This window comes from Brassica napus, chromosome C8 (genome assembly GCF_020379485.1).
Source record: "Brassica napus cultivar Da-Ae chromosome C8, Da-Ae, whole genome shotgun sequence".
Lineage (NCBI taxonomy): Eukaryota > Viridiplantae > Streptophyta > Magnoliopsida > Brassicales > Brassicaceae > Brassica > Brassica napus.
In genome coordinates this window covers 14,817,537-14,943,191 of record NC_063451.1, presented here as the reverse complement: position 1 = coordinate 14,943,191, position 125,655 = coordinate 14,817,537, and the positions used below count along the sequence as shown (strand labels likewise).

General features: G+C 37.5%; 8 protein-coding genes, 1 long non-coding RNA gene and 1 pseudogene across 61 annotated transcripts; 4 read left to right on the top strand and 6 right to left on the bottom strand.

The window, feature by feature from the left end:
• Positions 1 to 20,730: 20,730 nt before the first annotated feature.
• LOC106396184 (ethanolamine-phosphate cytidylyltransferase) lies at positions 20,731 to 29,678 on the top strand. Of its 5 annotated transcripts, none has more exons than XM_013836509.3 (7): positions 20,731 to 21,050; positions 21,134 to 21,369; positions 21,502 to 21,683; positions 22,406 to 22,563; positions 22,707 to 22,797; positions 22,930 to 22,995; positions 23,190 to 23,361. In XM_013836509.3, exons 1-7 carry the CDS (start codon positions 20,902 to 20,904, stop codon positions 23,298 to 23,300), a joined length of 993 nt encoding a protein of 330 aa, XP_013691963.1. In that variant the 5' UTR covers positions 20,731 to 20,901; the 3' UTR covers positions 23,301 to 23,361. The 5 variants fall into 5 exon arrangements, with proteins under 5 accessions (XP_013691963.1, XP_048621466.1, XP_013691966.1 ...); XM_048765509.1 differs by lacking the exon at positions 23,190 to 23,361 and adding an exon at positions 29,505 to 29,678 and having other exon boundaries at positions 20,732 to 21,050; XM_013836512.3 differs by lacking the exon at positions 23,190 to 23,361 and adding an exon at positions 26,054 to 26,550 and having other exon boundaries at positions 20,732 to 21,050.
• Positions 29,679 to 29,823: 145 nt separating this feature from the next.
• On the bottom strand, positions 29,824 to 32,146 carry LOC106392688 (annotated as a pseudogene).
• Positions 32,147 to 34,209: 2,063 nt separating this feature from the next.
• On the bottom strand, positions 34,210 to 34,674 carry LOC106392686 (salivary acidic proline-rich phosphoprotein 1/2-like). Its single transcript, XM_013833491.1, has one exon. The coding sequence runs from the start codon at positions 34,672 to 34,674 to the stop codon at positions 34,210 to 34,212; it is 465 nt and encodes a 154-aa protein (XP_013688945.1).
• Positions 34,675 to 35,420: 746 nt separating this feature from the next.
• LOC125591870 (salivary acidic proline-rich phosphoprotein 1/2-like) lies at positions 35,421 to 35,885 on the bottom strand. The gene is made up of 2 exons (XM_048766761.1): positions 35,730 to 35,885; positions 35,421 to 35,642 (listed from the first exon to the last, which is right to left on the bottom strand). Exons 1-2 carry the CDS (start codon positions 35,883 to 35,885, stop codon positions 35,421 to 35,423), a joined length of 378 nt encoding a protein of 125 aa, XP_048622718.1.
• A 3,659-nt stretch (positions 35,886 to 39,544) lies between these two features.
• LOC125591369 lies at positions 39,545 to 42,521 on the top strand. 2 transcript variants are annotated; one of them, XR_007327351.1, is made up of 2 exons: positions 39,545 to 42,047; positions 42,303 to 42,521. It is a non-coding gene; the product is annotated as an uncharacterized LOC125591369 (long non-coding RNA). The 2 variants fall into 2 exon arrangements; XR_007327350.1 differs by having other exon boundaries at positions 42,282 to 42,521.
• A 1,815-nt stretch (positions 42,522 to 44,336) lies between these two features.
• On the bottom strand, positions 44,337 to 44,864 carry BNAC08G07690D. The gene has a single exon (XM_013831268.3). It carries the CDS (start codon positions 44,753 to 44,755, stop codon positions 44,516 to 44,518), a length of 240 nt encoding a protein of 79 aa, XP_013686722.1. The 5' UTR covers positions 44,756 to 44,864; the 3' UTR covers positions 44,337 to 44,515.
• Positions 44,865 to 60,506: 15,642 nt separating this feature from the next.
• Positions 60,507 to 64,110, top strand: LOC106391171. Of its 45 annotated transcripts, XM_048765501.1 has the most exons (7): positions 60,520 to 60,882; positions 60,969 to 61,177; positions 62,446 to 62,771; positions 62,947 to 63,004; positions 63,156 to 63,215; positions 63,456 to 63,548; positions 63,646 to 64,110. In XM_048765501.1, exons 3-7 carry the CDS (start codon positions 62,647 to 62,649, stop codon positions 63,802 to 63,804), a joined length of 495 nt encoding a protein of 164 aa, XP_048621458.1. In that variant the 5' UTR covers positions 60,520 to 60,882; positions 60,969 to 61,177; positions 62,446 to 62,646; the 3' UTR covers positions 63,805 to 64,110. The 45 variants fall into 45 exon arrangements, 9 of the variants coding, with proteins under 9 accessions (XP_048621458.1, XP_048621465.1, XP_048621459.1 ...); XM_048765502.1 differs by lacking the exons at positions 60,520 to 60,882; positions 60,969 to 61,177 and having other exon boundaries at positions 61,881 to 62,771; positions 63,646 to 63,799; positions 63,906 to 64,110; XR_007327337.1 differs by lacking the exons at positions 60,520 to 60,882; positions 60,969 to 61,177 and having other exon boundaries at positions 61,213 to 62,771; positions 62,952 to 63,004; positions 63,131 to 63,219; positions 63,626 to 64,110.
• Positions 64,111 to 78,895: 14,785 nt separating this feature from the next.
• LOC106392685 lies at positions 78,896 to 80,806 on the bottom strand. Its single transcript, XM_013833490.1, has one exon. The coding sequence runs from the start codon at positions 80,804 to 80,806 to the stop codon at positions 78,896 to 78,898; it is 1,911 nt and encodes a 636-aa protein (XP_013688944.1).
• A 9,694-nt stretch (positions 80,807 to 90,500) lies between these two features.
• LOC106363195 (UDP-glycosyltransferase 91C1-like) lies at positions 90,501 to 98,429 on the top strand. The gene is made up of 3 exons (XM_048766759.1): positions 90,501 to 90,590; positions 91,171 to 91,668; positions 97,011 to 98,429. The coding sequence occupies exons 1-3, from the start codon at positions 90,501 to 90,503 to the stop codon at positions 97,932 to 97,934; spliced, it is 1,512 nt and encodes a 503-aa protein (XP_048622716.1). The 3' UTR covers positions 97,935 to 98,429.
• A 2,614-nt stretch (positions 98,430 to 101,043) lies between these two features.
• LOC106396153 lies at positions 101,044 to 105,198 on the bottom strand. Of its 4 annotated transcripts, none has more exons than XM_013836474.2 (7): positions 104,104 to 105,195; positions 103,679 to 104,007; positions 102,567 to 103,382; positions 102,332 to 102,478; positions 101,874 to 102,257; positions 101,665 to 101,787; positions 101,044 to 101,587 (listed from the first exon to the last, which is right to left on the bottom strand). In XM_013836474.2, exons 1-7 carry the CDS (start codon positions 104,909 to 104,911, stop codon positions 101,237 to 101,239), a joined length of 2,958 nt encoding a protein of 985 aa, XP_013691928.2. In that variant the 5' UTR covers positions 104,912 to 105,195; the 3' UTR covers positions 101,044 to 101,236. The 4 variants fall into 4 exon arrangements, 2 of the variants coding, with proteins under 2 accessions (XP_013691928.2, XP_048621457.1); XM_048765500.1 differs by having other exon boundaries at positions 103,679 to 104,004; XR_007327327.1 differs by lacking the exons at positions 101,044 to 101,587; positions 101,665 to 101,787; positions 101,874 to 102,257; positions 102,332 to 102,478 and having other exon boundaries at positions 103,171 to 103,382; positions 103,679 to 103,792; positions 103,870 to 104,004; positions 104,104 to 105,198.
• Between the last annotated feature and the right edge of the window lie 20,457 nt (positions 105,199 to 125,655).

The following is a 125,655-nucleotide window of genomic DNA, read 5'->3' as shown; positions in this document are numbered from 1 at the left end:
GTGGTGATTGTTGATGAGAAAATCAATGATGAAATCTTGGAGAAGATTGTGGAAGCGAAAGGTAAAGGAAAGGTTGGGGAAGAGAAGAAAACAGTGAAAGATGGTGAAGTTGTTGCTCCAGCAAGTGAGAATTCTTTTGTTCCTCCTCCCTATGAACCCAAACTACCATTCCCTGGTAGATTCAAGAGGCAGCTGCTAGAGAAGTACAAAGCTCTATTTGAGAAGCAAATGAGTGAAGTTCAAGTCACAATGCCCATCATTGATGCTTTCATGCTAATTCCTCAATATAGCAAGTTCCTGAAAGATGTTGTAGCTGCAAAGAAGAAGGAGATGGAGGGCATGATGATTCTCACTCATGAGTGCAGTGCCATCATCCAGAGGCTTGTTGTTCCAAAGAAGCTAGAAGATCCAGGATGCTTCACATTACCTTGTGCTCTTGGACCTATGGTATTTGATAGATGTCTCTGCGATTTGGGAGCTAGTGTCAGCTTGATGCCTTTATCTGTTGCTAAGAAGCTTGGTTTCACTCAGTACAAGAAGTGTAGACTGTCTCTGGTATTGGCTGATCGTTCAGTGAAGTACCCGGTGGGTATCTTGGAGGACCTCCCCGTTATGGTTGGAAAATATGAGATCCCTACAGACTTTGTGGTGCTTGAGATGGGTGAGGAAGCTGCAGATCCTTTAATCCTTGGAAGGCCTTTCTTAGCTACAGCAGGAGCAATTGTTAATGTGAAAGAGGGCAAGATTGATCTCCACTTGGGTAAAGGGCATGTTCTTCACTTTGACATCAAGGAGGTAATGAAGAAACCAACAGTTCAAGGGCAAGTTTTCTACATTGAAGAGATGGATGCCCTTGCTGATGAGCTCCTTGAAGAATTGTCAATAGAAGACCCTCTACAGCATGCTTTGACGATAGAGAGGCCAGCTGAAGTGATTCAGAACCTGGAGAGTGCTGCCTATGGGATGATGTTGGATTCACACAGAGGATTTGGTAGTAAGGATCAGTATGAGGAGCTGCCTCAAATTGTCCATCAGGAAGCCTCGGTCATTCAACAAGGGGACACCCAGCAAAACGACTGGAGCGAGCTTAAGGCGCCTAAGGTGGAGCTTAAACCTCTCCCCAATGGTGTAAGGTATGCATTTCTTGGTCCTAATGGAACTTATCCAGTCATTGTGAGTAGTGAACTTACTGAAACTGAGCTATCTGAACTTTTGAAAACACTTAAAAGATTTAGAAAAGCAATAGGTTACTCACTTGATGACATCAAGGGAATATCACCCTCTTTGTGTATGCATAGGATACATCTTGAGGATGAATCAATGACTTCTATCGAGCATCAAAGAAGGTTAAATCCTAACCTGAAGGATGTTGTAAAGAAAGAGATTCTTAAACTCTTAGATGCTGGTGTTATCTACCCTATCTCAGATTCTAAATGGGTATCTCCTGTGCATGTTGTGCCAAAAAAGGGTGGTATAACTGTGATTAAAAATGACAAGGATGAATTGATACCAACAAGAACAGTCACTGGGCATAGGATGTGTATTGATTACCGCAAACTGAACTCTGCATCTAGAAAGGATCATTTTCCACTTCCATTTATTGATCAGATGCTTGAGAGACTTGCAAATCATCCATTCTATTGTTTTCTTGATGGATATTCAGGATTCTTCCAGATCCCCATACATCCCAATGATCAGGAGAAAACAACATTCACATGTCCTTATGGTACCTTCGCATATCGAAGAATGCCATTTGGTCTATGTAATGCTCCAGCCACCTTTCAAAGGTGCATGATGTCGATCTTTTCTGATCTGATTGAGGATGTTGTGGAGGTGTTCATGGATGATTTCTCTGTCTATGGATCTTCGTTTTCTGCTTGTTTGTCAAATTTGTGCAGGGTCCTACAGAGATGTGAAGACACCAACCTTGTGCTGAACTGGGAGAAGTGTCACTTCATGGTCAAAGAAGGGATTGTGCTGGGGCACAAGATTTCAGAGAAGGGGATTGAGGTGGATAAGGCCAAAATCGATGTTATGGTTGGTTTGCCCCCACCAAAGACAGTGAAAGACATCCGAAGTTTTCTTGGTCATGCTGGGTTTTACAGGAGATTCATAAAGGACTTCTCCATGATCACTAGACCATTGACCAGGCTGCTGTGCAAAGAAGCCACCTTCAGCTTTGATGTGGAGTGTCTAGAAGCCTTCAAGAAGCTGAAAGGTGAACTCATCAGTGCTCCAATTGTCCAGCCACCTAATTGGGATCTCCCCTTTGAGATCATGTGTGATGCTAGTGATTATGCTGTGGGAGCTGTTTTGGGGCAGAAGAAAGATGGCAAGACCCATGTGATCTACTACGCGAGCCAAACCCTGAATGATGCTCAGATGAGATATGCCACAACAGAGAAGGAGATGCTAGCCATTGTCTTTGCCTTTGAGAAGTTCAGAAGCTACTTGGTGGGATCTAAAGTCATTGTCTACACAGATCATGCTGCGTTGAGACACCTTTTGGCGAAGAAGGATGCAAAGCCCAGGCTCTTGAGATGGATTCTTTTGCTGCAAGAGTTTGATTTAGAGATCAAGGACAAGCCAGGAGTTGAGAATGGTGTAGCTGATCACTTGTCCAGGCTGAGAGTGGAGTGTGGCATTCCCATTGATGAAGGACTCCCTGAGGAACAGATCATGGCTATTGGAGCAGTGATAGCAGTTTGTGAGACTGGAAGGAAGCTTGAAGAAGTCAAGGCAACAGAAGAGAAAGAACCTTGGTATGCTGATTTGGTGAATTACCTAGCCACAGGAAAAGAGCCTTTGAATCTTGTGGGTTATGCCAAGAAGAAGTTCTACAAGGATGTGAAGAGATACTACTGGGATGAGCCCTACCTCTACATTCTCTGCAAAGATCAACTTTATAGGAGAGTGGTTGCTAATGAGGAGATTGATGGGATCCTTACACAGTGTCATGGATCATCTTATGGAGGCCACTTTGCTACCTTCAAGACTGTTGCTAAGGTGTTACAAGCTGGATTCTGGTGGCCACACATGTTCAAGGACACACAAGACTTTGTTTCAAGGTGTGATTCATGCCAAAGGAGGGGAAACATCACCAAGAGGAATGAGATGCCTCAGAATCCAATCCTTGAAGTTGAAGTGTTTGATGTGTGGGGTATTGACTTCATGGGGCCATTTCCATCATCACATGGCAACAAGTACATCCTGGTAGCTGTTGATTATGTCTCAAAATGGGTGGAAGCTATTGCAAGTCCCACCAATGATGCAAGAGTGGTAATCAAGATGTTCAAGAGCACCATCTTTCCAAGGTTCGGAGTTCCAAGAGTTGTAATCAGTGATGGAGGGTCTCATTTCATCAACAAACTGCTTGAGGGACTTCTCAGGAAGAACGGTGTTAAGCACAAGGTTGCAACTCCTTACCATCCTCAAACAAGTGGTCAAGTTGAGATTTCTAACAGAGAGATCAAGTCCATTCTGGAGAAGATTGTGGGGATTACAAGGAAGGATTGGTCAGTTAAGCTTGATGATGCGCTTTGGGCTTACAGGACAGCTTACAAGACACCTCTGGGGACCACACCTTTCAACCTATTGTACGGGAAAGCTTGCCATCTACCAGTGGAGCTTGAGTACAAGGCACTTTGGGCAGTAAAGTTGCTGAACTTTGACATCAAGAGTGCCAAGGAGAAAAGGCTTTTTCAGCTACATGAGCTTGATGAGATAAGAATGGATGCCTTCGAAAACTCAAGGATCTACAAGGAGAAGACTAAATCTTTCCATGACAAGAATATCCTAAAGAGAGAGTTTAAAGAAGGAGATCAAGTTCTTCTCTACAACTCAAGACTGAAGTTGTTTCCAGGAAAGCTTAAGTCAAGGTGGTCCGGCCCTTTCAAGGTCAAAGAGGTTAAGCCATATGGAGCAATAGTTTTGTGGAGTACTGATGGAAGAGACTTCACAGTCAATGGGCAAAGGGTTAAGCTCTACATGGCTGATGCACCTGAGGAAGATGGAGTTTCAACTCCACTGTCTGATCCTACCCCAGCCTAGTCCAAAAGGAGGCAAAGTCAAGCTAGAGACTTAAAACAAGCTCACTTGGGAGGAAGTCCCATGCGTATCCTTGTACATATTGCATTGGTATTTTCATTTTCATCATATTTCATAAAAAAAAAAGGGAAAGTGTTGAAGTAGTGTTCAGGTGGTTCATCGATCCGGTCAAGGCAAAGACTCGAGCGGGGGAGTGAGGTTCCGCAGCGATGCCACGAGGTCGCTCTAGCTGGGAGCGACGTGATCAGAGCGACTGGTCCAAGTCGCTCGCATTTTCGGTGTCCGGAGCTCGAGAGTCGCTCTGGAGCAACGTCTCGCAGCGACCACGTGAGGTCGCTCGCGTTTTCAGTCGCTGGGAGCGACGTGATCAGAGCGACTGGTTCAAGTCGCTCGCATTTTCGGTGTCCGGAGCTCGAGAGTCGCTCTGGAGCGACGTCTCGCAGCGACCACGTGAGGTCGCTCGCGTTTTCAGTCGATCAGAGCGATGTGACGCAGCGACCACGTGAGGTCGTTCGCGTTTTCTGCGACCCGGAGCGACCTATCAGAGCGACCACTCCAGGTCGCTCCCGAGCCGGTCCAGGTAAGTCCCTCTTCGATTTTGTCCGGTTTAATTCGAGTTAAGCAGCCCTAAACCTAACCGGACGATCCTAGACCTACCCATACCCACGACCTTCATCTCTTTCACTCTCCCTTCCTCTCACAAACACTCATACTCTCTCAAACAAACCCACACCAAAAATCTCCTAACTTTCTCAATTCTCACCCAAATCTCCTAGTTCTTGTTTCTAAATCTAAGCTTTCGCCCCAACAGTCTATTCCTCACCACCCATTCCCCATTTCCTTCCATCCAAAGCAAGGTATTGTGTTTTTAAATTCAAATTCGTAGGTCCATGAACCCTAGAATTTGAAAATCGAAATTTGGTCATTTTCTTGCTTGATTGTGGTAAAATAGACTAGGGAAAGCTTATATATCAAGTTGGGTTGTTGAATTGATGGTGGAACTGAGCTTAATTTGAACTTTGGCAAAATTAGGGTTCATGGATTTGGGGCTTTTCGAAATTGATCCTAATTGAGTGTGTTAGTGGGTGAGTTAGTATGTTAAGGTGTTGAAAGGTTTGATTAGAGAACCCTCTCATTCTAGAATTACTTTGATTATTAAATTTTACTTGTCTTGTAATTTTCACATGATGAAAAGATTGAGAATTGTGATTCTTTACGTTGCTTCTTGAAGTTTACATTTGCAAACTCAATCGACTTATCCCTTTCCAAGTTTTGTATTTCTCAGGTACAATGGTTAGGAAAACTAAGGGAAAGTCGGATGCTGAGAGGCAAGAACCTGAAAGTCAAGAGTCTTCGTTGAGAGGAAAGGCTTTAGCCCCGGAACGAGCTGGTTCTGGGACACAAAAGACTTCTCGACAGAAAACCGTGGCTGCAAAGAAGGCAAAGGAGCAAGAGAAGAGGGCAGGAAAGAGTATAGCAGTTGTCATAGATGAAGAGAGTGGCGATGAAAGTGTAGATGAGCAGGCTCCTACAAAGAGGGCCAAGATGTCCAAAGGGAAAGAGGTTGCTGAGGATAGAGACAGGGCGAAAACTCCATCTGAGGAAGAGCTGTATCACCATTTGTTGAATGGGGTAACTTGGACTCCGACCAGATTCGCTGACCTTGATTTGCTGAAGGAGGTGGGTCTCGATTCTGATATTGAGGCAATGCTGGGGCACCTGAAGATGCCCAAACTCCTCACCATGGCCTACCCCACCTACCGGGATGTCTCCTGTCAGTTCTTGTCTTCCCTTGAGGTCACTTACCATGACGATCCGCACGTGAGGCAAGGATGGGGCAAAATAAAGTTCAAGGTCAATGGGAGAGAGTACAACATGAACTTCAAAGACATTGGGAGAGTCATGGGTTTCCAAGACTTGGCAGACTACTCCCTTCCCAAGTGTGAAAACCTCCCCACTCAGCTTTGGAAGTTAATCACTGGAAACAAACACTCTACCGGGGCTGACAAGAACTCACATATCTGGCACCCGTCTGTACGCTACCTCCATAGGATGCTCGTCCATGCATTCTACCCACGGAAGCAAGCTGGTAGTGTCACCGAGGAAGACATGCGACTACTCTGCCCGGCTATCCGCCCCTACGCCCCACCTGGAACGTTGCTCCTTCCAAGCAACGACATCTATGCTTCCTTCGGGATGGTCAGCTTCTTCGTGAATCGTCTCGAGCACTACAGAGACTGGGCATGGTACACAACTGATTCGTAACCAAAGGTTGGGATAGGCGGGATGATCACGCCACTGCTCCAATTCCTGAATGTTCCTTTGGAAAAGGACGCAACATGGCCTAAGTTCATCGATGGCACTTACTTGAGGATTGCCACCTATTTCAGTGGGATGTATGGGAAGGACTACGTCTACCACTACTACTTGCAGGGCAAGCTGGTCGAAGTGGTTCTTCCAAACCAGAGACTGACGAGCTTAGATAGACCTGGAGCTATCAGCTTCAACTTATCCCAAGAAGACTTTCTTGGAGAACACGGGTCTCTCGGTCCCATTGCTGCACCAAAGAAAATGAGTGTTCCGACGAGACACGACTTCACAGAACCTCCTAGGGAAGAATCTGTACCCATCTATGGACCTCCACGCTACTACTTCAAACCACATGATGGAGTCCTTCCCCCTGGTGCGCTTCGTGATGCTCATGACCACATTAGCCGACTTCAGCGATGGAACAAGGCACAAGACAGAACAATCGAAAAGCTGAAGGACAAGTGCAAGGCGCTGAGCAAGACGGTGAAGAAGCAAGCAAAGACTTCAGCCAAGTTCATGAAGAAGGTGGCCGATGTCTTGACCAGAGGAGGAATAGCTGGATGTAGCTCAGCGGACTTCGCCTTCGCGAACACATCAGTCCCCCAGCCCCCACCTCAGCCCACTGATCTTGGTTTCCCACTCACTGATAGACAGCTCCAGCGACAATGGAGGAACCCACCCACTCAGCCTTCCGCCTCTGGAAACAAGTCTCCATCCCTAGCCTCTTCAGAAAGTGAAGCTGAGATTGAAGAAGTTCAGAGCCAACAATGGTATGGAGACTACAGCTCAGGACATGGAGGTTACTACACCACGTTTCCACCGGACGACGATGATGCTGGGGCATCTGCCCCCACTTACTATCCTTGAAGGTACTTCTCTACTTTCCCTTGTATATACCATTTCGTTTTTGCATATTAGTTTTCTCTTTTTGGGTATCTCCCTCTCCTTGACAACACAGAGACTGTGTCATTTAAGTTTGGGGGAGGTACCAAGTATTTGATCATGTTTGCTTTGATGTTGTTTCATTGAGTCATGCATTGCATATCTATTTGCATAAAAAAAATCATTTAGTTTGCATCATTTGCATTTCTAGGAGAGTCTAGAGCATATAGGTTGCATTCACTTGCATTGGGAGCAATGATTTTAAATGCCTTGTAAAGAACACTACTTTGCACCTGAGTAGCTTATGCACCTCTCAAAAGGACTTGTATGCTTCGAGCCTTGAAAACTCTTCCTGAAACTTGTTGATTGCTGAAACTCAGTCTTTGAAGCCAACTACAACCTTATTTGAACTGAACGAACTTAATGCATCTTGCTCATGGTCCCTTGTGTACTGAATCATGGATATACACACTTGAGTTGTCACATCCTTTATGCCAATCTTTTTTGACAACCTCTAGTGGTAGACCTCTCCCCAAAATCCCTTCCTCTGTTTAAGCCTTCATTGATTGATGAGTGAGGCCTTTTTCGGAAAGTCTTACATGCACATAATGTTGAGAGTATCGGGAACGACAATGCTTGATCTTCATTCTTGCTAGATTAGGCACATTATTGTCTAGCCATAGGATGGGGGTGAGTGTTGTGAAGTTTGATTTGGGAGTATGAGAAAGTTGAAGGAAAAGAGTGAACTCTTGTGTTTAATTGATTAGTCTTTATGGGATAAGTAGAGAAACTTCTAGCTCGATTTGTGAAAAGTCTTGGCCCCCAAACAAAAACAAAAAAAAAAGAGAAAAAAAAGAAAAGAATAAAAAAAAGAAAAAGAAAGAAAAGGGGCTAGCAAAGTTGTTTAGAAGTTAAGAAAATCCTTTATAGATTTCAAAGAAAAAAAAAGAGTTTTATGTGCAAAGTGTTCTTGTGATCTTTTGGTGAGAGATGGGATTTGGGTTTGACATTATGAAGTGATTGTGTAACTTGTATGTTTGAGAAAATGGTAGAACAATGGAGATTGAGCATTGTATGCATGAGTTGGTCCCTTTCTTAGATATATTATGTGCAATGTCAAGGCTACTTGTTTTGAGAGTAAACCACTTTAAAAGATCATGGATTTTGAACCTCTTGACCCACTTGAATAAAAGCCTTCCCTTACTCAACCAAATGATTTGGACCAATTGACCATTTGCAAGAATTCACTTGATGTTTTATGCTTAATGAATGTGAGAGTTGGTTGATTTGAATGTGTGGATGCTTGATGATGAGTATAAGGGCAAAAAGAGTTGAGATAGGCCTAGAGAAGCTAGAGTGTAATAAGAGAGTGTGCTCATGTTAGATTAGATGTTGAATCGAGTGCTAGTTGTGTTTCTTTTGGCTATGAGCTCCCACCTTCAAACCTCTCTCCCTATGAGTTCTAGAAAGTTCACTTGTGGACAAGTAAAAGAACAAGTTTGGGGGAGTTGATATCTTGCATATTTCCATTGTCATATCCATTCACCCATGTGCATTTTGATCATATAGACTAGGATTTAGCCATGTTTAGGTTGCATTTTGCATACATGAGTCCTTATAAGGTATTGGAGTACCACATGGAGTTCTTGGAGACATTTGGGTGCATTTGGAGCTCAAAAGAGGTGATAAAGGTGATCATTGGACGAGCAGTGCATGGGAGCGACTTCACCGGAGCGACGCGACCTGGAGCGACGCAGCGAGGTCGCTCGCGTCTCGAGCGACGTGACCGGAGCGACACAGCGAGGTCGCTCGCGTCTCCATCACCCGGAGCGACGCGACCTAGAGCGACACAGCAAGGTCGCTCGCGTCTCAATCACCCGGAGCGACGTGACCGGAGCGACACAGCGAGGCCGCTCGCGTCTCCATCACCCGGAGTGACGTGACCGGAGCGACACATCGAGGTCGCTCGCGGGAGCGACGTGACCGGAGCGACACAGCGAGGTCGCTCGCGAAGAGCGACCCAGAGCGACGTCTCGCAGCGACCCCTCCAGGTCGCTCCCGAAGCCTGGAGCGACCTCCCGGAGCGACTACTGGAGGTCGCTGCGCGCCTTCTGTTTGCTCGAATTCATTTCTACTCAAGGGCCTTTTGGTCATTTTATTATGCACGTTTTTACTTCTGAAAACCTATGTTTTATGTACGTTTGGCAGCCACCAGACAGATTATCTTTTGTTCTAAGAAAAACCTTTGGAAAGTTCATCTCTTGAATCATCTTTGTTCATCTAGTTATTGCAATTCTGTGTTTTCCAATTCGTTGTTGTATCCCTCTGTATGATTAATCTGAAATCCAAAATGAGTTTAAGAGGAATCATGAAGAGTAGTGAGTAATCACTATTTGAATTCATGGGTTAGGAAGATTAAGGGTGATTAGGTTAGAGCTAGGATGTTTTAGAGTAGATCATTCCAAAACCTTGCTAGTAGAGTAATCATAATGCATCTTCTGAGTTAGCTTCTCAAAAGTTGATCTTTAGGCATTTCCCACCCAAAAGGTGTTCGATGAAATGCCTGAAACAACTCTTCTAAGCTTTTAGCATATTTTGCCAAAGACATTTGTTGTTAGAAGTGCTAAGATAGCCTTAGACCTGTTAGTAATGATTGCTTCCATATTATTCAACCAAAGACATTTGGTGTTTAAAATGTGTTAGTAAATGAACATTCATCTAGACATAGAGTTTGTTTAGGATCGTGTCTAAGCTTAAGGTTGATAGTTTGATTGTTCGTCTGCCATTCTTAGTTCAAAACTTGATCACCCAAGGTCTCATTCCTATGCCCATGAGTTCTCATTTTCCTTAGTTAAGAAAGTCGACTCATTTACCGTTTTTATTATTCTGAAACTACATTAGTATTAATCATTAGTTTAGAAAACCCTTTAAATCATCGGTTGCACTTAGATTAAGTAAGTACTTGCATTCTCAGTGCTTGAAATCCCTTAGAATTGGTTCGACAATCATTTATACTACAACATTTGTCTTAGGAGCCTTGAAAACTCCTAATATCAGACTGCCCGTCTATTTTGCTTGAGGACAAGCAAAATGGTAATTCTGAGGGAGTTGATATACCATGGATTTCATCCACTATTAGCCATGGTATATAGGTGTTTTAATATATATTTACTACTATATAGAGTCTATTTAGAGTATTTACAGGTTCAGGGATGAGTTGAAGGAATGTGGTGATTTTTGCTGTCTTTTGGAGCCTTTTGATGTGTAGAGCTGCACATAGGCGTCAGATATTTAACTATGGATGGAAACCTTCCTGTCGTTAGATTGAGCCCATCTTTTAACACAAGATATAGCTTTGAGTTAGCTTTCCAATTCCACTGTTTTGAAGTCAATCAGCTTCCTGTAGCAGAAGTTATGCCCGTTTAACTGAAGAGTGGCCAGTCTGCCTCGCGAGAGGAAGCTGTCGAGAAGAGGAACGTATGTCGATCGATGAAGAACTCTTGACATCGATATACATGGATGCCATAATGTGGGCTGAGCATATTTTATGACCGACTGAAGCACAGAAGCAATCACAAATTACCAGAATACCCTTGGACGACCTAAAATCCTATTTATGTGTTTTCTAACCCGTTGTTGACGGCTACGCTATCTAAGCTTTATTTTATTCATAGTTCTAGGTTAGGAGAGAAAGGAGGAACTCCTTCAGAGTCCTCCTGGAACTCCTTTGGTTTTTATTATCTATTCTATTGCAGTTTTATATCTATTCATCTATGATTTTCTGTGACAACTTCATATCTGAATAGATCCACCTGTTAGGTTTAGGGTTCAGATAGGTTATGTGGGATTAGCCCCAAATATATAATTGCTAAGTTATGATATTCATCATTGAGTCTGTTCTTATTGCTTGTTCTTGAGTAATTAACCTGAACTTGATCATAGATTTATTAAGCACAAGCGAAAGCTTGGTTTTTTATCTGACTTGTCTTCTCTGAACTAGGATTGATAGAAATAAACGATAGTTGATCTAGAAACCCTAGTGAACATTTAATCAACTCGCGCTAAACGCTTACTAGAAGCGTGTCGATGATTCTCCTAATGAGATATCGATCGACACGACGAAAGGCGTATCGGTCGATGCTCATATAGAGACATCGATCGACACTTTCTAAGATTCGACGAAAGGCGTATCGGTCTTGGATCTAGTAATAGATAATCTAGAAATCGAGAGATGATCGGTTATTCTAATCGTTGAGTTCTATAATATCATGCTTTAGTCTATATATCATTATAATCCTGATTTCCTGAATAGAAACCCTAGATCTAGCAAACCATTCTTCCATCAAACAACTCTCCGCCAAGCTGAACAATTGTCTTGCTCAGCTTTTTTACTGCTTGCTATCTTTATTTACTGGTTTAAACCAATTAGCCTAGCTTAATCATATAACTATTAGATCTTTTGTGTGCCTTAGCTCCCTGTGGATTCGATACCTAAGTACTACAACTCGACCTCTTATTTGGGAGAGTATAAATCACTCCTTATGGTAATTTGAGTGATATCAATAAATCTGCCACAACATAAATTAAAAAGTCTGCCACCACATAAAAAAAAGTCTGCCAACAATTTTAAATCGGATATATAAATCTGCCGTAAGAAAATAAGTTGAACATAAAAAATAAATCGGTCCATAAGAAAATAAGTTGACTACATAAATCTACCATTTATAACAAATCTGTTACCTCATTCGACATACATATTCTTAAAAAATCTGTTTTCTAGTCAAATCGGACAATTAACTCTTCCACGTGAACAAATCTGATGTTTTTTTGAAAGTCTGACACCATTTTAACGGTAGATTTCTTTTTCTAAACAGATTTTATAAACAAACTCATTACTCGACATATTTATTTTGATGAAAACAAATCTGGCGTTGATCAAATAATAAGGGTATTTTGGTAATGGTTTTTTTGCTATAACTATGTGCAAGGGAAATTTTTACCAGAAAAATATTCTAGTAATTTTCAAAAATTATGAGTCATTTTAGTAATAACACAATTAATTTGTGTCATTTTAGTAAACTTTCCTAATTTAAATTCTTAAAATTTTGAATTCTCCAGGATGAAAAGGTCGCCGCGCCCTTGGCCGTCGGCGTCATGCCCTCTGATACTTGCTCGTGTCTTCCCATCTTTTCTCCACCATCTTCACAGTCGTCAAGCCGTTCTCCTTCTCTTCTCGCGTTTTGTTTCCTATCCTCCCTCACTCCGACGGAATACTCTGGAATCTTTTCTTTTTGTGAGGAGAAGTGATAGATCTGGTCCTTTCTTGGAAGTTTTCCATCAAACTCTGGCGGTTTTGTTTTTCCGTCCCCGTGAATCACCGATGCTTTCCATCGGTCTTGATGAAATCCCCTATATATTAATTGAGAAACATTACAACATTTTTTTGTAGCCACGTGTCATCACTAAGATGATTCTTAGAATCATTAAAAAAATAGGTTGGTCCATCTAATTGTATAATAAGCTTTTTATTAAACTAATCATAATTCTCCTATATATTAATTGAGGATCTTTTAAAAGTTATAACCTGAATTTTGTAAAAATTACAAAAAACTTCATCCTATGTGGCACTTGTGTATGCCTTCTTAATCCTATTTTAAAGAATTCTAGAGCACCTTATATAAACTATAGTCTAAAAATTATACTCTCTAGCAAAATAATATTTCGCAGGCTATGGTTGGTCGCATATATCAAATCTTTATTGTTTCGCAGGATTTCCTTAAATAAAACCTACGGAATTACCTAATGTGATTAAAATATATATATATAGCAATTAATGATTTTAAACAATAAAGATTTGATAACAATTTTTGTATACTTTTTATCATTTTTTTTTATTTCTTTATTATTAAAATAATTTATATAATTACATTAATCATATAATAAAAATCTAGATTTTTTTTGTATATGTTGTATTTTGAATTTTTCAAAACGAGTATAAATTACTAAAACTGTTAAAAGTCTCACATAAACTTTTATTATCAAGGTTTAAATTTTTTTCTATATTAAGATAAAATGATTATAAGGCCATATGAAGAAATAATTTTCTTTTAATAGGTTTTTATGCTAATATATATACATATATATATATTTCATATCGTTTTAATTGAACTATACATCGTATGAAAATGTATACTTATATTTTGATATTTGCATTGATCATATATTGAAAAGTTAATATTTTAATTTTGAAATCTTCATTGTTTTTTAAATGATTATAAATTATTGAAATTATCCCACATTAAAAAAAAATTTGTTGGTGTAAACTTTTGTTACACAAATATGCAAATAATCATAAAATCATATGAGTAGAAACTTCATTTAATAAATATACATATTAAAAGTGTACTATATATATATGTTAATATCATTTAAATTTAATTATATATCATATACAATTGATAAGATTGATTGTTTTGATTTATTTACCCTAAAATGATTGCGAATAAACAAGAGTGATAGTTTGATTTATATGCACACCCCAATTTATTACATAATATTAACTGATTTCTTAGTTATTTAATATAGATACTTATTATTTTATTATTTCATAATATGCAGAAAAACATAAAATAAATATAAAGTATAAAATATTTATTCTGCAAAAGATGCAGATCTTAACCTAAGTATGTATCTCTTTAATTATTTTAAATCATAAGCATTTTCTACATCTCAGGTCAAAACAAACAAATGAAAGGAGAATAAACTTCAAAATCAATATTTATATCGAACAATAACAGAAATGAAAAAGAGTAAAATATTGAAGATAGATAGGATTGACACGTAAACGTAAACTTCTCATAACCATAATTAAATTTTAAATTACTAAATCATGACATAATACCGAGCTGACATAGTTTCATTGTAATCAAATAGACCCGAGATTTTTCGACCTAAAAGTTATGTTCTTATGCGGTAAGTGATTTTTGACCTAACTTTTGTTTTTAAAAATGGGATCAGCTCATCAGTAAACAAATTATGTAATTAACAAAAAGTTAAAAAAAAATGTTTAAAGACCAAAATATTAATTCAATCAAGCATATAAATTTATTTTTTTGTATAATATTTTTTAAATATTTTTATATAAATTTATCCTGCGCAAGGCGCATGTCTTATCCTAATTTATTATTAATGTTCTTTATTATTTTCTTTAATAAAAGTTACGGAATTGACTAATGTGGCTAAAGTATATATAACAATTAATGATTTTGAATAATAAAGATTTGATAAAAATTAGTGTATCTTCTATCATATTTATTTAGTTATAAACTATTAAAATAAATTAAATAACCACATTAACCATATAATAAAAATATAATTTTTTCTGTATATGTTATATTTTGAATTCTTAAAAATGACTATAAACTAATAAACTGTTAAAAGTCTCACATTCAAATTTTGTGATCCATGGTTTAAATTTTTTGTTATGACAAGATACAAATGATTACAAAATCATATAAGTAAAAAGTTTAATTTAATTAATTATTAAGATTAATATATATATATATATATTGTTTTAAATTAAACTATATACCATATAAAATATATAAATATTTTAATTTTGAAATTTACTTTGAACAATTTTTTTTTTGACAACAAACGTTCACAGACTCATGTTGACTCTGTAAACCAAATCGGTAACTCCATATCCATGTGAACGACGAAAGACGGTTGTTTCCTATCACTGTGTGCTAAGCTACCTGATGCGCCTCGGATCATAGACCCGGGCCAGGATGATGCGACCATGGCTGAGCCAGATGATTCTTCAACAAAAGACAAACCAGGATGGATTAATGGTGAGGATACTGATCTAAAACCAGCTGATGAGACTGAGGACGAGCTGGAACCAGCTAAAGAGAGTATGCTTGAGCTGAAACCAGCTGAAGTGATAGTAGATGAGCTAGATGAGCTGAGTGAGCTAAGTGATACTAGCTTGGAGCTGAATGAGCTAAGTGACACTGAAGATGGAGCTGGTTTAGTTGCTGGGCGAAATGAGCATTTTTCAGCCCAAAGAAAAATTCATAACAAATTCAATTTGGGTCGGTTTTACACCAAATTCGACCAGACCTTTCCTCAGTCCATTTCAAGCCCATTCTCATCAAGAATGCCAAGAGGGAGTCAGCAAGGAAGTCTTGGTCGTGCATGGGAAAAAGAATTCAACAAAAATCATTAATTTCGGTCTTTAGTCAAAGTCTTCATTTCTAGTTTCCATGTCTTGTTTTTAGCACATTCTTCTTTGGATTTCTACAACTTGTAATCCTATATATAGGGCCTAAGAGCCACGAAATAAGAGAAGCTTTTTCCCCTTTTATTTGAGTTTATCTCTTTGTTCTTTGTAGAACACTTCTTTGTTTCTTGGTGAGGTTATCTCCGAGTAAACAGCCTCTAATTCGTTGGACCTGTGCGTCATATCAGGCAACGTTTAGAAATCCTTCTTTTGGTGGACTTGTGAGTCATATCAAGCACCAACTGAAGTCTGGTAGTATCATTGGGCCATCCGCAACCCATTGTGTCACCGTTCAATCCATCAGTTCTCCCTTTTGGCGAGTTCATATCCCTTTAGTCCGGTCGAGTGATCCTTCCCTATTTTAGGGCGTATCAAGTGGTATCAGAGCCACTCAACCGGTACTATCTATCCATCTTTCTCATCTTTCATTTCTAAACACTTCTTCTTCATCTTTCTATCTCAAATCCGGGCCACTACCTTACCTATCGCCATTCTTCTATAAAAAAAAAAAGAGAAAAGAAAAAAAAAAAAAAAAAAGATCTATCAAAAAAAAAGAGAAAAGAAAAAAAAAAAGTTTGATTTATTTGGCTAGGTGGTGGAAGAGAAATCCTGCTGGCTGAGGAGAAATCCAGCCTTGGAGTGGTTAATACGGATTTCAAAACAATTCTCTTTATCTTTCTATCTTGTGTTCATCTCTTGCTTGCTTGGAGAAATCCATTGGGTTATTTGATTTGTTCTCTTAGAACTTTGAGAGGAGACTCTTGAGTGACCATAAAATCTGAGAGAAACACTTGTGTGGGTGAGATCAAACACTTGAGAGTGTGAGGATTATTTTTATCTGTTAACCTTTTGTGTTGAGAACTTTCAGGTTAAGATGTTTGAAGCTGATCAAAGAAGGCTTTTCAGTCAGTTTGAAGTCTGGGAGTTTTGTGACAACCTTGTGGAGGGTGTGGTAAAAGCCCTCAAGGACGTCAGCAAGATCCAAAAGAAGAGCACAACCACACGTGCATCTGTAGCTAAGCCTTCCTTATTCATCAATGAAAAACCCAAAGGTAAATCTGAAAACAACCTTGAAGATCAAAAAGATTTTTCAGATTCTTTACCAATTTTTGATGAGTATGATGAAGAGATGATTGAAAGTTTGATCATTTGTGAGGATGAATGTGATCTTCCATCTCCAAAATCTGATTTTATGTTTGATGATGAAGAGACTAATGGACTAACCTGTTTTGAACCGGAGCATCCGAGTAGTCTTGTTCTATTTTCACAGGATTTTAAGGAAGAACCATTCGACTACTCACATCAAGGACTGCTTCTTGGCACCAGGAGACCCATGAACGATGATCTAGGTCCCATATTTGATGAGGAAGGCGAACCTGGTCCAACCTTTGAAGCGGAAGCACCAAGCATAACATCCATCATCATGGAGAACCAACTTTGCTTTGATCCCGGCACAACTCCTACGCCTTTGACCACATACATTCAAGAGCACTGTGAGAAACTTGATTTGATTAATTTTCTGCCTGATCTGTTTGATAAAGTCAGTTCCAATGACATAAAACTTTCTGGTCTTGATCATCTTGAAAAGTCATCTGAGCTTGATTTGCAACAACTAGTTTTCTGCTCTAGAAAATCGTTTGATTCATTTGTCTTCAAAGAAAATAGCTTTAGTCTGAGATCTTATGGACATGAACTGATCACTGGAATTTTGTTTGCATCCTCATATGCTTTGGAAGATTTTATGGTTAGCACATTGCTGGAACAGAATTCACATAAAGCTGAAACAGATTTTTGTGGTGATTCTGTTTTGAAACCTGTCCATTCTTATTCTGAATCTGATCTTGAACTAAAACTTTTGTGTTCTGAATCTGATCAAGTTAGGCACGTTTTAGAAATGTTCTATGGTAGTTCATGCCTCGAAAACATTCTGATTTACAACACCTTCTTTGATAAACATGCTGAGCCTTGGATAAGAAATTCTCAATTTGAACTTAATCTTTTGTGTTCTAAATCTGAGAAACTTGCGCATGATTTGAATTTGTTCTTTAGGAACTGTGCTATCACGTGCCCTGACACCATTCTGGTGTACAAGACTTACTTTGATAGGCTTCATGATGATCTGAAACGTGTGCTACATGTTCTAGGGAAAGAAACTTTGGTTTATGATCCGAACAAGTACTTGTCTTGTACATATGATCCTGGTATTTTAATGTTTGTTTTGAGTGTCCAGGATAAACATGATCAGTCTCCAAGAGGTGTCAGGAACAGAAGCAGAGATCGTGCTTATCAGTTTAAGACTTGGAGATGCATGTACTCGAGGAAACCAACTTCAAAACTCCAAGGAAGTTTCTTTCCAAAATTTTCCTTCACTAAATTTTACATGATTTTTAAATTCTTTTTGTCTGATTCATTTCCTTTTGATACAGGTAAAATGGATTTGAGGTCAAATCCTTTTCAAGAGGGAGGGAATGATGCGCCTCGGATCATAGACCCGGGCCAGGATGATGCGACCATGGCTGAGCCAGATGATTCTTCAACAAAAGACAAACCAGGATGGATTAATGGTGAGGATACTGATCTAAAACCAGCTGATGAGACTGAGGACGAGCTGGAACCAGCTAAAGAGAGTATGCTTGAGCTGAAACCAGCTGAAGTGATAGTAGATGAGCTAGATGAGCTGAGTGAGCTAAGTGATACTAGCTTGGAGCTGAATGAGCTAAGTGACACTGAAGATGGAGCTGGTTTAGTTGCTGGGCGAAATGAGCATTTTTCAGCCCAAAGAAAAATTCATAACAAATTCAATTTGGGTCGGTTTTACACCAAATTCGACCAGACCTTTCCTCAGTCCATTTCAAGCCCATTCTCATCAAGAATGCCAAGAGGGAGTCAGCAAGGAAGTCTTGGTCGTGCATGGGAAAAAGAATTCAACAAAAATCATTAATTTCGGTCTTTAGTCAAAGTCTTCATTTCTAGTTTCCATGTCTTGTTTTTAGCACATTCTTCTTTGGATTTCTACAACTTGTAATCCTATATATAGGGCCTAAGAGCCACGAAATAAGAGAAGCTTTTTCCCCTTTTATTTGAGTTTATCTCTTTGTTCTTTGTAGAACACTTCTTTGTTTCTTGGTGAGGTTATCTCCGAGTAAACAGCCTCTAATTCGTTGGACCTGTGCGTCATATCAGGCAACGTTTAGAAATCCTTCTTTTGGTGGACTTGTGAGTCATATCAAGCACCAACTGAAGTCTGGTAGTATCATTGGGCCATCCGCAACCCATTGTGTCACCGTTCAATCCATCAGTTCTCCCTTTTGGCGAGTTCATATCCCTTTAGTCCGGTCGAGTGATCCTTCCCTATTTTAGGGCGTATCACTACCCACCCTTAGGTTCTCCGTCCGAAGTACATGAACGATGTCTGAGTTGAGGAAACTTCTTTTTAAAAGCTTAATGTCTTCTAGGTAACTTTTAAATGCTGGCCATTCTTCTGGTTCTGAAACCAGCTTCACCAATTGAGAACAATCCGTTACAAACGTGACCTGAAACTGTCTTAAATTCTTCATGCATTCCATTGCCCAAATTAAAGCCCCCACCTCCGAATGAAGGGGTGAAAGACATGCCCTTACATTCCTTGCCCCTAACAAACCATCAAAACCCGGTAAAGTGCTATACCAGCCTTGCCCTGAAAATAGTTCATTATCTTTCCATGAACCGTCTATGAAGCACCATCTTCCTGGGGTCGCTATTGTGGGTCTGTCCTGTACCTAATGCACCCGCGTTTGAACATTTATTACCTGTGCCTCAGCCCAAAGTGATGATTCCAATTCTGCTATTTTAAGCGTTTCCCTTGGATTAATATCCAGGTTGCTAAACACTTTGTTATTCCGACCTTTCCATTTATACCATAATATCTATGCAAATTGGTGGTCATCCATATTTGGATTGACTCTCCAAAAAAAGATGATCCATATTAGCGAAAAAAGAACTAATAGGAAAAATATTGGGATTTGATGGTATCTTAGATAATGCCCACATTTGAGTGCTGCAGGACATTAAAAAAACACATGGTTTATTGATTCCTCCGGATCTCTGCATCGAGCACAACATGTACCCCCTTGGATCCATCTCGCTTTTAGGTTTTTCATTACCGCTATACAACCTGAAAGGAGTTGCCATAAGAAACGCTTTATCTTCGGAGGACACCGCATTTCCCAGCAGAAAGATTTTAGTATATCCACTGTGGGTCCATAAAATTTTGGTGGTTTTCCTTATCTGGATAGACCCGTTCCACTTGATACCTTGATTGTACCGTATATTTTCCATTGTTAGTGAAATGACATCCATTCCTATCTTCCATCTGATTTATACTTAATAGGATACTTTCAATAATTTTGACATCACAAGGATCCACCAAAGTCCTAATTGCCTGCAGATTCCATGTTCGGGATTCCAAGTTAATGAGGAAATCCACTGTGAGGTCCGAGTAACTGTTTTGAACAATTTTTTTGGATAAAACTTTAAACAAACATTGACAACTTAATTTTTAATAAATTATAAGTTACTACAACTATTGATCCTACAACTATTGATCCTACAATGAAAATTTTGTTATCAGTAATTTAAAGTTATTGATATAAAAGACACAAATGATCAAAAAACCATATGAGTAGAAAGTATCATTTAATAGACATTAATATTAAAATATATTATATATGTTAATATCATTTAAATTTAATTATATATTCTATCATCTAAAAAAAATATTGTTTGAATTAATTAAATTTATTTATATGTTCGCACCAATTTAATTATATATATAATAGTTACAGACTTTTTAATTATTCAATATTTATTTATTATTTCATAATATGTAAAACTATATAATACATAAAATAATATTTATATATAATATTCATCCCGCGTGAGTTTTAACCTAGTTTTAAGGTATAACTCTCTGATCCCACATCAAAGTCTTGGCGCTAGTGCATTGACAATGTTGCCTTTTAAGTGTATGATGTTATAATATTCCCACGAAAAAACGTATTTTAAGTGGTCAGTTTGGACCATTCCTAAAAATGAAGCTTCCATTTGTAGAATACTAATATATACAATACTAAAAGGCGAATATAAGTCCTTTTTGACACGTCATACCGGATTTGGGTATGTTGGGCTTTGTTTTTCTAAGACAAAATGTTAATGTTAATGGCCCAGGAAGCTCATTTCCGTTGCTCCTGGCCTTCTTCGTTTAGCCTTTCGCGATCTGAGAGTCTTTCGCGATCTGAGAGTCGAGAGATTCAACGTTTCCCTTTCTCATTTCTCCAAACCCCAATTTGCTAGATCGATTTGTTGCTCCCTTCTGGAAACGAAAACCAGTCCGCGTCTACATGGACGGCTGCTTCGACATGATGCACTACGGCCACTGCAACGCACTCCGGGAGGCGCGTGCTCTCGGCGACGAATTGGTCGTCGGCGTCGTCAGCGACGAGGAGATCATAGCTAACAAGGGACCTCCCGTTACGCCTCTTCACGAGAGGTGATGATGATCTCTTTTGTTGTGTATCCAAAATCGCTTAATTGTTTTGTTCTGATTTGTGTCGTTGGTTTTGTGTGTTTTAGGATGATAATGGTGAAGTCTGTTAAGTGGGTGGATGAGGTTATTCCCGATGCTCCTTACGAAATCACGGAGGAGTTCATGAAGAGGTTGTTTGATGAGTATCGGATTGATTACATTATCCATGGGGATGATTCTTGCGTTCTTCATGATGGAACTGATGCTTATGCCTTGGTTAAGAAGGCTGGGAGGTATAAGCAGATCAAGCGTACTGAAGGAGTTTCCAGCACTGATATCGTTGGTAAAATAAAAACTTACATTCAATTGTTGCTTAGATTTTTTTTATCTGTTAAGGGGAGATACGAGCTGTTAACGGTTAATGATAAGTTTGACTAATCACATAAAGATTATAACTTTGTTTGAGTTACTGCAGGTCGTATGCTTCTCTGTGTAAGAGAAAGATCGAACAGTCAGAGCCATTCGTCTCTGCAAAGGCAGTGTAGCCATGGACATAATAGCCCAAGGTTTGAGGACGGAGCTTCTTCTGCTGGTGGTACTCGCGTCTCACATTTTCTTCCTACTTCCCGCAGGATCGTTCAGTTTTCCAATGGCAAGGTGTGTGGAGTCTTAAAGAGTCTTCTTTTCTTTGTGTTTCTACCTGTTTAGCTTACTTAGGCACATAACTTAGATCTTTGGAGTTGTGCAGATCTATATTTTGCTTAGTGATCTAGGAGGTTGAACAGGTACATGAATCTTGACTTCTAATAGCTATGCAAGTGGTTCTTGGCTCTCTTTTTCAGTTGTTTTAATCATTAAAGAGAATGGATAGCATCTTTTTGATAACATTGTCCGGTTCTTGCTTTCTGAAACATAATTAGTTAATCCTTTCTATGACCATTTAACCAATCATTGTGTACGTCTTATGAGTGTTATCTATAATTTTCCTATTGAGTGACAGAAGGTTGCTTCACATCTTATTTTTAGCGCTTATGTCAATTTATGTCCGCTGGATTTAACTTAAGATATTCCTCGATTGATTTAGTTTTCAACTCCATATCATTTTGTGTAATGGGTTAATCAAACGTAGGACTGAAATCTTAAGAATGCTACATGTTGAGTCATATTTAGTGCAAACAGGATTGAAAGTGCGTATTCTTGCAATACGTCTTCATCTTTACTTGCTTAGACCGTTATTTCTTGTATTTGATAGACTGGAATTGATGTATATTGGCCAACGTTATTTGACTCGTGAATCACTACTCTTCAGTAAGAAAAGCTTTATATTTGTTTTTCTAATTCTAATTGTTTTTTCTTTTCTGTTGATAACGTTTATGCAGGCGTTGGATTTCTGCCATTCGCGTGGCATTATGCACAGAGATGTGAAGCCGCATAATGTAATGATTGATCACGAGCAACGGAAGCTACGCTTAATTGACTGGGGGTTGGCAGAGTTCTACCATCCTGGGAAAGAATACAATGTTCGTGTTGCTTCAAGGTATTCCCTTTTGTTATTTACTAATCCCTCTGTCCTCTGCAAGATTTCTTTTGCTGTAATTATTAAACAATGGGTCTCTTTGTATATTGAGATTCTGCGTAATAGATATTTTTATACTTCCTTGATATCCATGTGATGGACAGATACTTTAAAGGGCCAGAGCTGCTGGTGGATTTAATGGACTATGACTATTCCTTAGACTTGTGGAGTCTTGGCTACATGTTTGCTGGAATGGTAAGCGTTTTAAGATGTTTAGTTTAGTTTCGTTTGTGATTTATTGATAAGAACTATCGTGCGCTTCGTTTATTTCACTATGCTTTGTTTATACAAGCATTTGTGGTGTCTGATGCTTAAATTTTTATGCAGATATTCCGCAAGGCACCCTTCTTTTATGGACATGACAACTATGATCAATTGGTCAAAATCGCAAAGGTAAGATCTTCGAATCATCATGTTCCTATAAATTCATACGCCTATATACTGAAAATTACAACAAAATCATTAGGGACATACACATAGGATATTAGAAATTAATTAAGCATATATGCATTAATCATAAGAGTTCTCTAAAGGATTCATCTCACCAGTATCTTCTGCTTATTCTTTTTCTTCTCAATATATTCAAGAATCCCATTCTGCTTGGCGATCGTTTCATCCAAAGCCTAAACCGGAAAAAGAAGAAAAACCATCACTGGTTTATATTTTGGCAAGATACACAGTTTTATTTACATCTTTAAACTTATTGTCTAATTAAAATGATTCTAAAAAAAGTACCAGCATGAAGAGTTAGAAAATATACGATAAAATATAATACATAACGTTAAAAATACATTATCACTGATCACTAAAAAATCATGTTAATAGTAATAAAAATGAAATAACAACACATTTATTAAAACCATAGAACGGCACGTAACAAGGTGTTATTAAATATACAAATTACAAATTAAATATGCTCAACGCAAACACACATAAAAATGAGACATCATATTTGGATATATTTAAATAAATAATTTTCAATATATTATTCTTGATAATTTTAAAATTACTTAAAAAGAAACTAAATTATTAAAAAATTAATATACAAATAAAACTAAATCAATATTTTGTAACGTTAAAATAATAAATGAATAAAAAATATATTATGTTAATAAATTGATTTTAGATTTTAAAGACTTCTAATTCATGTAATATTACAAAATTCAAAATTTGTTTATTACAATTAATATTTTACCATTAGATATATTAAAATAATATTCTAGATTGATATTCAATTGTCAGTTTTCAACTATTACACGTAAAAAAATATTATTAAGTACGATTTTTTTTTTGAAAAGGAGGTTTTATATTTTAAGTAGGTTATTGGAGTACTTTTTCTTTTCGTGAATTTATTTGAGATGAGATTCCGATCTTTTAAACTAAGATAATTTATTTTCTATACGTAGTTATATTTTTTTTATATAACTCTAAAATCTCGGACTTGATTCTTCAGATTTTATTAGTTAATTGTGTTACATATAATAGAAATATTTATTTCAAACTAAAAATATATATAAAAAATCAAATTTAAAAATTAGTTGTATATAATTTAATATACAAAACTTTACATACAAATAAAAATGATAAATGTAACAAATTTAAATATATTATCCGCGGAGAAAGAATCTAGTTAATATAAAAGCCCGGAAGACCAATTAAGGTTTTGGCTCACATGGAATATTGTTGCATCTCGCCGAATTTTTTAATTGGATGATTTAGCAATATGACAAATAATACTTCTTAAAAGAAGAGACTGACACGAGAGCCTTTGGTGAAGAGAAATTATTTACGTTTAGTCCGTTGATTTATAAGATCTCATCACATTAGGAGATATAGATTATATATTGTGCTAACGAATTACATGTTATTAACATATATCGTATAAAATACAGACATAGATTTGCATCCAACAGTATAAGTTTGTATTATAAGACATGCTTGTCGCTAGATTACAATTTTGTCTCGAGATGAAATTTAAGATGATAGATCATCGTCTGTAATAAACCGTTGAACCCATTATAAATACATTTGTTTGTTTAATTATATTGAACATTCAATTAAAAAAGACATGCTAGATTAATTAAATGATGGGTGTACTGATACGACCTTGATCAGCCTGATCACTCTCAAACTTAAAGCATGGTGACCAGTGAAAAGATTAGTTAAACCACCGGTCAATGCTTGGCTAAATAAGCCGTTTCAAGGCCTTATTGATATGATTCATGAGGTTTTTGATCGAGAGAGCGGAATGAACCTTGATAAGGCTTGGAAACAACTTGAACAAGGAAGATGCAACCAACCAAATTGAACATGATATTAATAATATATGAGCTGGTTGAACCTTGATTAATCAAATTGATGTACAATTATTTAAAAAACATTTAAAAAATCTTACTAATAACAATTTGCATTATTCTGATTATATATTTGAAAATGTAACAAAAGAATCATTATACTTGAAGGGCAGCCGTTTTTAGATGCGCTTTAGGCACAATGTAAGTCTGGACCGGCACTACTTAAAAGAAAACCATTGACAAAAGTTGGGGATAAATCGACCACTTGATTTGTACGAGTTGCTGTAATGAAGTGGATATTCGTGTGAGTGGTTTGGTGAAGTGTAGAGGTTTTGTTAGGAGATTTGTGGGAAGCGAAATTTGCTGTCAATATTTGTTACAAAGAAATCAAAACTTTTAACGGATATGGAAAAATAACAAGACAATACAAAAAATGAATTTATGAACAATAGACTTTTATTCCGAATTTGCATATTAGCTTTCCAGAGACAGAATCGTACAAGTTGTTCATCTGGAAGAAAGATTACAAAGGAAATCAAATAACACAGCCAGTAAAACCTATCTAGTTCGTAGAGTAAATGCCTACGTTGAGAACTTATATGTGAGTCGCAGCTTGTTTAGCAAAAGACTAAAAATAAAACATAAGTTTCTAATTGCAAAGAGTTTTGGTATCTAAGTTTCTTCTTCTTTTTTCTTTTGTGTCCCAGACCTTTTTTTTATGTACTCCAAAGTCGGCTGTGTTCCCTTTTCCCCGCAAATCCATATATTCTATTTCCTTCTGTCTTGCTTTAATTGTCGATTAGAGTTTATCCATTTCAAAATCTTTCATTATCATGTTTTCTTCCATATTTTTCTCCAAGCAAGGTAAGCCGTCATTGAGATTGAGCCGCTTTATTACCTAAGTCGTAAGTGGGCTATATCGTGTTTTAAGCCATTTTCAGACTGTTTTACTACTTACACATTTTTACGACTTTTCTTGGAACTTGTGGCTTTTAGCGCCGTTGGTTTACGTTTTATCATTTCGTTTCGTCGAAAACTTTCTAGTGTTAAATTTAACTGTTTCGACTCGATGTTAGGCTAAATTTTACGAAGAAACTAAGTGATTCTTGTTTTCTTTGTAAAATCTCAACGGTAACTCCGATTCCGACAAAATGAAGAACGCTTCGGACACAATTCAATGAGCATAGGAATGGGTGATGATGATGAGGAATGGGTGATGATGATGAAGAATGAGAGGAATGATGGCGATGAGGAGATGGAGAAAGGTCATGGTGATGAGGAGAGAGGAGAGAGAGTGGGTAATAAGGAGGGAGAGAGGTGATGGGTGATAATGGAGCAAGGGAGGATAGAGAGAATGGCGATGAGGTAGGGCCAAGGGGAGATAAGGGTGATGAGGGAGAGGTGAGAGAATGACGATGATGCCATTCTCTTGCCTTGTATCGTGTCTTTCGTACTTTGTTGATAGTTTCGTATGATTTCAGAATTTGTTTTCTAATTTAAAGAAAGTTTCTCCGTAGAAACTTTTCGAAGTTTATTTTACAGAAGACTGTTTCGTAAAACTGTGTTGTTTCTGGTAAAAACCTTGTGAAAGAACGTATTTCTGGATCTCTTTATTTCCTTTCAGGGAAGAAATATGCAGAGTTTGTTCTAGTAATCTTTGTCCAAGTAGGCGTGGCATATGTGTAACTGTTATCTCGACATCTTGGCTCATTCTCGTAAATGATACGATTTTCGAGTGATTTTAGGCGTTGATTTTGCTAGCCCAAACGTTTGCCCCCTAGCTCTTGAGAATTGTGTGCAATTCAGAAAAGGTAAAGATAAGCGTTTAAGTGGGATCAATGGCTAAGTGTCGTCTTTCTAATCCTAAGTGTTCCAAAAAACGAAGTGAATGTTTAGTGTATACACGTTTTACCTCTATTGTTGCTTGCTCATCTCCCAAGAATCCCGCTGGCCACCGTCGATTAAAATGGGGTGAAAAAGGCGGCCCTCCAGGATGCCTTCTGCGGAGGTGTACTTAGGCCGCTAGTCGGGTTCCCTCCGGGGTGTCCGGATTACCTGGATTATCAAAAAAGAAAAAAAAATTTCTAGCCCTCACTTTGTATTGCAAAAACTCTTACTTTAGTGTCTCTCAACTGTAGAAGAGTTACAAGGGCTTTTTCGCATTCAAATAGTGATTTTGGAAGTGAGTTGAATGATCTGACTCCTGACAACATTGCTTTGTGTTCTACGTCATAACTGGATTGTATCTTGTTTTAGCCCGGTTTCAGAGCGTTTTACGACTTGCGCATTTTACGACTTTTTCTCAAAAATGATAAAAATCCTTTCATTTCGTTGAAAACATTATTGTGTTCAAGATAACCATTTTGACTCCACGTTTGGGTAATAAGTTTTACGACAAAACAAAATGTTTCTTGTTTTCTTGTAAAGTTTTAATAGGAACTCCGATTGCGGCGAAACAAAGAATGTTTTGCATAGAATTCAAACGAGAACATGGTGAACATAGGCATAGGCGCTGAAGATGAGGAATAGGCGATGACGATGAGGAATGGGCGATGACGATGAGGCATGGGCGATGACGATGAGGCATGGGCGATGACGACGAGGCATGGGAGATGACGATGAGGCATTGGCGATAACGATGAGGCATTGGCGATAACGATGAGGCATGGGAGATGACGATCAGGCATGGGCGATGACGATGAGGCATGGGCGATGACGAAGAGTGAGAGGCATGATGACAATGAGGAATGGGTGATGACTAAGAGTGAGAGGCATGATAGTGATGGGAGATGGAGAGAGGTCATGGGGGATGAAGAGTGGGTGATGAGAAAAGAAAGAGAGGTCATGGGCGATGAGGGATGATGATAGAGGAGAGAGAGTGGGCAATGAGGACATAGAGAGAGGTGATGGGCAATGAGGGGGAAAGGGAGGAGAGAGAGAGAGTGGAGATGAAGGAGAGCAAAGGGGAGATAAAGGCGATGAGGGAGAGGAGAGATGATACGGTTCAAATTAACCTTAAGCTATTCTCTTAAATAAGTGGTTCTATTATAGTATTTAAGGGCCGAATCCACAGAGACTCTATAATCACTAAATAGATTTATTAGTTTTCGAATTAAAGCTAGATTGGTAATGTTAAAAAGACAATAAATAGAAATAGCAATTTGTTTGTAGTTTCATGATGGTGAAAGCCTAGACCTTTGAAAAATCTTAGATTCTCTAGAAATGCAACTATTATATAGTATTAGGAGTTCAACGGGATAGTTCTGAACTCAAACCAAATATATAGTCAATCAGTTCTCACTATGTGATTATCTAATGTTTAGACCAAGGATCTCTGCCCTCACAGTATAATCTGAGAAGAGTATCGATCGATACTTTTAGGGGTGTCAATCGATACCGACTTAAAAAAGCTTTATCGAACGAGTTTGATATGTTCTTTAATCTCCTAGGTTACTCTCGTAGACCTAGTTGTTTAGTCTATCTAGGTATCAATTTCTGGCAATATACCATGCTTTCGCTTGCGTCAATCCCAATCATATCATTAAAATCAATATAGGTAAAGAACTTGTTGATTTCCTAACAAAGTTACAGTTAGCAATTCATAGAACAATCTTTGATAAACCCTACGTATAACAATAGAATTACTCAGACATAATCATGAAAGACATAACTGAAATATGAATAAACTACATAGATAAAGTAAAATAAGAAATAAGGGACTTCACGATCTTCTCTGAAATAGTTAAGATCTCTCTCTCCTAAGCTCATGTCTTCTAGAAAATAACAATATCCAACGTAGCCATCAACAATGGTTTTGCAAATCTAATATATAGGGTTTCTAAAACGTTTTGGGTCTTTTGTAATTAAGATAAACTTCTGGCCCAAAACTGTAATTCTTGGATCTTCGATAACTCGCAGTTAAAATAGGGTATCTAGCCATACTAGGAGATAGTGCCGATCAACACTTCTTTCTTTCCTAAGGGACTCCTCTTTAGGTTCGAGGGTAACTTCATCAAAGGCTCCAAATGATCCAATAACTTCAATTCTGTCCATTTCACTTATATACTTGAAAGACTCCAAAATACTCCAAAACATACATCAAAAACTAAATAAGATACATACTATAGCATAAAAGTGGTCGAATCCATAGTATATCAAGAGAGAATGGTGATGAGGCCATTCTCTTGCCTTGTCTCGTCTCTTTCGTTCTTCGTTGATGGTTTCATTACTCATTCGAAATTGTTTTGTTAATTTGACAAAAAGTTTTATGTACAAATGTTCTAAAGTTTATTTTACGGAAGATTATTTTCTAAAATTTGTTTTGTTTGTTTTACGAAAGTTTTTCCGTAGAAACTTTCTGAAGTTTGTAAAACTATGTTGTTTTTCTTAAAAATCTTCCGAAATAACGATTTTTGGAAATTTTTTGTTTGGACGAAAATCTCTTTATTGTCTTTCCGGGAAGAAATATGCAGAATTTGTTCTACGTACGTCTTTGTTCAAGTAGTCACGACACAGACACAGCTTATGCAGAATTGTTATCTGGACATTTCTGGGTCATTCACGTGACTAATACGATTCTCATGTCATTTTAGCCGTTGATTTCAATAGGACTAATTTTGACCCAAACAAGTTGTTTGGAGAAAAATCGGAGGAAAAGAGCACAATGGAAGAGCTTCTTCTTCATCCTTTTGTAAAAGAGAGATAGCTTATCTGTCTCGCAAAATTTTTTATTTTGTTCTAGAAAGATGTCTGAATATTATGTTTTCAATTTGATTTTCAGTATTTTTTTGAATAATTATTTCAAATTCAGTTGTTAATAAAAAGATAATAAGAATTTGGGTTAGTAATATAAATTTAATAGATTTGGACGTATATTATTTGTCTGTATATTTGACGGACTAATAATGGCAAACAATTGAACAAATTAAACATTCGGTTGACCTCATTAGTTCATGTAGTTCGTCTAACAGACTGGCGAAAAATTCAATAAACGATTGAAAATTGGACACAGATCCACCACACTTTTATAGAATGTGTAAAAGACGAGTTGTAAGAAAGTTATACAGGTTTGACATCAGAAAGAAGAACAAAAATGATGCGAGTGAAATGAATATGCTGCTCTTAGGGAACAGAGTAGGTGGTGTTACCTCAAAAGACTTTTTCAAAACTTCCAAATCAGGGAGTTCGCCAGAATAAAACAAACATTATGAAGATATTTGATAAGAGTTTTTGACTGATTGATTACTACTGAAGATATCTTGATTACCTTGAGAGATCTACGGTTTCAGGCAAGAGGCGACCCATTTGTTGAATCAGATTATCCATATGTTTAGTTTCGTCCCCTCCGTTTTGTTTCTGCTGTGTCTCATTGTCTTTGTGTCTAAGATCCACAGGTGTTACATTCATATCACCTGGAAGAGGGCTTGACATGAGAATATCTTCAAGGAGTGAAGTGTATTTATCAACTGAAGGTTCTAAATCAGGATCCCTCGGAATATCGTCAATGTCAAAGGGCAAATCACCATCGATGAACAGATCTGAATCTAGGAAAGAACTAAAATCTTCAATGTTTGGTTCCATGAAATTCCCTGAAGGCATCTCAGTGCTCTTCTCTGGTAGTATAGAAGCAAATTCGGCTAGAGATAGATCATCAGGTGAAGGAATTGCTTCCTCAGGTGTTGGAGACTCAGCTACCGTAACATTTTCAGGAGTAGCTCCAGTTAGTGATGATGATTGTATATCAGAAGCTGTTGGCATTTCCTGAAGAGTTATACCGGATACGTTGTTTGATGATATCTCCATCTCTTCCGTAGTAGTGGTACCGTCACCTAGAAGGAAACCATCATCTCCGGTTTTGTGAGGTTCCATCTTCATAAGCTGTTTGAGCATTGCCTTTGCTTGCTCGTGCATTGGAGGTTGATATTTCACTATCTGTCCATCAGGAGAAGCAGAATCCTTACTAGTGACGATGCCATCTCGCTTGAATCTCCGCTTCTTACTATTATCACTGATTCGCGTACTACTCTCGCTTTGCTGGTTTTGCTGCTGTAAGAACTGAGATAGAAAAATGGGGGCTTTGTACTGCCTTTGCAAGGAATGACATTAGCTGTTGTTGCCGATTCTCCATGCCCTGGAGACGCTGAACCATCGTTTGAAGGTTGTTATCAGTGGATTGTTGCTGTTGTCTTAATCTGACGAGTTCTTGCATAAGGACGTTCTTATCTCTTTTAAGCCTTTCCACTTCTTCTTCAAGACCAAATTTGCCAACTTCAACACATGAACTAACCGATGGGTTTTGTCCGTTCGAGTGCTGCTGTCCATGTCCATGGGCATGGGCAGATTTTCGCCGGGTTATTGTCTTCAGCAAATGCTTTTGGCCTCTTAAGAAACCTTCGTTCGCAAAATTCCCATCTATTTGAGTCAACCTTCCGGAAACCATGTTTCAAGAAAATGGATTCCATCAAATAACTAAGAAAGAAGTCATCCAATACGTTAACACTAAGAAGTACAAATCCAACAACAAGGTAAACACAAAGCCTAACTGCCACCTATTCATATTGGCCTTTAAGGATTTGAGAGACGTGCTCCGTTCATTAAACCTTGACTCATTTACAACAGGATGATACATAGTAAAACAGAAGTCCATAACCTTGAACTCAGGTCATGATCAACATTAAACTTGCTTTCTTTCTTTTTTTTCGAATTTCCTTCTTCCTTCTCGTTTATAATGCTGAGAAAATCAAGATAGATTTAATAACTATGTAGACTATTACTAAGCCTAGGAGCATGAAGTCAAGCAAAAAAAGCAAAGACATCAAAGGATACACATCTCCAAGATCAAACATTAACTGGACGGAAAAAATCTGAAAGTTTGAAACAGTAACACTAATCCAATCACTAACGCTTAAACCAGAGTAGGGACAAAGAGACTTCATTCCGCTATTCTAATCCCACTAACTTTGTAAGCTTCAACTACACCAAGAATTGGCATTCCGTGAAAATCTGATAGACTCGTATCAGTTGCAAAACTGTTTTGCACATTACCTGGCTGATGTCCACTGTCCAAACAAACAGGTCCAGTTGTTTATTCCTAATTGTCCGAACAAGAAAGCCCCAGTGAAATTTGCTATCTAAGCAATCACAAGATATCAATAAGAGAATGAAGGAATAAAAGTAGGCTAAAAAAGCCAACTAACCATTCTCCATGGTTCAATAAATATGGCAACCACTAGATGATATAAGTTAGCCATTGTACAAACTTACGTAGGTAAGCTGGAGAATTTATTGTGCTTGAAGTTCTTGGGGAGAAGATGTTATTCGAACTGTGGTGGGTCCCATACGACAAAACTGTTGTTGTTAGAGCTCCACTAGACAATCGGATCGGTGGCTGCATCGTCAACCATGTCATAGGTCTTGCTGAGGAACGGAGGAGGCACGTTTGCACTTAGAACCGCCACAGGCTACCGCTTAGGGATCTCCTTTGATTCCATTGCTACAGATCCTCCTCCACTTTAAGCTCCGTCGACAGTGCTGCTTCTATTACCACTATCCATTGCGATTTTTTTAGTCCGAAGCTAGGGTTTCTAGCAATTGAGAAAGCCAAGGAGCGTTATAGAAGTTTGCTTTTGGATGTTTGATCTCCGTGAAGATATATGAAGTCTCTCGAAGGTCAGAGCGTGATGGAGAGAAATCTTTGGGAATTTTTTAAACGATTTGAGGAAGGTGAAAGAGAGAGGAGGCGACGGGAAACATATGAACAGTTTGCCAATTACGGTAATAGACGTTTCGCCTTTTTGTTCGCGTGTCACTTTGTTATTGGCTCTTGCGCTCTGTTTTATAGTGACCTGCGTGGCACGGTTACCCATTCTTTCCTCTTTTTTGAAACACAACTCGCAAATAATTGTTGTATACCCATTCTTCCTTCTAATGAATGAATAATATTACACTAGGTGTTTTGCCCGCATGTACGGGCATAATCATCTTACGAATACTTATTATTTCATGTCTTATTAATCCAAAAATCGGCATTATAAAACTCTAATTGGTGAATATGTTGAAAGAAAAAATTATGGTGAATTCTTTGTTCTTCAAAATTATACCAATTATGTTGAATCAAAATCCTCTATTCCTACGTGCACTGTACTGTTGTTGTTGCCTAGGGGCATTTTGATTGGGTCTCCATCCATCTGATGGTCCAGCACCATGTTGTCCTTGTGGTCTGGCCATGGCTCTGCTATGAAATGGAGGACCAGGAGGTGGAGGAGGTGGTGGAGGTTGAATCTGGTGGCCTGAGACTTGAGGTTGCCATTCAGGAATATCGTCATCGTCATCATCCTGACCATTCCATGGTTGTTTACCTGCTGAGTTTCCGTACTTGAGTATGAGCTCCCTTACTTGATTTAAAGACCGAGACTGAGGCACCACTGCTTGCCGGGGAGAAGAAGTAACCGGTGGTGCAGTGGAGGGATTGAAGTTAAACTCTGGTAAGTCATCATCGTCGTCTTTCACAGCAGCTGGACCAAATCCAGGTGGCAAATCTTCATCATCTTCACAACCATGATTCCCCATACTAACAGCAACAACAGGAGGCTGATGATGATTCTTTACATTCAGACTAGTACTAGACTTTTTGTTTACTGAGCACTTAGAACCGCCACAGGCTGCCGGTTAGGGATCTCCTTTGATTCCATTGCTACAGATCCTCCTCCACTTTAAGCTCCGTCGATAGTGCTGCTTCTATTACCACTATCCATTGCGATTTTTGTAGTCCGAAGCTAGGGTTTCTAGCAATTGAGAAAGCCAAGGAGCGTTATAGAAGTTTGCTTTCGGATGTTTGATCTCTGTGAAGATATATGAAGTCTCTCGAAGGTCAGAGCATGATGGAGAGAAATCTTTGGGAATTTTTTAAACGATTTGAGGAAGGTGAAAGAGAGAGGAGGCGACGGGAAACATATGAACAGTTTGCCAATTACGGTAATAGACGTTTCGCCTTTTTGTTCGCGTGTCACTTTGTTATTGGCTCTTGCGCTCTGTTTTATAGTGACCTGCATGGCACGGTTACCCATTCTTTCCTCTTTTTTGAAACACAACTCGCAAATAATTGTTGTATACCCATTCTTCCTTCTAATGAATGAATAATATTACACTAGGTGTTTTGCCCGCATGTACGGGCATAATCATCTTACGAATACTTATTATTTCATGTCTTATTAATCCAAAAATCGGCATTATAAAACTCTAATTGGTGAATATGTTGAAAGAAAAAATTATGGTGAATTCTTTGTTCCTCAAAATTTATACCAATTATGTTGAATCAAAATCCTCTATTCCTACGTGCACTGTACTGTTGTTGTTGCCTAGGTGCGTTTTGATTGGGTCTCCATCCATCTGATGGTCCAGCACCATGTTGTCCTTGTGGTCTGGCCATGGCTCTGCTATGAAATGGAGGACCAGGAGGTGGAGGAGGTGGTGGAGGTTGAATCTGGTGGCCTGAGACTTGAGGTTGCCATTCAGGAATATCGTCATCGTCATCATCCTGACCATTCCATGGTTGTTTACCTGCTGAGTTTCCGTACTTGACTATGAGCTCCCTTACTTGATTCAAAGACTGAGACTGAGGCACCACTGCTTGCCGGGGAGAAGAAGTAACCGGTGGTGCAGTGGAGGGATTGAAGTTAAACTCTGGTAAGTCATCATCGTCGTCTTTCACAGCAGCTGGACCAAATCCAGGTGGCAAATCTTCATCATCGTCATCATCTTCACAACCATGATTCCCCATACTAACAGCAACAACAGGAGGCTGATGATGATTCTTTACATTCAGACTAGTACTAGACTTTTTGTTTACTGAGCACTTAGAACCGCCACAGGCTGCCGGTTAGGGATCTCCTTTGATTCCATTGCTACAGATCCTCCTCCACTTTAAGCTCCGTCGATAGTGCTGCTTCTATTACCACTATCCATTGCGATTTTTGTAGTCCGAAGCTAGGGTTTCTAGCAATTGAGAAAGCCAAGGAGCGTTATAGAAGTTTGCTTTCGGATGTTTGATCTCTGTGAAGATATATGAAGTCTCTCGAAGGTCAGAGCATGATGGAGAGAAATCTTTGGTAATTTTTTAAACGATTTGAGGAAGGTGAAAGAGAGAGGAGGCGACGGGAAACATATGAACAGTTTGCCAATTACGGTAATAGACGTTTCGCCTTTTTGTTCGCGTGTCACTTTGTTATTGGCTCTTGCGCTCTGTTTTATAGTGACCTGCATGGCACGGTTACCCATTCTTTCCTCTTTTTTGAAACACAACTCGCAAATAATTGTTGTATACCCATTCTTCCTTCTAATGAATGAATAATATTACACTAGGTGTTTTGCCCGCATGTACGGGCATAATCATCTTACGAATACTTATTATTTCATGTCTTATTAATCCAAAAATCGGCATTATAAAACTCTAATTGGTGAATATGTTGAAAGAAAAAAATTATGGTGAATTCTTTGTTCCTCAAAATTTATACCAATTATGTTGAATCAAAATCCTCTATTCCTACGTGCACTGTACTGTTGTTGTTGCCTAGGTGCGTTTTGATTGGGTCTCCATCCATCTGATGGTCCAGCACCATGTTGTCCTTGTGGTCTGGCCATGGCTCTGCTATGAAATGGAGGACCAGGAGGTGGAGGAGGTGGTGGAGGTTGAATCTGGTGGCCTGAGACTTGAGGTTGCCATTCAGGAATATCGTCATCGTCATCATCCTGACCATTCCATGGTTGTTTACCTGCTGAGTTTCCGTACTTGACTATGAGCTCCCTTACTTGATTCAAAGACTAAGACTGAGGCACCACTGCTTGCCGGGGAGAAGAAGTAACCGGTGGTGCAGTGGAGGGATTGAAGTTAAACTCTGGTAAGTCATCATCGTCGTCTTTCACAGCAGCTGGACCAAATCCAGGTGGCAAATCTTCATCATCGTCATCATCTTCACAACCATGATTCCCCATACTAACAGCAACAACAGGAGGCTGATGATGATTCTTTACATTCAGACTAGTACTAGACTTTTTGTTTACTGAGCACTTAGAACCGCCACAGGCTGCCGCTTAGGGATCTCCTTTGATTCCATTGCTACAGATCCTCCTCCACTTTAAGCTCCGTCGATAGTGCTGCTTCTATTACCACTATCCATTGCGATTTTTGTAGTCCGAAGCTAGGGTTTCTAGCAATTGAGAAAGCCAAGGAGCGTTATAGAAGTTTGCTTTCGGATGTTTGATCTCCGTGAAGATATATGAAGTCTCTCGAAGGTCAGAGCGTGATGGAGAGAAATCTTTGGGAATTTTTTAAACGATTTGAGGAAGGTGAAAGAGAGAGAGGAGGCGACGGGAAACATATGAACAGTTTGCCAATTACGGTAATAGACGTTTCGCCTTTTTGTTCGCGTGTCACTTTGTTATTGGCTCTTGCGCTCTGTTTTATAGTGGCCTGCGTGGCACGGTTACCCATTCTTTCCTCCTTTTTGAAACACAACTCGCAAATAATTGTTGTATACCCATTCTTCCTTCTAATGAATGAATAATACTCCATCCGTTTCTTAATGATAGACTTTCTAGAAAAAACGTTTGTTTCAGAAAGATGTATTTTTTGTGTTTTCTATGAAAAAATTGTAAACTTCAAGAAAATTAATTGTTTTTATTGAATTACTATTGGTTAAAACTTATTGAAAATGAAAATTACAGAAAACGATACATTTATTATGGTAGTTTAATGTGTTTTCTTAATATGTGTGAAAATACTAAAAAGTCTATCTTTTAGGAACGGAGGAAGTATTACACTAGGTGTTTTGCCCGCATGTACGGGCATAATCATCTTACGAATACTTATTATTTCATGTCTTATTAATCCAAAAATCGGCATTATAAAACTCTAATTGGTGAATATGTTGAAAGAAAAAATTATGGTGAATTCTTTGTTCCTCAAAATTTATATCAATTATGTTGAAATTTTAGTCAAATTATTGAAAGGTAGATCCCACTTTTTTCTTCTAAATTCCCCACACTTTTTTCTTCTAAATTCTCCATGGAGGAATGAATTTATAAGAAAAAAATTCCGTAAGCAAATTTTATTAGTAACAAATTGAAAAAAAATTCATTTTTTTTTTATTTTTTCAATTCCTTAAATGAAATTTTATTTTTTATTTTTTTCATTTTTTTCATTCTTCTAGTGGTCACCAACTGAACCTATAGTGTTTCACGGATTAAACTTAAACTGATTTAAAGTAAAAGCAAGAAAATTTGTTTCGAACTTAGTCACAAGTTAAGTTATTATTTATGATTTTAAATAGTTAAATCAAACATCAAATTATTTATATATGTCAAAAAAGGTTCATCAAACTATGTACTTATTATTGTGTTAAAATTTTTAAAACACTCATATATTAGAAATAGTTTAGAAAATATCTTTATATAAATATTTTTGTTTGACTAATATTTAATTATAAATTGTTTTATATCTTAGTTTTTTAACTTTATAATAAAAAATATTGTTTTCAGATAGCAACACAATATATATAATAATTCTCTTAATTTTTAAATATATTTTCACAATTAAATTATATTCGTTTATTATTAATTATTTAATATAACATATAAATTTAATATTATTAAAATAAAATGCGTGTTTTATTATATATAAAATTCATTACGGGTTTTGTGAAAATTAATAAATACTCAGTTAAAAACTAATAATAAATAAGTGGCCTATATAAAAGCTTAAAACCTAATAAAATATGACAAATAAGAAAATAAGAATTTTAATATAACATATAGATTTAAATAATATTAAATCAAAATTCCTTTTTAATTATATATAAAATTCATTATGGATATTTTTTAAATTAATAAATTAGTGATTCAGCTAAAAATTATTAATAAATCAATGACTAAGCTAAAACCTAATAGAAACATGACAAATAAGCAAAATTGACTAAAATCATGGAAAACATGACAAATAAGCAAAATCAAAATAATTATATATCTAATTACATATTTTATAGTTATATTATTTAAATTAATAAATTATGGACTCAACTAAACTATTAATAAATTAATGACTCAGCTTAAACCTAATTAAAACATGACAAATAAGCAAAATTACCTAAAATCATGGAAATCATGACAAATAAGCTAAATCACTTCATAAATAATAGTATAGATTGATGTTACACAACTGGCAAACAATTTTTTGAATAAGCAAATCACACAGAGTGAAAATTAGGTTATGTTGTCAACACTGCTATTGTTTTTAGAAACTCATATAATTTTATACTTAAAAAAAAAAAAATTTAAAACACTTGTTAGGATAAATTTATGCGGATAAACAGAAGTTAAGTAGTAAAAGACAAGATTCAAGGATCAAATATTGATCAAGAGAGTCGAACTACAACATATCCATTCAGAAATCCAGTTATAGCAACCTAACTCTATAATTGAAGCCTTGAATAGTCAATCCTACGTTATAAGATTTGGAATCACCTTTTATATGTTGTCATTAGTCGAAAATTAGGTTAGATTTTTCAATATCCTGAAATATTGGAAGATTTTCTTTTATTAGAAAATTTTCATTATTCCCGGAGGTAGAGGAAAACACGGCCCGGGAGCCGGAAATCGCCTAGGCAAGAGAAGAAGATCGTATTTGAGAATTTCCTAGAGTTAGTCATATCATTGCAGCATTGAGTTTAGTACCAATATAGCTTAAACTTCTTCAGCAACCTCCACTTTCAAGTTATTTAAGTCTGCTACAAGCTTTAGGAATTTATCTACGTTTGTGTCTATGCCCTTGGAATCGTTCATCTTGAATGTATAATACATGTGTTGCAAATAGATATGATTCGTCAAAGATGTCTAAGTGTATAACGTGTTAAGAGCTGTCCACATCGCAACAGTTGTATCACAAAATGACTGATTTTTCTTAAGAATTTGTTTCCTACGTTCATGACAATGAAATCTTTCGCTTTCTCCGATTTCTCTAGCTTTACGGGATCATTAGTCGGGATTGTTCATGTTGCTTCCTTCTCTGTATCCTTCAAGGCAGCATCTCATTCTTCCTTGGTGACCGGTGAATCCATTAGAAGTGTCTCATTAGTTACGATGTCCTTCAAGGCAGCATCTCCTTCTTTGTGGCCTTAGGACATCAAAGCGAGCCATCATCCCAACTTTTCATAGCGAAAAATCTCATGTCCCATCGAATCTATCCACATCGATCTCTGTTGTAGTCATTCCTTATAAGCATATGCAATCAAATGTGGATTACTCTTATACCACTTGTAAGGATTTAACTTTGACTTTAAATTTTAAACTTTAGAATATACTTTTCACCAAAATGTATATTTCTCTCTTATTAGAATCCAAACCAATATTAATTACAATATTTTGAAAGCTGAGTCACAACTTTTGTTCTCTATCTCTCGTTCCCTAAATTTCTATTGCTCTTAATCGAATTAATGATCTATCGGACTCTCGGGTCTTATTTATAAACCCTGATTAAAGTTCCTAGTTTCTATAGTGTTATAACAAACTTCCTAAGTGCATTAGAGCAGCCGCATTAATGAACCCCCGGTTGGGGTTCATCATTTGAATTTTTTATTATTTTTTTTTTCATTTTTAGTTTGTTTTAAAAAAAAAAAAAAAAAAAAATTGACCAATAGCAGGCCGCCACGTGACGTGGGGCCCGCTGAACAGTAACGACCCGGGTTCATGCAGAAGGGGCGTGGCGAGACAGAGTCGTGACTGTAGCATATTTTAATAATTTTTTTTTTCGGGAAGCGTGTGAACCCGCCTATTGAACCTCTAATGCGGCTGCCCTTAGTATTTGTATAAACTAACCGACTAATCGTGTGCAGGTCTTTGGATATTTGGTTGAGAGTTATTCAATGTGGCCCATTTGTTCTACAACGACCAAATAGCAAAAATATGCCCATTAGCAAAAATATGCCCATTATATTAAACGTGATTTCACACATTCCACATCACAAATAGTCAAATACTATTTAAAAATAACAACGAAATTAAAAAAAACACAAACAAAACTGTAAAGATATCGATCCGAGTTATAGATTATAGCTCCGACTTAAGCTTCGGCTTGATTAAGTTGATTTATCTGATCTCGATCTTGACAAGTGAAAACGCAATCAAAAACGAATCAACACACGAGAAATGTTCAACGTGGAGAAGTCGCTATACTCACCAGAGCTAGCGCGCTCAGCTAGCAATTCACTATATAATCAATGAGATTACAAGTGTTCAATATCATGATCCTGATATCGTTTGTTCTTCTTTGCAGCTATTACAAGCGCATACACAAGGAGTTAACCGGAGAAGATTACGCCAGCGACTCCGACGGAGATGACAGCCTTTTAACTTCTGATTCCTTCGATGACGGCAAAGGCTCGTAGCTTGAACCAGAGAATGTTTGGCGACTTCGAGAGCTGCGATCACTACCGGATCTTTTCTATCTTAGTCTTAGCTTTTTCTTCCAGCTTTTTCCTCGCCGAATCTTGGACCTGCTCGCGCCATCATCGTCATCTTCCAGCTTTTTAGGCCTTTTCGGGTCGTTTTCCGACTTAAGCAGTTTTACGATTTTCTAAGAAATCTCTTTCGATACGACGTCAGTTTTACGAAATAACTTAAATTAATCGTATAGTTGAGGCAACTTTGGTGCTTAGTTAACTGTTCACGTTTTATATGATTGATTCGAACAGATACGAGAAAACTAGTCTTCACGGTTTTTATCGTACAGTCTCAACTATAACTCCAGTCGAGACGAAACAAGAGGTGGTTCACTCGAGACCGGAAGAAAGGAAGCTTGGCTGTCGTAATAGGCCGGATTGGATATCCCCGCTCGCCATATGTCGAGCTTGACTTTGGATCGTCCCGCTCGCCATATGGAGGCGAGCAGGTCCGATCTCCGGTGAGGAACCGACGATGAAATAGGAAGGAGAAGTTGTTGTGAGAGAAGATGATGAAACGGGAAATAGAAGTGGTGGGGTGGTCGTGCGGCGGTGGGGTGGTTGTGCGACGGTGGTGGGGTGGTGTAACGGAAACATATTAATGTAAATTGATATACAGATTTTGTATTTTATTAATAAAAATTATTTTGTTTTGTTTTCATTTCTGTTTTTTTTTTGGTTTTAAAATAGCCACTGATATGTTGATTAAACCGTGGCTATACTTAACCACAAAAAAAACAGTAGCAAAACCGTAGTTAAAATAGCCATGAAAATGGAGTGGCAAAACTGTGGTTATTAGCCACGAATAGCCACGAGACTATAGCCACAGTTTTTTTTTCTATCCATAAGTTTGGCTAATTTTTGTATAGCCACGATTTTAAGGTGTATAACCACGATTTTAAGCTGTATGAGACAGATTTTTACTAGTGATTCCAGCTTAGATAAAAAGTGAAAGCCGTGTTCTATCTAGGTTCCGCTCTGACCTTTCCCGTTCTTTCCTGCTTTATGTGAAGCTCCCTTTATCAAAAGAAAGCGCTAGTTCGACTTTTAAAAGATGGTTTAGCTAGGGACTGCTGTCAGTCGCTTCCCCATTTTATTTATGTAATTTATTTCAGATTGTTATTATGTCTTCTAGGATTATGTTTAAAACTACTTGTTAGATTTAAGAATTTCTAATGTTCGATGTTAAATTGCTGATCATAAAACTGATTGGGGTATTCATCATATTTAAACGAAGATTGTTTATTAGAACGTAAACCAACTCTCACTGAAGATAAGTATTTAGTCCACAGCAAAAATCATTTTTAATAAAATTAGACATTTGATAGTTTTCCACAGCGAAAAGTGGCTAACTTACTATTGAGTTCTAGTTCTAAAATGAACAAATTTTGGGTTCACTTTCTATGATAAACTCTCAAATTCATCTTTATTATTAACACCAATCAAAATTGCCACGTAGGATTAGAAGAAAAAAAAATATTAAAACTCAAAAAAAAAAGGAAAATAGCTTTAAAAAAAATAAAAGACTTCGCTTGTTAACGCCGTCGATGGCTTCTTCTTTTTCATCGCTCACAAAGAAGATGGAAGCTGTGTTTGTCTTGAGTCTCCAATTCTATGCTTTCAAATCGAATTTCAATTTCTTCTCCAAGCCAAATCAAGCCATGTACGTCCAGTTCTAATTCCATCTCTCCATTCCTGTATTATCCATTATTCTAATATACATTAATTCGCCTTCTTTGATAAGGCTTTAGAACGTGTTAAGTAACTTGTTTTGCTTAATTTAAGCTTGCCTTATGAGTTCAATATACGATGACCACTAATAAGATAATATGCATCCATCATCATATTTAGATTGGAGTTCTCTCTTTGACAAACTCCTTTGCTCTGTCTTTACAAGGTGTGTTCGTTTTGCGTTTAGGGCCCGAGGAAGAAGATACTTCTTGCGTTGTGGATAGATTTGTTTGTTGCTTATACAATTCTCTCTATCATTGTCCTTTTCTTTCTCAATTGTATTTCAAGAGACAAACGTAGGCAAGAGTTTTGATATTAAGACAGTTGTTGTAATACAAAGAAAAGCATTAATATTGAATGATTGAAAAGGAATCTTGGAATGTAAAAAAAAAGTTGTTTTGAGCTTCGGATCCTGCTTCTCTTTGTTGAACCTTGGATAAGCAAAGGGGACAAGAAGGTTTACAAACAAACCTGTTCTCCTTAGTAATAAAGCATCATGGGTAGTGACTGAAGCTGGACACATAGATCATGGCGAACCAAGCTTGGCTATTAGCTTTCAATTCTGGTCTATAATGAAAATAAAGCAACAATTAACACCAGCCGACTTAGCTCAGTGGTAGAGCACGTTACTTTTAATCTCGTGTCCACGTTCTATAGCTGGTCCATGACGTTACCACAATGGCAAGCGTCAATGATTGCATGGAGCTTGACTCATTAGGCAATATGAAGATGAGAAACCACGAGATACCAAGAAACTGCTGGCATCGTCTTTTAAAAACACCAATCATAAAAAGCTCGTTATATTTTGTTTTTTATAACACTGCAATATATAAATAACCATAATTTTGCAGGGTCGGAGCATCGATCAGCTATTTAGATCATTTTAAAATAACAAAGGAAAGACAACTATGGCTTCATATCTCGCATCTACTTGTCGTTCACCAGAAGACTGCTGTGCTTGTGCTTGACCACTGTCAAGAACGAGGACAAGCTCGAGTTCAGCAAAATCCTTGAAGCCATCAAGGTATTAAAAAGCTCACTCACTTTAGAGTTGTTGAAGCGTAGTAGTGAAAAGCTACATCAAAACATATATCTCATAGAGACACTTGACTATATTTGTAACGTGTTTGTTTTGTTTTAGGGCTTGCAAACTTCTCAAGTCTTGTGCACATTGTGTGTGCTTTACTAAACTTAAAACATCTTTGTTCCAACAAACCTGCCAATGTTCCAACGTCAACCTCTACTGTATTTTTAGTTTTTTTTTTTTAACACTTGTAATTCAATCAAAGTATTCTGGCCAGCGACATAAACACAAAGAAAAAAGACACCAATAGGCATCCGTAGATTAACCTCATACAAATGTGGGGAAGAATTAACGTCAGTCAAAGATCCAAGAAGGATCATGGACACTTAGAAATCCATGCACACAAAGCTGCTTTTTAACCTTTCTCACGATGAAAAGATGTCCTCTCTCCATCACCAAGAACCCATGGCTTCATATCCGGCAAGCTAAGACCTATTGATCTTCTAAAAAAGCGAAATCGGACAACAAAAGACACGACCAATTAAAGCTTCGATAGAAACCACCATGAAACAAGGAACAATACCTACCTCCTTTGACTAGAGCCAAGAACAAACTGAACGGATGACAAGCATACGTCAATTACAGAAGCTCCACCAGCAATTTCCAACGAGACAGAGTGCAATGGCTAGAGCTAGACTAAACCATAGAAGAGAGAGAAAACTCCTTCTTTGTCTATAGCCTATTCACGAAGAACATCAACGATCCCCATGTCGAATAAGCAACGAACGCCGGAATAGGATGCCGCAAGGAAAGAGAGGAGGAGAAAAGGAATATGTCGTAGAGAATAAGAATAACAGGAGCAGCTTCCTATTATCAAATAATTCTCAAAACCTAATAGATGAAACAAAGATCACTTTTTTTTTGGTTAACGGCGACTTTTTTTTATTTTTTAAGCTATTTTTTATTTTTTGTATTTTAATATTTTTTTTTCTTTCAATCCTATATAGCAATTTGATTGGTATTAATAATGGAGGTGAATTTGAGAGTTCACCATAAAGTTGAACCCAAGTTTTGTCTGGTTAGATTTTAACATTATTAAGAGCATGATTAATGGAAATTCTTAGGGTAGAGTGTTTAACAGAATATAAAAAACCATCTCTTAATTTTTAACTAAAAAACTAAGAACCTGTTTTTAAATAAGCAAAGAGATAATATATTAATATAATCCGATTGAATAAACTGATATTCTAATATGTATTCACAATCACATTTTCTTCCAATGAATAAATCGAATAAAATATAACAATAACAATCTGAAAAAATGTTTCTGATCTTGAGGTGAAGCACCAAGAACGGATCAACAATAATAATCAAAATCAAGAACGGACTATTGTCTCGAAGCAGTGAAGACCGTCGAGCTCCAGAGCAAACCTCGGAGTTTTCTGCATCAAACCCGTCCTTTTGTTACTTGTCTTTTCATTCTTCTGCACTTGCGTTTGAGTTTGCGGTGACGCGGGTTTGGTGGTGGCTGTAGCATTAAACGACGAAGCCATAAGGTTCTTTCCCACCATAAGCTCAGCGAAGAGAGCGTCAAAGGCACTGAACATGGAATTCATGTGGTAGAGATCAAAGATGATAAACAATATAAGAGACTTTGAAATTTTCTGGAGAGAGATTTTTGAATGTTTGAAAGATCTTTTATGAGATTTATGATTTACAATTGTGAGAGGTTTTACTTATATAGAGACTTAAAAGAGACCGTGTTGAAAAGAAGAAAGCGTAAAGAATTTGAGTGGCTTTCTTCGAGAATCTACTTCCAAGTTGTGTCTTGGACGCGTGAAACGCCACGCTCTGCGCCTTACGTAAGATTTATTGCTTTTAAATATGTTTGTCCTTTCACGCGCTTGAAAATCATGAATATTTGCAGACTTATGAGTCCGGGGTCAGATACTCGCGGGATAGAGTCGTTCACAAGTAATTCATTCTTTACTTTCCGCCTTTAACGGTCATTTGTGTGTCACCAAATATGATTTCTTTTAATAATAAGACGCCTAAAGAATTAAAGTTGTAAACAAAGATGTGTGTATTCGTTTCTTCATGCGCAATCTTGAGGAATATTCAGAAGCGATAGCGGTGGCTTTTTTCTTTCACTAAATAGTTTTTCTTTTAATTAATAAATATTGTGGCGTGGATAACACGCGGTCGAGAGAAGCTGAATCCGCTTAGTCTTGCGGTCCAAGTTGGGTTGAATCTGAGTGGAGATAGACGATGGAAGATCGTTATTGAATCTTAAATTGTTTTGTTCTGTGTGAAAATGGGTCCCACTCACATGGCTTTTCTTCCTCGTGTTTAGAATGCCGTAACATTTTTTTTTGTGCAACTGAGAGCATCGATAACGCGGTCTCATTTATTTTTTTATTTTATTTTTTTATTTTTAACAACTGTCTAAAACGAAACAAACTGATTCAAGAACTACTTGGGAGGAATTGAATCAACATAAACCATAGCATAAGGCTGATTCCTAGCACATCGTGCCAGCTTATCTGCCATTGTGTTTTGTGCCCTCGGAATATGTTGAATAATAAAGGGGTGAAAAAATTCCTTAGATCGCAGAAATTCCTCAATGTGTATAGTGAACGCCGACCATTCTGTAGGTGTAGACACCATCTTCACCAGTTGAGAGCAGTCATTTGCAAACACCACTTCTAAGATTTGTAGGATCTTCATGCACTTTATCACCCATATCAAAGCTGCACATTTAGCATGTAAAGGTGATAGACTCTTGTGAATAGCCATTGCACCCATCAAGTATCAGTTGATCCACCTTTTTTGTAAACCCATCCTTGTCCTGTACAAGAATCATGTTCCCTCCGTACCCCATCAATGTAACACTTATCTATAGCCAAAGCATCATGGTTCTCCACGATATGTGGGGGAGCCCGATTTATTAAATATTTGGTCTGAGATTCAGCCCACAAAACACTTTCAATTTCCGCAGTCCGAAGAAGATCTAAAGGATCCTTTATCTGATTTTTATAAATCTTACCATTTCGATTCTTCCAAATATACCATAAAATCCATAGAAAATAACTCAAATCTAATTCTTTTGGTGTCCGCCAAAAGAGATAGTCCATATTTGTCAAAAAAAAGATGGGGTCGGAAAAATCCTTGGGCATGATAGGATATTAGATAAAACCCAAATTTGAAGTGCTAATGCACATTCAAAAAACACATGATTAATAGATTCTTCTTCAGCCCCACACATTTGACATTGCATATAACATTTAATTCCCCGTGAGTGAAGATTCCTATACACCGGTAAACAGTCAGAAATTATTTGCCAAACAAAAAGTTTCCATTTTGGTGAGCATTGTAACTTCCAAGAGTGTGTCAATAATGGTTTTGTATCCGGTCCTATATTCATATACTGAGTACCCTTATCAGAATATAATTTATCTGTCCGATAGTCTGATTTTACCATGTATCTACCATGATCCGTAAAATGTCAGTCATATGAATCTGGCTTAGGGTGACGACTAATGGCTAAACTCCGTATAGTACTCACATCGTCCTCATGGACATATGTGTTGAGTAAATCCAGGTTCCAAGAAAGATCAACTGGATTAATTAAATCCCCCACCTTAAGTAATGGATTCAAGAATTAATTTGAAAATTTTGGGATTGCTGACCTCGGGCGAGGAGCGGGGATGCAAGGATCATTCCAGACTGAAATAGTTGAACATGTTCCCACTCTTTTGATTAGCCCTTTATTAACCAGAGATCTAGCTGATGTGATACTCCTCCACCCATATGAGGGAGAATATGATCTGATAGGATCCAAAAGATCTGACTTTCGGTAATATTTACCTTTAAAAACCCTTGCAAACAAAGAATTTGGTTTGTCGATTAATCTCCACAACTGTTTTGCTAATAAATCCGTATTAAAATTCTGAATATCTCTAAAACCAATGCCCCTTTCAGCTTTATCCTTACACAATTTGTCCCACGAAAACCAATGCATGCCTTTTGTATTGCCGCTGCCACCCCACCAAAAGTGAGCAACTGTGCTCGTAAGTTTCTTAGTAACCGTTTCTGGTAAACGGAAGCAAGACATAACATGAGTTGACATGGGGGATGCTACTGCTTTTATTAAGACTTCCTTCCCGACTTTCGTGATAAATCGGAGAGTCCAATTATTGACCTTATTATTAACCCTTTAATTGAGAAAACAAAAAAAAAGTGTTTTAGAACCACCAAGACTCTCTGGGATTCCCAAGTATGTTCCCATGCCACGTATTGTAGTTGCTAGAGAAAAATACTCAGGTATTGAATTCCTCCAGACCCCAGGCAGGACACCGACCTCTGGATCCCTGCTGGAAGGAACCCCGGTTCCCAAGATCCCCGCTAGAAGGAACCCCGGTTCCCCGCAATGGAATTTTCCGGGCCCGGTCCCAGGATCGCCCCCTTCCTCCGGGAATTGGAAAACTTCCGATAAGGAGAACCTTCCATATTTCCAAATATGGTAGAATTTAACCTACTCCAACCGACTAAGGCCCGCCTTAGGAAGACTATATAAAGGGAACCTAAACCTTAAAACAGGGAATCGACACTTCGAAACTTATAGATTAGAGCTAGGCGGCTAGAACTAGGGTTCTTACTCAAAATTGTTTTAGTTCCAGCTCTTTGATCTAATAAAAACATCTCTTCAAGTCTACTTCTCTCTAATACTCACGAAATTAAAACAAATACTAGCCTTGTCCATCGTTCTGTGGTACTCACAAGGATCCTACACAAAAATCCCCTAACAGTTTGGCGCTAGAAGGAGGGGAGTAATCTAAACTACGTGATAATGATGGTGGACGAGCATGACGAGCTACCCGAAGCTACCCAGAGAGAAGACGTACTCCAGAGGCAAATCAAAGATCTGCAAGGTCAAGTAACTGCGTTGCATCGAACTCGGGAAGGGACCAATCCCGAGCTTTCCTCGGAGTTCCAGATCCTGAAGGAAAAGCTCAACGAACACTCCAAGAAACTAGAGCAGAGCGCCGAGAAGCTCAACCAGCTCAAATCAAAGAATCTTACCCTCCGAGACGAGAACCAAGCCCTTAACGCGGCAAGCAACAAGAAGCGTCGATTCTGGACTCAGGTTCGCCCTATGCCAACTCTGGAAACACCCAACTCCGGGACAGGCGCGAACCTCCCAACTACAGCGCCAGGAGGAGACACATCTACGCGAGAAAAGGCCAAGGATGCTCAGACCTACGACGTGAAGGACAGCGACTCGGAGCCCGAGCCTGATAAGGAAGCATCAGATGGAGCATCGAGAACGGAGTCTCCTATGATCGCTCACCTTCACCAGATGTTCTCCGATAGGCCCGACGCCATACAGTCCATGGTAGAGAGACTCCCGGGGGTAGCTCCCCAAATCCGGAAGAGCAACCCCGACTCCTACGCCGATACTCCTTTCACGGATGAGATTACCTTGATCGAGATGCCCAGGAAGTTCTCTTTCCCCAGCATAAAGGCGTACAACGGCACCACTGATCTTGATGACCACGTTGCCCAATACAAACAAAGGATGCTCGCTGTAGCACTCCCAAAGGGGTCATGCGAAGCTACCATGTGCAAAGGTTTCAGCTCCACCCTGACCGGACCCGCTCTGCAGTGGTATATCAACTTACCCCCCAGGTCTATAACCTCCTTCGCGGTTCTCAGCGACAAATTCATTGAGCAATTCGCCAGCAGTAGGGACCTGGAGAAAACCTCCGACAGCCTCAACGAAATCCTCCAGCACCGAGCAGAACCCCTGCGAGGCTACATAGCCCGCTTTAATCAAGAGAAGGTGGCTATCCCCGAATGCAGTATCCCCACTCCTATCTCCGCTTTCAAGAGAGGTCTGCTCCTCGACGGAGACCTCTACAAGAAGCTGACCAAGTATCAGTGCAAAACCATGGAAGACATCATATCTCGAGCCTGGGCGCATGTCAAATGGGAGGAAGACGTCGCCAGCCGGGCCAAAGCGCAGCAAAAGCCAGATCCCAAGACGATCAGACCAGACCGAATCGAGCGAGACGAGAAACCCTCTCAAAGATCAGCTAGGGACTCCGGAAATCGAAACCGGGGCAGATACCAGAACCCGCCGATTGAGAAGGCAGAAGGGATGGCAGTGTCCACGTAGACAGACATCTCTCACTTCTCCGTCTCAAGGCCGGAGCTGGTCAAAGTTCTGAGGCAGATGGGCCAGCAGGCCAAGTGGCCTCAGAAGATGAAACCTCCCGACTCATTCCGGAACCATGGCTTCTGGTGCGAATTCCATCGAGACCACGGTCACAAAACGGAGGACTGCATCGCACTAAAGATCGAGGTCAATGAACTGCTTAGGAAAGGGCACCGTAGGGAGTTCCTTTCCGATAAGGCCAAGAGCCATCTAAGCAAGGAGACAACAGGTAAGCCCACTGAAGCTGCTCCAGTCTCGCCACCACGACATGGCCGAGTGATACATGTCATTTCAGGCAGTTCGGAAGTGGCATAAGCCACGCAGCTGCAAAGAAAATCACTTGGAACGCCAAGCACGGCCTAGAGGCAGCCAAGCCAAAATGTCTGCTCCTATGAACAGACGAGGTAAGCTTCACGGCCAAGGAGCAGGAGAAAGTCCTCACTCCGCATCATGACGCCCTGGTTATCTCGCTCACTGTAGCGAACTGCCTGGTAAAAAGGATACTGGTAGATAATGGAAGCTCCAGCAACATCATCTTCCAGGCCGCATACAAGGACCTAGGGCTGGAGGAAGGCGCCCTAACTCGGAGGGTAACCCCCCTTGTAGGGTTCAGCGGGGAAGTCAAACAAACCGCCGGGGAGATAACCCTCCCCGTATACGCCGAAGGAATCAACATGTCAACCAAGTTCCTCGTGGTCGACTGCGACTTGTCTTACAACATGATTCTAGAACGGCTCTGGATTCATGGAATGGGGGCCGTCCCCTCGACTCTTCACCAAATGGTGAAATTTCCTACACCCTGGGGCATAAAGGCGATCAAAGGAGATCAAGAATATTCCCGCTCCTGCTATCAGACCACTCTGAAGGGAAAGACCAAGGTCTTATAGCAATTACAGAACAAACCTCCGGCTCGTAACACCGAGAAACTGGAGGTAGAGGAAATGGACGAGGTGTCATTAACCGAAGGAGATCAGACCCGACATTTCAAGATCGGTTCCAAGCTAACCGAAGGATTGAGAAGAAGACTGGTAGACTTCCTCAGGTCTAACTCCGACTGCTTCGCTTGGTCCTACGCAGATATGCCTGGGATCGATCCGGAGATCATCATGCACAAGCTGCAGGTGGATCCCCTACATCAACCCATTAGACAAAAGAGATGGAAGTTTTCCCCCGAGAGAGATTTGATCATCAACGATGAAGTCAAGAGCCTGCTCGGCGCAGGGTTCATTCGTGAGGTGCAATACCCATAATGGCTAGCCAACGTCGTCGTGGTCAAGAAAAAGAACGGGAAGTGGAGAGTCTGCATCGATTTCACGGACCTCAACAAGTCATGTCCAAAGGACCCCCTCCCGCTACCTCATATCGACAAGTTGGTGGACGCCACCGTGGGGCACAAGTTGATGAGCTCTGTGGACGCGTTCTCCGGCTACAATCAGATACTTATGCACCCGGAAGACCAGGAGAAAACATCATTCATGACGTCCAGAGTGATTTACTGCTACAATGTCATGCCCTTCGGCCTAAAGAACGCAGGATCGACTTATCAACGGCTGGTCAACATGATGTTCGCGGACCAAATCGGGAGAACCATGGAGGTCTACATCGATGACATGCTGGTCAAATCCCTAGAAGCAGAAGACCACATATCTCACCTACAGCAAGCCTTCTCCACCCTCAGGAAATATAACATGAATCTCAACCCGGCTAAATGCTCATTTGGGGTCAGTTCTGGCAAGTTCCTTGGGTACATCGTAACCCACCGGGGCATCGAGGCCAAACCGGAGAAAATAAGGGCCATTCATTCAATCCCTTCCCCGAAGAACGTCAAGGAGGTTCAAAAGCTAACGGGAAGGATGGCAGCCTTGAGCAGGTTCATCTCCAGACTCTCCGACAAATCTCACGCCTTTTTCGGAACTCTCAATAGTCCGAAGGATTTCCAGTGGACGGGAGAATGCAAATCCGCTCTCCAAGAGCTAAAATAGTATCTCGCCACTCCTCCTCTCCTATCCAAACCACTACTCGGTGAAGTCATGCTGCCATGCCGTGAGCGCCGTCTTAGTTCGCGAGGAGGAAAACAAGCAGCTACCAATCTATTATGTAAGCAAGGCTCTCTTAGACACGGAGACCCGCTATAGCCACCTAGAAAAGCTGGCCTTAGCCCTGATAGTCGCTGCTCGTAAGCTCCGACCCTACTTCCAGGCTCATCCAATCGTGGTTGTTACCTCCTTCCCTGTAAAGTTGGTCTTCCGCCTAGCCAAATGGGCCGTGGAACTAGGGGAGTACGATGTAATGTTTCGACCCGCCACGGCTATAAAGTCACAGGTCCTAGCAGACTTTGTAGCTGAATTCTCCCATGCCTTGCTCCCAGCTCTGGAGCAGGAGGTACGCCTCCGAGGCTAAAGAAAGGAAGAGGGAGAATGGATCCTACACGTTGATGGATCCATCAACGTCAGAGGAGCTGGAGTAGGGATAGTGCTTACCTCGCCAACTGGGAACACAGCCTCAAGGGCAGTGAGATGCAACTTCAAAGCAACCAACAACGAAAGCGAGTATGAGGCCCTAATCGCAGGCCTAACCCTTGCCCATCAAATGGGGGCAGAGAACATCCAGGTCTTCGGCGACTCCCAGCTGATAATCAACCAGGTACAAGGAGAGTACCAAGCAAAAGACGACAGCATGATCCAGTATCTGGCGGTCGCTCAATGACTAATCAAGAAGTTGAAGAGCTGCAAGCTCACTCAAATCCCCCGGGAACAGAATTCACAAGCCGACGCCCTGGCTAATCTAGGGTCCTCCCTTGAAACGAATAGCCAGATGATTTTCCCCTTGCTCGTGCTTCAATGGCCAGCTACCATGGAGGAACCCCCGTCAGAGGAGGTCTCCGCCGTCGAAGAAGGTGAAACCTGGATGACCCTCCTAATCCGGTACCTGGAGGCCGACATCCTCCCGGAAGACCGTAGCAAGGCCAGAAAGATCAAAAAGCAAGCCGCGAGGTACTGCATCTCCCAGGAGAAGCTGTACCGGAGATCTTTCTTTGGTCCGTATCTGAGGTGTGTCACACCCCGAGAGGCTGCTAGAATCCTTGTAGAACTACATGAAGGAGATTGTGGATCCCACTCTAGCGGTCGAAGCCTGGTGCTCAGAGCCAGAAGGGCCGGTTACTATTGGCCCACAATGGCCGCCGACGCCGACAGACAAGCCAAGCACTGTGACCAATGCCAAAGGCACGCTCCAGTCTCTAAGCTTCCCCAGGAGAACCTCAAGTCCATAAGCTCACCATGGCCCTTCAGAAAATGGGGCATGAATATAGTAGGGAAATTCCCTATGGCGCCGGGGCAGAAGGTCTTCCTTCTGATAGTCACTGACTACTTCTCCAAGTGGGTCGAAGCAGAAGCGCTCAGCTGTATAACAGATCTCCAGATCCGCAAGTTCCTATGGACCTACGTAATCACTCGCTTCGGGGTCCCCCACGAGATCGTCACCGACAATGGACCCCAGTTCACGAGCCACAACTTCAAGGAGTTCTGCAAGGACTGGGGCATAAAACTAACTTTCGCTACACCTTGACACCCCCAGTCTAACGGACAAGCCGAGTCCACGAACAAAACAGTGGTCAACATGCTTAAAAAGCGACGGGAGGGCTCTCACGGGAAGTGGGCGGTAGAGCTACACGGCGTCCTCTGGGCCTACCGGACCACTCCTAAAACAGCAACAGAGGAAACCCCCTACTCGCTGGTCTACGGCTCTGAGGCCATTGTACCTACAGCGATGCACGTAAGAACAACGGTCTTAGGATCTACCTCTCAGGAGGAGAATAACGAGCTGATGGCGCTAAGCCTCGACCTGCTCGACGAAAAAAGAGAGGCCGCTCGAATGAGAAACTGGTCCTACCAGCAAGACGTCGCTAGGACGTACAACAAGAAAGTCAGAACCAGAACCTTCCAGCAAGGAGACTGGGTTCTACGACGAGCAGAAAAAACAACGGGGAAACTCACCCCAGGGTGGAAAGGACCCTATAAGGTCATCGAGGTGCGGAAAGCAGGCGCCTACAGGCTGCAAGATACCAAAGGTAAAATACAACCCAACTGCTGGAACGCCCTGCACCTTAAAGCCTATCATTTTTAATACGGTCTCCGGATCATGATTTCTAAACTACTATATATTATTTAAGCATTATGATTTCCTACTCCTATGTATGCTAAACGTCTCCGGACAAAGATTATAATAAAATAGTTCCAACTATAAAAGCAGAGGGGAAATCATTATACTTAAAGGGGCATATGAGCTGGATCAGGTCTCCAGAGACCTCCGATCCTGGCCAACCCTCACAAAAAGTGGCACGACCACAGTGGAACACCCACAAAGAATTAAAACGGGAATGAGACATAAAGCAGGAATGGGTATTCGCAAGCCTGAGCATACTGTCAAAACTACCTAAAACCCCTGTGCAGCTTAAGGCGCATCGGGGTCCCCAGAGTACCAATGTGAAAAGTACATGTATTAAAACGCTACGAGCTACACGATACAGGGGACACATGGTATATACTCATTGCAAAAGTAATGTGAAATACATGGAGCAATCTAAATCCCGCTTCTCCAGATGTGGAAAGCAGCGTAAGCCTGGCACTTGGGTCATAACACCCACACCAGCACCCTCTAAGCATGTCAGTGACTTCCTGCAGAAGTAGAATACAACATAGGAACTCGATAGTGGCCAGCTTCCTAGCGGCAGAATGCGAAATCCAAACCGGTTCTGGTAGTAGTCTTGCCTAGGAAGGCGGAGTACGGTCCCTTCGAAAAACAAAATATTTCGGGTTCCCAAGGAACTCCGGGTCCTTATGCGAGCCCCCGATCTAAAAAGGAAACCCAAGGTTCCCCAAACGATTCCGGGTCCTACGCATAAAATCTATGGAAGAACCTCTGGGTTCCCCCGTAGCCTCCGGGTTCCAATCAAAGAATCTTAGGATCTAAGGAAGAACCTCCGGGTTCCTATGTGGCCTCAGGGTTCTAACGATAAAAGAAGTCAAAACCTCTGTGCAGCCTAGGGCGCATCGGGGTCATTACAACGTCAAAGAACCTCCGGGTTCCAACCAGCGATCTCCGGATCAAAACATTCGGGTTCCAACATGGCCTCAAAGGCCTAATACGATTTTAGAAGAAAGGATAGAACCTCTGTGCAGCCTAGGGCGCATCGGGGTCATTATATCTCTAAAGGACCTCCGGGCTCCCACACGGCCTCAGGGTCCAAATATACCAGGGTCCCGATACGATCTCCGGATCTAAGGGAAAAACCATGTATTCTCATACGACCTCCGGGTCCAATCACAGAAACCTCCGGGTTCCAACCACGATCTATGGATCTAATCAGAGAATCTCCAGATACCTACATCGCCTCCGGGCCCCATTTTCGGTCCCATGACCTAGAGAAAAAACCTCTGGGTCCCAGATAAAAGACATCACGGTCTGCCAGGAACCTCCGAGTCCCAAACGCGATCTAAGGATCCAAGAAAAGCCTCTGCGCCTCCATCTCCGATGATCCCCGGGTCCTCATGTAACCTTCGGATTACGAGATCATTCTCCAGACTCTGGGTAACATAGCCTGTCCCTCAAGACGTAACCACAACCTCAAGGTTCCTAGGCTACCTCCCGACCGGTCCATAATCTTTAGGACCAAAACAACCCCAATGCAATGGTTCGGTTTAAAGCAAGCAAGCAAAAGTCTGGATTAAAAGAAGGCCACAGCAGGGCCATTGTTCGAAGAAATAATAAAGGCCACAAAGGACCAAGGTTTAAACAAACATCATTATTCAAAGAAAGGAAAAACAGTAGACATGAGTTCAAGTCGGAGATCCTCTCGGCTTAACGGATGAATCCACATCAATATCGGAAGACGGTGGAATAGCAGGTTCGTCCTCGAAAGTGGGAAGGGGGCACCTTTGCTCCTAGCTTCCTCTTGGGCCACAGCCTTATATTGTTCCAACGCCGTGACCAAGTCCCATTGGGCACTCTGCTTCCTTAGCCACTCCCTCATCAACTCTCAGCGAGCAACGAACATGGCTTCATTCACGGCCATCACCATCTCAAACTTGAAGGTCTCCGCCGCCGCCTTGAGAGCCTCAATATCTTCCTCCAGCTCTTGATTCTTCTGATTCATAGCCAATGCATCAGCTGAAGAGGCCTCTGCCACCTTCTCCAGGTCTTTTACCTTCTCCTTAAAATCGCGTATCTCGAATTCCCGGGCCGCACGTTGTTCCTTCTCTCTAGACACCTGGCGCTTCAAAACCTCGACCTCTTCTCGAAGGACGAGCATGCCTTCATCAGATAATCATTCCCCAAGATGGTACAGCTGGGAAACAGTCTGCACAAAACGCGGATCTCGGTCAAATTACCAAATCAAAAGGGAAAGCAGGTAGGTAATAGAACTTACCCGGAGAAGCCCTCCTTGAAGAACCTGGATCACCTCTGAGGAATCACCTATAGGCAAGACAGTGCCATCCTGAGGGAATACGTTCAAGTTCAGGTTGGATAAAGTTGTAGCTAAACTCCCTGCAGAACGAGCTATGACAGCCGACTGCTGTGCTGATCGAGTCGTCACGCCACCAATTTTGGGTTTCTTCCCCGGAAGAGAAGGAGAAGGCTCCAACTTAACCACTGGCGAACGACGGCTGCCAGTAATCATCACCTCATCTCCAGATGCACTCCTACTACTGGACCCTTTCTTCGCAGACATCACCTTCGCCGCTTCCTGGCAGGCTGCAAAAGGATCATTGGAAACGCCTCCCGGCATGTCTCCTGAGTAGAAATAATCGTTAGGCATTATGAGAGAAAAGAGGATAGGGCAAGGAGACACTTACTCCAAAGGCTACTACGTCGCAACACCGTCTCGCTGACCAAAAAATTCACCTGACGACGATCCGCAGGAAGCTGTCGCGCCCGGAGAACATCTTTCTCTCCTTCCGAAGGAGCATGATGAGATCCGGCTGCATAAAAGAACACACATGATCAAGAAAGGTGGTCGATCAACAAAAGGATTAAACGACTCCTACCTATAAAATTCCATCGATGAGAGGATCCGGGGAACACCATAAACGCATATCTCTCCTGCCATTTTTTATTTAAAACCGGTCCTTTCCGGTCACTCTTTGGAAGCTCCTCCACAATCAGCAGTCCGCTGCGTGGGCGAAGATGGAATCGCCCCTCTCCTCCATTAAGGGGAGCCAGATGATACGCGAATATGACCTCATTGATACCAAGAGATATATACTCCAAATCGCCTAAGTTTTGGATAGCTATGAGGATTCTCCAAGAAAGGGGATTTAGTTGTGAGGGTGAGATCTCGAAAAGATTGCACAAACCAGCAATCAGAGCTGGAATCATTCTCCTAAGGCCGGAATCAAAGAAAGCCTCGTAGACGGAAATTTCCCCCGGGATGTAGCTGGAGGCGTGCTCTTCTGGGGTGGGAACTCGGAGGACAACGGAAGAAGGAAGCGAATACCTACTCCGCCACTCCGCCAGCTCTTCCTCACCGACTGACGAGGCAGGACCCACTAACGGAGGAGCCGCGTAAACACAAGATAGAGGCAAGGGGGCCGTCAGATCGCAATCAGATCCTTCACCCGCCTCTGATGAGCTGTCCGATCGGGAAACCAGAGATTCCATCGCTTAGACATGATGCCGATGGTTCCTATCCAATGGGTCGCGGCAATAATAAAGCTAAACCCGAGGGAACCTAACGAAAGGTCCGATCTATCTAGCTAACACCCGAAGAACTAGAAGAGAGGTAAAATAAAAAATTACATGAGCTCAAGATGCCGACGACGAAAGAGCAAGAAATAAGAAGGGAAAGAAGAAAGGCAAAGCCTATAAAGAAGGAGCCGTTGGGAAAATTCCCGAAGAAGTCGCGAGCCTATTAACTTTCAGATTTTGGGGAAGATTCAAAATTCAAAATCTTTCCTTCGGTAACAGAGTTGCGATCTCAGTCAATCTCCTACATTTAAGGAAATAAGATCTTCAGAATCAGGCGAGAATCGGCGCGAGTGATTCCGGACGCCAGAAATGGTAACCTCAGGAGATCCCGAACTAAGGCATGCTCCTACGCCAGTTCTTCCTCAGGGAACATTAGAGCTCCAGACTCCACCGTCTCCAAGACATCATCAGAAGCCCAGAGCTTCCCATCTTCGACAAGAATCAGCGGACCAAGTAGCACCAGACCCCGGTCTGATATTGGGGAAACTGATCATCCCTCGGGTTCAGAGTACGGTTCCGACCTGAGTGGAACCTGGGATTGCAGGACTACTAGAGCGATGTCCTTCCTAAGGGAAGCCCGCTGAGAATGAGCAACTCCGGTTGACTTGAGTGCACAGGTTATTCCCCGAGTTCGATGACGAAATCGAGCAATAAGGGGCAAACTGTTGGGGAAAAATACTTAGGTATTGAATTCCTCCAGACCCCAGGTAGGACACCGGCCTCTGGATCCCTGCTGGAAGGAACCCCGGTTCCCAGGATCCCCGCTAGAAGGAACCCCGGTTCCCCGCTATGGAGTTTTCCGGGCCCGGTCCCAAGATCGCCTCCTTCCTCCGGGAAATGGAAAACTTCCGATAAGGAGAACCTTCCATATTTCAGAATATGGAAGAGTTTAACCTACTCCAACCGACTAAGGCCCGCCTTAGGAAGACTATATAAAGGGAACCTAAACCCTAAAACAGGGGATCGACACTTCAAGACTTAGAGATTAGAGCTAGGCGGCTAGAACTAGGGTTCTTACTCAAAATTGTTGTAGTTCCAGCTATTTGATCTAATAAAAACATCTCTTCAAGTCTACTTCTCTCTAATACTCACGAAATTAATACAAATACTAGCCTTGTCCATCGTTCCGTGGTACTCACAAAGATCCTACACAAAAATCCCCTAACAGTAGTAATACCCAATACCTGTTGTACCTCTAATCGTACTGAATCTGGTACCTTATGTCCCAACTGTAGGGACGATTTCAAAAAATTGATCGGCTGTCCCTACGCTCTTTCATAATCTTTTAAAATCTGTAGAATGACCTCACATTCTTGCCTATTCGCTTTGCAGAAAAAGAGACCATCATCAGCAAATAATAAATGAGAAATTGCCGGACTGCCGCGCACAATTTTAGCCCAGTTAGTAACTTTTCTTCTAGCTTCTTCAGAATATTTGCTTTTAGTGCTCTTAAAGCCCAATTTTTAATGTTTTTAGGTTTAAAAAAAGGAAATTGTGTAATTAAAGAAGAATCGTCGCTTAATTAAGATTCAGAGGAAACATTGCTTATGGGACATGTGTCAGACATTCACCATTCTTCCTTTCTTTCGACGAAATCGTTCTCGATGCAGCCTCTCTCTTTTCTCGATCACACGGTGAACCTCTTCTTCTTCGGCGGAAAAAGAACACAGAGCCTCCTCCCTCCATTCAAGATGCCTCTGATCGGGTTTGTCCTCTCTCTCTCTAGTTTCTCTCTTATCTCCAAATCGTTCCTGTGGAGAATTATGAATCCGTGTGTAGCGATTCTTTGAGATATTTAGTTTCTAGGTCTAATCATCTGCAGGATGTTCTCGAGAACTGAGTTTTTTTTCTTGGGTTTAAGTTCTTGTGGATTCTTTGTTGTTGTGTGTCTTACGTATCTGAGAATCCTTTCTTTATTTTTTGTAATTGAGACAACTTTCCTTATTTACGTGGTGATAGACCATGGATTTTACCCACTTTTAACCATGGTTTATGAGTGTTTTAAGATATATTGTTACTATATAGAGTCTATTTAGAGTAATTGCAGGTTTAGGTACTAACTGGAAGAAAATGATGTATTTGGAGCGATTTGGAGACTTTCTGAGCTTTGCTGGATGGTCGATTATTTGTCAAAATATCGACCGATAGCCACTAAGGAATATCGATCGATGGTGAACTCTTCATATCGATCGACGACGAAGCCACCCGAGAGTTAATGACAAATTAGAAGAATTAAAGTTTCACAAAAGTTTCAATAATTACATGTTAAGTCCATGGCCGTCTGTTAGGCTATTTATTAGGGTTTTGTATCATTTTAGAGGCAGACTTGCCTAGAGACATTTTTAGACCTAGTTTGGAGGAAGCAAGAAGCCACCATCGAAAGGGGAGAACTTAGAATTGGAGAGATAGATCAACACTGCAAAACAGAGAAGATCTTGAACTCCCTTGCTTTCATTTATTTTGTTGCTTACTCTATTTACTCATTTTATTTAAGTATTATTCAGACCATCATAACTATGTGTTCCATGAATATGTTTGAGTAATCTTTATTGTTAGATTTAGGTTTCTCAATAGGTTGATAAATGTATTACTGACAACAACAATTGTTAGGGTGTTTAGAAATATAATTCTTTCATCTAGTTATGCTTAAAGCTAAGTTTAGGATTGATCACCCTTTAAACTTAGATCTTAGGATTAATTGGGATCAAGCAATTGCTTGACTCAATACCTGAAAATAACTAGTATGATCTAACTGACTAGATACAGACGAGAGTTGATCTAGTGAGTTAGAGAATACAAATCAAACCTGTCCGTAAAGCTTTCTGGAAGAAGTATCGATCGACGCAGCGATAGCCCTGTCGATCGATATTTTGAAAGGTGTATCGATCGATATTCATAACGAATTATCGATCGACACTTTCTCGTGATTAACATACGAGAGTTGAGATCCGAGATCCATATTAGACAATCAAATAGATTATACCTTAAGTTTGAATTCAAGAATGATTAATATCAATAAACCCCCTAAAAACTCAAATTAAGTTTTACTTATCATACCTGAGAATATACCTGAATCCAGCTATTTCTCCCAACTGTTAACAACCTCAAAACAAATCAATCGAGCAATATACTTGCTCACCAATCCATTTACTGCTTTAAAACTTATAAACCATTTAATCTAGATTTATTTCAAGACCATAATCTATTGTGTAATCCTAGAGTCTCTGTGGATTCGATCCTTAAGTACTACATCCGAAACTCTTATTTGAGAGAGTAATTCACTCGGGTAATTTGAGTGATATCACGTGGCCACATCGGTGTCCATTGTCCTGACTTTGATTCTCTACTGTGAACCTCTTTTTCTTCTCTAAAAAGTAACTGTTTATGTTTATATAAGGTTATGAGCATAAAGGCTGTGGGGATTGCTATAAAGTTAACAGTTTTATGTTTGTTTTGTGTTTTGGCAGGTGCTCGACACATTCAACGCAGCAATTGTTTCTCCAATCTATTATGTGATGTTCACAACCCTCACAATCGTTGCTAGTGTCATCATGTTCAAGGCAGTTGATTGTGATTTGTATTCTTGTTTATCACATAAGAGATGAGAAAACTAGAGTAGTTTGAAACACGATTAGAGTTGGATCTGTAGCAAAATTAGCAACGCATTGTCTCCTGATGGCAATGGTCCATGTATTGTGATTGTGATGTTCAGGTTCATGTAGTTAATAAGAACCGTTGAGTGGATTGTGATTTCCAGGAGCACTAGAGCTCGTTACTGAGGTGAGGAATCAATCACTATTTGCAATTATTTGTTTAGGCTCTCTTGTGATTAATGATTTGTTGTTGTCAATCTCTTTGAGAGACAGTGTAAGAACAGATGTCTCAAAGTCGCTGTTGCCTCTAGCGCCGACCGTGTCACTCTTTTCTTCATCTCTGTTCTTGGCTATGTTGCTTTACAGGCAAGCATCTCTGTTACAGACAGTGTAAGAACAGAGGTCTCAAAGTTGCTGTTGCCTCCTGCTCACATTCATATCAGTTCTTGCAATCCACCAACTGCCTTTACCAACAGAAGCAGGTTCGTCTCACCCTTATCACTTAGTGGTTCCAGACGTTTTGATTCGTAACTAGTAACTAGCATTATAATGGTTCAAGACTAGATTAAGAGAGAGAGAAATCATGCTAATCTCAATGGTTGAACTAAGGAAAATGATGGTTGAACAATGTTTAATTTTTTATTTTATTTTAAGAACCCTTAAATAAGAGACTCCCATTGGAACACAAAAATATTGGTGTCTCTTAAGTAGGTCTCTTAAGAAATATATAATACTTAAAAATCATTAAGAGACCTAAAGTGGATGTTCGGGTTAATGATGCTCTAATGCCGTAACATTAGAAATTCCTTTTCCACCTTTTTAAAAACAAAAATAACTAGATCTCGACCCGCGGAACCGTGCGGATGTTTATTTTCATTTATTTTTATATAAACATTTTTGTTTTCAATTTTACATTGGTATATATTGCTCCATCCATTCCTAAAAGATCCATGTTTTAGAATTTTCACACTTTTTAATAACACATATTAAAACTTAGCTATAAATGCATAGTTTTTGTAATTTTATATTTCCTATACTTTTAAACCAATAAGATTTTAAGAAATGAAATTAATATTCTTGAACTTCACAATTTCTTATTATTAATTGACAAAAATTACATTGGAAATATAAAATATGTATCTTTTTGAAACAAATTTTTTCATAGATCTTTTAGGAACAAATGGAGTATAATATATATGAGGTGTGTCTGTCACTTTTTAAAACATAATAATTTTTTGCTTGGAAAAAATTGATATTTATTTAGTTCTTATAATGTAGTAGACATATTATTTAGTTCCTATAATCTAGAAAGTGAGTTATTTAGATCTATAATAATGATAAGATTAGAGATTAAATGTAACATAATTTTTTAGTAGTAGGTCCATTTTTTAAAAAAAATCACACATGAGTTAAGGTTGTGACTTCTCTTTTAATATATAAGATACGAGAAAGAGAAAATCTATATTATAATAGTAAAGTTTCTATTCACTCTTAACCCTATCCACGTGAGCACATGGAACCCACAAAATATATTTTAAAACAGAAACTCCAATGCTAATTTCTATTACAGTTCTCCCGTGGAATGTTATATTTCCTTGACGATAGAGCTTTTATCATTAATTTCACAATCTAAACACAATTGTTCTCTTCACCTCCCAACTTTGACTCTATAGATTTGATTCACCTCATCTCTAATCACAATAGACGCCTCACTAATAATAACTGAAGAAGATCCGATCAATTAATTTAGGGTGAGAGCATTTACGTGACCAGCGACCTTATCAAAATCTGGGAGACTGGGACGTTGGTAGAGGGCTTAGGCTGCCACGACGATGCTTGACAACTCATCCTCCTAATTCCGTCTCTGCTTGCTTTCTCCGACAACTACTAATCACTGAATCAACAGCCGGTGTATCAGCGAGTTCGCCATTCTTTGTCTCACTGATCTCGGATGTGGTCCTCTCAGAGATTTTTAACCCCAAATCGACCTCAAACGTTGACAGACATCCATGGCGAGCACCAAATTCCAGCCAATCATATCTACGTTTCCTTGGATCTTCTATGTTTCATCTATATGTTGGTATCACTACTTCCTCTCTATTCCTTTGTTTAACGGCAGCTACATAACTTGAGTTTTATTTTTATTCAAAGTGAAAACTCCAGAACAATGGATTTACGTGGTTTAGGTTTTCAATGCGTCTTTTGATTCTGTATCTGTTTTTTTTTTGTAATTAATTTGTGATGCTGAAAGCTCAGATCCAGATGGGCTATTTGTGCATAAAGAGATGAGGATTGAAGAACTACCTAATGTGAGTCATGAAGGAACTGATTTTTCTATGTAAACCACCCAATCATCACTCATTTACTGCTACTCTCTTCGTTAGTTTTGGTGTTTGATCAACAACTTAGTTACATTCTTTTCATTATGTATTAAGTACAAGGTGACATGCTCTATATCAGGCTTTCAATCTCAATCAAGTTTCAATTGCCACTGAAGGACTGAAAGATGCTCAACAACCTTTATGTATATCTTTCGCTCTCACCACTGTACAACATATCGAATCTAACCAAGTATTAAGAATGTCGATTAAAATCTACATATGACACCACTGAAAAGTAATGATGCAAACTGTAAATATGGATGTACGTTTTTAGTTATTTTTCCACATGTTGGTGTTTATCTCTTAATTTGAATTTTCTCACTGGTATTTTTGTTTCCCCTTATACTAACTCTGATGGTACATAAATTTGCAAGATCAGATTATGGATTTGATGGGCGTGAGTTCTAAAATACAAGAAAAAATTGGTAGTAGCAAAGATTTTCCTGATGACCTTCACGAAGATGATTGCATGGTAGGTGGATTTTTGTTGGCATAATTTCCTGATTGGATAACATAACTCTTACATGTTGGTTTATTAAACCTTCAAAGGTGCTTTTGGTGTATTTTAGAGCCTGAGGCTCTTGAAGCTGACATGGGAAACGAGTCCAAAGTGGATGGAGTGCCTTTTTCTCTCCAACGCGATAATCAAACTGATTATGATGAGGACCTTATCTTGCCCCAGAACCAATAGGGCAGACTGGAGCTCAACCTGCTCGAGTTCATGTTAAAGTGTTTAGACCCTTCTCCTTTTATCGAACTTAAAATGCTTTAAAGCATGATTTAGCTCTTTATGGATGCCTAAAGGGAGATTTAAATTTGTGATTAACAGGCTGAGGATGAGCTTGGATTACCGGCAGTACCAAGCTACTCACTGGGGAATAGATCTTACGCTCTCTTTGTGGGGTAGAGCTGCTAAGATCTTTTTTTTTTTTTTGACAAAAGCTGCTAAGATCTTTGCACCATTCTAATGATTTTGTGGATAAATTTCTGGCAATATATCTATGGAATGGGAACCTTTTGGTGCATTTTACTTACCTGATTCTTTTTAAAGAAATTTTGGTTTTCTTTGACCAAAATTGGCTTACACATGTCGAGTTTGATAAGTTTGGTGGAAGTTCAATGCTGCTGCAAATATTGCTTTGGACGATGAATCTGTTATATGCTGAAAGTCCTATTATATCAATCCCCTTCTCTATATATCTGTTTATAAAAGAAATTTAGTTTGACTGTTTTGAGTTATCGAATTTATTTTTGTTTCAAAAAGTTATTGAATATATTAAAGAGAATATTCAGACAATACTAAAGAGGTGAAATATATTTCTGAACATGATATATCTAATTCTAAACATAATGAATTTAGGGTGAAGATATTAATGTAGTAAAAGCTAATATCTGCCAGTTTGATTTTTTTTTTTCAAAATTGGCATGATTAAATATGAAAATATATTAATTTATATTATTTTCTGATAAGTCTAAATGATAATTAATCTTATATCACATCTAAAAATAAATTGATCATATTAGTAAACTTTCAATATATCTAATTTTATAACATCAGTTTTTTTTTTTTTTTTTAAATTTAGTAAAAACTAATAATAGTTCACCATATACAAAAGGTTTAAAAATATGTAAAGAAAATTCATAAATGCAAAAAAAGTTTAAGATTTTATTTCTCTCCACACAAAAACCAACAAAAATAGAAAATAATAAACTGAATTTTATATAATAAAAAATTGCCTTATCAAATTAAAATCGGTAGGAAATGATAAATAATCATATCAAATTAAAAACTCATTCCACGACCCCACGCTTGCGCGGGGGATTCTGCCCCTAGTTGATAAAATAGGACACATTTAGTTTTCCATTTAGATTTGGTCTTAAGTAGGAGATTAATATTTACATTAATGTTAATATAACTCTCCGCTTAGATTAATCAAGTTAGGTTGACAAATAAAAAATTAATCAAATTAGGTTTAACTGAAATATATAATTTATTATTTAGCTTTTATATTTAAAAATTAGAAAAGATAAAAAAAATAAGAAAGATAAAAATGCAGTTCTTTAATATTCTAAAAGCCAAATCTTTTTCACTCTTTTTTTTCAAAAAGGATTTTTATATATTATACTAGTGGTTTGCCGCCCTTCGGGCGGGAATATTATATTTGTTTAACTTTGATGATTAGTTACATTTTTGATGTGTTTTAGTTTTTATTTGTTATTAATATGTTCTCTGACATTTTATTTTTTAATTATTATCATTTATTTTTAAATTTTTATTTAAAGAAAGCATTTCTTTATCTTCAATTCATTATATTTACATATTAAGTATGTTCTTTTAAAAAAATTATATATTAAATATATAATGTTTAATATTCTATCAAAATGCTATAGAATGTTTGACAAAATTAAACGTAAACAAAATAATATATGGCTAAAAATGTTGTCCTGAAGTTTTAGTTTTATATTTCTCATGATTTCTTTTTTTGTACTAAATTATTTATTATTATCCAACGAAAACTCGTGAACCAATGTAACCTATAAATACTAAACACATTTTTTGTATTTTTATCTAAGTTTCAGAGTATACATTTTTAATAATAATGAACATCATTCGTAATGCAACTTCCACTCGACCCATGAATGAATCCTCTTTGTGCATAATTTGACGCGAAAGAGCTGATATACTTTGCATTGTCGGTATATCCCGTTAGGGTATTTTCAGGGATACGCATGAGTTTATCATTTATAAGTTACAAATTCATATAAGAAGTGTGATAGTAGGATAATGTTGTATTTTTTATAGAAACTCAATGAAAATTGTGATATGGATTCAAAGAATCGTTTAGTTTATGTATAATAACCATTGTTTTTTTTGTTTATGAGAGGATTTATAAATTTAGAACACTATATAATAAATACAAAAGCAAAAGTATATATTGATCTTGAAGTAAAAGAAAATCACCAACCTTTGTATAAGGTTACAAGCATACAGATAAACAAATATGAAAGACCAAATTGAGGGTAGGTCATGACCTAAATGGTAGAAAATAATAACCACAGAAATAGCAACTCGAGTGTTTGTTACTGACTAATATGAGTGGTAAAAGCTAAGAGTTGAAAAAGATATCGCCGGATATTATCAAAACGCACGATCACTGGAATGATACGTTGCAAGTTGGACACATGAACTTGCAAAAACACCAGAATCCTAAAGACATTTACTTCGAAATCATCCAAACAGATCACACATCATGTGTGACACATGTATCTGCTCTGATTCCGTCGCCACCGCATTTTGCTCCTTTCTTCGTGCTGCTGGCGGGCTCGGCAGATTCCTCATCACCAATTCCTTATGTTCCTTCATGCCTGTGCTTCTCATTAATATGTTCCAGATTCGTTAGGTTCACCTGCAAAAACGACCGTGGTGACTTCGAGAAATGAAGAAAAAATGGAGACATTTGAGGTAGATCTTTAGCTAAAACTTCAGCGCACCACAACCGCAACATTGAGCTTGCAAAATTTAGTAAAATGGAGGGATTTTCCAAGTAGAGAATGCGGCAAGCGAACAGTGTTGTTAGGCTTTATAGCAGCAGTAGAAACCTGAAATCAAAAAGTACTGCATCAAAACCAAGATTTTGGGAAGACTCTAGTTTCAATGTAATTAGTAATGTGTTTCTGTCTCAAAAAGTACCAGAGGATAAGATATATGGTGGTTTCAAGTTTAGACTTGTGTCCATAATCTACAAACAAACGTTCTAACACAGAGATCCTAAACCAGAACCCAAAGAACACTTGCAAGCGACTATAGTTGTCAGCAAGTTCTATCACACCATCAAGACAAAGGTCAACAATATCCTTTCCAAATGCAACTACATAACTTTTAATAACCATCTGAAGAATCAGTAAGAAGAAAAGATAAGGAAATAGTTTCCTCACCAGTATAATAGCCTTCGGCAAAGTTGTTCCAAGAGATAAGCTGCTCAGGAGGGAAAAGCTGACGGTAAGTTCCCGCACAGACTTCATTGATAACAGTGGGCTCGAGATCAACGAATAAAGCATCAACCGTAGTATCACCACCAAGGAACCCAAACAAAGCTATGATCAGGTTCTTCGCTCAACCAAAAAAAAAACCCCAATCCACAGAAAGTAGAGAAATTATGTACGAAAGTGAATCAAACCAATGGATTCCATTGTGTATTTTTTTTTCTTGAGGGAAAAGTGTATTCTCACCGAGTGTAGTTGGTGCAATTGGAGGAAGATATTTCCAGCTCAGTGTTCATATTTTTCTAAACTACCACGTATACGTTCTTTCAACAAATTGAAGCTAGCTTTCAATCCCGGTGTACTGTCAAGATTAGAGATGTCAAATGGGCGGGTTGGGCGGGTTTGGGTGTGTCCGAATGGGTTTCATTTTTTTGCTGGACATTTTTGGTCGAAGCCCAAATAGAACCATGTCCAAATGAGACCATAACCAAATAAGACCATGATTTGTTGGGCTATCCATGGACGGCCCATATGCCCATTTAATGTAAACAACATAATTTCAGTTTTAAAAATTTAAAGATTATTAAGTTTTCAATTTTAAAGATGTCACATACTTAAACTTTAAGTTTTAAACTTCATGTTTCAAAGTTATAAAAAATTCAAGATAAGTTTAAAAAATTCGTAATTTCGTCTGACTTGCGGAAACAGAAACAGTCGCCAGACTCGCCACCAACTTCGTTATGAACACAAATCACCGATCTATTTAACACATAAACCATAACACAATATTAGTAGATGATACGAATCAGTAGCTAATAGTGAAAACCCATAACACAAATCACGAAAAATCAAATCTTAAGAGATGATGAAATCAGAAGTTGGTGAAGAATCGAAAAAAAATTGAAGAAGAACGAAGACGAGGAAGAAGAATCGAACACGAAGAGGAAGAATCGAAGACGAGGACTCGAAGAGGAAAAATCGAAGACGATGATTCGAAGAGGAAGAATCAAACACGAAGAAAAAACACAAGAGTGAGACGGGAAGAAAAAAAAAGGTGATTTGTGTTTTCTCCCAATTTTTCAAACCCTAGACATTTAAGTTTATTGGGCCGCCCATTGTCCAAGTGGTTAAGCCCAATATTGTCCATGAATATAATTGGGTTCACCCATCTGGACAAATTTTAATTATGGTTTAATCTGGGTCTGTCCATTTTGGACCATATCGATTTGGACACGGGCCACCCATTTATAGCCCGCCCATTTGACATCTCTAGTCAAGATCTTCCTTGTTCCAGGCAGAAGTTCCTATAAATCTGAAAAATGCCAAAATAAGGTTTTAGCTCAGGAAAAGGCAGAGGTTGAAAGAAAATCAATAGGTTAGTTCAACCAATCACAAAGGCAAATTACAGGTCATGTTTTCAAAATCTTATACATAGCTGAGTAAGTAAGAAACATAAATTTTCATGCCTTGTGCGAAATGGAAGTTGCTCATGGAAAAACTCAATTCAGAATAATAAACCTCGTGTAGAGATTCCACTGCAGAAATCACATTTTTGGTGTTGTCACTAACAACACCTTCGATCTCCCATATGTTTTGTCAGCAGATTGGAAAAATAAAAAAACCCTCCAGAAGCTTTACAGACGTTCATGCCCTAGGTGGTTTGAGGCGGCGGCGTCTCCACGCGATAAGCCGAATAGGGAGATACGGTGACCGTAACATCTGATTGACAAAATTAAGAAGTTTAGGTGTGAGATGATCGGGAATTGTCTACACAACAACATTGAGAAGAAAAAAATCCAACTCTCGAGGATAATCAGAAGAGCAAACGTATCATTAGTCCTCGGTCGAAATAAAAACATGGTAAATCGGGAAAATAACCAGTGGATATTAACCAGCTTTACCTTTTAATCGATGAAGAGCATGAGCTGTCCTCCTTTATGAGCCTCCCAAAATCGAAACAGACGCATCTCGACTTTCTTACCAAAGCGACCAACTTTCAATTTAGACAGAAGGAGGCATGAAGTTGCTATCAGAGAGCTTAAAGAGATAATATGGAATGATTTATTAGGTGAGATGATTCACATCGTCTCTTCAATTCTATTTTGTAGGGTGTTATCATGCAAAGAGATCTGAGATAATGAATGCGAAGGAGTGGAGAGAGTGGGATAAAGGCTGTTAATGTGCATTACAATAGCCGATTGAATGCAAGAGATAACGTTTACTCGAAGACGGACTGAGAGACAGTTCCAAAAAAAAACCTACCGGCCATATATTAGGCCCAGATAACTTCATTGTTTGGATTAAGAGGTTTAGAAAATGGTGTGGCCCAATCTGAGATAGAAAAAAACATGGGATTGTGTAGAAAATAAAGAGTCGACACGTGGCAACAAAGCCCCCTCCATCCAGATTGACGTGGACTGTCTAAAAAGAGAGATACTTCAACTTTATAGTTATAGAAGATAGCTGAAAATGTAAAAGACAATTCATGCAATTTATTGGGCATGATCCAATTCTACTCATCAAGTATTACAGAAACGACATAGTTTAAAGAACCCTTAGTGAATCAAGATGTCTAAACAGAAGAGACGATCGTTGTAGTTGCAGTCGATGATCAGGTGGCGAAGGCTATAAGCCATCCAGAGGCGATATAGTTGGGAGGATAAGACAGTGATTGAAGATCGGAAGGCAAAGAGTTTATTTCTGATCAGGGAATTGATTGTATACAAAATGTTTGACGTGGAAGAGAAGCGTTGTTGATGGATCCAATTTTTTCTCTCTGTCCAAAGGTAATAGATGGAGCTTTGCCAAGCCAATAGTCGGAGCAACTTTAGTCATTGCTTGAAGATAGTCGAGAATGGGTCTCCAAGTTCTGATAGGTGGAGAGTATGTTCTTGCGGCCAGTGGTTCCCAGACAGACTATGAGAAAGAGCAATCATAGAACAAATGGTCTCTAGATTCCAGAGCAGAGTTACAGAGACGACATAGAGGGTTTGCAGTGAGACCTTAGTGAATCAGTCTGTCCTTAGTCCGAAATCAATCAAGTACATAAAGCCAAGAGAAAATTATGTTTCGGTATACCTCTCTTAATTCAGATAATTGTGTGCCCGAGAACCCCTTCGTTGTGATCTTTCAGTAGGTCGTAGACCATTCCCGTAGAGAAGGAGAACAAAGGAATAGCTGCAAGAGCCCATTCATAATAATCATCATGGTCGTTCAAGGATACCAAGGAGAGTAATTGAATACTTTGATCTGCTCAAGATATCTCAGTCTAAATAGGCGTCACCTAGTTGTATTGATAAGATAATGGATAGGTGTTGTTGCAGTGATTCCAAGGCTTGAGTTCTGAGGCTCTTGAATGTTTCCAACGGGGCTCCAGTTGTCTGACCAGAAAATAGTATCTTTGCCATTTTGAAGGTTAACCTTAATCCATGGAAACACATGAACACGTAGCCTGGGTAGTTTTTTGACAAACCAAGAGTGTGTTTATTTTTCTTTCACTGTCCAGAAGTTATTCCAGTTACCTTTCAAGTATGTGTTGAATAAACCATGCAACCCAAATCGACCGCGGCCTGAAGAAGAGCAACCAAATAAGTTTTATGAGACAAGTTGTATTCTATATATTCAAATCGATGATCCCTAATCCTCCCTCTCTTTTTTGTACAAGGTGACCGTGTTCCAAGAAACTCTAACAGAGTAATGTTTTTCCGTCGTGCCTTTCCAAAGGTAAGCATTGAGTTTATAATTTGATGACCTTCTTTGGAATGGTAAAAGTAGCAAACCAGAAGTTAGAAATGCTTGCTATTATCGTGTTAATAAAAGTAGCCTTCCCACAAACGAAAGAGATTTTGATGTCCAACTATTGACCTTTCTTTTAACTTGCTTAATCAAAGGCTCATAGTTAACCATCGATAGTTTCTTAGTGCAAAGGGGTACTCCTAAATAGTGAACCGGAAGCTGACCATGAGAAAGATATGTTTCTGACTTTATTTGATCCGTTTTAGATGGAGAAAGACCCGAAGTAAAGAAACTAGTTTTGGAGATATTGATGGTGAGACCAGATAGTTCCTTAAACTCATCAAGGATTGACAGCATACTCTTCAGCGATTCAAGAGATCCTTCCAAAAATATGAGGTGATCATCCGCAAAACATAAGTGGGTGAGTTTCGATTCCTTGCTGTTATAATGGTAACCAAATTTCCCATCTTCCGCTGCCTTGTCTAGCATTCTCGATAAACAGTCCATGGCTACAACAAAAAGGTAAAAGGGATAAAGATCCCCTTGCCTTAGGCCTCTTGTACTCCGAAAGTAGCATTGAACCGTACCGTTGAAACCCACCATGAAACTAGGCGCTGTGACACAGGTGTGAAGCCATGTTAGGAAGATAGGAGGCAGCTCCATACCTTGAAGGCAGTTAAAAATGTCCATTGAATACTGTCAAAATGCTTTTGCAATATCAACCTTTATTGCTATTCTCTTTGGTCCTCTATCCTTGTGTGATACCCATTTACTATTCTGAGGCTAATATTGTGTTCTCCATCAGTAGTCTACCTTGAACAAACACCGTTTGATTAGGAAGGATTAAGTCGGCTAGAATAGGTTTGAAACGCTTGACTAGGAGTTTTTATATGGCCTTGTAGATTGTATTGTAACAGCTGATAAGTTTGTACTCAGTGATAGCAGAAGCGCCAATTCTTTTTCACTCTTCAATGGCTATTTCTGCATGTGGAACTCTATCATAAAACTTAAACCCTAGTAATCGTAGAAAGAGAAAGGTGAAAGATGAAAGCTTTACAAGCTAAACAATGGCGGAACAACAAGAGATCGGGGTTCGGTGTCGGCAGACGGAGATAGAAAGGTTGGAGGTGAAGCTAAAAAGCATAAGGTGAGAGAGAAAGAAAAATCTAGTCGGATCGGGTTAAACTGGTTCCTAAGGAGTTTGTTACTTCTGTGGCAATGTTTGATTACATAACCAAGTTTATGCACTTTTGCCAACTGATCTCGATGTCAATAAGGTATATCATGTCTTCTTGTTACTCTTATTTCTTGTTTGTTTTTTAATCGTAAAGTTTCAATTTTCAATAAGATTTGTTTGATTGGGTATATTGGATTATGCGATTTGCTAGTAGAATATTTATCAAGTGAATATGATCAAAGTTGTGCTTTATAGTCAAGCTGAGACAGCTTGGGAAGTGGCTTGTGTTTGGTTCTTTGGACGTTCTTACGTAAGTTTTGTTTTGTTTTGGTTCGTGGAAAGTGGCTTGTGTTTGGTTCTTTGTACATGTACAACATCATGTTTCATAGTGGCTTGTGTTTGGTTCTTTTGAGATTCTAACGTAACATAACTTGTGCTCATTTAGGAAGGAGATACATTGATTTACATATAAAGCATCATGTTTCATAGTGCCTTTTTTTTTTCAACAATTTCATAGTGGCTTGTGTTTGGACTTGTAAACCTTTTTGGGCCTTAGTGTTGTTGAAATTACAGTGTTGCAGATTCTTTAAAGCTTCTAAACTTAACTTGTTGGACTGAATTAGGTTAATTGTATTACCAAATTGTCATTACTAAAAATTGTTTTATTTCTTTTTAACATAAGTTTTTATTTAATATTTTTTTACCAATTTAAATAATAAAAAACAATAAAACATAAAAGGAAATATCTATAAATATAAAATATATAGATTTCTTTTATATAAAACATATTTTCTTTTCCTTATAATTTTTCGAAAGAAACATAAAAATAAATATCTATAATATTATAAAAAATATTATTTGAGAAGTAAGTTTTTTATGTGTTACACTCACGTTAGTTCTTGCAAAAATTAATTACAAAATTAACTTTAAGGATTTAATTTTTTACCAAATTATCATTACTAAAATTTTCTTTTTTTTTACTTAATAAGTTTTTATTTAAGATTTTATTTCCTTTTTTAAGAAAACAATTACATAAATAATAAAAACGAATAAATAATAAAATAAAATATCTATAAATATGAAATATAGATTTTTTAAAATAAAACGTACTTTTTTCCTTATAATTTTTCGAAAGAAACATAAAAAAGAAATATCTATAACATTATAAAATATATTGATTTATATATAAATCTAAAATTTAAAAGATCACAAACAAAATATTTTAGATATTTTTATATTAAAAACAAAATGTAACTCTTACTATAAATATTATTTTTATAAAATGATTAGAAAATGAAATAAAATAAAAATGTTTTAAATACATAAACCTATGATCTAATATCATATTTTCAAAGCAATATTTATATCTTATGATAAAGTTAAAACAAAATATGTAATTTAAAATGTGAGAATGAATTAATAAGAAAATTGTATTTGTACGATAAAATTTTTTTGATCATTTAATAGTATTTAAAAAAAAAAGTGTAACAACTAACTTAAAATAAATAAACATTATAAACAACCATACTATTAATAGAAAATACTTAGGTCATCTCCAACCCAACTCCAAAACACTATTTTAGTTTAAATTTAACACAAAAATCTTCTCCAACCCAATACTAAAAATCACACTATTTTAGTGTAACATTATAATTTCACACCAAATTTGGTGTGATACTATTTACCCCACTAAAAAACTGGGGGTGATTGGTGTTGGCTGTGAGTGCTCTACACAACCATAATTCTCTCTAGAACAATAAAATAAAAGCAATCAAGCTTTATTAATAAAAACTAAAGTTAGAGCCCAAAATCTTTAAAATGAAATATAATGGCTCTAAAAATCAATTTTTCTACAGCTTTAGGTTTAGTGCTTTTAAAACTTTGAAATAATCCTACATAAATAAAATTTAAAGCTAAAGCCACAAAATTTACAGCTTAAATCTTAAAGCAAAAAATCCAAAGCTACAGCCTCTACCAATCAACCCCACTATTCACTTATTTTATTAATAAAATAGACAATTAAATAAATGATATATAAAAACATAAATACATATAATATTACACTAAAATAGTCTGGTTTTGACACTAAAGTAGTGTTATGGCTTGTAGATTAATGAGATCCAAGGATCCTTCTCTTGTTACGGGACGAGTGATAGGGGATAATCTTTGCAAGAGAGAGACGAGGCTTGATATGATCAAGGTGTGTGGGATGATTGGTGACACAAGAGGCTGCGGAGAGGCTTCTTGATACTCCTAAGTGGCTAGATCAGATATGACACACCGAGATAGACACTCTTAACTCTGGATATTACACACCAGAACAATCAAACACTCGGCAAGCAAGAGAATGAAGGAGATAAGGGTTTTAGATAAAAGATTGCATGACTTAGAAAGAGTTTGACACAGACTTATAAAGAGATAAGTTAGAACATCTTCCGAGCATTCTCGAAAACTCAAGACAATAAAGGGAAAATGCTCCCTTGGAACTCAAACAATAGACTTAAACACTTAAAGTTTTTGAAACACACATAACATAAAAACATAGGATAAATATAACATAATGTAGATAGAATGGCCTGAGATAAGGTTGGACCGAGATCACCATCTAGGTGATAGGAGAAGCAACTTGTGGCCTCATTAAAAACCTTGATTGGAAAACTCATTGGGACAAAACCAATCAAGGGAAAAAGAGTACACACAAGCTACTTGCCTAGATGATGATCATCTTGAGGGTATAGTAGCTTGAATGGTGATGAGTGTGTCTTGATTGATCAAACCTCGATCAAGACTATCCTCTTGCTTCCAAGCTGTCTTAAGCAATCCTCCAATAGCTTCATTAAGTCTCTTGGTTCTGGAACGAGTCATAGGACCATTAGGAATGGTTAACACATCCTCTTTAGCCGGCTTGCCCATGTCCTCATTATACTCATCAGCCGACTTGCTCATGATCTCCTTGTCCTTATCAACTAGCTGGCCCATGATCACATCATTCCCTCCCTCTTGAAAAGGATTTGTCCTCAAATCTGGTTCATCTGCAATAAAAGGAACCAAATCAGTAACATTGAAGCTATTACTCACATCATACTTACCTTGAAGATCTAGCTTGTAGGCATTGTTGCTGAGCTTCCTTATGATCTCAAATGGTCCATCAATACGTGGCATCAACTTAGAGTTTCTCTCATTTGGAAACCTTTCTTTTCTTAAGTGAACCCACACTTTATCTCCAACATCAAAGACCATCTCACGCCTTCCTTTGTTTGCATGTTTAACATATAGCTTGGTCTTTTCCTCAATGTTGCGCCTTGCTTGTTCATGAATCTGCTGCACCATGTCGGCCTTCTTCTTTCCATCAAGACTAACTCTTTCACACTCAGGTAAATGCATCAGATCCAAAGGTGAGATGGGATTGAACCCATAAACAATTTCAAATGGAGAAAACTTAGAAGCAGAATGCATAGCATGATTATATGCAAATTCACAATGAGGCAAATAGTCTTCCCATGATTTCAAATTCTTTTTGATGAATGCTCGCAAGATAGTTTCTAGAGTCCTATTAACAACTTCAGTCTGTCCATCAGTTTGAGGATGACAAGTAGTAGAAAACAACAGTTTAGTTCCAAGTTTAGACCATATAGTTTTCCAAAAATAACTAAGAAACTTAGCATCTTGATAGATCATGGATTTTACCCACTTTTAGCCATGGTCTATAAGTGTTTTAATATATATTTACTACTATATAGAGTCTACTTAGAGTATTTACAGGTTCGGGTACGTTCTGGAGAAATATGGTGATTTTGGAGCCATTTGAGGTGCAGAACTGCACAGACGTGTCAGATGTCTAGCTATGAATGGAGGTCTTCCCACCGTTAGATTGAGCCCATATTTTGACAAAAGATAGATCTTTGAGTTAGAGTTCTAATGCCACCGGTTTGAAGTCAATCAGCATCATGTAGCAGAAGTTATGCCTGTTTTACTGAGGAGTGGTCAGTCTATCTCACGAGAGAAAGCTGTCGAGAAGAGGAACGTATGTCGATCGATGCAGAACTCTTGACATCGATCGATATGGATGCCAGAATGCGGGCCGAGCATATTTTATTACTGACTGAAGCCCAGAAGAAACCACAAATTACCAGAATACTCTTGGACGACCAGAAACCCTATTTATGTTATTTATAATCCATTGTTGACGGCTACGCTAAAAAAAGCTTTCTTGAATTCATTGTTTTTAGTTAGGAGAGAAAGGAGGAACTCCTTCAGAGTCCTCCTGGAACTCCATTGTCTTTGGTTTTTATATCTATTGCAATTTTATATCTATTCATCTATGATTTCTGTGACAAACTTCATGTCTGAATAGATCCACCTGTTAGGTTTAGGGTTCAGATAGGATGAGGGATTAGCCCAAAATATAGAACTGCTAAGTTGTGATATTCATCATAGGATTGTTCTTACTGCTTGTGTTCTAGAGTCATGAACTAGAACCCTGATCTTAGAATCATTAGGCACAATGTCATCGCTTGGTCTTTTCTCTGAACTGAATTCTATTGAGCTAGGATTGCTAGAAACATACGAGAGTTGATTTAGGAACCCTAGTGAACACATATTCAACCCGATCGTAAAGCTTGCTAGAAGTGATATCGATCGATGATCCAATAGATTAATCGATCGATATTGTGAAAGGTGTATCGATCGATATTCCTATAGAATAATCGATCGACACTTTCTACAGATCAACATGCGAGAGCTGAGATCTTAGATCTAGTGATAGATAATCTAGACATGCGAGAAATGGTAGATTATTGTTATTGTTTGAGTTCTATAATATCTTGCAAGCAACAACTAGCCTCTATATCATTATAATCCTGATTACCTGAATAGAAACCCTAGATCTAGCAAACCATCCTTCCATCAAACAAATCCTTGCCAAGCTGAACAATAGTCTTGTTCAACTTGTTTAGTGTTTTATTACTGCTTTGCATTATTTATTTACTACTTTATAAAATATTAGCCTAGTTTAATCATATAACTATTAGATCTAATTGGTTCCCTAGCTCCCTGTGAATTCGATCCTTAAGTACTACAACTCGACCTCTTATTTGAGAGAGTATAAATCACTCCTTAGGGTAATTTGAGTGATATCACATCTCTCTCTGACACTATAGTCCTAGGCATTCCATGTAAACGAACAATATCCGTAAAAAACAAGTTAGCAACGTGCAATGCATCATCAGTCTTATGACAAACTATGAAATGTGCCATTTTAGAGAATCTATCAACAACAACAAAGATTGAATCCTTTCTAGTTCTAGTTCTAGGCAATCCCACAATGAAATCCGTAGAAAGATCATTCCAAGGATGATAAGGAATGGGTAATAGAGTGTACAAACCGTGAGATTGGACTTTGGACTTAGCTTGCTTGCAAGTTACACACCTTCCACATATTCTCTCTACATCTTTCTTCATGTGTGGCCAAAAGAAGTGATCCTGCACAACTTTAAGAGTCTTGGCAATTCCAAAATGTCCCATAAGACTTCCTCCATGTGATTCCCTGACAAACAAGTCTCTTAAAGAGCAATTAGGCACACACAGGTGATTATCATAGAACAAAAAGCCATCATGTCTAAAGTAATGTCCAGTCGCAAATTTCTCACAAGATTCATATGCTTCTTTATACATACCTTTAAGTTGTTCAAATCCTAGCAACTTAGCATCAAGAGTATTCAAGAGAAGATACCTTCTGGATAGCGCATCAGCAACTATGTTTTCTTTACCTTGTTTGTACTTGATAACATAAGGGAATGTCTCAATAAACTCAACCCATCTTGCGTGTCTCTCGCTGAGCCATAGTCTGTGTGTATAACAAACTCCTTAGGCCATAGATAATGTTGCCAAGTTCGCAAGGCTATCACCAAAGCATATAGTTCTTTATCATAAGTCGCATAGTTGAGAGTAGCTCCTCCAAGCTTCTCACTGAAGTATGCTATGGGCCTTCTATCCTGTATTAAGACAGCACCAATACCAATCCCTGAGGCATCAAATTAAATTTCAAATGTTTTAGAGAAATCATGGAGAATGAGAAGAGGAGAATGGGTAAGTTTCTCTTTAAGGATTAGAAATGTCATTTCTTGTGCTTCTCCCCACTTGAATCCTACATCTTTCTTGATCACTTCAGTCAATGGAGCTGCTAAAGTACTGAAGTCTTTTACAGAGCGTCTATAGGAGCCAGAAAGTCCATGGAAGCTCCTCACTTCTCCCACTGTAGTTGGACTCGGCCATTCCTTGATAGCCTTGATCTTTTCCTCATCAACCTTAACTCCATCTGCACTTACAACCAAACCTAAAAAGACAAAGTTATCCGTACAAAAAGTGCATTTCTTCAAGTTGGCAATGAGTTTTTCTTTTCTCAAGACATCAAGAACAGACTTAAGATGATCTAGATGTTCCTCAAAACATTTGTTGTATACTAAGATGTCATCAAAGTAAACTACAACAAATATGCCAATGAATAATCTAAGAACATGATTCATCAGTCTCATGAATGCACTAGGTGCATTGGTTAGTCCAAATGGCATAACTAGCCATTCATATAATCCATGTTTAGTTTTAAATGCAGTTTTCCATTCATCTCTTTCTTTAATCCTAATCTGATGATAGCCACTTTTTAAATCAATCTTAGAAAAGATGCAAGAACCATGCAATTCATCAAGCATATCATCTAATCTATGTATAGGATGTCGATACTTCACCGTGATTGTGTTGATTGCTCTACAATCAACACACATGCGCCAGCTACCATCTTTCTTGGGTACAAGTAGAACCGGGACAGCACAAGGGCTCAAGCTCTCTCGGATATATCCTTTCTCCATCAGCTCTTCTACTTGTCTTTGCAACCCCTTTGTTTCAACCGGATTAGTTCTATAGGCTGGTCAGTTTGGTAGTGTTGATACTGGTACAAAATCTATCTGATGTTCAATCCCACGTATGGGTGGTAGGCCAATGGGACTCTCCTCTGGAAACACATCCTCATATTCCTGTAAAAGAGCAACAAGTTCACTCGGATATACCGGTGTAAGATCAGTCAAAGTTAGAAGATATTCTTTAAAAACTAGTAATAGAACAGGTTGCTTAGAATAGAGAGTTCTTTTGATATCACCAGCTTTGACATAGAAGTTCTGTTGCTTGTTCTTATCTGGTGGTAGATCAATTTTTTTCTTCTTTTGGAGCTGAATTTGATCTTGCTGAACTTCTTTAGGAGTCATTGGTATAAAGACTGTCTTTCTGCCTTTAAACTCAAAAGAGTGTTTGTTGGTGTAGCCATCATGGATCACACGGCTTTCTGATTGCCAAGGTCTCCCGAGAAGAATGTGTCCAGCTTCCATAGGCAAGACATCACACAAGACTTCATCTTCATGCCTTCCAATAGCCAAAGGAACCATCACCTGAGTAGACACTCTCATCTCGCCCTCTTCATTGAGCCATTGTAGACGGTACGGTTTAGGATGCTTTTGGATCTTCAATCCAAGTTTCGTTACCATAGTCTCACAAGCAACATTCACGCAACTCCCTCCATCAACAATAAGGCTACAAACCTTTCCTTGGACCAGACATCTTGTGTCGAACTGGTTCTCTCTTTGCTCAAGCTCCTCGGTCTTAGTTTGCAAGTTTAGAGTCCTTCTATCTACTAGTAACCTTCCACGTACTGGTTCTTCTTCATAATCTTCTCCAGAGTGGGTTTTTTCTTCTTCTTTATTCTCTCCATCTTCAGATTCATACTCGCCATTCTCAAGAAGGATCATGATTCTCTTGTTGGTGCATTCATTAGCATAGTGTCCTCTTCCTTGACACTTAAAGCACTTTACATCCCTAGCTCTTGAACTAGTAGCTTCAGCCTTTCTTTTATCTTTGCTGTAGACTATGCTTGGCTTGGCCTCTTCTTTCTGATATGGCGTGCTCTCCTTCTGATAGTTTGGTTTCTCATATTTAGAACTTGGATACTTGCTTGTTCCATAGCTAGAGCGAGAGGGGCCTTTTCTTTTGAACTGTTGTTCCACTAGCATGGCTTTGTGCAACATCTCTTCTATCTCCACATATTGTTGCATCTCCAAGTTATCTTGTATTTCACGGTTTAATCCTCCAAGGAATCGAGACATAGTAGCTTCCCTGTCTTCCGAGACACAAGCTCTCAACATAAGCATCTCCAGCTCTTGATAGTATTCTTCCACGGTGCGTGATCCTTGTGTGAGTTTCCTCAGCCGGTTGTGGAGATCACGATGATAGTGGCTCGGAAAAAACCTCTTCCGCATGATAGTCTTCATCTCAGTCCATGTATCAACATGGTCTTCTCCATTGCGCCTTCTGCTTGTGACTAATTGATCCCACCAACTCAGGGCATAGTCATAGAACTCTGTTGCAGCTACTCGGATCTTCCTAGCTTGAGAGTATTGCTGGCAATCAAAGACGAGCTCTGTCTTCTTCTCCCATTCTAGATAAGCGTCTTGATCGGCCTTTCCATGGAACGGGAATATCTTGAGCTTCACACCAGCTAGCTCATCTCTTCTACCTTCATGTGCACGCCTTTGCCTTCTCTGGCTTTGTCTGAAACCGGAACTGACGTGCTCATAGTAGTCGTCTGTCTCTTGCGATCCAGCATGTTCTTGTTGGTTCGGATTATGCATGTCTCTCCTTTGGCCACGCCTTTGATCAGAGTATTGGGGCTGATACTCTTGTCTAAAGGCATCAAGCTTAGTATCCATCATCTTATTCATGCGTTTTGTTTTAGCTTCAAGCAACAGCTTGTACTCAGTAGCAACTTCTTCTTTTTTAATTTCACTCACCATTGCGTCCTGTTACTAAAGAACAAACTCAACAAGTAAGTAGTTCAATGAAACAAACGAGAGAATGGAAAGAAAACAAAATCGGAATCAGATTAAAATGATTGAATCAAAGCGGGAAACAACAACTTGATCAACACGGTTTAGAATTCAAATCGACAAAAACTAAAACTGATTAGATAAGAGAATAGATTCACTTTTAGACTTAGATTCAATCAGATTCGAGACAGATAAGAACTAATCTAAAGCAATAAGAACGGATTGATCGTTAAAACCCTAATACAACTCAAATTAATCAAATGATTACTTCGGCAACAAGAATCCGATAAGTTTGAATCAAAAACACAATCAAGCAATCAGATTTAATAGGATTCAAACAACAATGATTCAGATCTATCAGTTTCAGGCGAGTAAAAGATCAGATCAATCGACAAACAACTAGAAGAATAAATCGATAAAAGATGGAAACGATTTGAAAATGACAATGAACGGATCAAGGGTTAGGTTACAAGAGAGACTCAGATCGATCACTTTTAAACAAGAGGACGTATTGAACACAGACAGATTCGTGATCAAATCACTTAGATAAATCCAGTTTCAACCACAAACAACTAGATCAGATCAAAACCGTTAAGGAGATGAATCGATCAACGCGTAAACTAAGAGATTTCGAACACTCCCCTTCCAGAGTTGCTTTGATACCACTTAATGAGATCCAATGATCCTTCTCTGGTTACGGGACGAGTAATAGGGGATAATCCTTGCAAGAGAGAGACGAGGCTCGATCTGATCAAGGCGTGTGGGATGGTTGGTGACACAAGAGGCTGCGGAGAGGCTTCTTGATACTCCTAAGTGGCTAGATCGGATATGACACACCGAGATAGACACTCTTGACTCTGGATATTACACACCAGAACAATCAAACACTCGGCAAGCAACAAAATGAAAGAGATAAGGCTTTAGATAAAAGATTGCATAACTTAGAAAGAGTTTGACACAAACTTATAAAGAGATAAGTTGGAACATGTTCCAAGCTTTCTCAAAAACTAAAGACAATAAAGGGAACATGCTCCCTTGGAACTCAAACAATAGACTTAAAACACTTAAAGTTTTCGAAACACACATAACATAAAAACATAGGATTTAATTTTTTTGTCAACAACTTTACAGACTCATATTGTAGGATAAAAACATAGGATAAATATAACATAATGTAGATAGAATGGCCCGAGATAAGGTTGGACCGAGATCATCATCTAGGTGATAGGAGAAGCAACTTGTGGCCTCATTAAAAACCTTGATTGAAAAACCAGTGGGACAAAACCAATCAAGGGAAAAAGAGTACACACAAGCTAATTGCCTTGATGATGATCAGCTTGAGGGTAGATTAGCTTGAATGGTGATGAGTCTGTCTTGATTGATCAAGCCTCGATCAAGACCTTCTTCTTACTTCCAAGCTGTCTTAAGCAATCTTCCAATAGCTTCATGAAGTCTCTTGGTTTTGAAACGAGCCATAGAACCATTGGGAATTGTTAACACATCCTCTTCAGCCGGCTTGCCCATGTCCTCATTATACTCATCAGCCGGCTTGCTCATGATCTCCTAGTCCTTATCAACTAGCAGGTCCATGATCACATCAGAGATGCTCTTAAGTGAAAATGTTACAATTTGATTGGTTGATTAGCTTAAGCAAAATTTACATAGGATGTCCAGTGGCATGTGACTCATCAATATATTTAGGATTAGCCGGATGATTAGACAAAATCTTTGATTTAAATAAAAAATTAATATAAATAAATGGAACCCACTACGCATACTTACAAATTTATTTGTCAAGCTCTGTAGAATAGTCAAATCATTAGACTATTTATTATATATGAATCAAAGCATTACTATTACAATATTATTATAGAAAATTATATGCAATTTATCATATTTTAAAAGGAATAAATATAAAAAGTTTATATGAACTATATAGTTATATGTCAAATTATTTAATCAACAAGTGTATATTATAGAGTATGGTTTTACTATTTTAACAATTATTATCATATAATTAATTATATTCTAAATTTCATATTGGATAAATATATCCATTCATAAGTTATAGTTTTCTATATATTCTATTTATTAATGGTTTATATGATCATTTTTGTAGGTTATTAAAAAAAAAATTCTTCATTTTATATATTTAATATTTAAATAACTTATTATATTTATAAGTTATTGTTTTACTATTTACCAAAGTGTTATAAAATTATAGTATAGTATTTGTAGTATGATTAGTCTGAAAATTTTGTTTATATGTATAAAAAATAAAATATCAAATCTAAATAACTATGAATGTTAATTCAAATTATGTTTAATATCTATAGTGGGATATGTCAATCAAAAATATGTTGTAATTTACTCCTTAGATATTTTTTCTTATAGTATATATTTATATTTAAATATATGTATTGGAATCTGTCAATCAAAAAACTGTTGCAATCAATTGACTAGATACATTTATTCTTAGCTTCATGCATTCAATATTTAAATATTTATAATGAGATATGTCAACCAAATATCTAGTGCAATCCACTAATGATATATTTTCTTTTAATTTTACTAATAAGATATTCCAAAAATTATCTTACCTTAAAAGCATAAGATTTTTGGAGAATTAATCAAATAATGTATTAAAGAATTTATATTTCTTAGTTTATTATGCAAGCTAAATCATTTAGAAACTTCCAACTCTCTGCTTAGTTTTTTTTTTAATTATTATGCAAGCTCATAGTGATCTAATAAAATAGTTAAAATTCAAATCTATAAACTTTGATAAATACATAGGATTATGATGTCTCTAAAGATTATAAAAATAATTTTATTGATATAATTAAAAAGATATATAAAATATAATTAAAAATGTAAATAATTTAATCAATCTTACTTCAACCTATATAATCAAAAAAAATTTGCGGTTCAATTTAACGAAATATATGCAATCTAATACACACAAAAATAATTGAACTCCTCAAATATTTTATGAGCAATGTCATGTCCATCTACAATATCTTTTATTCGCATATAAATTATAAAGAACTTAATTAAAACTTATAAACAAATGAAAGAAACATATTAATCCTTAGAGAAAATATGTATACCCGTGCATTTGCACGATAGAATCACCTAGTTACAACTTATTATCTATGAAATATGTAATCATTAAAATGATACTTATAATCCTTAGATAAATAAGTTGGTTTATTAAACTAACCATAAATTAATTAGTAATATCTCCATAAATAAAAGCTACGAATTTACCTATTAATTAGTAATCTGGAAAAAAACCTGAACTTTTCCATGAATCAATTCAAATCAAATTCTCATATGCCTCAAGTGATTTATAAATATTATAAAACTAGTTGATGTCCTGCACCTTGTGCGGATTAATATATCTATACATCTAACAATTTTTAATTCTAAAATTTATTTTTATAAAATAATAATAATTAAATTAGATACAAATTTTAAATTATTATAAATTATAAAATATCAATATTCATATTGGTTATCAATGTATTAAATTTTATTATTTTGTTTCATATTTTTATTTATGTGATGTAGATTTTGGATCAAAATCATTTTTATAGTAATAACAAAATTAGAAAATTTTGCATGTGAAATTAACACATATTGTATTTGGAATGAAAATAAATCATGTGGTAGTAAAAGGATTATAAAAAAAATCACAAATATAAAACAATATTAACAAATAACAATAGTTTAGGAATGTTCAATCTGGTAAAACCAAACCATTCAAAATCGAACCAAATCGAAATAGAGAAAATAGTCTGGATTTGGAAGTACCGAGGATGTTATTTTTAGAAAACAGCAGTATATGAATATGGATCACTATATTAAGGGATCAAACTGAATAAAAAAAGAAACCGATTAATTCGGATATATTAGTATACTTATATATAAATTTTATAATAATCTGTATTTGATCAATATTTTCAGCAAAAAAACAGAGAAATTGGCTATAATATTAGTCATTAAAATTAAAAAATAAGAGAAAAATAATGATGATATTATCGGTAGATATTGTTAATATTTATTTATTAATTCCTAAATATCATGATCATTATATATTAAAAAATATTTAAACAAATATTAGTATATATATATTGGTAAAATAGGTTAATGTTTATTAATTATTTTAAATATCATGATAAATATATAGATATTAAAATAAATAAATTAAATAATAATATTAATTAAACTAATGATGTATCCTAAAATTATGGAAAAGATGAAAAATAATCAAATTAACTAAATAAATTGATTAATTCAGATATATTAGTATACTTATATATAAATTTTATAATAATATGCTTTTGATCAATATTTTCAGTAAAAATCAAAGAAATTAGCTATAATATTAGTCATTAAAATTGTAAAACGAGAGAAAAATAATGATGATATTATCGGTATATTTTATTAATATCTATTTATTAATTAAATGTCCTAAATATCATGTTTATTATATATTAAAATATATTTTTTAAAAATATTAGTATATGTATCGGTAAAATAGGTTCATGTTTATCATGATTTTAAATATCATGATAAATATATAGATATCAAAATAAATAAAAAATTAAAAATAATATTAATTAAACTAATGATTCATCCTAAAATCATGGAAAAGATGACAAGTAAGCAAATTAACTAAAATTATGGAGAAGATGACAAATAAGCCAAATTACTTCATAAATAATAGTATAGATAGATAAACCCTTTTATTTTTAATTATTTTTACTTTTATTATAAATGAAAAAGTGGTATATTGTCAGATTTATCTTTGCTACTCTTCTCCTCTGGGTCTTGTCTCTCTTGTTCTTCCCTCCTCTTCCATCGTCCCTTATTTTCGTATTCTTCTCTTCGTAGACGTTGCTGTCGTAAGTGGAGGAGGATCACCGCTATGTCTCTCCTCATTGTGCGGAGCCACCATACCCTGCAGGAGTTACAATGGTGCCATTGGAGCTGTCGTGTGTCATGCCGTTAGACCAGCCTTTACATCGGATATCCATGGCCGTAGCTTTTATTTGTGATCCGGTTTGTGTAAGATGTGGAGATGAGACTACGGGAACGGAGCTTCATCTCATGTCACTTTGGTAAAGCTCTCTCTATCAACAACAATCTCCTGAACCAACAAGGTTAAGAGACTAATTCGTTGTGTGATGATCAGGTTTAGGGAAGAATGGTGAGATGGTGAGGAGATCGAGTGGGAACAGGAGTCCTAAGTTGATTGTAGAGCCGGCGAAGTATGCAGAGAAGCCAGCTAAGTGGGCAAACCAGAGGGTTGCTTCTCCAAGAAACATCCACCAGCCTCGCTGAATAAGAGAGGGAGGAGGAGTTGTTGTTAACTAGTCAGAGTTGGTTGTATGTTAGCCACTGTACCTTATGTAATTTTCTTAGTATTATTTGCTTTCCCACAAGAGAACTTGGTTCTTTGTACCTTGTTCATTATCAAATAAAAATGTAAAAACATTAAAAAAAAGTTGTAAACTCTGAAGAGAAATGAGAATTAGATTTTATTTCTAGACAAGCTTGTTCAAGCTTTATTAGAATGGTTTGTAAGAGGCAGTAGCATCAGTGTTGCTTTGGCTTTAAGACCTAGAGAGAGAGAGAGAAAGAGCCAGACTCACATGTAGATAGATGATTTTCACGTCCTAGCTACCTTTCAGTTTCTCAGATTTAGATGTAATGTCCAGTCCAGTGTTCTCAAAATACTACTAGTTGGAGGGTAAGAAAGAAATATAGTATGAATGGATGATGATGATGATTATGACCAAAATTGCTTCAACTTGTATAGTTCTTTTCTTTTTTATAGTTCACCACTATAGACTGTATAGTTCTTTTCTTTTTGGGTAAAAGATTGTATAGTTCTTGTAATCTTTTTGTTTTTGTAGGCATTCAACATTGCTTCAACTTCAACTTAATTAAGAGGAAATGTTAATGGTTACAGCTGAGTTCAGTATCTTTCTCAGGTTATAATCCAAAGAGGTAAGAGAAGCAGGTGTTTTCAGCTCATGTCACTGAGCTCACATGTCTTTCTCCAAAAATAGAAACAACTCTCCAACCTCAAGCTATCACTAGAGAATCATCTCAAGGTAGCAGATGTTAGGAAAGTGCGTAGGAGTTAGTTTGGTTTTGGTTTTGGTTTTGGTTTTGGTTTTGGTTTTTGATATAAAGAAAATGAGCCGGTCATGTAAGAAAGTGAACCAAAGACAGTCCGGCGTGTGTATATACGCGCAGATGTGATGTGAGCGAGCGAAACTCTGTAAACAAAGACGCTCCTTTTTTTTTCGGCGGTTGTCTCGCTTAATGTGCCCCCTTTATCGATGAACAAGGTTCTTCAGTTCGGTCTCCACAGCTCCAAGTACGTTTCCATCTTCGAATTGTTTGCTGTATTATCGCTTTGTTCTTCTTCTTCCATAAAGTTTAGGGCTTTGTGTGTGTTATCATCTCATCACGGCATCATCACAAGGTTTGCGGTTCATCAACGGAGCCACCGCCGTCCTCAACGTTATCTCATGCGTGAGGTTTAAGTGTCTTTCCTTAATTACTTGAGCAACAAGTAATTGTTGGATCAAATTCTGAAGCCCATTGGCTTAAAGAACATTGATTAAAGTTTTGTGAAAAGAAATGTAATGGGCTACATAATTAGACAAGCCCAGCATATTTGAAATGTCAAAATGACATTATGAAGAAGTCTCGCATCGGGGAGAAACAAGAAGAATGAGTTGTATATATATGTGCACTTACTTAACCTTCTTTAAACGGCTGAGAGAGAGAGGATAGCCCCCACACATGTGCCGTCGCTTCCGTCTGGCCGGCTTGGCTTGGGCTTGGGCTTGGGTCTTGGGTTTTGGTGGAGGGCCTCCGGCCCAATAAGATTCTTTTTGGACCAAGTTAAGCTCAACGTTTTGTCATTCGATACAGAAAAAAACTGCATGCAATTTTATTTAAAACGACAAGTAGTTTGTCTAGAAAATAAAAACGTCATGCATTTTATCCTCTCGAAAATTTTTAAACGAGATAAGAGAGAGTCTTGCGGAATGAGTTTCGCAACTCAACTTCCCTCGATCTCCGCGAGATTCTCGCCCACGTGCAGCAGCTGTTGCGGGAAGTGGATCTTCTCTAGGAATGTCAAACAGGTTGATCCGTCCCGTCCCGTCCCGTCCCGTACCGCAGCGGGCTCGTCTTCGAGCGGTTCACGGCGGGTCAGGTCCGCGCGGGCTGCGGTCCTAAAAATGGCTGACCAAACCCGTACCGCAAAACATGTAGGCCTTTGCGGATCGGTCCGCGGGACATAGAATTACAAACGGACATATAGCTCCTGAACGCTTCAAGACATGATTCAGGACACTTTATCAGTTTCAAGACGCATCAGTAAGTGAGTTTAGTCGAGGATTGAACTGGATAAGACAATACACTTGTTAGTTGAAGATTTTAGTTGGATCAAAACACTAGTTTATTTACTTTTGTTAGACTCCAAACATTTTAAAAATTAACAATACTTTAGTTGCTGAATCCAAATATTATAACTCATAAGTTCATAACAAATGCTTTAGTTTTCTGAATCCAAAATTAAATAAAACCAACACCAAATCAAAGATACTAATCCCAAAAATAAGTAAAAAGAAAACACCAATCACACTTCTTGTTCTTCATCTTTATCACCAACAAGCGACAAAAAGATGGAAATTTATCTTCTTCACCATCAACTTCATCTTCTGCAAATAAGAATAATAGAAGTCAGTTAAAGATATATTGAAACCTAAAACTCCAAAATGTATGATAATGTGAACAAATACATATAGGCAAAACTATGAAGAACCCATGGTGGGAACTAGTCATCTTCTTCGGTAGAAAGTGAGTTTTCAAACTTCTTATGATGACTCGAAGAAGATCCACCGGTGCAGATCGAAGGCGCTTGGGAGACCGGAAGCATCATCGACCCTGAAACCACCATCACCGGAGCTACATAACGTCGAATCTCCTTCTCTCTCTCTCTCTCTCTCTCTCTCTCTCTCTCTCTCTCTCTCTCTCTCTCTTAATGTTTTAGGCGAAAGCAAAAATGGGGACTTAGGGTTCGGGTCTTCAAAATCCTGCAGGTCAAGCCCATCCCGCTTTCGACCCGTCCCGCTTTGAACCCGTCCCGCGAGGCCCGCAATTTTTCGGGCGTACCAAATGGAGGCCCAATCCCGCCCCGCAGAAAGCCTTTACCGGCCAGGCTCGCGGTCCAGGTCCTTGATTGCCATCCCTAGTCTTCTCCTTCTCTTTAAATATCGACCCTCCTCCTTCTTCATTTCCTAACTTTTTCACATCGAAACCAACAGCAAAAATTCCCTTAGCGTAAGTCTTAAATACGAGAGTGTTTCGTAGAGTTTATAGTTCGTTAGGGTGATCACGAGTGAAGCGTGATTCGTCTGCCATGGTTGTATCCTGGGACTCGATATTCGTACAGTACCGTCTCACTAACAGAGCGAATATTTAGAGTTAAGGAAAGAGATTATATCTCGACTCCATGTTCATTTGCGAATACGATTTCTTATCGTTCTTGTATTCGCCCTTTACGATCGTCTATTTCCTTAAGATATCGCTTTTATTATATCGTTTATTTTAGTCCGGTTATCCGGCTTTTACAATCTTAACTCTAAATTCGCTTTCTATCTAAAGCGTTTGATCGGGTTTGAAAAACGATTAATAAAAAACGGGTTTTGGAACCGTGTTTACGATTTGCTTTCTAGCACTTCCGCGAAACGTTTGTTCGTATTTCAGAACCGTGTTTGCGATTTGCTTTCTAGCACTTCCGCGAAACATTTGTTCTTATTTCATAACGGGGTTTGCGATTTTCTTTCTAGCACTTCCGCGAAACGTTTGTTCTTATTTTATAACCGTGTTTGCGATTTGCTTTCTAGCACTTCCGCGAAACGTTTCTTGTTTTTTTTTTTTTTTTTTTTGGTCAAACGTTTCTTGTTTATTTCATAACGATTTGCGGATTGCTTTGTAGCATTATCGCGAAAAGTTTTTGATATACGATTCTTAAAACAAAAGTATACGAATCGTTTCCATAACCGCTTCTTTAAGCGAGTTTATGAAACATTCTAAGTCTACACAAAACGGTTTCTGCAAACGCTTTTCTAAGCGAGCTTGCAAAACGTTTTTCCAGGCGTATATCGATATGATTTGGTTCAAACACCAAAAATGAACATCGATTTTAGACTATTATTTTCTTTAAAATAATATGTTATTTGTTGAATGGAGTACTAATCCATTTTCATGTTTTCTCTACAGAAAAATGACAAACGATAACAACACCCCCAATGTCACAACAACTCCACTCAACGTTGCAGCCACTGATGCAACTGTGACAACCGCTGGAAACATCACACCAACCGATGCAGCAACAACAAGCACTATCCTCCCTGCGGGAAATGTTGCTGATGAAACCACTCGCCGTAACCTATTCGGTGCTGGTCTTTATCAGACGGGTTCAGTTTCAGCAACCGCAAGTGGTCTGGTGGCAGTTCAAACTCCTCCGTCTGTCCCTAGCGTGTTCACTCAAGGACTGATGTAAGACAAGTTTGATGGTAAAGGCTTCAAAACGTGGCAGAAGAAGATGATGTTCTTCCTGACAACCATGAAGCTGGACAAGTTCATCCAGGAGGACAAGCCCCTTATTCCTTATGGGATTGATGATGTTCACAGTCTTGCAACTGTTGACATATGGGTTCTTTACGACTTCATCTGCAAAGGTTACATTTTGGGTCATCTCATTGACCCATTGTACCGTGTCTACTGTGAGATCCCCACGGCGAAAGAGCTATGGATATCACTGGACAAGAAGTACAGAGGTGAGGACGCTGGCTGCCAGAAATATGTGGTCTCAAAATTCCACGACTTCAAAATGGTGGATTCAAAACCCATCATGCATCAGGTGGAAGCGCTTCAGCTCATTTTCCATGAAATCGCTGCTGAAGGAATGTCCATCTGCGAGACATTCACAACTCTCAGCTTCATTGAAAAGCTTCCTTCAAGCTATGCGGATTTCAAAAGCTACTTGAAGCACAAGAAGAAGAAGATGGGGCTCGAGGAGCTCATAATGGCTTCAGATGGAATCCAGAAACCGAACTCCTGACAAGGTCACTACTAAGGAGCACAGTGTCAACATGGCTGAGCACAAAGGAAAAGGAAATGCACACACCCATTCTCCTGCCAAGCCTTCCAAAACTGCTGCAGCCCTGAAGACTTCTGAAAAAAACTTCAAGAACAAAGGCATTGAAATCAATGCGAATGCGAATGTGGAGAAGTTCAAGGGGAAGTGTCACTACTGTCACAAAGCGGGACACAAGACTGCTGAGTGTCGCAGCAAGATTAGAGATGAGAAGCATCAAGCGAATCTCACTGAGGAGGATCTCGTTGCAATGGTGACCGAGATCAACGTGGTTGAAGGCAGCAACCCCAAGGAATGGTGGTATGACACAGGAGCGACCACCCACATTTGCACTGATAGGGCGATGTTCAACACTTATCAGAAAAGCAAGACTCAGGAGAAGCTGTTCATGGGAAACACTGCAGTCTCCAAGATTGAAGGCCGCGGCAATGTGGTTTTGAAGATGACATCAGGACGTGAAGTCACTCTGACGAATGTGAAGTATGTGCCTGACATGAGGAAGAACTTGGTCTCGGGAACCTTTCTCAGCAAGAATAGATTCGCCACAAGTCTTGAGGCTGACAAGCTCGTGATTAAGAAGAATGGGATGTATTTGGGAAAGGGGTATGCTAAGGATGGACTTGTCAAGATAAATGTAATGACAGTCCCTCCGAAAATTGTTGCTCCAAATGTTTCAATGAATAAGAATCCAATTGCTTATTTGGTTGAGTCTTTTAATACATGGCATGAAAGATTAGGCCATGTAAACTACAAATCTATACAAAGATTAATGAATTTAAATCTAGTTCCTAAATGCAAAACAAGTAAACAAAAATGTGAAGTATGCGTACAAGCTAAGCTCACAAAAACGTCATCACCTTGTGGTGAAAGAACTAACAAACCTCTAGATTTAATTCACACTGATATATGTAATTTAAAATACATACAAACTAGAGGTGGGAAAAAGTACTTTGTGACATTCATAGATGACTGCACAAAATATTGTTATGTATATTTATTACATAGCAAAGATGAAACCGTAGAAAAATTCAAAGAATTTAAACTCGAGGTCAAAAATCAGCTTAAAACAATTATTAAAGTAGTTAGAAGCGACAGAGGAGGCGAATACGATGGTCCATTTAATGCATTTTGTAAAGAACATGGAATAATCCATCAAACTACAGCTTCTTACTCACCGGAATCTAATGGAGTTGCTGAACGCAAAAATCGAACTCTAAAAGAGATGATGAATGCAATGTTGCAGGAATCTGGGTTACCCCAGAACATGTGAGGGGAAGCGTTGCTTACCACTAATTATATCCTCAACAAAATTTCACACAAAGTAACTGGAAAAACTCCATATGAATTATGAAAAGGTAATTTATCTTCGTATAAATACCTCAAAGTGTGGGGGTACTTGGCAAAAGTTGCGGTACCGACACCAAAAAAAGTCACTATTGGACCTAAAACCATGGATTGCATCTTCATCGGATATGCACATAATAGTAATGCATATCGATTTCTGGTACATAAATCTGAAATATCAGATATTCATGAAAAAACAGTCATGGAATCAAGAAATGCATCTTTTACGAAAATATTTTTCCATACAAGTAAAAACAAAGTTCAAAACGAACTCGAGAAGAAAGAGACAATGACAAGAACTCAAAATCTGAGACAAACGTTGAGATTTCTATAAATGATATTTCAGAAAATGAAGAAAAAGATGAACCTCGAAGAAGCAAAAGAGCTCGAAATGAAAAATCTTTTGGTGAAGATTTCCTAATGGCATTTTTAGTCGAAAATATTCCAAAACTTTGGCAGAAGCCATGGCTTCACCAGAAGCTCCATTTTGGAACGAAGCTATCAGGGGTGAATTTGATTCTATCATGCAAAATTATACATGGTACATAACAGATTTACCACCTTGCTGCAAAGTATTAGGAAATAAATGGATATCGACACGAAAACCTGGTGGAAAATACAAATCTAGGCTTGTAGTTCAAGGATTCCGACAAAAGGAACGCTTTGACTATTTTGATACATATTCTCCAGTAACGAGAATAACATCAATAAGACTGATGATAGCTATCGAAGCCTTAAGAGACCTAGAAATCCATCAAATGGATGTAAAAACTGCTTTTTTAAATGGTGATTTAGAAGAAGAAATTTACATGAAACAACCTGAAGTTTTTGTCATTCTTGGACAGGAAGACAAAGTATGCCGACTTGTAAAGTCACTTTATGGGCTTAAGCAAGCTCCTAAACAATGGTACGAAAAAATTGACAATACAATGATGTCAAATGGTTTCAAAATAAATGAATGTGACAAATGCATATACTACAAAACTACCAAAAATGCGTATGTTTTGCTATGTCTATATGTAGATGATATGCTCATTATTGGAAGCAATAAAGACATTATCAATCAAACAAAGAACATGCTCAAAGGGACATTTGAGATGAAAGACTTGGGATTAGTAGATGTAATTCTCGGGGTTAAAGTTACAAGAAATTCAAACGGAATTATCTTAACCCAATCTCATTATGCTCAAACAATATTAGAGATATTTAAAAATTACTCTAATAGTACGGCAAAAACTCCGTTAGATCCCCAAATGCACTTGACAAAGAATTCAGGTGAAGCGGTTTCACAAAACGAGTATGCACGTGTGATCGGAAGTCTCATGTACTTGACCAATTGTACTAGACCAGATCTAGCGCATGCAGTAAACGTACTTAGTCGATATACAAGTAATCCAGGTCATACACACTGGAAAGCTATAACGAGAGTACTTAATTACTTGTGCTACACCAAAGATTTTGGGTTTCACTATGGTAAAGAACCAGCAGTTTTTGAAGGATACACTGATGCTAACTGGATATCAGATTCTAAAAACTCAAAATCCACAAGTGGATATGTCTTTACACTAGGAGGAGCAGCAATATCATGGAAATCTACCAAACAAACAGTGCTAGCCAGATCCACCATAGAATATGAGTTCATAGCCTTAGACAAAGCAGCAGAAGAAGCTGAATGGCTTAGAAATTTTTTGGAAGATATTCCTATGTGGGAGAAACCTGTGCCAGCTATACGCATACATTGTGATAGTCAATCAGCTATAGCTCGGGCTCAGAGTAATCTTTACAATGGTAAATCTCGTCACATCAGAAGACGACATAAAACATTAGACAACTTATCTCAACTGGTGTAATCACAACAGAGTACATCAAATTGGCTGACAACCTAGCGGATCCATTTACTAAAGGTTTGTCACTAGATGTTATTGCTAAATCATCAAAAAGAATGGGTTTAAAGCCTATAACGAATGAGGATGCTTGATTGCAACCCTACCTATCATGACTGGAGATCCCAAGACGTAGGTTCAAAGGGAAAACAAAATCAAACAGAATCTAACCAAAGCACTTGAGACAAAGTAGTCTCTTCCCAGCTCCTAAGATGATAAAAGTGCTAACAAATGTGAGTAGGATAAGCATAAGCTTTTAATGATTCCATAGCTTCTAAAGCGGAGTATTCCTCAATACTTTTCATGGTCAATCACCTAATGAGTGTGAAATGGGGTCGTTTCTAGGAGAATGAATGCAAGGCTATATTCTCTAAGTTCACTCATGAAAACCAGGAATAGTTCAGGGCCATAATGAACACTAGTTCAGGGCCACAATAAACACAATATAGAACTAAGTTCTACGAGAAAATGAAGCTGCGTTATGCCGGTTGTCTCGGTCTACATAAAACACCGGTTGGTTGAAGACATCATGTTCACATTCTGGTAAAGTAAACCCGACAGATATTAACTATGAGTGGTTCAAGGCTTAAAAATGCTACCAACTCAAACACAGTGAATTTTTCGCAAACACTCTCAATAAGTCTGTCTAGTCTAGTCATGATTAGAATAAGTATAGTTTTTAGAGTCTATCGAGTCTGCATTTAGTCTGCATATGTTTAGAAGAGTCATTTCTATTCATGTGGGGGATTGTTGGATCAAGTTCTCAAGCCCATTGGCTTAAAGAACATAAATTAAATTTTTGTGAAAAGAAATGTAATGGGCTACGTAATTAGATAAGCCCAACATATTTGAAATGTCAAAATGACATTATGAAGAAGTCCCACATCGGGGAGAAACAAGAAGAATGAGTTGTATATATATGTGCACTTACTTAACCTTGTTTAAACGGCTCAGAGAGAGAGGATAGCCCCCACGCGCGCGCCGCCGCCGCCGTCCGGCCGGCTCGGCGTGGGCGTGGGCTTGGGTCTTGGGTTTTGGGTCTTGGTGGAGGGCCTCTGGCCCAAAAAGATTCTTTTTGGACCAAGTTAAACTCAACGTTTTGCCATTCGATACAGGAAAAAACTGCATGCAATTTTATTTAAAACGACAAGTAGTTTGTAGAAAATAAAAACATCATGCATTTTATCCTCTCAAAAAATTTTAAAAGAGATAAGAGAGAGTCTTGCGGAATGAGTTTCGCAACTCAACTTCCCTCGATCTCCGCGAGATCCTCGCCCACGTGCAGCTGCTGTTGCGGGAAGTGGGTCTTCTCCTTCTCTTTAAATATCGACCCTCCTCCTTCTTCATTTCCTAACTTTTTCACATCGAAACGAACAGCAAAAATTCTCTTAGCGTAAGTCTTAAATACGAGAGTGTTTCGTAGAGTTTATAGTTCGTTAGGGCGATCACGAGTGAAGCGTGATTTGTCTGCCATGGTTGTATCCTGGGACTCGATATTCGTATAATATCGTCTCACTAACGGAGTGAATATTTAGAGTTAAGGAAAGAGATTATATCTCGACTCCATGTTCATTTGCGAATACGATTTCTTATCGACCTTGTATTCGCCCTTTACGATCGTCTATTTCCTTAACATATCGCTTTTATTATATCGTTTATTTCAGTCCGGTTATCCGTCTTTTACAATAATCATTGTCATAATTGTTATATCTAATCAGCCTCTTTTCTTTTGTATTTGTTTTGTCTTTCTCGAAATGCTGATGTGAGATTCATGATTCCATTATGTAATCTTGCTCCATGTTATCGTGGTTATGGCTCGTATCTCGGTTTGTGTTCTTTGGTTAAGCTCGTACCAGTTCCGATTCAACTTCGAACCAATGCCTAAGATGAGGGTTATTCCGTTTAATCCCGTGCTAGTTTAATACTACCACTACGGAAAATCTAGTTCGAAACATGATCTGTCTTCATGAATCGAGTCTGTTTGAGAGTCTTGTTTGTTTATTATTATTATTGATTGTTAAACCAGAAATAAGATAATAGAAGATTCAACGGTTGAATGAACTGAGTGATGCTAAAACTGCTATATATATATATATTAATATATGTATATATAAAAATATATCCGTTGGTGGATTGCAGATGCACAAAGACGTTTATGTAAGCCGCCGACGAGCAGTGTGATTGCGGTGCACAAAGACGTCTGTGTAAGCCGCCGACTAGCAGTGAGATTGCGGGGGTACAAAGACGTTTGTATCAGTCGCCTACGCGTAGATCGTGGGAGTGCAGAAATGTACTACAGTACGCCTGCAGATATACATATATCCTTATGATGAAATGTGCGGTGCATAGAGTAGCATGTACTATCAGCGCATTGGATGTTTTATGTGGTATATTAGACACTGTGTTTGTTTCCTGCTAAAGCTAGGCCTACATAGTCGTAGTGCTATGTACCGAGTCAGTGGTTTGTGGTTTAGAATCTCATACCTCGCGGAGTAACTCCCCTGTTGCTCACCACTCTTTTCTCCTATTTCAGATGAGCTTGTCGAGTACTTGGATATATGTACGGTTTGGTGTCTTGGGATCATCGTATTTTATTTCAATTTTTTCGTTCGATTTATTGACATATTTTTATAATTCAATTTCAAAATGTATTTCAATCGAATTTATTTAAATTGACAGTGTTTATTCATTTTTTTTAATAAATCGGTTTAATTTGGTATATTTTGGTTAGTAACACGTGGTTCTGGAGAGAGGAGGAGACGGGTGTTACAAAATATTGAAGGCTTTCTTCAGCATCTTTAGCGCTGCAACTCTCTGCTTCTTTGGACCTCCCTCGTCGCTGATAAAAGATTTTAGATCAACCCCGGAAGACTTCACGAGGCTGCCGTCGTGGATCCCCTTCCAATCAAACATTGCATTTCGCTACCACGAAATCACTTGGTACGGTGAGAAGATAGAGGAAGATCCAACTGGTGTCTCTGATTCTATCAGGTTCGCCTACTCCATCTCTCAGTGCGATGCAGTTTTCGTCCACAGCTCCCCGGAGTTCAAACCCGAGTATCTTGGTTTGCTACGAGATTTGTATGGAAAACCGGTGTTTCCGACTGGGTTTCTGCCTACCAGTACTGAAGACGAAGTTGGAGATGCAACATGGGTTGGCATAAAGAAGTGGCTAGACAAGCAGCGAGTCAGCTCAGTGGTTTACGCAGCACTAGGAACGGAGGCGAGCCATCGTCCAGCGGATCATGGGTTGGAAAAATCAGAGGTGCCTTTCTTTTGGGTTCTAAGGAACGACTCACAGATTCCGGAGGGGTTCGTGGAACGAATCAAGGGACGTGGCATGGTTCATAATGGATGGGTTCCTCAGGTCAAAATACTGAGTCACGACTCGGTGGGCGGGTTCTTGACGCACTGTGGCTGGAACTCATTGGTGGAGGGGCTAGGGGTAGAGAGAGTCCCAATCTTCTTCCCAGTGTTGAATGAGCAAGGGCTCAACACGAGGCTGGTGGAGGGAAAGGGAGTCGGTGTTGAGATCCCAAGAGATGAGAAAGAAGGATCTTGTCACGAACAACATTACATACAGGAGCAATTAGACTTAACATACTTCATATGTTTATGGAAACTAGGTTTGCAGCAATATGAATGGTTGTCTTACTGTCACATAAAATCGTGATGGTTCATGTTTGATACCCAACCCTTCAAGAAGACGATGTAGCCATTTAATCTCACGAAGTGCACTGGCCATTGTCTATATCCGACTTCAGCAGAAGAGTGAGAGAGAAACCCATCTTGTTTTTTTTTTTTTGCTTTACATGAAATGGGAGAACCACCAAGCATCACAACATAAGCACTCAATAAACGTCTAGTAAGAAAGCATGCATTCCAGTGTGAATCACAATATACTGTGAGAGATAAGTCTGAATTGGAAGAGAGCAAGATGCCTTGGCCAGATGAACCTTTTAAGTCTCGAACCACGCAATTTTCTGCATCCAAATGGGCTTCTTTCGAAACTTGCATAACTTGAGTGAGAATGTGTATAGCATACCTTAACTCTGGCCAAGGGTGGTTGAGATATATCAACTATCCAACAAGGCATTGGTACTGCTTTGGATCTGCAAGAAAGGTTATATATGTTTGATGGAGTTCCTCAAACGGACAAATTTTCTTATGAACTTCAGTAGGTGTGCGGTTGATGAAATAGCATGTTATCATTACAACATCACTCCAAAGTCTTTTAAAAATATTTTCATGGAACATCATTGATCTGCCCACCTCAATGAGATGTTTATTCTTCCTGTAAACCACTCTAGTTTGTTGAGTAGTATATGGATTTGACTGGTTAGTAACATAAGATTAAAAGTTCATCAATGTCTCAAGCACATGATCCTTAGAAGGCAACAATGATGTTTATTAGACTAGATATTGAACCAGCAGTTAGTCAGTTAAGAAACTATATGTTGATCCTGGTAGAAGTCATTGAGATGCTATCAAATGGATACTCAGATAGTTAAGAAGTCATTGAGATGCCATCAAGTGGATACTCAGATACTTAAGAAGTCCAAGTGACTAAGGACTTGTGTGTGCAGGTTTAAAGTGTGATTAAGTTGTTGAACTCATGGATTTAGATTGTGGTAGAGATCTAGACAACTGAGACTCAATTACATGATATGTTTTTCCTCTTGCAGAAGACCTTTTGGTTGGAAACCGAGACAACAATTTGTTGTTGCAATGTCAACCATGGAAAATGAATATATATTACTTAAAGATGCATTATATTTGAAATTCATGCAGAGCATAGAAAATCCACTGTCAATACAATTTTATCTTTAAATAAATATATTTTTTTCGTTTTTTTTCAAAATTTTCTTGAACTTTAATCTCTTTTGCAACATCTAATTCTTCATTCATGTTACCCAAGCTAATTAGTCATTTTCCACTTTTTATAATTGTCTTTGAATTTAATATCTGAAATCCAGATTTGGTTTTGACACATATGAGATTTTATTATCTGGATCCGGAAACTTTTGATATCCTAAACTTTTTTTTGTTAAACTTTTGATATTTTAATTTTGGAACGGATCCGGAGTGGATCTTGGAAGGATCGAATCCCGGCTAATAAATCCCAGCTCCAATATAAAGATATCTATACTATTATTTGCGAGGTGATTTTTCGGAGCTCTCACATTAAAAGTTAGAATGGTTAATCCAACTGAATTTTGACAAAGAGAAGTACAAGCAAGTAGATCATTCGACGTTAGAGGGACAAAGTGGTTTGTTCTTATCGTTCAGTGGTCACTCGCCTATAAGAGCATCTCCAACCCACCTCTATATTTGCCTCTATAATATCATTAGAGATAAAATCACTACACCCCTACTCTATTTCTTTCTTTAAAATAGAGATTGCTATTTTCACATCTATATTTAGAGGAAGAAATAGCATTTCTCTATATTAGAAGCATGCTTTTTTATTTACAAAATGATCATTTAAATTTTTACTTTAACAATTATAACCAAAATAAATATTTTTTAGTGAAAATTTACTGTTTATATAAATATATAATCATACTTTTTATTTACATAATAGTTTCTATAAAAATATTCAGTGTAAATAATATGATAATTTTATGAATGTTACACTAAATTGGATTGGTTTTCAACATTCACAAATAAAAGATACTATTTGTAGAATTAGAAAATAATATATCAAAAATATTCCTTTTTAGAGGAAGAAATAGAAGAATACATTGGAGACAAATTCATCTCTATTATAGAGTTTCCCTATTTTAGAGAAAAAAATATAGGGAAATACATTGGAGATGGTCTAAGACTAGTGCTGCCCTTAAAAGATTTTGACGGAGCTTAACTGCATACCCTCTTGTTTGGAAACTTGAGACGAAGAGCCAGGTCCAGAGTAGCGTGTTGAATGGAGTTCGTTGAATCGAGTTCTTAGAACAAGCTCTCCACTTGTTTCAAAAATACCAGAGAAAGGGTGATGCAAACATGAAACCTCTTCCTGCGATTCTATTTTTTAATGAGAACAGCACAGAACTAGACTAGGAACCCCTTACTAAGACAACATATCGAATTCCTATACTCCCTTCGTGTGAAGCCCACTTTTTCCTTACCTATGCCTCTTAGCCAATTAAGCCGTACTTTCCTTTCATTAGCGTCTCGGTCTTTCTTTCGTTTATACCATTAATGAATAAAATCTATAAATTAGCCATAAAATAAAAACGAATTTAAAATATTTTTATTAGATAAGTGATTAAAATTAATAATAATCACACGAATTATCCAAAATCGAAAAGTATATTTTTAAATAAAAGATAATTCATATATATATTGTGTTGTTATCTGAAAAGTATCTTTTAATAAAAAAGTTAAAAATTAAAAAAAGGAAACAAAAAATACATATGTACTATTAATTATTCAAAATGATTAATTGAAAAGAGAATATTGTGTGATTTCTAAGATTTATTTATTAAAAATGAATATAATATACAAAACAAATTCAAAAATTATAATACGTAAGAATTTTCAAATATAAACATAAATAATAATTTATCGTTAGTCTTTAAATTAATAATGCTTGTATTAAAAAGTAAATAAAATGTGTACGCCTGATTATATTATTAAAAATATTAGTTGAGTCAAAATTTTAATTTGAAACCAATTTTTTTTATTAATCTATCAGTTCTTAATTTTCAAATATTGAAGAAAAAAAAAGCACGTGTACTTTGTTCTTTCGTAAGATTATATTATACCAAACGAGGAAGCAAATCTACAGCCAGAAAATCACCTTCCCATTCTTCTAAAAACCATATGTTTATTGTTTTGTCGGTCGAGAAAAGAGCGATGCTCTGAATTCTCAAAAAACCTTTGATCCACACAAGAGAAGTTTTTGGTAAATACACAAAACTACATAATGCATAGATATATATATATATATACTTCTATGTTACATAGGGAGAGGAGTCATGAAGTGGATTCAGCTTCCTCGGAGCTACTAGCAGAGACTTGTCTAGCACTAGCAGTGGGGGCCTCTTCTACTTCTTCGCAGAATACACTCTCTTCACTTGTATCCGATGACGACGCACCTTCCTCGTCTTCTTCGCTCACTTGTTCATTTCGCTTCTTTAGTAACGCTTTTATGCCCTTGCCTTGAAGAGAGAGCCTTCTTCGTTTTCTTGCTTTCCTTTTCCCTTTAGGAAACTCTTCTCCTTGAGAGTGATGCAGCTGCTTCTTTCCTCCCTTGCTGCTTTCGTTCTCATCTGACTCCTCGTCCTCTGCTGCATCAAGCTTCCGTTTCTTTTTCCCTGAGTTAGTCTGAAACAACAAACACAAAAGAAGATTATTACATGCTGAAGACGACAGTAAAAAGAGTGTGAGCTTAAGCCAAATACCTTGGGGCCACGATCAACCAGACGAGCCCATTCATGCCTGTTCCTCAGGCAATCAAGAACAGCTTGTGAATGGCTTGAATATGCATATCGCTCTCCATTGTGTTTTCTCAAGTGAGGCCAGTGCTGCAAGAAAAGAAACAACAACAGATTAGAACAGCGACCAGCACTGATAAATAGATAATGTCTGAGATCAGAAGGCAGTAGTATACGGGCAAGACTGCGTTACAGAGCTCTTCATATGTCATCCTCTTGCCTTTACTCATAATCTCATTGATTAAGCCAGGCAGTGTTTGATGAACAGGAGTACCATTATTCCTCGGGGAACTGTGTGGAGAAGGCTTATTATGCTCGTTGGATGAAGACGCTCCGCTGCTTGAGCTTGTAGTCGAGTTTGGCTGGACAAGTACCCTCCGGGAAGAGTAGGATGTTTTTCGGTTTTCCTTTTCTTCCCCTCCTCTGCTTCCACTGTCTTGATGTGTTGTTCTCCAATCAGGAGGGCGGCGCGATTTGGTACTCCTAGTGCTACATCTATCATCGTCACGAGATTTTCGTAACCCTTCTTTGGATGCGTCCTTGTTTTTCCTTCTGGAAAACTAGAGAAACAGATACATAGTCAGCTAACAAGCTCGAGCCTAAAGAGATCATCGACTTGAAAAGATAATCATACCGTTGTGTGATCCTTGCTACCGGAACTACAGGTGCGCTTAAAACTAGTAGCGGTTGGAGACAGGGCTAAGCTACCGGGCTGTCTCATGCGTGGGACACGAGGGACTCGTGGAGAACTGTTGAGTTGATGGTGCAGTCTTAACGCAAGCTGGTCATTAATGAAACAAATGTCAAAACCGAGGGAAGATGAAAGATAAAAACAAAAAAGCGGATAGATAACAACATCTCTCACGTACCTCTTCATCGGTTATAGACTGCATAGGGTCATTTTTCTGGAAGGTCCCTGAGAGCGAATGTTTACCAGAAGCCTCAGAAGAGCCACCATTAAGCCGAGCTGCTGGAGATGCCTTTAGGGAAGAGGAAGAGTCTCTTGTCTTGGAAACTGAAGAATGAGAAGCGCGGCTCTGCTGCATCGATTTAGTATGTTCTTTCAGAGATTTCTCATCATCCCCATCTCTCTCTCGGATCGCATCACTGGAAACACAGTCCTCATCATTAGTATTAGCGTTTTCATCACCGTCACTTGGTTGTTGCTTGGAGGGAGGTATGGAGTTCCTGGAAGTAAAGGAGGGCTTAGGTGACTTTTCCGTGGCTGAACTAGACGATGATTTCCCAATGCTGACTACCATCTTAGGCCTGCTATATACTGAAAACGTGTGCGGAACAGGTCTGCATGGCTTTGACGGCTCTTCAAGTACACTAGATCCGGGCTTTGTTTCCAGACTATTTTTCTCTGCTTCCGAAACCAACACCTCTCGTTTTAAGTCAGTAGTTCTTTCTGATATCATATCAACAGGGTGCGGTTCAGGAGGAGGAAGTGAACTGCTCTGTGTCATTTTGTTATACTCCAGAATCTGCTGCCCTACAGCTCCACCAGCACCAGTCTCCACAATTTCTTTTTGGACTTGGTTCTTCCTTGAACTGATTTTACCACTGACAGCATCACAATTTTTCTCTTCAGCATCTCGTGTAGAAGCAGAAGAAGGCTTCTGGGAACTTTCAGGCGAATCAACTGCATTATCTCCTGGAGTAGCAGCTATTGTACCTTGTCTCTGCGAAAATAAGCAAATAGTATTTGTTATTAGTTGCTTCCCCATTGTTATCTTCAATAAGATATTAAATTTGGCCTTGCTTAATTCAAACAGTTGTTACAGTCTACAAGACATCAATGCACTTATTGCTACTTAAACTTCTCCCTTATTGCTATTTAGGGCATGTATATATATAACAGATCAAATTGCTTTGAATTAAACCACCTAGATAATAATCAACTGAAAACTTCAGCATTTGTTGCTATAATCAAAGACAATTCAAAGGTAAGTCTCATATATGCAAGTCTAACACGTACCTCATCTGCCTTATCAGCTTCATTGTGTGTAACATCTTTTCTTGCTGGGACGGAAGAATCTTCAGTAGCAGAGCTCTTAAGCACAATTCGGAAATGATGGCCAGCTTTCTCTTCCTGTTTTCCAGCACCATTAGCATGAACGTCAGAAAGATTCTGTTCTTTGGAGCATTCAACACCAATTTCTGAATTACCAGATTCACCCTCGCCAAGCCCACCATCAATAGATTCTTCAAACGCAGCTTTCTTTGACTTATCATTCTTTGCGATCCCACAGTCTCTACTTAAACCATCTGATTCTGATGGTTTAAAACCACTTGCTGGTCGAACTGCTGGTAACAAAAAAAGAAAGACGATATCTCTTTATTTAAGAACAATGAATAATGGCTAGCTAAAGTTTGCTTAAAAAGAGAAGTGGTTTCACTGACCTTTCTTATCATCCTCCTCTTCTTTGTCAGCAATTTCGACCTTCTTCTTCATCCGCTCTTTAGAAGCTCCAAACAGTTCTTTTCTTCGCTTACTCGTTATCAAGGGACGAAGCAACCTCTTATCCTTCTCCACAGCACTCTGAGAATGTTTCATCTCAGCTTCCCCAGAGTCCAGGTCATTTGTGGTTCCTTTATCATCAACACTCCTCATTGCAACCAAAGCACTCGCGGGAGCAGCGATCAAACTCTCCTTCGACATAGAAAACAAAACTCCAGCGCCGTTTTCTTCCTGACACCCATTCTCAACCTCATCCTCATCCCAGCATGGAAACTCTCTATACTTGAAGTTAAACTTCTTAGGCACATAACCAGTACACTTCCACAGCTCCCGTGAGAAAACCGACGACAAACCTCCAAAGAAGGCCGGATCACCACCCGGGATCCCTTGCACATGAACCTTCTCTTCCGTCGGGATCTCAGTCCATAACCTAAAAGGACGCTTAACAGGCACATTCCGAGTACACGAGCTCTCCATTCTCAAGGTCTTGGTAGGCAGCTCAACCAACAACTGAGCAACCTCGGTCTCTTCGATATCATCATCAACGTTGTTCTTGTTGTTCTTTCTCTTACACTTGTCGCAAGTGAAAAGCTCCTCTCCTTTAACGTAACGAGAGCAGCGAGTATGAACCCAAACCCCGCAATCATCGCAATTGACCATCTCTTCTCCATCATCGAAATTCACACCGCAAACGCAATCTACAGTCCAAGATCCATCGACCCAATCCTCGTGGTGTGACCTTCCTTTCATCGCCCAGACTCTAAATCTAACAAAACCCTAAAACCCTAACCCTAGATTCGACTATTCTAACAAACCCTAGGAACGAATCAAAGAAGACAATTTCTCGAGTTCGAGCTCGCGAGATTTCCAAGGAAGAGAGAGAGCCGTATCACCTGATAGACTCGAGATTCCGACGGACACTCAAACTCCGGTTCCAGGCATCGAATTGCGGCAGTAAGCAGCGAAGCTCGTACATAGATTGTCGGAAGCGGAACTGAACAAGAAAGTTATCAAGTTGTTCGTTTGAAGTCCGGAGCTGGCAATTAACAAATTTAATTTACTGTCTCAAGTCCGACTAACTCTTCTGGGCTTTTGATGCAATTTGGGCCGGGCTTGGACTCACTTATTAACTATTTTTATTATTAACCAATACTATTCTCTGTTGAATTAAATATCTGTCACTGAAACATTTTTTTGTTTGTGGCAAATACATAAAAGTAAAACAAACTTAGACTTGGAAGAATTTTCTTAAACTATAAAACAAAGCTTATGTCAAAATGCATATGAAATTGTATAGGCAGCATATTAACTCAATACGTTGTAACTTTTTTTTTTATTTGACATCAACACGGTGTAGAATAGTTACAATGAATTGAGAAACTCATAAAATGATATTCATGGAAAACTTTTACAATGAACTGAGAACCGACAATTAAATATAAACGAGAATACGACCCGCGTTAAAACGCGGATTATGGTTTTTTTGTTTTTCTTTTAATCTACAATATAAAATTATTGCAATAACAGATTACATGTTTGTTATTTGGGACTTGTGTTTTGCTAATGTCGATTTCAAACTTGCCTAGCATATCCATCAAATAACCAACATAGTATGCTTTGTTCACTGCTTAACATTAAACATTACCCTTTTAGCATCTACTTATTTTTGGATGATGCATGAATTTTCGGTCCCTGCAAATGACACTACAAAGATTTAGAAGATGCAATTGTATAAAACTATAAGCTTTCATTTATAAGCATAGATTCAAATAAAATTAAATGTTTCATATGCAAAAAAATTATGTTTGTTGATTATTCACCTATTGTAGTGTATTGCATCCATCTATAAATAGTTTTCATTTGAATTCACCATTCTGCTTTGTCTCTAAAAATTAATAACTTTAAAAAACACTGAAAATAAGACCTTTAAAATCATTATTGGTTTGTTTTAGGATTGCAGAAATATAGTTCATTAGTAATTATATATTTATATTTTTTAATTTTAGTTTATTGTTATTTTGATCTTTCAAAAAAATATTGACGTAGACCATAAAATATCTTGGGAAATATGTTGTAAATAGGATTGCTTTATCAAATTGTGCATTGATTATCTAACTGTGAAATATAAAAATATCAGTTACAGATTTAGTTTAGAAAAAAAAATATTTGGATTTGTTTTAAAATTTATTTTAAGGAATAATGGCATATTCTCCAAAAAAATAACTTAAAATATATTCTTAAAATATTTTCTTTATATATATATATATATATATATATATATCGGTGAGAAAATAGATTAATAACTGAATTGTGAAATAATTCCTTTCCAAATATATAAATAATTCTAGTGTGACAGTAATAGTTTAACAATAGTATATGAAATTGCTCTTGTGCTTATGAAAGCAAGTATCTTCAGTTCAGTTAAAATGCTTTAGTCATATTATGTTAATTTGTAAATGTCATTGATTTAATATATCTTACCACTTGCCAATAATATGATTTTATGGTTTATATGAATCAACTATATTAATTGTTTTAAATTTTCATATATATATATATATATATTGATGGGTTAGAAATAAAATGTAGATATATAACAATTAAGGTGAAACATCATTAAATTTTTTGGTAATCAATCATCATTAATTTAACAATGAATAATGAACAATAGAAATATAATAATATTATTTTATTTTATTTTATATCTATATAATCTTTAACTCATAAATCATCATTATTTTAACAATAAATATTATAATAGTAAAAATAGAAAAATAAAAATATTTTACGATTTTCAAATATTATTTATTATAATTTATAATTATAAAAAAAATTATTTCTAAGAATATTTTTAAAAATTTCATGAGATTATTTTTAAAATGTAATTTTCTAATCTCAATACCATAGATTTTGGGCTTTTTGCAGAATTGACCTATAACTTGAAGTCAAACACAAAACTAACCTCTTTTTTTTTTTTAAATTGGTTTTGCCCTATTCACCCCACAAGTTCATATAATTTACGAAAATGCCATCAATTTTTTTTTTTTTTTCTTCGAAAATGACATTTTTACTCTCTCACCCTCATCATCTTCAAGTAATTACAAGATTGACATTGTCATCAATACCACAACCACCATAAACAACCAATTTGAAGCTCTTAATGCTCCCAAAATCGATTTACCCTTCTTCTTTTTCCATTCTTGTGAACTAAACACAACATATCTCTCACTTTCTCTCCACAATGAGCTAAAAAAACCCAAGATTTTGATTCTACATTTTTTATGGTTCATAGAGTCATAGAAGCTAACGATTCTGGGTGGGTTACTTTCGTTTGTGATTCTGTGTGCTTGGAGAAGCCTTATGTATGCTAAGGAACTTATCTCACCAATTTAAGGTATGACATCGAATTTTTTTCCAGATCTGTTCGTCAGACGACTTACTTGGGAAGTCGTCTGGCTGTAGACAACTTACCTGGAAGTCGTCTGGTCAACGCAGAGGTTATTTTTGCAATTGACTTTGAAATCTTTAACCTGAGACGACTGAAAGTTAAGTCGTCTGTTTTTGTTTGGTTTCAAAAAAAATTCCAAAGAACCTAGACGACTTACATTTCAGTCGTCATAGGTTAGTTTTGCATTTGACTGGATAATTTCAGAAGTTTGACTTCCCCAGACGACTTACATTTCAGTCGTCTGGCGAAAATTAAAATAATAATATTTTTTTAAAAGTAGACGACTTACAGTTAAGTCGTCATAGGTTAGTTTTGCAATTGAAAAAAAAAACTTCAAAATTTAATTATACACAGACGACTTATAATTCAGTCGTCCACGAGACGACTTACTTGTAAGTCGTCCAGGATTTTTTTCCGAGATTCTGGTCAAACCTCGTAAATCCTGGACGACTTACATTTCAGTCGTCTCGTGGACGACTGAATTATAAGTCGTCTGTATATAATTAAATCTTGAAGTTTTTTTTTTCAATTGCAAAACTAACCTATGACGACTTAACTGTAAGTCGTCTACTTTTAAAAAAATATTATTATTTTAATTTTCACTAGACGACTGAAATGTAAGTCGTCCAGAAAAGTCAAACTTCTGAAATAATCCAGTCAAATGCAAAACTAACCTATGACGACTGAAATGTAAGTCGTCTAGCTTTTTTGGAGTTTTTTTTAGCCAAACAATAGTAGACGACTTATTTTTCAGTCGTCCGAAATAACAGATTTCAAAGTCAATTGCAAAAATAACCTCTGCGTTGACCAGACGACGTATAGTTTAGTCGTCTGGACAACTTAGATTGAAGTCGTCCGCGTCTTCTCCGCTAGTTTTTAAGTCTTCTACGTTAGTTTTTGAATAACTTGTATTTTTAAGAGTGATAAGTAACTTCAAGATATGTAAAACTCATATTTACAAAATATGTTCTCTCCCTTAGTTTTACTAAATTTGACTAAGTTTTTCAACGCAAACTTATAATAAAATATGATATGCTTTGACTAGTTACTATTGTTTGTTTCCATCTCTTAAGTATTATTGTTATAGACAATAATGATGACTATTGTTATGAGTTGGAAGAAGGGTTAAAATACTTCTTAAAATGTTGTATCAATATAAAGCTACCAACATTCTTGTTTATTAAGATGAGAAAAAGGCCATTGGAGTTTATTATTGCATATGAGAGATCCAAAGATAAGAAAAAGGCTACTGAAGTCTATTATTTCATTGATTTGTAAATGTGTAAACACATTGTTAGCACATTTAATACATCTTGGAAAACATTATTACTGATTTTACAAAAAATTCACAACTAAAAGAGTAGACATGCAATTCACAAAACAGACCACAAACAAAACTATTATAGATCATTCCTCTACAAAGACAAGCTTGGATTCCACTTGAGTAGACAAGACCACACGACTTTTAAGAAGTCCAGACGACTTCTAAGAAGTCCAGACGACTTCCAGGAAGTTCAGACGACTTTTAGGAAGTTCAGACGACTTCCAGACGACTTTACAGGAAGTCCAGACGACTTTACAGGAAGTCTAGACGACTTTACAGGAAGTCCAGACGACTTTACAGGAAGTCCAGACGACTTTGTCAGAAGACTTCCAAGAAATCCAGACGACTTCCAGACGACTTCCAGACGACTTCCAGACGAGTAACAGGTAAGTCGTCCCAGAAGTCTTCCAGATCTGAAAAACCTGCATATTAAATCCAGATCTAAAAAACCTGCATATCCAAAAACGTTCAAATGGCTTAAAAACAGAAAAAATGAGTGAAAGATTAGATAAATCTACCTTTACAGAACACACAAAAATACATATCTAAAAATAATAGATCTACCTTTAAATTAGTGGAAGATGAGTACCATCTAATTAAAAACCTGCAAAAAAGATAGATTAGTAAGAAAGACATGAGACAAAACTGGAAAATTCATATAAAGTTTGGTGTTTTCAAGTCAAAGAGATTAAAGTGGGTTTGGAGTGTTTTAGTTTGGGAAAAAAGTAAGAACTTTATACAACAAGAAGTTACCAAATGAAGAAAAATCAGACATAAGAACTTACCAAAACGCTCAGATCTATTATGAAAGGGAGACTTCGTCAGAAGACTTTCATGAAGTCCAGACGACTTCCTGGAAGTCCAGGCGACTTCCTGGAAGTCCAGACGACTTCCTGGAAGTCCAGACGACTTTGTCATAAGACATCCAAGAAGTCCAGACGACTTCCAGACGACTAACAGGTAAGTCGTCCAAGAAGTCTTCCAGATCTGAAAAACCTGCATATCAAATCCAGATCTGAAAAACTTGCATATCCAGAAACGTTCAAATGACTTAAAAATAGAGAAAATGAGTGGAAGATTAGATAAATCTACATTTATAGAACACACAAAAATACATATCTAAAATTAATAGATTTACCTTTAAATTAGTGGAAGATGAGTACCATTTGATTAAAAACCTGCAAAAGAGATAGATTAGTAAGAAATACATGAGACAAAACTGAAAAATTCATATAAAGTTTGGTGTTTTCAAGTCAAAGAGATTAGAGAGAGGTTGGAGAGTTTTAGAATGATGAACATTACATTTTTGTTGCAGCCATTTGAGAGGAGGAGAGAGAATGTGTAAATTTTTCTTTATATAGGGAGACAAAAAATCCAATTAGGTTAAATATTTTTGACTCAGACGACTTCCTGGACGACTTACATTTCAGTCGTCTGGTGAAGAAATTAAAACAGACGACTTACATGTAAGTCGTCCAGAAGAGTTTAATATTTTTAGCGGGAAATTAAATATTTTTAGCGGGAAACTAAAATAGAAGACTTTCCAGACGACTTACAAGTAAGTCGTCTGGTTTAAATTATTTAAGTGGGAAAATATTTTTTTTAAAAAAATTTAGGCGGGAATATTTGGACGACTTACATGTAAGTCGTCTGTTTTAATTTCTTCACCAGATGACTGAAATGTGAGTCGTCCGAGTAAATTATTCAACAGACGACTGAAATATACGTCGTCCGAGTAAATTATTCAACAGACGACTGAAATATAAGTCGTCTACACCCTAAACATAACCCCTAAACTTAATTATCTAATTAAAGACTTCATAAAATCAAATCAAACTTGAAAAGTGTTTACTATACACATAAATAAACACATATAGGTGAAAACTAATTTTTGAAAAAAACATTTTAGTTTTCCAAAATCTAACCTTGACAATACATACAATACTACAACATATGTTTGCCAAACTCCTAAACCAAAGTATTTCATGATTCACTACTTCCACTCATCTATCTTCAAAACAAATCAATTTTATCATATCTTAATTTATATCACTTAAAACTGTTTATAATTACTTGATTTTTATTTTTCACACATCAAAATATTTTTTAACAAGATTTATAAATTATTTTTAAAATAAACCGGTACCAGACGACTTACACTTCAGTCGTCCAGACGACTTCCAACATCTCAGACGACTCAGACGATTTACTAGGGCTATATTCGTAAAAATGACTTCTGTTTTTTTGTTTGGTCACAAGGGGCTGAGCTGTAATTTCACTAGGCTTTTAGGTTAGTTTTGCATTTGATTCAAGTTTGGGTATAGGTTTGGGGTTAAAATCAAGTTGTGGGTTAGTTTTGGCAAAACCCCATAGATTTTTTTCATATCTAAAAATTGGGGTTTTTGCCAAAACTAACCCACAACTTGATTTTAACCCCAAACTTATACCCAAACTTGAATCAAATGCAAAACTAACCTAAAAGCCTAGTGAAATTACAGCTCAGCCCCTTGTGACCAAACAAAAAAACAGAAGCCATTTTTACGAATATAGCCCTAGTAAATCGTCTGAGTCGTCTGAGATGTTGGAAGTCGTCTGGACGACTGAAGTGTAAGTCGTCTGGTACCGGTTTATTTTAAAAATAATTTATAAATCTTGTAAAAAAATATTTTGATGCGTGAAAAATAAAAATCAAGTAATTATAAACAGTTTTAAGTGATATAAATTAAGATATGATAAAATTGATTTGTTTTGAAGATAGATGAGTGGAAGTAGTGAATCATGAAATACTTTGGTTTAGGAGTTTGGCAAACATATGTTGTAGTATTGTATGTATTGTTAGAGTTAGATTTTGGAAAACTAAAATGTTTTTTTCAAAAATTAGTTTTCACCTATATGTGTTTATTTATGTGTATAGTAAACACTTTTCAAGTTTGATTTGATTTTATGAAGTATTTAATTAGATAATTAAGTTTAGGGGTTATGTTTAGGGTGTGGACGACTTATATTTCAGTCGTCTGTTGAATAATTTACTCGGACGACTTACATTTCAGTCGTCTGGTGAAGAAATTAAAACAGATGACTTACATGTAAGTCGTCCAAATATTCCCGCCTAAAATTTTTTAAAAAAATTATTTTCCCGCTTAAATAATTTAAACCAGACGACTTACTTGTAAGTCGTCTGGAAAGTCTTCTATTTTAGTTTTCCGCTAAAAATATTTAATTTCCCGCTAAAAATATTAAACTCTTCTGGACGACTTACATGTAAGTCGTCTGTTTTAATTTCTTCACCAGACGACTGAAATGTAAGTCGTCCAGGAAGTCGTCTGAGTAAAAAATATTTAATCTAATTGGATTTTTTGTCTCCCTATATAATGAAAAATTTACACATTCTCTCTCCTCCTCTCAAATGGCTGCAACAAAAATGTAATGTTCATCATTCTAAAACTCTCCAACCTCTCTCTAATCTCTTTGACTTGAAAACACCAAACTTTATATGAATTTTTCAGTTTTGTCTCATGTATTTCTTACTAATCTATCTCTTTTACAGGTTTTTAATCAAATGGTACTCATCTTCCATTAATTTAAAGGTAAATCTATTAATTTTAGATATGTATTTTTGTGTGTTCTATAAATGTAGATTTATCTAATCTTCCACTCATTTTCTCTATTTTTAAGTCATTTGAACGTTTTTGGATATGCAGGTTTTTCAGATCTGGATTTGATATGCAGGTTTTTCAGATCTGGAAGACTTCTCGGACGACTTACCTGTTAGTCGTCTGGAAATCGTCTGGAAGTCGTCTGGACTTCTTGGAAGTCTTCTGACAAAGTCGTCTGGACTTCCAGGAAGTCGTCTGAACGTCATGGAAGTCTTCTGACGAAGTCTCCCTTTCATAATAGATCTGAGCGTTTTGGTAAGTTCTCATGTCTGATTTTTCTTCATTTGGGAACTTCTTGTTGTATAAAGTTCTTACTTTTTTCCCAAACTAAAACTCTCCAAACCCACTCTAATCTCTTTGACTTGAAAACACCAAACTTTATATGAATTTTCCAGTTTTGTCTCATGTCTTTCTTACTAATCTATCTTTTTTGCAGGTTTTTAATTAGATGGTACTCATCTTCCACTAATTTAAAGGTAGATCTATTATTTTTAGATATGTATTTTTGTGTGTTCTGTAAAGGTAGATTTATCTAATCTTTCACTCATTTTTTCTGTTTTTAAGCCATTTGAACGTTTTTGGATATGCAGGTTTTTCAGATCTGGATTTAATATGCAGGTTTTTCAGATCTGGAAGACTTCTGGGACGACTTACCTGTTAGTCGTCTGGAAGTCGTCTGGAAGTCGTCTGGACTTCTTGGAAGTCTTCTGACAAAGTCGTCTGGACTTCCTGTAAAGTCGTCTGGACTTCCTGTAAAGTCGTCTGGACTTCCTGTAAAGTCGTCTGGACTTCCTGTAAAGTCGTCTGGAAGTCGTCTGAACTTCCTAAAAGTCTTCTGACAAAGTCGTCTGAACTTCTTGGAAGTCGTCTGGACTTCTTAGAAGTCGTCTGGACTTCTTAAAAGTCGTGTGGTCTTGTCTACTCAAGTGGAATCCAAGCTTGTCTTTGTAGAGGAATGATCTATAATAGTTTTGTTTGTGGTCTGTTTTGTGAATTGCATGTCTACTCTTTTAGTTGTGATTTTTTTGTAAAATCAGTAATAATGTTTTCCAAGATGTATTAAATGTGCTAACAATGTGTTTACACATTTACAAATCAATGAAATAATAGACTTCAGTAGCCTTTTTCTTATCTTTGGATCTCTCATATGCAATAATAAACTCCAATGGCCTTTTTCTCATCTTAATAAACAAGAATGTTGGTAGCTTTATATTGATACAATATTTTAAGAAGTATTTTAACCCTTCTTCCAACTCATAACAATAGTCATCATTATTGTCTATAACAATAATACTTAAGAGATGGAAACAAACAATAGTAACTAGTCAAAGCATATCATATTTTATTATAAGTTTGCGTTGAAAAACTTAGTCAAATTTAGTAAAACTAAGGGAGAGAACATATTTTGTTATGAGTTTTACATATCTTGAAGTTACTTATCACTCTTAAAAATACAAGTTATTCAAAAACTAACGTAGAAGACTTAAAAACTAGCGGAGAAGACGCAGACGACTTCAATCTAAGTTGTCCAGACGACTAAACTATACGTCGTCTGGTCAACACAGAGGTTATTTTTGCAATTGACTTTGAAATCTGTTATTTTGGACGACTGAAAAATAAGTCGTCTACTATTGTTTGGCTAAAAAAAAAACTCCAAAAAAGCTAGACGACTTACATTTCAGTCGTCATAGGTTAGTTTTGCATTTGACTGGATAATTTCAGAAGTTTGACTTTTCTGGACGACTTACATTTCAGTCGTCTAGTGAAAATTAAAATAATAATATTTTTTTAAAAGTAGACGACTTACAGTTAAGTCGTCATAGGTTAGTTTTGCAATTGAAAAAAAAAACTTCAAGATTTAATTATATACAGACGACTTATAATTCAGTCGTCCACGAGACGACTGAAATGTAAGTCGTCCAGGATTTACGAGGTTTGACCAGAATCTCAGAAAAAAATCCTGGACGACTTACAAGTAAGTCGTCTCGTGGACGACTGAAGTATAAGTCGTCTGTGTATAATTAAATTTTGAAGTTTTTTTTTTCAATTGCAAAACTAACCTATGACGACTTAACTGTAAGTCGTCTACTTTTAAAAAAATATTATTATTTTAATTTTCGCCAGACGACTGAAATGTAAGTCGTCTGGGGAAGTCAAACTTCTGAAATTATCCAGTCAAATGCAAAACTAACCTATGACGACTGAAATGTAAGTCGTCTAGGTTCTTTGGAATTTTTTTTGAAACCAAACAAAAACAGACGACTTAACTTTCAGTCGTCTCAGGTTACAGATTTCAAAGTCAATTGCAAAAATAACCTCTGCGTTGACCAGACGACTTCCAGGTAAGTTGTCTACAGCCAGACGACTTCCCAAGTAAGTCGTCTGACGAACAGATCTGGAAAAAAACTCGATGTCATACCTTAAATTGATGAGATAAGTTCCTTAGCATACATAAGGCTTCTCCAAGCACACAGAATCACAAACGAAAGTAACCCACCCAGAATCTTTAGCTTCTATGACTCTATGAACCATACAAAATTTAGAATCAAAATCTTGGGTTTTTTTAGCTCATTGTGGAGAGAAAGTGAGAGATATGTTGTGTTTAGTTCACAAGAATGGAAAAAAAAGAAGGGTAAATCGATTTTGGGAGCATTAAGAGCTTCAAATTGGTTGTTCATGGTGGTTGTGGTATTGATGACAATGGCAATCTTGTAATTACTTGAAGATGATGAGGGTGAGAGAGTAAAAATGTCATTTTCGAAAAAAAAAAGAAAAAAAAAACTGATGGCATTTTCGTAAATTATATGAACTTGTGGGGTGAATAGGGCAAAACCAATTTTCAAAAAAAAAAGGAGGTTAGTTTTGTGTTTGACTTTAAGTTATAGGTCAATTCTGCAAAAAGCCGCTAAAAATTTCGGAAATATTATTTAGTTTGACGTTTTATTCATTACTAGGAGTTTTCTTGCGCCATGCGCAGAAATAGTAATTTTTAACATAACATTTTTTATTTCAAAAGAAAATTTTGATTTATATTTCAACATTATTAATTTATATTTTAACTTAAATAGTTATAAAAAATCATAAACGTATTTTTGTAATCTTATTTCTTTTGATTTGGTATAACTATTTAAATTTGATTTTATTTAAATTTTAATAAAGATAAAATTAGATTTTATAAAAATAATTTTAATTATATTATTATGTTTAATGATTATTTATTTTAAATATATATATATTCCCATCTAATTTTAAAAATATACATATATATATATTTTACATATAAATATAAATTCTAATAAATTTGAGACTTTTGTTTGTTTTAGTTAAACTGAAAATTCTTTTTGTTAATTTAAATGATGAAGATGAACAGATAAATTTAAATAATGTTTAAATATTTAACTATCAAATTTTTTTTTTGGATTAGTGTTACTTTATTTAGTTTATTTTTATTAATGTGAGATACATATATACATATATATTATTATTTTAATTGTGATATATGAATTATTAATATATTTAATAGTTTACCATAAATAAGTATTTATATGGAAAATTGACATTAATGATGATATATGAGTTATTTTTATTACCATATTTAAAATCTCTGCAAAAAAATTTAAATTTTTATAAGGAAATTTTGCATCTCACAATTAATATGATGCTTTGTCACTATTTTCTAAAACCATGTCATCTATTTTAAGTGATATGTCATCTTTTTTTCAGCGATAATGATTGTAGTGACGACATGTGTATAAATTACTTCGCAAATATAGTGTAGGGGATATACCTACTTCTTTCTTAATCTTACAAAAATTTATTTAATACATTTTAACCAAAAAATATATAAAATCTTTCCAAAATTATAATTTTAAATATATATACATATATATATCACTAAATATAGATTTAAATAATATTTTTATATTTTATCTTAATTTTTACATATAATTAAATCAAAATAAATATTGTAAGCAAATAATAAAATTTAAAGAGTAAAAAAAATTTATTTTAAATTTTTAAATTTTTTATGCCTACACATTTTGTAGGAAAACACTTCGTATATATTGATGGGTTAGAGATAAATATAGATATATAAAAATTAAGGTGAAATATCATTTTTTTATTTTCTTTAAAAGGTAAATATCAAATAAGACATGTTAATTTTGTTTTAATGAATATGTCTAACAACTTTTTATCAACAGATAAAAGGTAGGATTCTAAATTAATAGAATAGATTTTGACATCGACGATATATGTATATGATATGATATACTTGTTCTCCTTTAATTAAAAACAACTAGGATAAAATACGCGTCTTGTGCGAGATGAAATGATTAAATTTGTTATTTTGAAAATAAGGAGACATTGGATCTGTTTATTTTGGATATTATTTTGTTTTGGGATGGTTGTTTCGGGTTTTAATATCTAACAATTAAATAAATACATTTAAATTCAAAGAATTTTTTGTTCGGTCAAAATGGTTGATTATTTATTTTATTTTATGGTGATAACGCAAAGACAATAACTACTTTTTTGGTTTCATGTTATATGAATTTTAGACAATACTGATCTCAACCAATCATTTCATATTAAAATTTCTAAACACATGCAAAATTAAATAAAATCAAGATAATTGTTGACAATAAAAAAAGAAATTTAAAAAAACAATTCATTACAATTTGGTTAATAGTCAAATCAACCATAAAAAGCACCTATTTTTTTTTTGAAATTCCTATAGATTTAGAATCCTCACTTCCGGCGATAGCCATTAAGAAAAAAATATTTTATCATATAAAGAAAATCAAATTGTATACATTAACCATAAAATTAATACATATACAAATTCGGCATGATGAAGATATTCTTAAATCCCCTAGACTATATTTGCGAAGTGATTTTCCCATATGTCCTCTCTACAATCAATTTCACAAAACAAATATGACATGGCTACAGAAATTGATGACATGGCTTCCGGAAAAATATGACATGGATAATTTCATTTAATGTTGATTTATATTTTTGGCAAACTTATTAGAATATGGTAATAATTCATATATTAAATTTAATATTGATATTTCTTTTTGGTAAACTTTTTTTAAATATGGTAATAGCTCATACATCATCTATAAAATAAATATATTCATATATAACATTTCAAATTTCGAAATATTATTATTTTTGTGTAATTATACAATTTGTATTACTAAAGCTTTCAAAAATTTCTACAATTTTTTAAAAATTTAAATATCTAATCGTAAGATCATTAGTTTTTTATATACCTACAAATTTTATAAATATTGTTTAGGCTAAATTTTTGATAATTATACAATGTTATATCATTTTTATTAGTTTTATACAAATTGATTTATTATATATCAAATCTATATTAAATATTAGTAAGAAAATAGTAAATCTATAATATTTAATAAAATTTATTTTTAAATATAAGTTGGATTTAAAAAAAAAAATTACTGCCCATGGTGCAGGAAAACACCTAGTTGGGTTATATATTGGCCCAATCAGGTTTTAAATTTGATATTAATGGTTCAACATATATTGTACAATTGGGCCTGCTTTAAAACAAATAAAGCCTAACATTCTAAAATATTTTGTATTTTTTCTTTCTTTTAGGCTCACATAGTAAAATATGTTTTGTAAATTACGGCTCATAACATGGAAGCGATGTAGCCAAGAGATAAAAAAAAGACGACTGTTGTTCAAAAAAAAAAGACGACTAAAACCGTAACAGATTTCGTCCGCACGGCGATAGATGACGGAACTTCGCAATGTTCGATCTGTTCAGTCCACGCTGCTTAGGTTGAACAACTGCCAATGAAAGTTCCTCCTTCAGCAACCTTTACAGAATAACAACACAAATAAAAACTACAATAATGAGATAGGCATGTGTATAGCGTGTTCTTTTGCATAAATATAGAAAATGAAAACCTACACTGACAAAAATGTCTCCAGCTCAGGCATAAATGGACTCAGTTCGACATCTGAAATGTTATAGGCATTGGACACACTACGCTCGTCTGCAGTCAAAACGTAAAGGTGTGGATTAAATAATAACAAACTTTAATCAGTCGAGGTATACAAAAAGTACTATATTAAATGATAAAATACATTTCCAAACTTTAATTTTCCCAAACCGCAACACACAAACTATTGCATTATCACCGCCTCTTTCAATAGCCTCACTGACATCAGTAGCAAAGTTACCCCATAGCACCATCAGCAGAAGTTCATCCCTAAAAGCACATAGAGAAAGCAAAAACTCAGCTAACGTACAAAATTTATATGTAAAGGCGACAAGAAATATAAAGACGTTATTATTTTTCATTATGAAGTTCCACTGTGATTTTCTTTGTGTATTTACCATTAGCTGATACAACTTCAATTGGTGTCAGCTCGACAATCTGACCTAATACATCTGAATAACATAAAATATAAGTTAAATAACATATAAGCATTTAAAAAAATACGAAACTAAAAAATTTATATAACTTACCAACCAAATAATCTGTATTGAGTGTACCATCAAGAATGTCCATGTAGTTGAATGGTTCAAAAACCAGTTAGCTCATCGGGCAAAGCATCACAACACCTCACACGTGTTGTCGAGAGGAATCCAATTTTGTATGGATGTATGGTTGTTCAGTATGAACCGCATGAGTGGTTGAAAGAAAAGTTGATGAGAATCTTGGAACTGCCTTGTGAGAGAAATGTGATCAAAGAATAAAGATGCCTTACATTGGAGTCAATTAGAACCGTCTCGATCATCAGACCAGCAGCAGCAGAATACTGTTTCCACAAACGTAGGATCTTCACCCTAATCTTCCACACTGACTTGAATTGTTTCAAATCACACACATCGGTTATCGCGGCCATTGTAGTAGAATAAGAAGAGTTTCTAAGTTTTCGAGTGTATGGAATGAACTATATGAATGGGAGAAAGGAGTCTTATATAGCTTTACAAAATCTAATTCAATGGAGCATAGATCTCGTGTAATATGAATTTAATAGCATATATTTTGACCTTGCAGAGCGCTCTAATATATATATATATATATATATTGCCATAACATAAAAATGTCAAATATATGCTATTTACTATCATTAAATTACCTTGCCGATCACTCATAATAATTATATTTCCACCAAACAATCACAAATGGTTTAATTTGGTAAGAATATTAAATACCGATAAAATCTTGTGTTCCAAGTTTATGTAATTGAAACATACCAAACTGATGAATTACCAAAAACGTAGGTGCATGAATTAACAAACAAGTACTAACCGGGCCTCGTGGTCTGGTGGTAAAGGAACCTCGGCTGACGTGCCCGCCAACACGAGTTCGAGCCCCGGCCACAGCGGATTTAACATGGTTTCCGTTTGGCCACCAGGACCTTCCTCGCCAATTCCGGTTGGACGCGGTGGGATAGTCGTATGTGAATGAATTCGTAAGAAGACAATTCAAAATAATGGTTACAGCATACTTCGACCCTCTTTATTGGTGTTTTGCTTCTTGTATGATGATGTGTAACCAATATAAAATGGACCGATATATGAATGGTATGCTAATAATGCTAATAATATATGTAGACCGTTACTTTGACAAAGCATATATTGGGTTAGAGGCATTGGACAGATATGCCTTATTGGTGTTTGATTCGGCTCTCTAATCTCAGCAACCCATTTACCCCAAATCCTCTGCCTAACTCCCCTGAAGCTACACTGACCATTCTCCGGCCCTCCTTTTCCTTTAATGCAGCCTTTCTCGGATCATTTTGCAGGTACTTTCCGCTTCTTTGGGGGGGGGGGGGGGGGGGGGGGTTGTCGTTGTACTGTTTCCATACCTGAAGCCTCTCAGCCACTATGGTACTGTCTCGTCTACTTCTCGATTTCCTCTACCTCGATGTATCAAGTTAAGTACTGCTAATGTCTCCGTGATGATAAAAAACAGCCATGTTCTTCGAGGAAACAACACAATCTACAAAATGTTTCAATTGTGTATCTGAACAGAGAACAATAAAACAGAGTACCGACCGGCTACGATATTCTCTGATCCATTGATAGATTATCAACCTCACAACTCATAAATTTCTTGCTCAACAAACGATCCTCTTCGTGTCTGGTTTAGGCTTCTTAGCAACGACATATGTTTTAGAAGTCGTAGCAACTAATAAACTTCTTGCTTAACAACTCATCCGCTTCGTATATTGTTTAGGAGTCTTAGTGGCGCATCGTATCAACGGTAACTCAGCTCAAATCTAAAGATTTAGGTTAAATCTTTAGTGACATGACTTCTTGAATCGAAGAACTTAATCAAATTCGATACAAGGCTCTTGTATTGACGACAGAATCGAATCAATGCAAGGCTTTAGAGAAACTCTAGTTTATTATCTTTCAAAAACCACTTATCAAAGCCAACTTACAATCCCTTTTATAGGATCCTAGAGACGGTTTATAATAACCTAACTCTGTTAAAAATAGAAAATCTACTAAAAGGAATTCATAATTAGAAAAGGAAATCTTCTAAAAACAGAAATAGAAAAACAGTTACTTGGCGGCGAAGGTATCATGATGCTGCTTCAGGTCGCCCGGGGTGAGAAAGATTCGACCTCGAATCAGGAACCAGATCCGGTGGAGCATAGCGAGAGAGATAACGAACATTGAATACATCCGAGGTAGTGATATGAGCTGGAAGTTGCAGACGATATACATTATCATTAATACGCTCCAGGACTGTGAGAGGACCTATTTTCTTTGCCTTGAGTTTGTTATAAGCATGAGCTGGCATTCGATCCTTAGTGAGAAACGCCCAAACTTGATCACCAACTTCAAATAGGACACGGCGACGATGAGAATTAGACGTTGCTTTGTACTTTGACGAGGAGGACTGAAGATTGGTGATAACCTGAAATGGACTGAAACCTGAACTTCGATTGAGTGCATGATTATGAGCAAACTCTGCTTGAGGAAGTTTTGAATCCCACTATTTAATGGAATCACCAACAAGACATCGTAGCAAGTTACCCAACGATCTATTGGTCACCTCTGTTTGACCGTCCGTTTGGGGATGATAAGCGGAACTCATGTCGAGACTGGTGCCGAGAAGCTTCCAAAGAGATCGCCAGAAGTGACCCAAGAAGCGTGAATCACGGTCTGAGACAATAGAAGTAGGCAACCCATGAAGTCTATAAACCTCACGGAAGAAGAGTGTCGCAACTTGAACTGCATCCGTCGTTTTTTTACAGGGAACAAAGTGCACCATTTTTGAGAATCGATCCACGACAACAAAGATTGAATCAAACCCTTTTTGTGTACGAGGAAGACCCATGACGAAATCCATACTGATGTCAGTCCACGGTTGCGTTGGTATAGGTAACGGCATGTAGAGACCAGCGTTTGTAGCATGTCCTTTCGACGTTTGACAGGTCGTGCATCTCTCCACAAAACGCTCAACATCGCGTCTTAGAGCCGGCCAGAAATATGACGCAGAGATCAAATGCAATGTTCTGTCGCGTCCTATATGACCCTCATTATCTGTTTCAGCGATTAGTTGAAGACAGAGGCTACAATCCTGAACGCAGAGACGGTCGCCACGAAAAAGAAACCCATCATGAAGAGTGAAATCGCGTGATACGCCATTCTGAACATCAAGAAGAATCCGACCAAAATATTCATCAGACTCGTATAAGTCAGCAAAAGCTGCAAAGCCGGGAACTGAAACATGAAGAACACCCAGCAAAGAACGACGACGGCTTAGTGCGTCAGCCACTCGATTGGAGATACCCGACGTGTGCTTGATAACAAAAGTAAACTGTTGTAAATAAGACACCCACGAGGCATGACGAGCCAAGACCTTATCTTGACTACTCAAGTGTTTTAAAGCATCGTGATCTGTATAGAGAACGAATTCTTTATGAAAAAGATAATGTCTCCAGTGCTTGATTGCTTGAACCACGGCATAAAACTCCACATCATAAGTACTATAACGTAAACGAGCTCCTGCCAGCTTTTCACTGAAGAAGGCGATAGGCCGGTTTCGCTGACTCAAGACAGCACCGATTCCCAACTTAGAAGCATCACAATGGAGTTCAAAGACCTGGGTAAAATCAGGTAGAGCAAGTATAGGAGCTGAAATCAACTTTGATTTGATAATCTCAAACGCGGTGGCTGCGGCGGGAGTCCATGCGAAGACACCATCCCATCGAATACAATCCGTGAGCGGCGCGATTAAGCTGCTAAACTGTGGCACAAATCTTCGATAAAAAGATGCGAGACCATGAAAGCTTCGTGTCTCAGACAATGTAGATGGAGTTGGCCACGTTTTATTTGCATCCACTTTACTAGGATCCACGGCGAGTCCATCTGCGGAAACAATGTAGCCGAGAAAGTGGACTTTAGGAGAGCCGAACTCAGACTTCTTCATCGTCGCATAGAATTGATCACGACGAAGGATAAGAAGGACTGCTTCCAAGTGTTCTAGATGCTCGGCTAATGACTTACTGAATATCAGAATATCATCAAAGTAAACCACCACAAATTTACCAATAAACGGCCGAAGAGACTGATTCATAACCCGCATGAAGGTACTAGGGGCATTGGAAAGCCCGAAAGGCATAACAAGCCATTCAAACAGCCCTTCTCTGGTTTTGAATGCTGTCTTCCACTCATCACCCGGTTGAATACGGATTTGATGGTATCCACTGCGAAGATCGAGTTTTGAAAAGGTTGTTGCAGCACCAATTTGGTCTAATAGATCATCAAGACGTGGTATTGGAAATCGATAGCGGACTGTAATCTTATTAATAGCACGGCTATCGACACACATTCTCGATGATCCATCTTTTTTTGGTATGAGCAAAGCTGGAACTGCACACGGACTCAAACTCTCACGCAAGTATCCTTTCGTGATGAGATCCTCAACTTATCGTCGCAGTTCTTCATGCTCACTTGGACTCATACGGTAATGAGCTCGATTAGGTAGGATAGCATCTGGAACTAGATCAATACGGTGTTGAATATCTCTTAGAGAAGGAAGGCCAGTTGGTAACTCGTCGGGGAAGACGTCCTGAAACTTGGTCAACAGACCTTTAAAGCTATCCGGAATTTGCGGTAAAGATGTGTTGACTGGTGAGTTCAGCAGGATCAGAACACGTCCCTCTTCTCGCATCTCTTGCTCAAAAGGTTTGCGTTGGAGAATAAGGACTGGTGAGGACGGTAAACTCTGCTTCTCAGGTAAAGAGGGTTGCAGTGTGAAGTTTTTATCGTTGAAACGGAAGCTATAGGTATTGTGATAACCATCGTGTTTTACTCGATGATCAAATAGCCAAGGGCGTCCTAAGAGAAGATGACAAGCGTCCATCGGTGCTACATCACAATAAATTTGATCCTGGAATGTGCCACCAACTGAATATGATATGAGAGCACGTCGAGTAATGGTCAAGTCTGTCTTCTTGTCTAGCCATGCGAGTTTATATGGATATGGATGAAGTTCTGTTGTCAGATTGAGTTTGTTGACAACGTCCTCTGCCACTACGTTTTCACTACTTCCCGAGTCAATAATAAATTTGCAAACCTTGCCGGCAATAGTACACTTCAAGTGGAACAGGTTATGGCGTTGTGGATTGTCATCAATATGGCGTGGAGCAAGGCAAACACGTCGCATCATCAAACAAGGACCAGTGTCTGCGATCAGGTCCTCTGTTTCTTCTAGATTTTCTGCAATTTCTTCATCATAAATAACCTCTACGTCCTTGCCAGCGGCATCAAGAAGAAGTCCCCTGCGATTTCTTTTCGGACAACTGGCTTGTCGATGACCAATCTCTCCGCAAGCGAAACATCGTAGTGGGATGGTCGAGTTGTTGTCTTATCCGTCAAAGGCACGAGGGCAGTTTCAGCTTGTTAAGGAAGCGAATCATCGGCTAAATTTGTAGACTGCTGTTGCTGAACAGGTCGGGTAGTACGAGACGCAGACCAAGAGTAATTGCTTTTAGTTTGAGATTCAATGGTGAGTACCTGTTGGTGAGCTTCTGATAAGGTCAGTGGATTAAACAAGTTGATAGTGTGCTGGATCTGTTGACGCAGGCCGGCAGTGAATCGAGCAACCAACTGTCGTTCTGAATCTTGAATATCAACTCTTGTAAGCAGCAAAAAAAATTCTTGGGAATATTCAGCAACTGAACGAGTTCCTTGATAATATGCTGTAGTCGTTGGAACATTAGCTGATCATAGTTGTAAGGCAAGAATGTCTTTTTAAGTTTTGATTTAAGCTTATCCCATGACATGATCTTGGGTTTTCCAAGACGGGCTCATGTAGTTTTTAGTTGTATCCACCATGCTGCTGCTCTGTTGCGGAATCGCATTGTTAACAACGGAACACAATGTTCCATTGGTGCTCTCTTGAATTCAAGAATTTCTTCAACTGTGACTATCCAATCGAGAAGTTCTTCGGCGGATGAGTTGCCATGGAACTCTGGAATCTCTGTTTTGAATCCTGTTTCCCATGGAACAACAGCTGCTGCACCGCGAATGTTATCTTGACCGAGTACACGGTCGTTGAGAGGAGCGAAGGGGTTCACATGTTCTGCTGCTGCGGCGGCAAATAGGTTTGCTTCTTCATCGTCTTCTGCATCGTTGTTGCTCGCACGTTCAACATTATCGCGAACTGGTGGTTGTTGTTGAACATTAAGGTTGTGGAGGGCGGCGGCGATAGTTTGCATCTGAGCCTGAAGCTCAGCGATTGCTTCATGGGTGATTTCTGCTTCGGTTCGAACAGGTGCTCGTCGAGGTCTTGCCATGGTGAATGGAAAAATTTTCGAGGAGCGTAGCAAAGCTCTGATACCAACCTGGCGCAGCGTATCAACGGTAACTCAGCTCAAATCTAAAGATTTAGGTTAAATCTTTAGAGACCTGACTTCTTGAATCGAAGAACTTAATCAAATTCGATACAAGGCTCTTGTATTGACGACAGAATCGAATCAATGCAAGGCTTTAGAGAAACTCTAGTTTATTATCTTTCAAAAACCACTTATCAAAGCCAACTTACAATCCCTT

Coding starts and splice junctions, on each gene's coding strand:
- LOC106396184 (XM_013836509.3), top strand. CDS start 20,902: ATGGACGGCTGCTTCGACATGATGCACTACGGCCACTGCAACGCACTC. Junction 21,051..21,133: donor GTTACGCCTCTTCACGAGAG/GTGATGATGATC, acceptor TGTGTGTTTTAG/GATGATAATGGTGAAGTCTG. Junction 21,370..21,501: donor TTCCAGCACTGATATCGTTG/GTAAAATAAAAA, acceptor GAGTTACTGCAG/GTCGTATGCTTCTCTGTGTA.
- LOC106392686 (XM_013833491.1), bottom strand. CDS start 34,674: ATGGGGAATCATGGTTGTGAAGATGATGACGATGATGAAGATTTGCCA.
- LOC125591870 (XM_048766761.1), bottom strand. CDS start 35,885: ATGGGGAATCATGGTTGTGAAGATGATGACGATGATGAAGATTTGCCA. Junction 35,643..35,729: donor CTTCTCCCCGGCAAGCAGTG/GTGCCTCAGTCT, acceptor TGGAATGGTCAG/GATGATGACGATGACGATAT.
- BNAC08G07690D (XM_013831268.3), bottom strand. CDS start 44,755: ATGAATTCCATGTTCAGTGCCTTTGACGCTCTCTTCGCTGAGCTTATG.
- LOC106391171 (XM_048765501.1), top strand. CDS start 62,647: ATGTGGTCCTCTCAGAGATTTTTAACCCCAAATCGACCTCAAACGTTG. Junction 63,216..63,455: donor TGAAAGATGCTCAACAACCT/TTATGTATATCT, acceptor TTGCAAGATCAG/ATTATGGATTTGATGGGCGT. Junction 63,549..63,645: donor TTCACGAAGATGATTGCATG/GTAGGTGGATTT, acceptor GGTGTATTTTAG/AGCCTGAGGCTCTTGAAGCT.
- LOC106392685 (XM_013833490.1), bottom strand. CDS start 80,806: ATGGTGAGTGAAATTAAAAAAGAAGAAGTTGCTACTGAGTACAAGCTG.
- LOC106363195 (XM_048766759.1), top strand. CDS start 90,501: ATGAAGCTGGACAAGTTCATCCAGGAGGACAAGCCCCTTATTCCTTAT. Junction 90,591..91,170: donor TTGCAACTGTTGACATATGG/GTTCTTTACGAC, acceptor AATGTGGAGAAG/TTCAAGGGGAAGTGTCACTA. Junction 91,669..97,010: donor ATGGACTTGTCAAGATAAAT/GTAATGACAGTC, acceptor GTGGTTCTGGAG/AGAGGAGGAGACGGGTGTTA.
- LOC106396153 (XM_013836474.2), bottom strand. CDS start 104,911: ATGAAAGGAAGGTCACACCACGAGGATTGGGTCGATGGATCTTGGACT. Junction 102,479..102,566: donor AGTCTATAACCGATGAAGAG/GTACGTGAGAGA, acceptor ATTAATGACCAG/CTTGCGTTAAGACTGCACCA. Junction 101,588..101,664: donor TGGTTGATCGTGGCCCCAAG/GTATTTGGCTTA, acceptor TTGTTGTTTCAG/ACTAACTCAGGGAAAAAGAA.